Source organism: Apteryx mantelli, unplaced genomic scaffold (genome assembly GCF_036417845.1).
Source record: "Apteryx mantelli isolate bAptMan1 unplaced genomic scaffold, bAptMan1.hap1 HAP1_SCAFFOLD_20, whole genome shotgun sequence".
NCBI lineage: Eukaryota > Metazoa > Chordata > Aves > Apterygiformes > Apterygidae > Apteryx > Apteryx mantelli.
Genome location: NW_027118553.1, coordinates 155,339 through 298,296, shown reverse-complemented (window position 1 = coordinate 298,296; position 142,958 = coordinate 155,339).

Below are 142,958 nucleotides of genomic sequence, written 5' to 3'. Positions count from 1 at the left end.
TTCCCGGATGCTGGTGTCCCAGTCAGTGTTGAGCACAAGCAGCATGACACAGGCAGGAAAGCTGAGGGCAGGCACTGTCAAAGGAGCCTGGCTATGAGTCATAATTTCCAAGTTCATTTTGTAAGAGGTGACAACCTTCCGCCTGTCTGAAGAGCTCCCCAGCTCACAGCCTGCTGTCTTGTTTCCAGAGGCTCCTTCTGACCAGGTTCCTTGCTGGGGAAGATCAAGGGTCATTGCCTGCAGGTGGTACCTCAAGCACACAAGCAGACAAGCCTCTACCCCATGACCAAGGCAGCAAGCATCCTTTCCCAGGATGCATTTCACTTGGCATCTGATCAGATGAGCAACACTCAGGCAGTTCTGGTCCCCAGGGGGAAAATGCTAGCAGTAGATGTGGGCCCTGACTAGACATTACTGGTAGATGACCACAGAGGCAGCCATCACATAACCGAAAGGGAGATAATCCTCTTATGTGGCAGATGAGCATCCAACCACGTAACATGTCTGTTCATAGTTTAATGGCTCTCAGGTGCTTCTCCTAAAGGTCCAGATGCTGTAATAGAGGGATGCCAAACACCAGAACAGTTTTCTGGCCTAAAAGTAAAGAGGAACAGAACAGCACCAAGTCTGTTTATGCTTTAACTTTCTCCTTAAGAAAAAGGCACAGATGTACAAATAGAAGTGTTGAAATGCTTTTAGTGCCTGCAGTGCGGCACTACAGGCTGCAGCATTGTTTATATTTAGTAACTGTACCCAACTAAAGGAAATGTTTATATGAATCAACAAGTGCACAATAACTGTTCCTCTTAAGTACAATGAAAGAAAGGAAATGCATTTCTTCCTCCCACCCCCCCCCCCAAAAAAAAAAAAAAAGCAGCGTTACCAAAAAGTAGGCTAGGAGAAGGGCGTGAGCTGCAGGCAGGCTGATGCAGAACCACCTCCTGGGAGCTACAGAGTCTTACGAGGAGACAAAAATCACTGTCTGAATGAGACCAGCAGGAGCTCTTGCCACGGAGAGAGGTTTATGAGCAGCATCTTCCAGCTCCCTGAGCTGCCAACAACCTGCTGAGTGTTGAATCGGGAATGGAAAGAATGGTCATGCACAACATCTTCATTAGATGTCATTCAATCTAAAAGAAATGTGGATTTTCAGGCAGAAATAACAGGAGACACATTAAAACCAGGCCACCTCCTTGCCCTGAGTTCCAAGCATCCTTTCCCAGGATGCATTTCTCTGTGTGTCTGATCAGATGAGCAACACTCAAGCAGTTCTGGTCTCCCTCCACTCACACACTTGATTCAATGAATCCTATGCAATTAAAGAAGTGAAAAGGTGCCAGTGTGCATCCTTCTTCTGGGGAGGTGGTGCTAGCAAACAGAGCAGACAGGCCCAGGGTAGGAGCTGCCAACTTCTCCAGAGTACCTTTGCCTGTAGCCTGGCTCTCCTGCTGTTTAGAGCCCTGGCCTGTATCGTCCTGGGTGGCAATTGGCATTTCTAGAACAATAATCAGAAAACAAGATGTTTAAAAATAAAGTTACCAAGGAAGACAAAGATATTAGCAATTTATTCTTTTCTTTCCCCCTTACCACCTCCCCCCTCTTTTTATTTTCTTTTTTTTGGTTAATACTCTCCATCCTCCAGCAAGTAGTAAGCTGTTCTGTGATCAGGACAACTACCAAAGCCTGTTTCCTGCTGAGTCATACTGTATCTCCCCTGAGCAATCCTGCCGATCCCCACCATGGCTGCTGGTCTCCACCATGCTGGCGAGGCAAGTGGTGCTTCTCACAGCACACAGGGGCATTGGCCAGCCAAATGCATGCAGGGCAAGGGGTCAGGTAGACAATATGGGGGAGAATTACAGCCTTCTCCCTCAGCACCCACCTGTCGGGATCTCTTCCTCACCCAGACACTCATTTTCATGATGCCTAGGCTTCAAAAACATGGAGATCTCTACATTTGCCATGTTCAGCTGAAATTGGTCAACAGTTAGCAAAGAGGTGGGAAGGGAGGAAGGAGCAGAACAGCATTTTTAGGCAAAAACTTAACATGGGCATTGAAACGCAGGAGCTGTATGCAACAAACTGCAAATTGGATAGGTAAAGTTACAGCATTATCACCAGTACATATATGATACTTCTTTTTGTTATTTCACTCATTCCAGTGGTTTCATCTTTCCTTGTGTGCTGTCTTCTAACCCAGACTGCAAATAAACTCTCTAGTGATCTCGCTGTCGTGTTATGAAACACAGTTGTGGGCAGCATTTCTTTTTGCCACCACAGCGCTGCAGCACCTTTGCTGGCTCAAGCTAAAGGTCCTGGAGACATAACTGAGTTCAGCAGGTCAGAAGATTTTGTGGCAAGCACAGTAAGAGCAATGGAGAAAAATAACTGGGACAACGTAACCTCACTTTTCAGCTGTGGGTTTGAATGACTTCCACACTGAAATATCAAAAGATTAACATAAGCTTAGTGGCCTAGAGAGAAACAAATGCAGACATTGGTTCAAGTTTTCTCTTATGCTGCTTTAACAAACTCTTTCTCACTTTTGTTCCCACTACATAATTCACTACTGTTTTAACAATCCTGGAAGCCTGAAAGGCAAAGAGGCTACACAAATCCATGCAGATCTTTTACCTAAAAGGATAGCCAACACATTTCCTTGGTCTTGAGTCACTTAAGGAATAGCATGGACTAAATCAGTGCACATTAATCTTTTGTGGATCTTTTTGGTGGAGGAAGAGGAGGCTGAGTCCTTCAGTTTGATCAGCAATAACAACATACTTTATTGGAACTCTAGTACTGAGTTTCACCTTCATGCTTACTTCTTCTGTGTATTGATATAACCCTCCGTCCCTGACAAACTTTCCTTTACTTTCTCTTCTCCCACCCCTCACTCTTACAACAGCCAAGGCTGTTTACAAGGACCTGTGGTGGAGTGCAACTACCCCCACCCCCATCTCGGGCCCAAAGTGTAGTGGAGCACAACTACCCCCTCCCTGACCTTATCGCAGGCCCCAGCTGACCGCAAATAACTGACAGTGCCCAGGGCTGACCAGGAGGAACTAGGCCATACTGGTTGCAACTGGTGAGGCCAGAAATGGGCATGAGATCAGCAAAAAGGGGGGATATTTTCCCCAACACAGCATGAGGTCAACAAAAAAAGGTACATCTCCACACCAAGTATTGTATGACCGTGAGTCAAACTCCGTGCCCATAAATAGCGCTGCAGCCTAGAGCCTGTTGAGCTCTCCTGCACGGCAGCAGGCTGCACAGCGGTGAATCTCCCCTTGAGTTGGGACGCCTCTCAAGATTACTCTCCGGGAGTTAAGGGAACCTCTGACAAGAAACCGTTGGAGTGGTAAGAAACCGAGACTCGGGCAATAACAAATGTGCAGTAAGATTCGCTTGCTATGACTACACTGTATCTCCATCTTCAATAAATCTCTTTGCCATAAACCTAGAGATAATAATAATAATAATAATAATAATAATAACCAATAACCACCCCCCCAGCCCCTCTGACAGAGTCACATTGCTGGGAAAGTCGCTATGAGGTCACTTGTCTCTGCAAGGCTAGCACTTGGCTAATGGCTTGGGCATTTGCTTGTGAGGTCACTTCTGCCTGAGTCCCTGGTAGGCCAGCAGCAGGCAGATGGGTGTGGAAACAGATTGTGAGGTCTCCTTGGTCGGAGTACCTGGTAGGGCAGCAGCACGTTCATGGCAAGGGACATTATTTCAAGGAAACTTGTGTCTCTGAAGCCCATCGGCCATCAGCAGGCACCTGGTGGGGGTCTGGACTGGTGAGGTCACTTCTATCTGAGCAGCTGCTAGGCCAGGAGAAGGCACATGGCTTGGACGTTGGTGGTGAGGTCGCTTCTGGGGTTGGTGAGTGTGCTGGGAGGAGGGATTGAAACCTGCAGAACTCTACAGCAACATAGAGATGCAACTAACAAGTCAAGCAGAAGTAGTTAATACTATTGCACACCACCTGACACTAAACGAGATGCTCATTGCCAGCTGGGCTTTAGCGTGCTGGCAGCTCTTTGGAGGAGTGAAGGCCTTGTGGAGAGGTGGTCTTTGGAGATGGGCAGGTGTGTTCTTGGGAGATGACCATCAAGGGGCTGATGCCTTTGTGTGCCGGATCCCTTTAGAGAAGCAGTCGCTTTGAGTAGGCAAGCCAAGGGAAGAGTGCCCTGCAAGGCCTGCGCAACCCTTGTCTCCCTTCCCGTTGGAGTCTCTGCAAGTTCCTGCACCATCCTGCTGTAGTGTGAGCTTTGTGTGCTGCAGCAAGGAAACGAGAGAGCACCCTCCGTGTAGGCATCAGTGTGCTAGGTGTGGTGTGGTTAGGTGCTGCCACTGGTAAGGCGCTGTTTATCGCTGAGCTTTGGGTGGGTGTGAGGAGCCCCATTTTAGCCTAGATGCATTGCTCAGAGTACCTGGAGTCAAGGGAGTGGTGGTGAGCACAGCCATCCTCTAGACGACCTCCCAGCTTTCGGGCAGGCATTGAGGACTCTGAATGCTCAAAGCATATATATCCTGGTGCTGTCACTTACTCCATAGCACCTGATAGGCCAGAGACAGGTTCATGACTGCACTGTTGATTCTGAGATTGGTTCTTCCTGAGTAGCTTGTAGGCCAGCAGCAGGCACAGGTTCATTAAAGTGGCTGTGAGGCCACTTCCATCTAAGCAGCTGATAGGCCATCAGGAAGAACATGGTGTGAAGATGAATGCAAAGTCATTCTGTCTCTGAAGATGGTAGGCCAGGAACAAGCTCATAGTTTGTATTTTGCTTGCCAGGTGTCTTCTGCCTCAGCCCCTGGTACTCCAGAAGCAGACACAACTCGGCTTTGTGCTTGTGAGATTGTGGAGGAATGGTTAAGGTAGTGGTTAAGTGAGAGAGGGCATGCTCTGATTGGGATGAGCAATCCCGTCTTCGGGGTAGAGGAAGGAATCTAGGCCAAGGCAAGCGAGCCTGCTGAAAGCGGCCTTATCTAGGCCAAGGCAAGCGAGCCTGCTGAAGCCTGCTGAAAGTGGCCGTATAGCGGCCTTGAGCACTACAAAAGAAGGTATTCACAAAACTGGTAAACAAGTCTGGACGGAACTAGGTTCCATAAATGTCGACGGAGCGTGGACAGCAACCTTGCACCAATCATATATCCGCTTTATGCGTGTGGACAGAAACTGTAACCAATCATGTAACTATTGCTAGCGCATGCGTATTGCTTGTCGATATATATACTTTGTGTAAGCTCTAATAAAGGGAGAACGACCATACTCATATTGAGACTCCGTCGTTACTCCGGGCCCGTTCCCCCCACTCCGACATGAGATCACTTTTGCCAGAGTACCTGATGGGCCAGCAGCAGGCACATGGCTGGGATGCTGATTTTGAGGACACTGCTCCCCAAACACCTCTCAACATCATTGACACCTGCATGTGGACAGTGAAGCAGGACACTCTCAGGCCTTTCCTTTTGGGGGCGATGTTTGTCATAGCCCACTTTCACCCAGAGGCCATGATCAACAGCCTCCTGCAGAAAAGTCTGCCTACGGACAGGTATGTGCTGTCCTGCACCTACTTCCAGAGGTCCTCCCAGTGCTCCTGCAGCAGATCAGCTCCCCACTGGGGAAGCAGATGCCTTTTTCTCCAGTGAGCACCCGGGGAAGGCTGTTCCTCAAGGGGCACAGGACTGACGACAACTCTTGCAAGTAAGGAGCAGAAGGGGCAAAAGAAGGGGTTGGCTTTAGTTCACAAACCAAAGCTGTGTTTGTTCACGGCAGTGTTGGACCACTTTGGCCTCTTCCCCATGGAAGAAGATTGTAATGGTTGTTTGAACATCTGTTTTTCCATGGAGAAACACGGCATAATCGAGCTCCCTTGGCTCGTGCTGAGTGGTGCCATTTCATTCCCTTGGAGGGAGCAGCAGATCATTTCTGGGAGCAAACTTCCTCCCAGCCTGATGGCCTTGCTGGGAGCCGGGCTCTCGATCGTGGTGGAGCCTGTGCTGACAGGAGAGGAGCTCTGGGCTGGCCTGCATGGGAACTGCTGCAGATCCTGGCAGATCTTGGGGTGCTGCATTTTAATGCCCTAAAGACTTTGCTTGTTTAGTTGGTGGCCTTGCAAGGTGTGACTGACTGTCCCGCTTGTGCTGTGCTGCCTCTGTGGGCAGTAGCGCTTGGTCTGCTGAGGGTACCCACAGCTACGGATTAGGCCATGGCGTGGTCCTTCCTCCCCTGAAAACCTCCACCCCCAACCTGGGGGCCCTCCCCAGGTGCCTTCCTCATAGAGCTGCGGTACGTTGCTCATGTTTTTGCTCTTAAAGCATAGGAGAAAATCAACGCTGCCTATCATCTGCAAGTTATACTTTGTAAAATGCTCTTTAGAAGAGCCTTTAGCTATTCCCTGGGTTTTTTAACGTTGAGTGCATTAGGGATTGGGATTTTCTCATGCTGTAAATTGCTTTGGAACATCAGAAAGGAAGAAAAGGCCAGTATTCTCTTAGCTTTGCACACTGCTGGTCTATAAACTTTCATTTCCAGGTACTTAGCAGTTTTCTTAAAAAAAAGATTTCTTAGGAGTGCTCAAGACACACATTCCTAAAATTTTCTCTTGCTTGAGATATATCTTTTCCTTCTTTTTCATCCCTCCTCTTTCCTCTCTCCTCTCTCCTCCCTTCCCCTCCCCTCTCCTCTCCCCCCATTCCACTGCATTCTATTCTATTGCTTTGCATCCCTTCCCTTCCCTTCCCTTCCCTTCCCTTCCCTTCCCTTCCCATTAAATTCCATTGAATCCATTCCATTCCGTTCTGTCTCATTCTATTCCATTCCATACCACACCATTTTGTTCCATTCCATCCCTTCCTTTCATTTCCATTCCATTCCCTTCAGTTCCATTCCATTCTTTTCCTCTCCATTCCATCCCATTTGCTTCCTTTCTATTATATTCCATTCCATAACAATCAGTGGCCCTGTGTCTAGGAACTGGCCTCTCAGGGCCTGGGGCAGAAGTGACCTCAAAAGCGCAAGCAGCAGCCACAGTGAAGGGTCTGCTCTGCAGCACTGAATTCATTAAATGTGAGTTGGCAGCACATGGGTCCCAGGGGCCTGGTGCTTCTGGCTCTGGGGTGCAGCGCTCTCCATTGAATAATAGCTGATCACTCCTGGCCTTTGAGATCTTACAGTGAAGAAAACCTAAGGGACAGCCATGGGGAGCAGGGCTAGTAGAGAAAAGAAATCACCAAACTGAGAGATCAATCTGGGTGACTGCTGTTGTACAAAGGAAAAGGAGTATGGGATGCTGTAGGCACTAACAGGAGTAAGTTAACCAGAAATGAGGCTTGGGTTATGTCCCAGACCTAGGTGTCTTCTCTTGCAGAGAAACATGGTGTTGCCTTCTCACCATGGGAGCACAGATAACTGGAACAGACATGTAATAACATGAGGTCAAGGACTGATAGTAGGCAATAGTATTACACTAAGCCTAAGATCTAAAGTTAGTCTAAATGTAACTCTATGTAATAACACTGGATGGGAAGCGGCACATGGTTTTACAGTAGAGTGACATGGGTACTACAGACATGGAAGGCAACAAAAGCCGTTGTAAGGTGACATATGTTCTTGCCCAAATCAAGAAGCAGACCTACTAGTTAACTTCTCATATGACTGAAGAAATGATGTGTTATTTTTGCACCATTTAACACATCAGTAAAATTTGGAATAACCTTCCATCAACTAGACAACTTTCTCAAACAAAACACCAGGGTTACTCAACACCTGTTGGAAATTGGAAAATGCTTAGAAGAAGGAGAAGGAACGGTGATATATGATAATAATGAAGGGATTCAGTTGGCAAAAGTGAAAACCAGCCTTACTGAGCATCATGGGTATGACGTTGTTAAAGATTGGTCACCCTAAGCTACCAGTGTATTGCGATTGATGTTACGTCCTCTGCTCATACTGTTAATGATCCCTGTATTGATCCCACCTCTCCCCACACTGGGGATTCATTCCCAGCCAGACAGCAGAACCCTGGCCTCCCCCCAGCCCCCCAGCCCACTCCTCCCATGCCCCTTCCCCCTCTTGGGGGGCTGGAGCTGCACTGGCCCAGGGAAGCTGGCCAGCACCAGGGCTGGAATGGGCAACAGGGATATGGGGTGCACAGGAGGCAGTGGAGCCGGGTGAGCAGCCCCACTTGGGGCCCTGCAGCTGGGTTGGGGAAGGCTGAGGCTGCTGGGGCCAGCCAGGCTCCAGATGCTGCTTCGATGTCAGCTCCATGCTGGGAACATCAGGGTTTCCTCCCTTTGCAGAGGAGCAGCCTGCGGTGGTGGCCCCTCCGTCCAGCACTTGTGAGTGCATGTGGAGTGCTATGTCCAGTTGTGGCTCCCCCAGGCCAGAAAGACAGTGACAGATGGGAGTGAGAGCAGCAGAGGCCAAAACGACAGTTTGGGCCTGGAGCCTACCAGGCAAAAGGAGATGCTGACAGACCTGGCTGTGTGCAGCCTGGAGAAGGGAAGGCTCAGGGGAGACCTTATTGCTCTTTACAGTGACCAAATGGGAGGGTGTAGAGAAATCGGAGCCACACTCTAGTAAAAGATGCACAGTGGAAGGACAAGAGGCAAGGGGCACAAGCGGGAACATGGGACATCCCACTTGAAAGAAGGAAAAACATTTTCTCCTGAAGAGATCAAACAGTGGACCAGCATCCTGGAGAGGTTGTGGGGATCTCCATCCTTGGAGCTTTTTCAAAATTAGTCTGGACAAGCCCATGAGAAATCTGATCTACCTGAAGCTGTTTTGAGAAGGAGCTAGGAGCAGAGACCTACTAGAGACTAAAGCTCCCTCCCAGCCAAAATTATTCTGCAATACAATGGTTTTACATGGAACTGAGGAGAATCACAGTGTAAGGGCGTCCCACCGTGCAAAGTGTGAGGCACCCTTCTCCAGGGGTTTGTTCCCTGGCCTGTGATCTACATCTGCTTTGGCCTGAGGAGAACAGTTTTGGCTTGCCTTCCAAGCATGGTCTTACTGGGCAGGCAGGCCGTGGTCAACAGCTCCAAGAAGAGGTGTGCACTGCGGGCCCTACGTGGGCCCTTCACACCTTGGTGCCTTTCCCCAGAGGCCTGACTCTGCTCCACAAACACAGCGGTGTGTACCCTACACTGCCTAGTCTTAGCCCTGAGGTGCTCCTCTCCCGGGCCCTTTCCAGCCCAGTCCAGCCCCACCGCAGCTCTCCCCACCTCCCCTGCCCTCTCCCCAGTCCAGCCCAGCAGAGCAGCCCAGGCTGGCAGTGTCCCTGCAGCAGTGCCCGCCGCAGGGTGCTGCAGAGCTCTGGGCACTCACACCACAGCCCCAGCCCCTCTGAAGGGCAGAGCAGCTCCAGGGGCAGAGAGGGGTGTCAGCCTCCCCATCAGACCCTGGGCTGGGGGCCAGCAATGGCATGAGGAAACTGAGGCCAGTCGATCCCTCTCCACTGCTCTTGTGTCCAGGCAATCCTTAACTCGGACTACCTGCAGGTGCTTCATGCCAGCCCTTCTCCCCAGGACAGCACATGAATCCTTGTCCCAGGGCTCCTAAAGCAGCTCCAGCTGCTCCAGCGACAGAGCAGCCTGCCCTGAGTTGACACAGGTAGAAAGAGGTTTTCATTTATTCCTCCCCGCAACACAAATTGCTCCTTTGCTCTTTGCCCAGGACATTCCTGCTTCCCAAAGAGTCTTTCCCCAGGTAAGTGTGCCCATGCTGGCCTGGCTGGCCATTCCTGCACCCCTCCCCTGTACTCCCCTCAGGGTCCCAGGCTGGTGGTGCTGCTCTGCAGCGTGAGTGGGCTGTGGGGCCACAGGGTGACTCCACACTGGATGAGCATCTGTCACCAACCCTCTAATATATGAGACAGTCTCCAGCAGATACCTCTGGACCACTGACCCTCTCCACTGGCACTGGACACCAACAAGTGAGAGTTGAATCCAGCCTGAATCCCCTCACACATCACCCTCTGAGCTCATGTTCCTTAGCCCATGAAAAAGTCAAGCACGGCAACAGCGCCTTTAGGGTGCAATTTCCTGAGCACATTCTGGGCTCCAGCTTTGGAAGAAGACCCCATTGTTCAGGCACTGTATTGAGCAAGTCCTCTTTTATTACGGAGATGCTACTTGGGAGGCCAGCTCTCACACAGTGATAGGCAGATTTACAGAAGGCCTCCGGGTCAGACAGGCAGGGTTTGTGCTTCTGGAGAAGTGCGAGGAATTCAAATAGTTGTGTACAAACGTAATTATCACAAACAGAATGCACAAATCACAAGTTACGTGAGACAAATTGGAAATCAGTTGTGAGGAGAGATGGGCAGCTCATCACTGCTGAAATAGTACCAGCTAAATTAGTTTCTTCAGTGCATCCTTGAGCTCCTTGTTCCTCATGCTGTAGATGAGAGGGTTCACTGCTGGAGGCACAACCGAGTAAAGAATAGTCACCACCAGATTCAGAGCTGGGGAGGACAAGGAGGGGGGCTTCAGGTAGGCAAACAGGACAGTGCTGACAAGCAAGGACACCACAGCCAGGTGAGGCAGGCACATGGAAAAGGCCTTGTGCCGGCCCTGCTCAGAGGGAATCCTCAGCACAACTGTGAAGATCTGCACGTAGGACACAACAATGAAAACAAAACACCCAAAGCCTAAACAAAGACTAATGACAATAAGCCCAACTTCCCTGAGGTAGGAGTCTGAGCAGGAGAGCTTGAGGATCTGCGGAACTTCACAGAAAAACTGCTCCACCACATTGCCTTGGCAGAGTGGTATTGAAAATGTGTTAGCAGTGTGCAGGAGACCATTGAGAAAACCACTGGCCCAGGCAGCTGCTGCCATTTTGACACAAGTTCTGGTGCCCATGATGGTCCCATAGTGCAGGGGCTTGCAGATGGCCACAAAGCGGTCGTAGGCCATGACAGTGAGGAGATACAACTCTGCCGAATATAAGAAAAAGAGGAAAAAGACCTGGGCAGCACATCCTGAGTAGGAAATGGCCCTGGTGTCGCTCAGGGAATTGGCCATGGATTTGGGGACAGTGATGGAGATGGAGCCAAGGTCAAGGAGAGAGAGGTTGAAGAGGAAGAAGTACATGGGGGTGTGGAGGCGGTGGTCGCAAGCTACGGCTGTGATGATGAGGCCATTGCCCAGGAGGGCAGCCAGGTAGATGCCCAGGAAGAGCGCGAAGTGCAAGAGCTGCAGCTCCCGTGTGTCTGCAAATGCCAGGAGGAGGAACTCGTTGAGGGAGCTGCTGTTGGACATCATGCTCCCTCTGGACATGGGGGACTGTTCAAAGAAGAAAAAAAGACATTGAGCAGTAAGGAGAGACTTTTCAAGTAGCACCCCCCCACACCCCCCCAAATGTTGCAGTTCTCATACAGCCCCCCACATTGCCTCTCTCTTTACTGGTAGGATCTTTGTGCAGCTATGCACTGGCTGAGTGTGCTGAGATGCAAAGATCTCATAGCAGAGATGCTATGAGGCAGCACTGCCTTTCTGGAGGGCAGCTCAAGGCCTGGCAGGACACCACAGGGAAGCAGTCAAATGTCCTAAAGATGGACTCTCCTTAGAAGGAGAATCAGCTCCATTCCCACCGTACAGACTGCATCTCCTGGAGCCTCACAGGTTAATAAGGAGCTGGGGTAACCTCACTTCCATGCAGACCCTGCTCTTGCACAACTTGTAGCATCAGTGTCTGAACTGCAGCTGAAAAATCTGAACCCCAGGGAGCTCAAGAGAAGAACAGGAGCAGCATTGGCAGGAGGGGAAACAAGGAGTGACACCATCATTCTGCTGTCAAGGGAAGCGAGGAGAGAGAGACAGATGGGCACTTTGGAAAGTCTTCACCTTACCCAGCCTGGCAAACCATCTCGCAGACAGTGTTATCGCAGGGCAGGTGCTCTCAGCCCCAAAATGGGCCTGTGGCAGGAGACATGCCCCTCTCCTCTGCTAGAGGTCTGGCTGCAGAGGAGGTGACTCATGCCCTGGACCCCATGGCTGTCAGGGCAGAGGCTCTGCTGGGTCAGAGAAGAGACATGGGGGGCTTGCTCGGAAGAAGCTGTCTGCACTGGAGGGACTGAGCAAGACTTGCCCAAATCCATCATTCCGTGATTTTTCTGTTAGGAATTCCTTCTCATTCCCTGCCCATTTCTTCTGCCTGGAGCTGTCCCTGCTGGGAACTCTTTCTCTGTCCCAACATTTTTTCCTGCTCACTGCTCCCAGACCCCATCCCACCCTCTGTATGCTCATTTCTGCCCTACAGAAAGGAGAGACTTTTCCGGGAGGTGGGGGGGAATCCAGTCCTCTACAACCCCTCCCAATGCCTCCCTCCTTACTGAGAGGATCTTTGTACAACTCCTTTGCTTGAGCATCACTATTCACTGGCTGAGTGTGCTGTGAGGAGCAGGGGCCTCTGCCCAGGGGCTCCAGAGGAGTCAGTCCTGTTGCACAGTAGTGGGAATGTGGAATGGCAGTGACTTGATGTGACATTCACAATTTCTCTTGAATGAAATCCACTCCTCATGTACAAGGACTTTTCAGCATCTTCACTCCCAATTCTAAAGAATGAGGGTTGCAGAAGTGAGTTTCAGGCATTTTTTTAATATTGTTTATTTTCTTTGAGATGCCCCTGTCACCCCTGGGAAGTGCTCTGTAAAAGCAGAAATCCTCGTCATTTCTACTGTGAATCCTGAGAGGAAAGCATCCACTGTCACTTGGTGCAGAGTGAGGACATCTCATCTGTCTATTAGCCTTGGTTCCCGCTGTCCTGTTTTCACACGTCCTTGAGCTGCAGGATGATGACACTCATATGTTACCCTGAAAAGAAACCAGCCACAGCTGAGAGCAGAGGAGTCCAGTTTCAAAGTGCACATCTCCAAACTTCCCTCCCTTTCTCCGGGCACCTGAGGGAGCTCTCCACACTCCCCTTCCAGCCAAGGACACACAGGGCTCTTTTGAGATACCCATATACAGTTTCCCACCACCATCTCCATACTCTCAGTATCTCTGCACCTTCTTCATTGGTCTCTCAGATATCACAGAGATGCTATGAGACAGCAGTGCCTTTCTGGAGGGCAGCTCGCAGCCTGGCAGGACACCACAGGGAAACAGTGAAAGGACATTAAGGACTGAAGATGGGCTCTCCTTAAGGGAGAGTCAGCTCATTTCCCAACCCCACAGACTGCATTTCCTGGAGCTGCGCATGTTAGAAGGGGGCTGGGAAAATCTCCTTCCCAAGCAGACCCCTCTGTTCCACAGCTTGCAGCACTGGTGTCTGAACTGCAGCTGAAAACTCTGAACCCCAGGGAGTCTGAGAGAAGAACAGGAGCAGCATGGAGAGGAGGGGAAACAAGGAGCAACACCATGATCCTGCTGCCAAGGGAGGCAAGGAGAGAGAGGCAGATGGGCACTCAGGAAAGCCCGCACCTTACCCCACTGTGCATGCCGCCTTGCAGATGGCAACATCGCAGGGCAGTTGCTCTCAGCCCCTTTGTCAGGCAGAACGAAATGGGCCCGTGGCAGGAGAGAGGCCCCACTCCTCTGCCACAGGTCTGACTGCAGAGGAGGTGGCTCATGCCCTGGACCCCATGGCTGTCAGAACAGAGGCTCTGCTAGGTGGGAGAGGAGACACAGGGGGAGCTTGCTCAGAGGAGGGTGTCTTCATTGGATGGACTGACCATGACTTGCCCAAATCCATTATCGCATGATTTTTCTGTTTGCAATTCCCTCTCCTTCCCTGCCCATTTTTGCTGCCTGGAGCTGTCCCTGCTGCCTGGAGCTTTCTCTGTCCCAATATTGTTTCCCTGTCGGTGCTCACAGACCCTTTCTCACAGACTTATTGAACTCTGAGAGTGAAGGTTTGTGAGTCCCAGTCCCTTGACAAAGCAGAAAAACTCTTTCCTTTTTCCTTCCTGCCAAAATTAGGAAACTGAAAGCCCTGGAAGAAAAGCTCCTTCCCTTTCAAGTACCCTTTTTTCCCCTTCCTCTGTGGTGCAAGGACACAGCTCTGAATCACAGCCCTGGGCAGACCTGCGTGCACGTCCCAGCTTCACAGCCCTGCAGCTGTCCTTGGGAGAAGGTAGCAGCATGCCCTGTCGCTGTGACAGTGTGGCAGGGAATCCCTGCTCTGAAGCATCTCCTCCTCCCCAACACTGCAGAAGCTGGGAGAGCGATCCGTAGAAAACCTATCAGTGATGGTATGGAACAGGTTGCGAAGAGCCCTCCAGGAACCTCAGTAGCATTGCCCCGCAGCCAGAGACTTACCGTGTTCACGGCTGTGAAGATTTCTTCCACAATGAACTGTCAGCCATCCTCCCACTCCACGCTGCCTTTCACTCCTCCCTGTCGTGTCTCATCTCATGTCAGCAGCAGCAGGCAGTGCCCAGAGCCCTGCTGCTCTTGGCAGAGGAGCTGCCCCTGCACACAGCCGTTTCTCAGCAGTACTGTCAGGTTGCCATGACCTCCTACCAACCCAGCAGCCTGGCCCCGCTCGGCAATAGCGGTCCAGCTGAAGTCCTGACTTTCGCTGTCCTTTGTGCTCCCTCCTCCTGGGAAATGTTCACTGAGGTAAACCAAAATAATCACCTTTGGTCTCTCTCTAAGCAATGCAGAGAGACCAGTTACAGCATTGTCACTTGTTTCATCAGGGGATGGTTATGTACGAGAGGTGGAAACATCCCACCCTGGAAAGCCATATTCCCATGTCTTAACTAGGAGGGCACCTAGAAGAGGACAAGAAGGAAGCTCATTGACACATGGTTCAGGTGTTGATTCAGATGGGTCAATTTGGGCATCTCATGCCCATTTAGAAGGCCCTGGCATGCAGTGGGATGCAGATCCCTCCCATGAACTCCACAAACACACCGGAGGTGGGATTCCCCTTGCCAAAACTGGAGCGAGCACAACACAGGTGTCTGCATGGGAGCTCCTTGTCTAAGCTCCCAGTATAATCCCTGGAGATGGAGGATGGGGAGCTGGTTGCTCACACACAAACACCTGGTGACAGTTGAAGAGACAGAGATGGTCCCAGGCATGTGCCAGTGTCTGCTTGCTCTGATGGAGCGACTGTGAGACCCACATCCTTCTGGAGCATGAGGTGGGGGCCAGGTGGGGAATTTCCTTGGCCGTCTGAAAGGACACTAGATGCCCACTACAAGTAGAGCCCCGCTCATTAGGAAGCTGAGACAGATGAAGATCCCAATGTTACAAACAGCTGTTGTAGTTCAGTGCAGACACTTGATTTAATGACATAGAAATAGAAACTGCTGCTGGCCTATCTGGGACTCAGGCAGAACAGACCTCACAATCCACACTGAAGCCATAAACACGATTCTGGCCTATCAGCAGCAGAGACAGAGGCGACTTTACATGAACCTACAGGAACTGAGGGCCTGCTGATGACACATAATTTAAAGAGAAGGAAGTGACCTCACAATCAGCGTCAGAGCCTTGTCCCCACTTTTGGCCTATCAGGTACTCAGGCAGCAGGGACCTCACAATGAACATACCAGCCATGTGCCTGTTTCTGGCCTACCACCACCAGAGACTATGGTGGCATTACAAGAACCTACATGAGCCAAGAGCCTCCTGTTGGCCTGTCAGCTCCAGAGGAGTAAGTGACGTCACAACCAGAATCGAAGCCATGTGCCTGCTGCTGGCCTACCAGCACTCAGGCAGAAGGGATCTCAAAAGCACCTACCCACTCATATGCCTGCTGCTGGCCTATCAGGTACTCAGGCAGAAGTGAGCTGACAAGCACAAACCCCAGCCATGGCCCTGCTCCTGGTCATGTTCTCACACAGAAGTGACCCTGTCATTGGCTCCCAGGAACGTGGAGAAGGTCATTCTCTGGGACTGGCTTGCTTCTGCAGTGGCTTCGCAGGAGCTGGCAGAGGGCCTAGGAGGTAGCAGTGCCCTGGCCCCAGGCACCCGTCAGCACCTTCACCTCATGAGCCATGGGACCTGTCCCTCCTCCCCCCAGCCCTCTGAGTGACCAGCTGCTCTCCTGCAGGGTGATAAGAGCCTGAGGTCTTCCTGCCCAGCTGGAGGGCATCCTCCTGATGGACTCCCATAAGCACTGCTGCCTGCTTGTCCCCAAGCGCCTGGCCTAGGAACTGCAGGGCGTTTTCACAGCCCCAGGCAGAGCAGTGCCATGAGGATCCCACCAGGTCTCTTCTTCCAGCACTTCCTCAAGCAGCATGCTTTGGAGGAACAGGAATGGCCAGGTCCCATCTGTGCCCATCCAGACAGCTGCAGGGAGCACCCTGGGGACTTGGTTTAGTTCAATACAACGAAAATTTGGGTGTAGTGGCAGGGCTGGCAGTCACTGGTCCCTTCCCCAGAACTCCAGGAACTGAGCCTGCTCCCCAGGGCTGAGGAGCTAAAAGGAAAGTTTCAGGTGCAGGGAGAAAAGCAGAGAAATACTGCAGGTCTCGTTGAGGCCAGATGTTACGGGATCTGCTTCTGAGGGTGTTTCAAGGGTGGCTGTGATGTGACTCAGGTCCCTTGTGAGCCACACATTGGAGGCATCTCGCAGTCTTCAGTCACTCAGGACTTTAAGGTCCCAGGCTGAAATCTTTGCCTGAGTGCCCAGCAACTCCCCTTTGGCTGGAAGGGGTCTCTCCAGTCCTGCTGCCCGTCATCCCATGAGGACTGGCAGGAAAAAACCCTCCTTCCCCCAGGTGCTGCTGGTCATGGAAGAAACGGCCTCGCCAGAGAGGGGGTAAATCCACCCGTTTTTGGAGATGTTTACCGGTGAGACTCCTGGCCTGAATTCTCCCTCTTTTCACTCATTTCTACTTTCTTCCTCCACCTCTCTGACTGTGAGGTGTGTCACGAGCCCATGGCATGAGCGATCAGAGGGGGCTGTATCCTGCCCCATGGCTCAGGGCTTGGGATGTTTGGCACCTCGGGAGGGTCACGGTCACTTGGTTTTTCCAGGCCTTTGCTGTGAGGTCTTGCGCACACACTTGCTTTTTCAGTGGCCCCTCCAGGCTGCCCAGATTGTCAGCGTGGCATTGCCCTGGACTCAGCTCTATCTTCACAGTCCTGATCTATTACGCAAGGGGAAAAAATACAGTCAAGTGTAGACTGCGGTGTGACCACAGGAAGTATTGCTGAAAAGCATAGAAGGCATCAGGTAGTTTATAATCACCCTCAGGACATTCAGTCCTAATCTTTTCTCTTTCAAACCAAACTCAGGCTTCATCCCGCGGCCACTGAAGGCGATGGAAAGGGGTATTTTGGCTTCTTTTCCCCCCATTGGTGTGCTTGAGCGTGAGTCCTAATGCTTTAATCTTGGGTTAAGTCAGATTAGCAAAGACATGTTCTAAAATCATAATCCTGGATACGCTATTAGAAGTAGAGTCAGTGAGAAGTCCCCCTGGCGCTCTGCCCCGTGAGCAAGCCTGGGCACGTCTGCCTCCAGGCACTTGGCCAATGGCGGAAATGCCTTTTTTGGGGGGGCTGTTTTAAAATGTTTCCAGGACCTGGGCGCTCCGTTGACCATACCACTCTCTCCAAGACTAGCAGTCTTCCAATTCTGCCCTTTATTTTGCTCCTCTTCAGTTGAGACTGCCAGCATATTTAGTCTGTCCCACTGCACTCTCCCTGCTGCCTGCACTCTTGCTAATGCAACCCAGGGTAAGGGTGGCTGTCTTCGCTACCAGAGCACCCTGCTGACATCCTGTCAGCTTGATGCCCACCACAGCCCCCAGGTCCTTCCCCAGACCCTCTTTCTTGTCCTTCTTGAAGATGGATGTCATGCTTGGGGGGAAAGGTGGGGAGGGCCGGGGGCCAGGCAGCGGCTGTGGGGCTGTGTCAGCTCCTGCTGCACCGCTGCTCCCTGTGGTGTGGGGAGAGGGGATGGGAGTCGGGGCAGCATGGGGGTGGCATCAGGCCAGTAGGGCAGGGGCAGGGGGCAGTGGGTGCTGCAGCAAGGGGTCGCGGCCAGTGTTTCTGCAGCGCAGGAGCCGTCGCGTTCATCTCACATGCAAGTGTCCTGCACTGACCCCAGGCAGAAACAGGCCATTTCCCTGGTGCCCTTGCCACCCTTCCGTCAGGACAAGGACTTACGAGGAGGGTGATCTGCCTGTCCCAGTACTCAGGGCAGCTCCCTGAGGCTGGCACAGCTTTGCCTGAGGGACCTCTTGGTCATCAGTCTCTGCTCTGGCATGGCTGGAGCAGGCACAAGAGCTCATGGGGCAGGGCTGGGAGAGCTCTCCTGGGAGTTTCTCTTCTGCAGTGGAGCAGTGAGGAGCATCGTGGCTCCCATCTGTGCCTCATCGCTGCGCCCACACACAGCCCCACCACCCCGCTGTGCAAGCACCACAGAAGGAGAGTGTGTTTAGGGGTGGGGAAATGTCCCCCTGGACGGTCCCCACAACAGCCCTCAGTGATCCATCTCCCCACAGCCCTCCTGCTTTGGCACCCTCCCCCAGTGCCCATCTCCTGCCCAGCCCCAGGCGTGTCCCAGGTTGGGGACAGCACACAGTGATCCTCCGGGATCTGCTGGGGTCTGGGCTGGGAGAGAGGCCGGGCAGGGCTGGCCGTTCCCCTTGATACAGGCACTGAGCCCAGCAGGAATGAGCTGGCCACGCAGCAAAACGCACCCAGAAATCTGGGGTGCATGGTCAGGGCTGGAAATGGCCATCCCATCAGCCCCCAAGCTGAAACTGGCCCCACTGGCACAAGCACACAGAGGACACTGGCACTCTGTGTACCTTGTTCTGGTGTCCAGGAGACTCCCTACCCCCAGGCTGCCTGCAGCCCCCCATGCCAGCCCCTCTCTCCAGAACAGCACAAGAGTCCCTGCCCATGAGCTCCTCCAGCAGCTCCTGCTGCCCCAGGGACGCAGCAGCCTGCCCTTAGTTGACATACAGAGAAACAGATTTCTCTTTCTCATTTGCTCCTCCTTGCCAGCACACAGTTGCTCCTTTCCTCTTCTCCAGGTGCGTCCTTGCTCCCTCAAGGGCCTTTCCCCAGGTGGGTGTATTGGTGCTGGCCTGCCTGGCAATTCCTGGACCCTCCCCGCACTCACTGCAGAGCCCCGAGCTGGCGGTGCTGCTCTGCAGAGTGAGTGGCTGTGGGGCAACGGGGCCACGGGGTGACTCCACACTGGCCGTGGTGGTCAGGGTGGGAAGCAGACCCAGCCGGATGGGCATCATTGCACGTGACAACCACTACCAAGGGGTCTGTGGCCGTGGACAATGCTCTGAGCAATCGCAGGGCATTTCAAATGCCTCAGGCTGTGTTCAGGGATGTCACTGAACATAGCCCATGGTTTCTGATTGAAGGTGATATGACCCACTCTCCAGGCTCCCTTCTCTGTGCCTGCAGGGTCCCCACTGCCTCCCATGGGATTGCAGAGCTCTCACTAGCCTGGACATTCATTGGTTTATCCCTTTACCTTTGGGTGACTCCACTTGATCTTGTGAAGCTCCATTCGCTGCCCACCCCTAAGCACATGGTGCCCCTGGAGATGCCCTGTGCTCTCCTGGAGGAACCCATACTCCCTTTGAGAAGGACAGGCATCAGTCTCCAGCCCTGTCATGTGGGAGATACCACTTGACCATTCACTACCTCCAGGAGCACAAGTGAGAAGTGAATCCAGCCTTCCTTCCCTGACAAATCACCCCTTGAGTTCATCGCCTTGAGCCCAGGAGATCCCCAGAAAAGCAGCAGGCCCTTTCAGGGTGAAAGTCCTTCAGCACGCTCTCGGCTCCAGCTTTGGAAGAAGAGCCCAACCTTCAAGCACTGAACTGAGGAAATCCTCTTTTATTAAAGAGACCACGTCTGCCACAGTGATAGACAAATTCACGGAAGGCCTCTGGCTCAGACAGACTGGGTTTGTGCTCCTAGAGAAGTGGAAGGAATTCAGACCTTTGCGGACTAACATGATTATCACAGGGAGAATGCCCAAAGCACAAGAGTTGTCTGAGAGAAATTAGAAGCCCCTTGTGAAGAGGGATGGGCAGGTTATTTCTACCAAACTAGCAGCAGCTGAATCAGTTTCCTCAGTGCATCTTTGAGCTCCTTGTTCCTCATGCTGTGGATGAGGGGGTTCCCTGTTGGAGGCACCACCGCGTACAGAACAGCCACCACCAGATCCAGAGCTGGGGAGGAGAAGGAAGGGGGCTTCAGGTAGGCAAACATGACAGTGCTGACAAACAGGGAGACCACGGCCAGGTGAGGCAGGCACATGGAAAAGGCTTTGTGCCGGCCCTGCTCAGAGGGGATCCTCAGCACAGCCATGAAGATCTGCACGTAGGACAGCACAATGAAAACAAAACACCCAAAGCCTAAACAGGCACTAATCACAACTGCCCAAACCACCCTGAGGTAGGTGTCAGAGCAGGAGAGCTTGAGGATCTGTGGAATTTCACAGAAGAACTGCTCCACTGTGTTGCCTTGGCAGAGTGCTATTGAAAATGTGTTCCCAGTGTGTAGCACAGCATTAAGAAAACAACTGCCCCAGGCAGCTGCTGCCATCTTGACCCAGGCTCTGTTGCCCATGAGGGTCCAACAGTGCAGGGGTTTGCAGATGGCAACATTGTGGTCATAGTCCATGACAGTGAGAAGAGAACACTCAGCTCCAACTGAAAAGCAAAACAGGAAGAACCTGTGGAGCACATCCCACGTAGGAAATGGCCCTGGTGTTCCAGAAGGAATTGGCCATGGATTTGGGGACAATGGTAGAAGTGGATCCAAGGTCGAGGAGGGAGAGGTTGAGGAGGAAGAAGTGCATGGGGGTGTGGAGGCGGTGGTCACAGGCTACGGCTGTGATGATGAGGCCGTTGCCCAGGAGGGCAGCCAGGTAGCTGCCCAGGAAGAGCGCGAAGTGCAAGAGCTGCAGCTCCCGCGTGTCTGCAAATGGCAGGAGGAGGAAATCATTGAAGGAGCTGCTGTTGGACATTTGCTCTGCCTTGGTTCAGGGCACTGTCCAAGGAGGAAAAGGCGTTGACAAGTTAGAACAGGCTTCTCTGAGCAAAAAACATTCCACTCCTCAGAGGACCCACCATATGTCCTCTCCCCTTTGCCTTCATTCAGCTCCCTTTCCTGACCTCTCGTTTGTGCTGAGGGTGCCGTGCAGCACAGGGGCCTCTGCCCGTGGTCTCCACAGGAGTCAGCCCTGCTCTGCTGGGGGGGTGCAAATGGAGATGTCAGACTGCCCTGTGCATTTGGTGGGGATACCCTGGGATGGGCACCATGAGCTGAGTGAAGGGGATTATGTCCTGTGACTCAGTGGCAATATTCTCTTTTTATCCTTGTGAGAGACAAATACAGCACTCATGGCAGCTGACTCCGAAAGAGAAGATCCTTCTGAGGCACGCATATCTCCAAATCTTGCCCTCCTGAGCAGAAGTGTCTGTTTCTGCATCAATCACAGCAGCTCCCACTCTGCCAAGGGAGAGAAGCAGTGCAGTGAAGGCAGGGGCTGACCCGACCCTTCCCAGACATCTCTGTCCCAATGAGATGGACCCTGTCCTCATGTCAGTTTACCATCTTCCCTCTTTCTCCAGGCACTGTAGTGGCACTGGGAAGTGACTAGCTCTGAGGTGCACATCCTGCAGCAGATTACACCCACCTGTCTTGTGGAAAGGCTGTGAACATGTAAACACTGATTTTCTCCAGAAAAGGGGCTGCAGTGGAGGGGTCTGTTTCTGTATTTCTTTAGTTTTCAGATGCCTCCATCACACCCTGGGAGCATTCTTTGACGGGGTAGAAATCTTTGGCATTTCGGTTGCTCTCAGCATGAGCACTCGTGCACCGCAAGAGGAAAAAGGGCTCACGGTGACTCTGTACGGAGTCAGGGGATCTGGTCTGTCCATGAGTCTTGCCCCTCTCTGCCCTGTGCTCGCAACTCTCCCAGCAAAAGGACAATCACACTCACAAATTACTTTAAGAAAGAAGCGGGATGGAACTGAGAGTGCAGGGCTTCCGTTTCAAAGTGAAGCTTTCCAAATTCTTCTCTCTCAGCCCACATATGGAGAGAGTGCCATGGAGAGCTCTTCGGAGCGTGTGACGATGTTTCTGACGCACATGACCAGCACAAGGACTCTCAGCTATCACACATATGTTACGGGAGAGCTGTGGTCTTCTGGAGGGCAGCTTGCAGCCTGTTGGGACACCCTAGAGAGACAGTCAAGAGGGCTAGAGATGGGGCTTCTCCTGAAGGGAGAGTCAGATCATTCCCCTGCCAGATGAAATGTATTGCCTAGAAGGCTGGAAGGGGACTTGGACATGCCACTGCCATGAAGACAGGGTCAGTGCCGTAACTGCAGCTGAACCCCCCTCCTTCAGCCCAGAGGGCACGAGAGCAAAAACCAGACCAGCACAGAGAGGTGAAGAAGCAAGGAGCAATGCTATGATGCTCCTACCACAGGGAAAGCAAGGAGCGAGAGACAATAGGGCAGCCAGGAGAGCCTTCCCCTCACCCAGCTGTGTGCACCACCTCCCAGACCTGCACAGACAAGGACAGTTGCTCTCAGCCCCTTTGTCACACAGTGGGAGATGGGCACGCTGCAGGAGAGATGCCCCTCTCCTCTGCTGGAGCTCAGGCGAGATCATGCAGCTCACGCCCTGGACCCCCTGGCCTTGAGGGCAGAGGCTCTGCTGGGTGGCAGAGGAGACACAGGGGGCTTGCATAGAGGAAGAGGTCTGCACTGAAGGGCATGACAGGGAGGTCTCCAAATTACCCCTCCCACAGCATTTATGGTTCTAGTTTCCTCGCATTCACGGATCATATCTTCACTGCTCGGAGCTTTTCCTCCTGGGAGCTGTTTCTCTCTCCCATGTCTTTTCCCTGCCAGCACTCTGCGAACAGTAGGAAAATGAAAGCACCGACTCAGGAGAGCCCTTCTGTTTAAGGTAAACCCTGTCCCTGCCTTGACTGTCCTCTAGAAAAGGCCTCTTGGAAATATCGTGGGGGTAAGCTGGAGCTGAGAGCAGCCCTGACCCACGCAGCACCCTCTCAGCAGGAGAATGAACCTGCCCTGCCAGGGGTGACTCCTTCCACCCAGAGCTTCTCCCTGCAGTGCTGTGGGGAGCTCCACGGGCAGGCTGAGTGCTGACCCTCTCAGGCGGCAGAGTCACTGCCCCGGGCACACAGCACCCTGGGGTGCAGGGATACTGCTCTGAATTACAGCCCTGGAGATTCCTGCTGAAGATCTCCAGCACCATGATCTGCTTTGAGATGGTCCAACTTTACAGTTAGATCAGGCTGGGCAGTGCTTTCTCCAGGAGCGTTTTTAAAGATCTCCTGACCCCTGCCCCACTACTGCTCCACTATCATGGTGACTATTTTTTTTTTTTCTTAAACTTGTCTCTTGTGCTTTCCTCCCCTTGGCCCCCAGCCACACCATCCCATCTACGTTGACCAAGGACAATCACAGCCTCACCTCCAAGAACAGCCTTGCTGGGATCTCCTGGGACCATGCAGGTGGGCCGTGGTGGCCAGCTCTAAGCAGACATACATGCTGCAGGTCCCTACATGGTCTCAGAGGAGAGCGTATGGAGACATAGCATGACCCGGGGCAGAGCCTGTGGGCTGACACCAGGGCAGAGCTGGGGTCAGCAGGGCTGAGAAGAGAAGCTCCAGCAGCTCCTTTCCGCACCCGGGCAGGGAGTGATGCAGCCGGCAGTGCTCCTGAGAGAGGATTGTGACACAGGAGACGGGGAGCACCGAAAGCTATGGCACTGAGCACTGAGCATCTGTGCTGGGTCTGGGAGTCCTGGCAGGCGGTGCTGATGGCTGCAGCCCCCAAGAGACCCCCAGCCCTGCTAACAGCAGTGAGTCCCCTCTGTGACTGTTGGGAGCTTCTGGAGTGTCATGGCTCCCATCTGCACCTCATCCCTGCACTGGCCCAGCCCTTGGTGCCCTGGCCACTATGGCCTTCCTGTTCAGCAGCCTCCCACCAGTCCCCAGCCCTGCCCAGCCCTCATCCTGTCCCCCCTGGGGTTAGCAGAAGGCCATGCTCTGGGGTCTGCTGGTGCCTGACCCAGGGAGAGAGGCCAGGCAGGATGGCCATCCCCCCCATACCGGTGCTGAGCCCAGCAGGCAGACGGAGCTGGTCACATTCCAAGATCACCCCTCACCAGCACCATGGAGAATGGCCAGTGCTGGAAATGGCTGGTATGAGGGGTTGCGTCTGGGAGGAGTTTCCTGGGGCAGGTTCTCCTCTCTGTTCATGCAACAAGCTGGGTTGGATCTTTGTTCTGACAGACCCTGTACAAGGCCCCCCATGGAAGGAGGATGGCCTACAGGCCCAGTAGACAGCCTCAGGACCTCCTCTGCATGCTCCCTGCCAGCCCTGCAGAGGACCCAGGAGAGGGCTCATCCTCCCAGGGCTCACAGCTGGATGCCCAGTCCTGCAGCTGTGCACGGAGCCTTGTCTGGGGGTGACTTTTGGGGTATGGACCAGCACACAGGGTGTCTGAAGACACACAGATTGTCTGAAGGACACATGCTGGGGACAGGGCCTGAGGGACAGCAGCAAACTGATAGGACTCCTGGGTCATGCTTCCTTCAACACAAGCTCCCACAAGGGCTCCCAGCCTTCTTTTTGGTGCCACCCGTCAGGAGGGATGATGGCACAAGGAGCTGGGAGGGTGGGGAGCATTAATCCTTCTTCAGGCACTTCCCAGGCCATGTGGAGGGCCAGCAGAGCAAGGACTTCTGGCTCTGCACTGGGAGCTCACTTCAGTGTGCCCATGCTCTGAACATTGTCTTGCATTAAAGGTCGGCAATTTCAAGCCCAGTTCCACTTCCTTCTCATCTCTCCCAGTCCCTCCTCTGATCTCACTGGCCATTCCCACACCCCCTCCCCTCTTCTGCCGCAGGGCCCTGAGCTAACGGTGCTGCTCTGCAGAGTGAGCGGGCTGTGGGGCCACAGGGCCACAGGGTCACTCTGCACTGGCCATGCTGGTCAGGGTGGGAAGCAAACCCAACAAAATGGGGATCACAGCCTCTAATCCCTCCAGGGCCTGCGGATGTGGCAGGTGCTTGGAGGGACTATGGAGCATTTCCAAGGGTACTAGTTGAGTCCAGGTGTGCCTCTGCATCTTGCCCCTGGTATCACACTGATGACATGAATTGCTCTCCAGTCTCCCTTCCCCATGACAGATGGGTCCCCACTGCCTCTGCTGGGATGGCAGAGTCCTGCTTTGCCCACGGATACCTGGGTTTAGCACTTTACCCTTAAGTGCCTCCACCTTGGAGGACCTCTCCCTTTGTGAGGCTCCACTCACTGCCCACCCCAGGCACACACTGTCCCAGAAGATTCCTGGAGCTCTCCTGGCACCTCCAGATTCCCCTCCAGAAGGACGGGCATCTGACACTGTGCTTTAATGTGTGGAACAGCCCTAGGTTTATACATCATCATTGACAATTCGTCATCTCCACTGTTACTGGACACCAATGGGTGAATCCTAAATCCAGCCTTTGGTCTCTAAGATCATAACATGATTATGAGCTTTTTGCTTCTAAACCCATGGACAACTCTGCCCAGCAGACCCTTTGACATGCAATTCCTTAGGCCTATTCCTGACACCAGCTTTGGAAGAAAAGCCCAGCCTTCAGGCACTGCACTGGGTAGAAGCTACTTTATTACAGAGATACTGTGCGAGAGTCATCTCTGATGCAGCATTAGACACAATTTTATGTGGGTACCAGGTGAGACAAAGCAATCTCAGTAAAAGTGGAAAGAATCCAAGCATTTGTGCAGCAACATCATTACAAATACTGCAAATAATAGTAATAATAAAAATAAAGTGAACAACCAAATGCAGGGTTGTTTGGGATACACTGGAATTCAATTGTGGAGAGCAAAGGCAATGTTACCACTGCTGAAAAATGTCCATGAAATCACTTTCCTCAGGGCATCTTTGAGCTCCTTGTTCCTCATGCTGTGGATGAGGGGGTTCACTGTTGGAGGAAGCACTGAGTACAGAACAGTCAACACCAGATCCAGAGCTGGTGAGGAGAGGCAGGGAGGCTTCAGGTAGGCAAACACAGCAGTGCTGACAAACACGGAGACCATGGCCAGGTGAGGCAGGCACATGGGAAAGGCTTTGTGCCAGCCCTGCTCAGAGGGGATCCTCAGCACAACTGTGAAGATCTGCACATAGGACAGCACAATGAAAATGAAACACCCAAAGAATAAACAGGCACTAACCACAAGAAGGCCAACTTCCCTGAGGTAGGAGTCTGAGCAGGAGAGCTTGAGGATCTGGGGAGCTTCACAGAAGAACTGGTCCACTGTGTTGCCTTGGCAGAGTGGTATTGAAAATGTGTTCGCAGTGTGCAGGAGAGCATTGAGAAAACCACTGCTCCAGGCAGCTGCTGCCATTTTGACACAAGCTCTGATGCCCATGAGGGTCCCGTAGTGCAGGGGTCTACAGATGGCAACATAGCGGTCATAGGCCATGACTGTAAGAAGAGAATACTCTCCTGTAAACAAGAAGGCAACCAGGAAGACCTGGGCAGCACATCCCGAATAGGAAATGGCCCTGGTGTTCCAGAGGGAATTGACCATGGATTTGGGGACAGTGGTGGAGATGGTGCCAAGGTCCAGAACAGAGAGGCTGAGGAGGAAGAAGTACATGGGGGTGTGGAGGCGGTGGCACAGGCTACAGTTGTGACGATGAGGCCATTGACCAGGAGGGCAGCCAGGTAGATGCCCAGGAAGAGCGCGAAGTGCAAGAGCTGCAGCTCCCGTGTGTCCACAAATGCCAGGAGGAGGAACTTGTTGAGGGAGCTGCTGTTGGACATTTTGCTATCTGCATGCATGGGGGACTGTGCAAAGAAGAAAAGACATTGAAAAATTAGGAGAGACTGCCCCAAAAGTTCCTATTCTCATGTAACCCCCCACATTGCCTCTCTCTTTACGGAGAGGATCTTTGTGCATCTCCCTTGCTTGAGCTCCAATTTGCTCTGGCTGAGTGTGCTGTGAGGAGCAGGGACCTCTGCCCATGAACTCCAGAGGAGTCAGTCTGGCTGTAAAGCAGTGGGCACAGGGGAATGGGGGTGACTCGATCTGACATTCTCAGTTTTGGTCAGGTGAAATCCACTGGTCATGCAGAAAGGCTTTTCAGCACCTTCCTTCCAAATTCTAAAGAATGAGGTTTGAGGAACAGAGTTTCAGGGATTTTTTTTTATTTTCTTTGAGATGCCCCTGTCACCCCTGGGGAGTGATCCTCAAAGGCAGAAATTCTCAGCATTTCTACTGAGTGCTGAGAAACATGAATTCACTGTCCATTGTTGCAGTGTGAGGACAGCTAGTTTGTCTATTAGCCTTGTTCCCACATGTCATTTGCTCGCACCTCTTTGAGCTGCAGAATGATTGCACTCATATGTTGCCCTAAAAAGAAACCAACCCCTGCTGAGAGCAGACGAGTCCAGTTTCAAAGTGCACATCTCCAAACTTCCCTCCCTTTCTCCGGGCACCTGAGGGAGCTCTCCACACTCCCCTTCTAGCTAAGGACACAAAGGGCTCTTTTCAGATGCCCATTTACAGCCTCCCACCACCAGCTCCATACTCTCAGTATCTCTGCACGTTCTTCATTAGTCTCTCAGATATCACAGAGGTGCTATGAGACAGCAGTGCCTTTCTGGAGGGCAGCTCACAGCCTGGCAGGACACCACAGGGAAACGGTGAAAGGACTGTTAGGACTGAAGATGGGCTCTCCTTAAGGGAGAGTCAGCTCATTTCCCAGCTGCACAGACTGCATTTCCTGGAGCTCCACATGTTAGAGGGGCCTGGGGGAACCTCATCCCTGTGCAGACCCCCCTGTTGCAGAACTTGCAGCATCAATGTCTGAACTGCAGCTGAAAACCCCCCAACCCCGGGGAGCCTGAGAGAAGAACAGGAGCATCATGAAGAAGAGGGAAAACAAGGAGCAACACCATGATCCTGCTGCCAAGGGAGGCAAGGAGAGAGGCAGATGGGCATTCTGGAAAGCCTTCCCCTTAGCCAGCTGGGCATGTCACCTCGCAGATGGCAACATTGCAGGGCAGGCACTCTCAGCCCCTTTGTCAGGCAGTATGAAATGGGTCTGTGGCAGGAGAGAGGTCCCTCTCCTCTGCTAGAGGTCTGGCTGCAGAGGAGGAGACTCATACTCTGGAGTTCCTTCTCATTCTCTGCCCATCTCTGCTGCCTGGAGCTGTCCTTGCTGGGAGCTCTTTCTCTGTCACAACATCTTTTCCCAGTCAGTGTTCACAGCCCCCATCCCACCCTGTGTATGCTCAGTTCTACCCTGAGGAAACCTCCCACGACAGGGCACTTGCCAGGGCATCTCTGTGCATGCAGGTCCTGCAGGTCAGATAACTTTGTATGAGGCCCCAAAGGTGATCCTAATGCTGTCAGTAGGCTAAGGTGAGGATGAAGCAGCTTGCTGAGGGTCCTCAAAGACCTGTTAATCTCACAGAGTGAAGGTTTAGGAGTCCCAGTTCCTTGCCAAACCACAAAACTCTTTCCTTTTTTCTCCCTGCCAAAATTAGGGAACTGAAAGCACAGATAGCAGAAGGAAAGCCCCTTCTCTTTCAAGTAGCCCTTCTCTTGATATTCCTCTTGAAAAGGCTTCTTGGACATCTCCTGTGCATGAGCTAGAGCTGTGAGCAGCCCTGAGCCACGCTGCACCCTCCCAGCAGGAGAATGAACCTACCCTACCGGGGGTCACTCCTTTCAACTACAGCTTCATCCTGCAGTGCTGCAGGGAGTTCCCTGGCAGACTGAGTGCTGACCCTCGCAAGCAGCAGAGTCACTGCTCTGGGCACACAGCACCCTGGGGCGCAGCAACACTGCTCTGAATTACAGCCCTGCACAGACCTGTGTGCATGTCCCTGCTTCACACCCCTGCAGGGTCCCTGGGAGAAGGTAGAAGGATGCCATGTCCCTGTGACAATGTGGCAGGGAATCCCTGCTCTGAAGCATCTCTCCCTCCTCTGCACTGGAGAAGCCGGGAGATCAATCCTTAAAAATCCAATCGTGTGACTGGATGGGTTTCAAGACCCCTCCAGGAACCTCAGTAGCATTGCCCTGCAGCCAGAGACTTACCGTGTCAAGGGCTGTGAAGATTTCTCCCACAATGAGCTCTCCTCTCTCCTCCCACTCCACACTGCCTTTCACTTCTCTCTGTCTTCTCTCATCTCATGTCAGCAGCAGCAGGCAGAGCCCGGAGCCCTGCTGCTCTTTGCAGAGGAGGTGCCTCTGGACACAGCTGTCTCTCAGCAATGCTGTCAGGTTGCCATCAGCTCCTTCCATTGCCAGCAGCCTGGCCCTGCCCAGGAGCAGAGGCCCAGCTGAAGTCCTGACTTCCTCTGTCCCTTGTGCTCCCTCCTCCTGGGAAATGCTCGCTGAGGTAGTCTAAAATAATCACCTATTGTCCTTTTCTAAAGAGTGGAGAGAGACTGATTCCAGCATTGCAGTTTATTTCATCAGAGGATGGCTATCTATCAAAGGTGGAAATGTCCCACTCAGGAAGCCCCTATTCCTCTCTCTTAACTAGGCAGGACATCTAGACAGGGGCAAGAAAGGAGCTCACTGACACATGGTTCAGGTGTTGATTCAGATGAGTCAGTTCTGGCTCCTCAGGCTGCTTCAGAAGGCCCTGGGCTAGACTGGGATTCAGATCCTTCCTGTGAGCTTCATAAAAAAAAGAAAGGGAGTGGGGGTCCCCTTGCCCAGGCAGAAGTGAGCAAAGCAGAGTTGTCGGCATGCAAGATCTTGGTCTATGCTGCCATTATAATCACTGGAGACGGAGGGTGGGAGTCAGTTGCTCACACACAAACGCCTGGTGACATTGGAAGAGACAGAGGTGGTCAAAAACATGTGCCAGTGTCTGCTTGCTCTGATGGAGCAAGTGTGAGACCCACATCCTTCTAGAGCATGAGTTGGAGGCCAGGCAGGGAATTGCCTTGGCCACCTGAAAGGATACTAGATGCCCACTGCTGCCAGAGCTCCACTTGCCAGGAAGCTGAGACACAAGCAGATCCCAGCATTGCAAAGAGTTGATGCCATCCAGTGCAGGTACTTGATTCAGTGACATAGAAATAGGCCTGCAGGGCCATGTCAAATGCCTGGGGTGTCCAGCACAACCACATGTCTATAGCAGATACACCATGGGACCTCTAGGAAAACCATGCCCCTTTGGAGTGGTTGCTGGGAAAGTGCCCCAGGGCAACTCAGTTTTTCTACCAGTGCCCAAACAACTGGATCTCACCACTGCCTTTAGGCCAAGTCCTTCTGATCTACAGCCAAGCGTGCTTCATAAATGGGAGAGGCACATCACAGCAAGGTCTCTGCTCTAGTCTCCGCACGCTTAAAACCTTCTAGCTTTCCTCCTCCTGAACCTCTTCTCACCCCGCCAGATGATATGAACAGGGCCTGGGCTAATGATAACCTCAGGGCGGCTGGATCACAGGCTGCCCAGGCCCAGGGACTTCTTCACTGGCACCTTGTCCTTCCTGAAGACCGATTCACCTTTGTCACATGCCCCAAGGTGCTACAAATCAGGCAGCTCAGGCAGCTAATCCCTCTCCTGACAGGACTGCACAGGCCACCTCTGTTTCTCCCTGGCCTTGGGCACTGCAGGCTTTGCTCTTTTAGTGGGAACCTCCTTTCACCGTTATATTGCCACCTGCTATCTATGCCAGCATGGCTCTGCTCTGAAGTGAGGCCATAGCACACACAGTGTCCTTGGCTCTTGGGAACAGGTTTCACCATTACAAATCTGTTCTCTGTGCCACAGCTGGGGCTCTGCAACCCCAAAATACACAAGTGAATGCAGCGTGGGGCACAGAGAGGAGCAGATGGAGATGCACAAGCTGTCAGAGGACTGAAACATGGTTGGAATAACTGAGATGCGGAGGGACCGCTAGCATGACTGGAAGGCTGTGATGGCAGGGTACAAGCTCTGCAGGCAAGACCGTTAGGGAAGATGAGCAGGGGGGGATGCCCTTTGTGTGAAGGGACAGCTCAGATGTATGGAGCTCTTCCCTGGGATGGACACGGGTTTGGGTGAGAGCTTGTGCGTGAGCATCAGAGTAAAGGTGACGTTGTGATGGGAGTTACAAAGCACCCGATGAGGGTGAGGAGGTGGATGCAGTCTCCTTTAAGCAACCTGAGGAAGTCAGTGGGTCACAGGGCCTGGTTCTGATGGGGGACTTTAATCTCACTGATATTCACTGGAAGGGCAGACAGCAGGGTGCAAGCAGTCCAGGAGATCTCTGGAGGGTGTCAGGGACAGCTTCTAAGCACAGCTCCCTGATGGGCCAGTAAGGGTGATGCTCACCTGGATCTGGTACTCACACACAAGGAAGCACTGATGAGGGCTGTGATAATCTGTGGAAACCTTGGCTGCAGTGACTATGGAAAAGCGGAGTCCTAGATCATGAGGACAGTGAGGAAGGACAATGGTAGTGTACAGACTCCAGCCTTCAAAGGAGGAAGCTTTGTCCTTCTCAGGGGACTGGTGGGGGATCCCATTGGAGGCAGCTCTGAAGGGCAATGGAGCTCAGGAAAGCCAGCAGGTCTTTAAGGGCAGCAGCCACCAAGCACAAGGATGGTCCATACCGATAGTCATTTTAAACTAGGAGACATTTGGGGAGATGGGCTTGGCTAAACAGGACACTCTTGTCCACCAAAGTAGGGATGGTGAAACCAAAGCTCCCAGAGGGTAGACACTTGCAGGGGACATCAAGGGCATGAAGAAGAGCTGCTACTACTCTACTAGCAGAGAAAGAATAAGCAAGGAACACCTGGACTCACTGCTGAATGGGGCAGGGGCTCTAGTAATAGCAGATGCAGATAGGTCTGAGGAGCTCAGTGCCTTCTTGGCTTCATTCTTCACCAACACGATCTCCTGGACTGTTGTGCCTCGAGTCAGGGCTCCAGAGGAGAAAAAGAGCCAGCAGGGGATGAGGGTTGAGTGAGGGATGACTTGCAAGAACTCAACACCTACAAGTCAGTGGGATTGCAATGGCTGCATGCAAGGACATTGAGAGAGCTGGCCCCTGTCATAGCAAGGCTGCCCTCTGTCATCTTCGAAAGGTCGTGGAGATGGAGTGAGGTCCCAATAACTGCAGAAAGGCAAACGTTACATGCCTCTTCAAAAAAGGCCCAGAGGGCAACCCAGGGAACTACAGGCCATTCAGCCTCAATTGGTTGAAAGTGTGTCATGGAGTGAGTCTACTCATTTCTGGGCACATGAGGGAGAAGAAGGTGATAGGGAAGAGGCAGCATGGATTTACAGAGGGTTAATTGTGCCTCACCAACCTGATTGCCTTCTAGGATTAAATAGCTCTGTTTGTGGTTGGAGAGCAGAACATGTCCTTCAACGTGATTTGAACAAGGTATTTGACACTGTCTCCCACAATATTCTTGTGGAATACAATCTAGAAATATACCACCTAGATGGATGAACAACCAGATGGCTAAAGAACATGTTGGATGATAAGACTCAGAGGGCAGTGGTGAGTGCGTAGTGCTCTTCTTGGAGGCCAGGGAGAAGTGGAGCACCATGGGGGTCTCTCCAGGAAGTTGTCCTGTCCAACAACTGTATTAGTGACATGGAAGAGGCAATACTCAAGATGCTCGCTGAGGACCCAAAACTGCAGAGGGGCCCAGTCGTATGCTTGAGGGCTGCCATTCAGAGGGACCTAGACAGGCAGGAGGAATGAGCTGTCAGGAACCTCATGAAATTCAACAAGGACAAATGCCAGGTCTTGCACCTGCGATAAACCAACACTCCGCAGTGTTACAGGCTGGGGCCTGAGTGCCTGGGGAGCAGCTGTGTGGAAAAGGACCTGAGGGTCCTGGAGGACAGGAGGCAAAACGAGCCAGCAGCGTTCCCTGGCAGCAAAGAAGACCAGAAGCACGTGGGCTTTGTGACCAGGAGCACAGCCAGGAGGTCGAGGGAAATGGCGATTGCCTTCTAGTCAGTATTCAAAAGACCACATCTAGAACACTGCATCCAGTTTGGGGTTCTCAGGAAAAGAAAGAGATTGATAACTGGGAGTGAATTTGGCCGAGGGCCCTCACAATAGTTGGGGAGCTGGAGCACTTGCTCTGTGAGGAAATGGGGCTGGTTCAACTTGCGGAAGAGAGTGCTTTGGAGGGATCTCATAGCAGCCTTCCAATGGCCACAAGGAGGTCATCAAGAAGATGGAGCCAGGGTGCATGGTGGGAGGACAAGAGACAATGGGCACAAGTTGGAAGAAGAGAGGTTCGTGCAGGATATATAAGGAAAAGCTTTTGCACTATGAGGGTGGTCAAGCACTGGAAGTGGTTGCCCAGAGAGGCCATGCAGTCACCTCCCTTGGGGTTTTCCAGGACCAGACTGGATGAAGCCCAGAGCAACCTGCTCTGACCCCAGAGCTTACCCTGCTGTGAGCAAGCAGATTGGGCTAGAGACCTCTTGAGGTCCCTTCCACCCTGAAGCTGTCCGTGATTCTTCCCACTCTTGATCTTCTTTCGTTGATGTCAGGGAAAGTATGCGGGTGACTTGAGAAGACACGTCTGCGCCCCTGCACTGTCAGGTCTCTGCTCTGGGCAGAGGTATGTGGGAATCTAGGCCTTCGGGGTTCGTTTGGGATTTGGCATTTTTTAAAGAAAGACAGGATCAAAGTCATGTGGGATGAAACAGCACAAAGTGTGGCCACAAGCTGAGATGCTTTGGTGAGCCTCAAAACTGGTTTCTCCTGTGGGTCGCTCTTTTTGTAGAAGCAGGATGTAGGACAATCTGGGACAGGACGCAGCCTTCCTCCTTGAGGCACCAAAGCAGGCTCTTTGATTTTCAAAGTCCTCAGCAAGGTTTCTCGGTCTGCGGTGCTTGAGATGATAGGCCAGAAAAGAGTAAATGTGCCCTTAACACATATCACCCTGAGAGCTTTATCTGGGACCCTGGTCCCTTCCATGCTTCATAGCCATGGTTACTGTAGTGCACGAACATGGTGCTGCCAGTTATTAAGAACAAAAACATATTTGGCAATGGTAAAAAATGTGTTTTTTGGAAACGAGGATTTTTGTCAATTATTGCATTGAGTTATTTTTTGAGAAGATTTCAGCTTATGACTAGAATCTCCTTCTGGAACTTGATTCATTGGACCACATAGAGAGGTTGCTGCTGCCTGGGATGCCCTGGTTTAGCTGTGTTCCCATGTGGTGCTGGAAATTTTGGAGGTGGCTCCTACGGGACCTTAGCTTGTCATTAGGAAATGTATCTCGAAACAACTCAATTGAGGGAACCTATTTCCCTCCGTTGACTAGAAAGGGAAGCCCAGACAACTGGGTCTGGCATTGGGTGAGATGAGCCTGCTCCCTGTTGTCTCCTAAAATGAAGTTGCACTTCATTGATTGTGGAGGGAATGGAAAGAGAGTGTGGCTAGATGTTTTAGGGACTCCTTTAAAATCTCACAGTAACACAGATATGTTGAGAATTGTGCAAATTTGGCCATTCAAAAATAGATGAAGCTGGTCACCCTGCTTTCCTCACCAATCAAGAGAGCCGGACACCTCAGAGTGAGACGTGCTCTGTGCAAAGAGTGAGGAGTGTCACAGACAGCCATGGGCAGGGGGTGGTCTTCTGAGTACTGGGTTCTGTGTGAGAAACAAAAATATCCTGTTTAATGGTGCAGGCCTGATTATAGCCGAAATGTTTAGAAATGACATTTAAACTGAAACTAGAAGGAAAATAAGAAAAAGATTTAAAGCAAAGAAATGCTTTGTTATACTTTCCAGCTTTTTTTTGTGTTCTTATTGTCTTTCTTGATTTGTTCTGTTTCAGTCTACTAGTCTTCTGGAGCGATTATGCAATATCTTTCTATCTGAAAAGGAAAGTGATTTTTGGAACTGGGGTGGGATGCAGTCACAGGGTCATGGGTGTCTGGTGCCATTGCAGGTGCCCTGGTCCCCTCTACCCAGCCTCCCTCTGCAGCTCCGAGGGGCTCCGGTCTCCCGCAGGTTCCCTGTGCGAGCTGCCAGGCCCAGGCAGGTGCCTCAGAGACACCGGGGCCTCTCCAAGTGCCCCTGGGTGCTTGTGGTTGGACACGTGAGCTCTGCCTGGAAAGGTGAAGAGCTGTCTCAACATTTCAAAAATGTGAGCCCACTTTCATCAGCTCCAATGATTGGCTAATCTTAATGTCAGTGTTTTCCTATGATGAAATAGTGGGAATCTTCAGGAAGGGTATTAATCTGGGGAGAAGAAATATTGATCTGCCCTTGACCTTGTGTTTCCACTGCTCTGTCTGTTATGCTGTGGATGTAGTCTCAGTGATCTCTCACATATTTGCACATGCCCAGATTAAATCGATCATTTCTAAAGTCATCTTTGCATCAGACGATCTGGGCGTATGCACTTTCCATAGTTTTCTAGTCTTTGTCCTCCCCTTACTCTTTATCATTCAGATACATCTCAACACTCCAGTTGCTGCTTTAAGCTTCAGGGAGTCTATAGCTTGCCTCCTCTATCAGGAGTCTCATGATCTCTTCAATCAATTCCTGCACGGTGTGTCTATCCAGCCTTTCCAATCTATTTGTGAAGGACATTTCAAGGAAGGTTATTCCTTGTAGACTGTGGACCACACTGGAGGCACCTTGGACTTGACATACAGTTGAGGAGTGTCTTTTACTTCTTATGACACTGGATCATGCTTATTTTTATTTGATCGCAATTAAGAGAAATCCTTCTGTGTCTCTTTGCAGCTAGTTGTCTAAGGAAAGCAGGCGGGAATTGGTGCACATGAGCTGTAACACTCAGCTGCAGCCTTGAGTGGCAAAAGGTTCGATTTGAACAAGAGTGATCTAAGTCCCCAGTGGCTGATGAGAGAAGTGGCAGGGCTGGGGAGGTGGGGAGGAAGGTTGTCCATACAGTGTCTGACCTCGAGGATGGTGCTTTTCCTACATGTCCAGACCTCATTAGGAGACACTGTGGATCAATATCAGTTGGAGAAGGTGGATATCACTCTAGTTTGTAAGCAGAAAAATAAGGAAACCTTTAAAAGCAGAAATCCTTTTTCTTTTTTTTTTTTGATGGTCATTGAAATCTTCCTCTTGTAAATACACTGCTGAAACCTCTCCAATTAGCCACAGCACAAGAATTGAAGAGCTGAAGAAAATTATGGCAAAAGGCATGTCTCCTTTAGGGTTTTTTGCATTTTAATGACCCCGGGTGTCTTTGGTGCTGAGCCCATGAACCTCAGATGCTGAGAAGAGACTGAAGCAACTTCTCAATAAGTTTACATCAGAAGCAAATCCCCAAGTTTCTTGGAGCATTAATGGGTCCCACTGAGGGCCATTATCAACACAGCCTCCCCAGGGGCTGATTAGAGCAGAAAGTTGGAGGCCCTGATTGCAGGTAGGCAAAGGCAATGTGAGAGTGGCTCTGATGCCAAGTCAACCTGGATGTGTGTTATCAAGCAGAATGGCCAAGCCCCACAGCCAGCCCCTGGGTAGGGTGAGCCTTTCCCTCACATGTAGCTCAGGGCTCTTCCTGGGGGCAGTGTCATGGTGGGGGAGGAGTGCAATGCCTAGTGCAGGACAACAATACGGCACTTCCTGGGCTCCCTGGAGGCAAGGAGGCAGCAAGGCCACAGAGCTGTAAGGAAACGCCATATTCTTGTAGGCCTTGATAGCAGAGACACCAGCCATAGCCAAGAGGACAAAGACTTCAGTTCTTTTTGGAGGCTTTCAGCCTTGGCATTGCCCTCAGTCATCTCCACCAAAGGCTGTCCTAAGCTGTCCCAAATCTGCACCTGTTTCCCTGCAGCCTGTAGACACCCAGCCTGCTTCCCCAACTTGCCCTCACTGCAGAATTTTCCCACCTTTACTGACATCCTGCTGTCCTTGCTGGCTGCTCCTTGAAACACAAAGCCAGGGACTGATCACGGAGTCCCTCTGGGTGTCCTTTGCACCACAGCACTACCCTATGAGTGACATTCTTGTTACCTGAAGTGCAGTCTGAACCTCTCAAGATGCTCTTTGTGTCTCTTTCCCCTTCTCATGCTTCTTCCTACTACCAAGAAAATCTCCATCATATCTGAAACCACCCTGTCAGAGGCATTCACAGACATCTACTGTATTGGCCTTAACCTCCACTTTTCTAGGCTAAAGCAGCCCAGGTCCCTCAGGCTCTCCGTAGAGGCCATGTGCTTCAGGCCCCCAACCCCATCTTGGCAGACCTCCCCTGAACCCTCTCCAGTTCTTCCCCATTCCTCCAGCACTGGGCGTACCACACTGGGACACACTGTTCCAGACATGTGGCCACAGCAGTGCTGAGTGGAGGGGGGTAAGAACTGCCCTTGCCTGGGGGTCCACAGCCTTCCCAATGCAGTCCTGTATGCAGCTGGCCTCATTTGTGGTGAGCATGCACCACTGGCTCATATGGCACCCCTCATAACATCCAGGGCCTTCTCCTCGGGGTCACTGTTCTGCTGGTCAGGTCTCTGCCTGTCCTGATGCACGTGTTGTTCTGCCCTGCTGATGAGCCTTTCAAAGAGGACAGGATGCAGGGTAGACCCCTGCATACCCCACCTTTCCCTGGCTTCCTGGTCAAGCATGACCCATTCATGAAACCCCTCTGCGCTCCATCATCCAACCAGCTTTTTATCCATCTGGATGTCTACTGGACTTCCACTACTCTCTTCTCCTCCACAAGTACAGGTCTTTCATCACAGAAGGCAATCAGGTGGCTCAGGAACGATTTACCTTCAGTAAATCCATGCTGATTGTTACCAAGTACCTTCTTCACGTGCCCAGAAAGGTGATCGGAGAGGACTGGCTCCATGACACTCTCCTCACCAATGTGAGGCTGAAGGGCCTGCAGCTCCAAAGGTTGTCCTTGTGGCCGTTTTTGAAGATGGGCACAGCATATTCCTTTTTCTGCTCATTGGGACCTCCCCTGATCTCCACAACCTTTCAAAGATGACAGAGAACAGCCTTGCTGTCACAGCATCCAGCTCTCTGCATGTCCATGGATGCCAGCCATCCAGTCCCAGAGACCTCTGTGGGTTGATTTCTCGAGACTTGGGCACTGCGTGTTAGTTTTCTCCTCAGCAGTCCTGACTCTAGGCACAACAGCTCAGGAGGACTTGTGGGTGAACACTGAAGCCAGGAAGGACTTGACTTCCCCAGACCTATCTACATCTGCTTTTGCTAGAGTCCCTGCCCCATTGAGCAGTGAGCCCTGATTTCCTTGATTATTCCTTTACTGTCACTGAAGCAGTGTCTCTGTCCCAGGGGAGCTTTGGCTTCCTTGACACCATCCCGCCTGTGCTGGACAATATTTCTAAATTCCTCCTTTGCAGCCTCGGCCTTCCTCCCCTTTCCACATGCTGCCTGATTGCCCTGGAGCTCACATGGGAGTTCCCTGTTTAGCCAAGCTGGGCTCCAGAGATGTCTACTGATTTTACAAACTGTTCGTTATGGAGCATTCTTGTGCTTGATGGGTGCTGTCCTTAATGACCTGCTGGCTTTCCTGAGCTCCTCTGCCCTTCAGAGCTGCCTGCCTTGGTCCATGCCTTGGAAGAGCTCCATACATGCAAGCTACCCCTTCACACATAGGGCATCCCCCTCCTCATCTTGCCTGGTGATCTCTCCTGAAGACCTTGCACCCTGCCATTGAAGGACCCCAGTCATGCAAGCGATCCCTCCACATCTCAGTTATTCCAACCATGTGGCACTCCTGTAACAGGCAGCTTGTGCATCTCCATTTGCTCCTGCCTGCACCCCAAGCTGCATATGTTTCCATGCATTTTGTCTTCAGCACCTCAACTGTGGTGCCGACCGAAGATTTGTCACAGGAAAACATGTTACCAAGGACCTCATGTATGCAAAGGCTTTGACTGCAAGTGGTGACATACTGTCATATATAGCAGGTGGCAATGTAATGGTGAAAGGAGTTTGCCCCTAAGAAAGCAAACCGTGCAGTGCCCAAGGCCAGGTAGGAACAAAGCTGAGCTGTGCAGGAATGGCAGGAGAGGGGATTGCTGTCTGAGGTGATTTGTAGCACCATGGGGCTTGTGACAGAGGTGCATCCATCCCCAGGCAAGACAAGGCGTCACTGAAAAAGTCCCTGGGCTTGGGCAGCCTGTGATCCAGCCACCCTGTGGACATCATTAGCTCAGTCCCTGTTCATATCGTTCAGGGGTGAGAAGAGGTTCAGAAGGAGGAGAGCAAGAAGGATTTGAGAGTGCAGAGACTAGAGTGGAGAACTAGAGTGGTGTGATGTGCCTCCCATTTATGCAGAACACATGGATGCAGATAGTACAATCTTTGCCTAAAGGCAGTGGTGGGATTCATTTGTTTGGGCACAGGTAGGAACCCCGAGATGCCCAGGGACACTTGCCCAGTAACCACTCCAAAGGGGCATGGTTTTTCCGTAGTTCCCGTGCTGTGACTACTAGAGACATGTGGTTGTCATGGACACGCCAGGCATCTGAAATGGTCCTGCCAACCATATTTCTGTGTCATTATATCAAGTGTCTGCACTGAATTACGATAGCTCTTTGTAACACTGGGATCTTCATCTGTCTCAGCTTCATAGTGAGTGGGGCTCTAGTTGTAGTAGGCATCTAATGTCATTTCAGATGGCCAAGGAAATTCCCCACCTGGCCCTTAGCTGACGCTCCTTAAGGATGCGGGTCTTCTAGTTGCTCCATCAGAGCAAGCAGTCACTGGCACATGCCTTCGACCACCACTGTCTCTTCAATTGTCACCAGGTGGTTGTGTGTGGGCAACCGACTCCCACCCTCCACCTCCAGTGATGATAATGGGAGCTTAGACAAGGAGCTCACATGCAGACCTCTATGTTGTGCTCACTTCAGTTTTGGCAAAGGGAAGTCCGACCTTCTGTGTGTTTGTGGAGTTCACGGGAGGGATCTGAATCCCACCGCATCCCAGGGGCTTCTAAACGGGCATGAGATGCCCAGACTGGCTGATCTGAATGAAAACCTGAACCATGTGTCAATGAGCTTCCTTCTTGTCCTCTTCTAGGTGCCCTGCCTAGTTAAGACATGGGAATATGGCTTTCCAGGGTGGGATGTTTCCACCTCTCCTACATAACCATCCTCTGATGAAACAGACAGATGAAGTGACAATGCTGTAACTGTTCTCTCTGAATTGTTTAGAGAGGGACCAAAGGTGATTATTTTGGTTTACCTCAGTGAACATTTCCCAGGAGGAGGCAGCCCAAGGGACAGAGAAATTCATGCCTTCAGCTGGACCGCTATTGCCGAGCGGGGCCAGGCTGCTGGGTTGGTAGGAGGTCATGGCAACCTGACAGTACTGCTGAGAAACGGCTGTGTGCAGGGGCAGCTCCTCTGCCAAGAGCAGCAGGGCTCTGGGCACTGCCTGCTGCTGCTGACATGAGATGAGACACGACAGGGAGGAGTGAAAGGCAGCGTGGAGTGGGAGGATGGCTGACAGTTCATTGTGGAAGAAATCTTCACAGCCGTGAACACGGTAAGTCTCTGGCTGCGGGGCAATGCTACTGAGGTTCCTGGAGGGCTCTTCGCAACCTGTTCCATACCATCACTGATAGGTTTTCTACGGATCGCTCTCCCAGCTTCTGCAGTGTTGGGGAGGAGGAGATGCTTCAGAGCAGGGATTCCCTGCCACACTGTCACAGCGACAGGGCATGCTGCTACCTTCTCCCAAGGACAGCTGCAGGGCTGTGAAGCTGGGACATGCACGCAGGTCTGCCCAGGGCTGTGATTCAGAGCTGTGTCCTTGCACCACAGAGGAAGGGGAAAAAAGGGTACTTGAAAGGGAAGGAGCTTTTCTTCCAGGGCTTTCAGTTTCCTAATTTTGGCAGGAAGGAAAAAGGAAAGAGTTTGCTGGTTTGTCAAGGGACTGGGACTCACAAACCTTCACTCTCAGAGTTCAATAAGTCTGTGAGAAAGCCCAGCAAACCCCTTCAACCCCACCTACAGCAACACCAGCATCACCTTCATGGCTTGCTCAGGATTTATGTGACCTGCTCCTTAGGACCTGCAAGCACAGAGATGCCCCTGCCCAGGTCTCAGTCCTGGAAGGTTTCTGTATGGCAGACCTGAGCACACAGAGGGTGGGACAAGGTCTGTGAGCACCGACAGGGAAATGGTGTTGGGACAGAGAAAGCTCCAGGCAGCAGGGACAGCTCCAGGTAGGAAAAATGGGCAGGGAAGGAGAGGGAGTTGCGAACAGAAAAATCATGGGATGATGGATTTGGGCAAGTCATGGTCAGGCCCTCCGATGCAGACACCTTCCTCTGTGCAAGCCCCCTGTGTCTCCTCTCCCACCCAGCAGGGCCTCTGCCCTGGCAGCCATGGGGTCCAGGGCATGAGCCACCTCCTCTGCAGCCAGACCTCCAGCAGAGGAGAGGGGAATCTCTCCTGCCACAGGCCCATTTACTGCTGCCCGACAAAGGGGCTGAGAGCAACTGCCCTGCAAATGTCGCTGTCTGCCAGGCGGCATGCCCAGCTGGGCAAGGGAAGACTTTCCCGAGTGCCCGTCTGCCTCTCTCTCCTTGCCTCCCTTGGCAGCAGGATCATGGTGTTGCTCCTTGTTTCCCCTCCTCTCCATGCTGCTCCTGTTCTTCTCTCGGGCTCCCTGGGGTTGATGGGTTTTCAGCTGCAGTTCAGACACCAGTGCTGCAAGCTGTGGAACAGAGGGGTCCGAATGGAAATGAGATTTCCCCAGCCCCCTTCTAACATGTGCAGCTCCAGGAAATGCAGTCTGTGGGGCTGGGAAATGAGCTGACTCTCCCTTAAGGAGAGCCCATCTTCAGTCCTAACGGTCCTTTCACTGTTTCCCTGTGGTGTCCTGCCAGGCTGTGAGCTGCCCTCCAGAAAGGCACTGCTGTCTCATACCACCTCTGTGATATCTGAGAGACCCATGAGGAAGGTGCAGAGATACTGAGAGTATGGAGCTGGTGGTGGGAGGCTGTATATGGGCATCTGAAAAGAGCCCTGTGTGTCCTTGGCTAGAAGGGGAGTGTGGAGAGCTCCCTCAGGTGCCCCGAGAAAGGCAGAGAAGGTTGGACATCTTCACTTTGAAACTAGAGTCCTCTGCTTTCAGCAGTGGCTGGTTTCTTTTGGGGGTAACATCATCCTTCACTCAAAGAGGTGCGAGCACAGGACACCTGGGAACAAGACTAATAGACAGACAAGATGTCCTCTCTCTGTAGTAGGTGACAATGAATCCGATCTTCTCAGAACTCACAGTAGCAATGCTGAGAATTTCTGCCTTTAAGGAACACTCCCGAGGTGTGACAACGACATCTAAAAGAAAATAAACACTATTTAAAAATCCCTAAAACTCTGTTCCTCAAACCTCATTCTTTAGAATTGGGAGTGAAGATGCTGAAAAGTCCTTCCATGAGGCGAGTGGATTTCATTTGACAGAAACTGTGAATGTCAAAGCTAGTCACTCCCATTCCCCTATACCCACTGCTTTACAGCAGGACTGACTCCTCTGGAGCCCATGGGCAGAGGCCCCTGCTCCTCACAGCACCACACTCAGCCAGTGCAAAGAGGAGCTCTAGCAAGGGAGCTGCACAAAGATCCTCTCAGTAAAGAGAGAGGCAGTGTCAGGCAGGGGGTTGTATGAGAACTGCAACATTTGGGGGGGTTCTTTGCTTTAAAAGTCTCTCCTATCTTAATGTCTTTTCCTCTTTTGACAGTCCCCCATGCCTGGAGATACCACATGCCCAACAGCAGCTCCCTCAACGAGTTCATCCTCCTGGCATTTGCGGACACACGGGAGCTGCAGCTCTTGCACTTCTCGCTCTTCCTGGGCATCTACCTGGCTGCCCTCCTGGGCAACGGCCTCATCATCACAGCTGTAACCTGCGACCACCGCCTCCACACCCCCATGTACTTCTTCCTCCTCAACCTCTCCCTCCTTGACCTTGGCACCATTTCCACCACTGTCCCCAAATCGATGGTCAATTCCCTGTGGGACACCAGGGCCATTTCCTACTCAGGATGTGCTTCTCAAGTCTTTCTGTTAGCCTTCTTGTTTGGAGGAGAGTATTCTCTTCTCACAGTCATGGCCTATGACCGCTACGTAGCCATATGCAGACCCCTGCACTATGGGACCATCATGGGCAGCAGAGCATGTGCCAAAATGTCAGCAGCTGCCTGGAGCAGTGGTTTTCTCAATGCTCTCCTGCACACTGCGAACACATTTTCAATACCACTCTGCCAAGGCAATGGTGTGGAGCAGTTCTTCTGTGAAATCCCCCAGATCCTGAAGCTCTCCTGCTCAGACTCCTACCTCAGGGAAGTTGGGGTTATTGTAGTTACTGCCTGTTTAATGTTTGGGTGTTTTATTTTTATTGTGCTCTCCTATGTGCAGATCTTCATAGTCGTTCTGAGGATGCCCTCTGAGCAGGGACGACACAAAGCCTTTTCCATGTGCCTCCCTCACCTGGCCGTGGTCTCCCTGTTTATCAGTACAGGCATGTTTGCCTACCTGAAGCCTCACTCCCTGTCCTCCCCAGCTCTGGATCTGGTGGTGGCTGTTCTATACTCGGTGGTGCCTCCAACAGTGAACCCGCTCATCTATAGCATGAGGAACAAGGAGCTCAAAGATGCCCTGAGGAAAGTGATTTCATGGACATTTTTCAGCAGTGGTAACATTGCCATTTCTTTCCACATATGACTCCCCCTGTATCCCATGCTAGAAGTGAGCATTGTTTGTTCACTGTATTTTCATTATTACTATTATTATTATTATCAGTAGTATTTGTTATTATGTTGCTGCAAAAACGCTTGGATTCATTGCACTTTTCTGAGATTGCTCTGTCTCACCTGGTGCCCATATAAAGTTGTGTCTAACACTGGATCAAAGCTGACTCCATCACAGCATCTCTGTAATAAAGTAGGTTCTTCCTGGCACAGTGCCTGAAGGCTGGGCTCTTCCTCCAAAGCTGCTGTCCCTCAGGCCCTGTTCCCAGCACATGTCCTTCAGATAATCTCGCCCACCCCGCACGCTGGTCCTTACCCCAAATGTCACCCCCAGACAAGGCTCCGTGCACAGCTGCAGGACTGGGCATCCAGCTGTGAGCCCTGGCAGGAGGAGCCCTCTCCTGGGTCCTCTGCAGGACTGGCAGGGAGCATGCAGAGGAGGTCTGGGGTTCATCTACTGGACCTGTAGACCATCCTCCTCCCATGGGGCCACTCATGCAGGGTCTGTCAGAACAAAGATGCAGCCCAGCTTGTTGTTGCATGAACAGAGAGGAGAAACTGCCCCAGGAAACTCCTCACAGACTGAGCCCCTCACACCAGCCATTTCCAGCACTGGCCATTCTCCATGGTGCTGGTGAGCGGTGATCTTGGAATGTGACCAGCTCCGTCTGCCCGCTGGGCTCAGCACCCGTATGGGGGGGATGGCCAGCCCTGCCTGGCTTCTCTTTGGGCCCAGGCACCAGAAGACCCCAGAGCATGGCCTTCTGCTAACTCCTGGGGGGGACAGGATGAGTGCTGATGCTGGGGACTGGTGGGAGCCTGCTAGGCAGGAGGTTCATGGGGACCAGGGCACCAAGGGGTGTCATGAGGACCATGCTGGGAGGATGTTTCCCCACCCCTGAAGGCAGCCTATCCTGGCTGCATGGGGCCACATGCAGGACCGCAGGGCTGGGCCAGCACAGCAATGGGATGCAGACAGGAGCTATGACACTCCAGAAGCTCCCACACTGCTGGAATCCCACAAATGTGCCCAGGCCCCAGTGAGATCAGTCTTTCCTCTGTTGTGGCTCCAGGGAGCCCAAGGGGCATCCTGGGTGGGAGGTGCAGGGTGGAGAGCGCAGCCACAGTGCTCCCAACAACCTCTCTGCAGCCAGGGCTGCTCCTGATGCTTGTGGAGGGGACTCACTGTTATTAGTGGGGCTGGGGGTCTCTCGGGGGCTGCAGGCACCAGCATCGCCTGCCAGGACTCCCAGACCCAGCACAGATGGTCAGTGCCCTGCACCTCAGCTCACAGTGTCCCCTGTCCTCTGTCATCATCCTCTCTCAGGAGCACCACTGGGTGTGTCACTCCCTGCCCAGGTCTGGAGAGGAGTTGTTGGAGGTCTTCTCTTCTCACGCCTGCTGATCATGGCTCTGTCCTGGTGTTGGCCCACAGACTCTGCCCTGGGTCATGTTAAGTCTCCATACACTCTCTTCTGAGACCATGTAGGGACCCACAGTGCATAGGTCTGCTTACAGCTGGCCACCATGGCCTGCCTGAGTGGTCCCAGGAGATCCCAGCAAGGCTGTGCTTGGAGGTGAGGCTGTGATTGTCCTGGGCCAACATAGATGGCATGGTGTGGCTAGGGGTCAAGAGAAGGAAAGGACAAGAGACAACAAGGAGAAGATGCAGGAAGGGAAATTTCAAATGAGTTGAAGGAAAAAAATATAGTAACCATGATCATTGAGCAGCACTGGGGCAGGGGGCAGGAGATCTTTAAAAACTCTCCTGGAGAAAGCACTTACCAACCTGATCTAACTGTAAAGTTAGCCCTGCCCAGAGGAGATCATGCTCCTAGAGATCTCCAGCAGTCCCTTCCAACCCAAATCCTCTAGGAGGAAGGGGCTAGAAAGTGGAGTCCTGGGCAGGGGACACTGTTGAGGGGTTGATGCCTTGCTGGCATTTGTACTGCCTGGTCAACCCTGACCTCAGAGTCACACAGTGAGTGAGTTCATCCTCCAAAGGAGTCTCTGCTCCATGGGCAACAGGAGTCAAACCAGTGCAGGAGACTGCAGAAAAGTTCTCAAGAACACGCCAGGCATTCAGCCCCTTCGACTGCTGAGGTGTCCGCAGACTGGTGCTTTGCATCCTGGGTCTGAAGGGCTGAGAAATCTTTAGAGCCAGAGCAGATGGCTGTCCCACCTCCTGGGCTCACAGGTTGCAGGGCATCATCAGGGCTGTACCAGCTTCAGGGAGGGAATTACTGCCCAGGGCATGAGCAGATCCCCCTCTGCCCTCCCCTCTCTCTTCACAGCCCAGATCATGTTTCCTGTGTTGGTCCTCTCTGCTGGGCTGTATTCCCAGCCAGAGGGGACGCAGGCTTCACACTGGGGAAATGCAGGAGAGCCCAGTCTCATGTACGGGAGCAGGGTCCCACCAAACCTGCTGGGTGGCCAGGGCTGCAGGCTGCAGACTCCACTCTGTTCCCCGCACACCTCCTGCCTGGGGCTGCAGGGTGCCCAGCATGAAGGCAGGCATGCCTGGGGGACTGGTGCCATGGGGTGGTGGCCTTTGGACCAGCCTCTGTCTGTAAGGGACTCAGGAGCTTCTCCGCCTCCATGTTAGTGGCAAAGTTAGTGTCCCAGCTTGTTCCCTCTGGGGAGCTGAGGATATAATTCTCTGGAGAAAGGGAAAAAGGAAAGCCTTTTGTCCATGGGACTTATAGCACCCTGTCAACCCCTTACTGTCTTCTCCTGCTCTGTCACCCCAGAAATCCTTTGACAGGGGCATTTTTTGTTTTCTGACCGTTCATCTAACCTTACTTTGAGCAGCAGGTTGCACTACAGGCCTCCTGTGGTCCCTTCAGCCTGAATTACCCTAAAAGCCTATGACCTCAGGCCCCATTTCAAGCACAGAGGAAATGTCTGTGGGACAAGAGTCATTTGTGCTTTATGGACCATTTAAAAGAAGGTGGGTAAACCCCTCCTCCTCCTTCCCTGTTGACTGTAAGAGCAGCCTGGGAGGCACTGCCTCAGGCATAGCTACATTATCCTGAAAATTCTTTGCATCCACCTTTAACCACATACAAGTCCATTGCCTGGATCCCCTCAGTGGTGAGGGGAGAAATGCAGGCTTTTCTGCAGGGTGAGCTCTCTACCTCTGTAGTTGCACCTCTAGGTAGATGGTGCCATCCTGCCCTTTTTTTCTTGCCTGAAGCTCAGCCTGGATGGGGATTTGAATGTGGAGGTTGTCTGTCACTGCAGTGACCTTGTGATGGTGGAGAGGTAGGAGGGATGACAGAATCACTGCCCTGGACTGCAGCAGAGAGGATTTCATCTTGTTCAGGATCTGCTTGTCAGGATCCCACAGGTGACTGCCCTGGAGGGCAGAGGAGCCTTGCAGCCCTCTTGGATAGTCAGGGACAACGTCTTTGAAGCACAGGAAAAGTCTAGTCTGCAGGAAAGTCCATCAGGGCCTGGCCTAAGGCTGGCATGGATGAGCAGGTACTTTGTGATTTAGGACTTGAAAAGGCAGAAGGAAGTGCCCAGAGGTCTGGAAGGGTAATGGGCTACCCAGGAAGAAGACACAGCCATTGCGTGTGGTGGGAGAGATGGAGTCAGGCAAGCCAAAGCTCAGCTACAGCTGGAACTGGGGATAGAATTAGGAAGGGATGGGGAGGGCAACCAGAAGGGCTTCTATAAGCACATGGGCAGCACAAGGCAGGCAGCCAAGGAAAATGTGGTCTCCCTGCTCAGTGCGGCAGGGGATGTAATGACAAAGATAGGGGAAAGGCTGAGGAGCTCATTGCCTCTTTTACCTTGTCTTTTACTGGTATTGTCTGCTGCCAGGCCTCCCTGGCCCCCAAGTCCTTTGGCAGCATCTGTTAGCAAAGCCTCACCCATGGTAGTGGAGGAGGGAGCTGGGGAGGACTTTGGCCCAGTGGGCACACAGAAGCCCACGGGACCAGACAGGAAGCACCCCAGGGTGCAGGGAGAGGTGCCTGGAGTCACTTCAGCGCTGCTGTTGATTGTCTTTTCAAGGTCAGGGTAATCAGGGAGGTTCCTGACGACTAGGAAAAGGCAGACATTGCACCCACTTTCCAGGAGGGCAAGAGGGAGACAGGTTGGTCCACTTCATCTCAGTCCCTGGGAAGGTGATGGAGTAAATCCTCCTGGAAACCATCCCCAATTCTATGAAGGACAAGGCCTGGAAGAGGCAGCATGGGTTGACCAAGGGGAAATGGAAAGCATGCCTGACCAACCCGATTGCCCTCTGCCATCAGATGAATGACTTTGCGCACAAGGGGAAAGCAGGGGATTTTGTGAAGCTTCACTTTAGCAAGGCCTTTGACACAGTCTCCTTATAGGCAAATTATTCAGCTCTGCCCTGGATCAATGGACCACAGGGAAGGTGGAAGATTGGCTGGACCATCAGGCTGAAACGCTGTGATCAGTGGTACAAGTTCCAAGTGGCACCTGGTTACTAGCAGCATCCCTCAGTGATCAACATGTGGGGCAGGACTGTTTAACATCTTGATGAATGGCCTGCACAGTGGATGGAGCGAACTCTCAGCACCTTTGTGGCCAGTGCATGACTGGGGGGATCCCCTGGGCAACCTCATCTAGTTCCCTCTGCATTGAGTGTGGGGGTTGGGAGTAGAAGACGTCCAGAGGTCTCCCCCACCCTAAGTGCTGTGATTCAGTGAAACATTCCTCAGAGAGTTCTGTAAAGAGAGAAGAGGCTGAGGAAGAAGAAAGGAGAGAGAGGCAGAAGAAGAGATCTGAAACATGTCCATTTAAATAAAGTAGTTCCTCAGAACAAAATTTCTCCATGCAGAGGATTGCCAGCAAAAGTATTTTGATGAATAATGCATCTCTATGTATATGTTTACACTCACATAGACAGACTAATTCCTGTAGGGCATGAACATGGTGCTGCCAATGAATAAGAAAGAAAAAAATATTTTGCAATGATAAAAACTGTGAAGTTTTGGAAATGAGGATTTTTTTTGTCAATTATTGCACTGAAGATGTTTTAGAGACTCCTTTAAAACATTGCTTTAACATGGGCATGTTGAGATTTATGCAAATTTCGCCACCCAAAATAGAGCATTTCCTTCAAGCTGGTCACCCTGCTTTCCTCACCAGTCGAGAGTGGCCGGCACCTCAGAGGGTGACATGTTCTGTGCAAAGAGTGAGGGATGGCACAGACAGCCATGGGCAGGGGGTGGTCTTCTGAGCACCAGGCATTGTGTGAGACACAAAAATATCCTGTTTACTGGTGTAGGTCTGATTATAACAGAAAAGTTTAGGAAAGGACATTAAAATTGAAACAAGAAAGAAATTAAAACAAAGTTTGAAAGCAAAGAAATGTTTTCTTATACTTTCCAGCTTTCTTTTGTTTTCTTATTGTCTTTCTTGATTTGTTCTGTTTTAGTATACTAGTGTTCTGGGAGATTATGCATCCCCTATGAAAAGGAAAGAGATTTTTCAGAACTGGGGTCGGATGCAGTCACAGGGTCATGGAGGGCTGGTGCCATTGCAGGTGCCCTGGTCCCGTCTGCCCAGCCTCCCTCTGCAGCTCCAAGGGCTCTGGTCTCCCGCAGGTTCCCTGTGCGAGCTGCCAGGCCCAGGCAGGTGCCTCAGAGACACCGGGGCCTCTCCAAGTGCCCCTGGGTGCTTGTGGTTGGACACGTGAGCTCTGCCTGGAAAGGTGAAGAGCTATTCTCAACATTAGAAAAAAAATATGAGCCCACTTTCATCGGCTGAAATGACTGAATAATGTTAATAAAATATCAGTGTTTCCCATGATGATGTAATGGAAATTTTGAGGAAGGGCATGAATCTCAGGAGAGGATATGCTGATCTGCCCCTTAACTTGTGTTATCACTGCTCTGTTATGCTTTGGTTTTAACCTCACTAATCTTTCATATGGTTCCACATGCCCTGATTAAACTGATTATTTCTAAAGGCATCTTTGCTTCAGATCATCTGGACATATGTACTTTCCATAGTTTTCCAGTCTTCTTCCTCCCCTTACTCTTTGTCATTCGGATACCTCTCAACTCTCCAGTTCCTGCTTTGAGCTTCAGGGAGTCTAAAGCCTGCCTTGTCTTTCAGCAGTCTAATTGTCTCTTCAACCAACTCCTTCACTGTGTGTTTATCCAGCCTTTCCTATCTGTTTGTGAAGAATCTTTCAAGGAAGGTTATTCCTTGTAGACTGTGGACCACACTGGAGGTAATTTGGACTTGACATACAGTTGAGGAGTGTCTTTTACTTCTTATGACACTGGATTAAGTTTATTTGTGTTTGATCACAATTAAGACAAATCCTTCTGTGCCTGTTTGCAGCTAGTTGTCTAAGGAAAGCAGGGGGGAATCGGTGCACATGAGCCGTAACATTCAGCTGCAGCCTTGAGTGGAAAAAGGTTAGATTTGAACAAGTCTGATCAAAGTTCCCCAGTGGCTGATGAGAGAAGTGTCAAGGCTGGGGAGGTGGAGAGGAATATTTTGCATGGATGTCTGACCTCCAGGATGGTGCTTTTCCATGTCCAGACTTCATTAGGAGACACTCTGGACCAATATCAGTTGGAGAAGGTGGATATCACTCTAGTTTGTAAGAAGAAAAATAAGGAAACCTTTGAAAGCAGAAATCTTTTTTTTTTTTTCCAGGTGCTCATTGAAATCTTCCTTTTGTACATACACTCCTGAAACCTCTCCAATTAGCCACAGCACAAGAATTGAAGAGCTGAAGAAAATTATGGGGAGAGGCAGGGCTCCTTAGGGGGTTTTGCATTTTAATGACCCCTCGGGTGTATTTGGTGCTGAGCCCATGAACCTTCGATGCTGAGACTGAAGCAACTTCTCAAGAAGTTCGCGTCAGAAGCAAAGCCCCAAGTTTCTTGGAGCGTTAACAGGTCCCACTGAGGGCCATTATCAACAAAAGCTCCCTGGTGGCTGATTAGAGCAGAAAGTTGGAGGCCCTGATTGCAGGTAGGCAAAGGCAATGTGCAGGTGGCTGTGATGCCAAGTCAACCTGGATGTGTGTTATCAAGCAGAATGGCCAAGCCCCACAGCCAGCCCCTGGGTAGGGTGATCCCTTCTCTCACATGTTGCGCAGGGCTCTTTCTGGGGGCAGTGTCAGGGTTGGGGGGGAGTGCAATGCCTAGTGCAGGACAACAATACAGCACCTCTTGGGCTCCGTGGAGGTGAGGATGCAGCAAGGCCACAGCGCTGTAAGGAAACGTCATCTTCTCGTAGGCCTCGGTGGCGGAGACACTAGCCATAGCAAAGGGCATGACGACCTCAGTTCTTTTGGAGGTTTTCAGCCTTGGCATTGCCCTCTGTCATCTCCACCACAGACTGTCCTAAGCTGTCCCAAAACTGCACCTGTTTCCCTGCAGCCTGCAGACACCCAACGTCCTTCCCCACCTTGCTCTCACTGCAGGACCGCCCCACCTTTATTGATGGCCCTCTGTCCTTGCTGGCTGCTCCTTGAAACAAAAGGCAAGGGGCTGATCACAGAGTCCCTCTGGGTGTCCTTTGCACCACAGCACTACCCTATGAGTGACATTCTTGTTACCTGAAGTGCAGTCTGAACCTCTCAAGATGCACTTTGTGGCTCTTTCCCGTTCTCATGGTGCTTCCTACTACCAAGAAAATCTCCATCATATCTGAAACCACCCTTTCAGAGGCATTCACAGACATCTACTGTATTGGCCTTACCCTCCACTTCAGCAGGCTAAAGAAGCCCCAGTCCCTCAGGCTCTCCGTACAGGCCATGTGCTTCAGGCCCCCAACCCCATCTTGGCAGACCTCCTCTGAACCCTCTCCAGTTCTTCCCCATTTCTCCAGTGCTGGGTGTACCAAACTGGGACACACTGTTCCAGAAATGTGAGAGTCAAGGGAGATAAGACCTGCCCTTGCCTGGGTGGCCATGCTCTTCCTCATGCAGTCCTGTATGCAGCTGGCCTCATCTGTGGTGAGCATGCACCACACGCTCATATGGCATCCCTCATAACATCCAGGGCCTTCTCCTTGGGGTCACTGTTCTGCTGGTCAGGTCTCTGCCTGTCCTGATGCACGTGTTGTTCTGCCCCACTGATGAGCCTTTCAAAGAGGACAGGATGTGGGGTAGACCCCTGCATACCCCACCTTTACCTGGCTTCCCAGTAAAGCATGACCCTTTCATGAAAGCCCTCTCAACTCAATCATCCAACCAGCTTTTCCCCATCTGGATGTCTAAAGGACATCCATTACTCTCTTCTCCTCCTCAAGTGCACATCTTTTATCACAGAAGGCAATCAGGTGGGTCAGGAATGATTTACTTTCAGTAAATCCATGCTGACTGTTCCCAAGTACCTTCTTCACGTGCCCAGAAAGGTGATCGGAGAGGACTGGCTCCATGACACTCTCCTCACCAATGTGAGGCTGAAGGGCCTGCAGCTCCAAAGGTTGTCCTTGTGGCCGTTTTTGAAGATGGGCACAGCATATTCCTTCTTCTGCTCATTGGGACCTCCCCTGATCTCCACAACCTTTCAAAGATGACAGAGAGCAGCCTTGCTGTCACAGCATCCAGCTCTCTGCATGTCCATGGATGCCAGCCATCCAATCCCAGAGACTTCTGTGGGTTGATTTCTCGAGACTTGGGCACTGCGTGTTAGTTTTCTCCTCAGGAGTCCTGACTCTAGGCACAACAGCTGAGGAAGCCTTGTGGGTGAAGACTGAAGCCAGGAAGGACTTGACTTCCCCAGATCTACCTACGTCCACTTTTGCTAGAATCCCTGCCCCATTCAGCTGTGAGCCCACATTTCCTTGTTTATTCTTTTACTGTCACTGAAGCAGGAGCAGTGGTTCTTCCTGTCCTTCACATCCCCTGCAAGTGTCTCTGTCCCAGGGGAGCTTTGGCTCCCTTAACACCATCCTGACTGTGCTGGACAACATTTCTAAATTCCTCCTTTGCAGCCTCGGCCTTCCTCCCCTTTCCACATGCTGCCTGATTGCCCTGGAGCTCACATGGGAGTTCCCTGTTTAGCCAAGCTGGGCTCCAGAGATGTCTACTGATTTTACAAACTGTTCGTTATGGAGCATTCTTGTGCTTGACGGGTGCTGTCCTTAATGACCTGCTGGCTTTCCTGAGCTCCTCTGCCCTTCAGAGCTGCCTGCCTTGGTCCATGCCTTGGAAGAGCTCCATACATGCAAGCTACCCCTTCACACACAGGACATCCCCCTCCTCATCTTGCCTGGTGATCTCTCCTGAAGAACTTGCACCCTGTCATTGAAGGACTCCAGTCATGTGAGTTCTCCCACCACACCTCAGTTATTCCAACCATGTGGCACTCCTGTAACAGGCAGCTTGTGCATCTCCATTTGCTCCTGCCTGCACCCCAAGCTGCATATGTTTCCATACATTTTGGCTTCAGCACCTCAACTGTGGCGCCGACCGAAGATTTGTCACAGGAAAACATGTTACCAAGGATCTCATGTATGCAAAGGCTTTGACTGCAAGTGGTGACAGTCTGTCATGGATAGCAGGTGGCAATGTAATGGTGAAAGGAGGTTCCCATTAAGAGAGCAAACCCTGCAGAACCCAAGGCCAGAAGAAACAGAGTTGGGCTGTGCAGGAATGCCAGGAGAGGGGTTGACTGCCCGAGCTTACTCTGCAGCACCGTTGGGCCTGTGACAGACTTCTTGAACCAATCTCCAGGCAGGATAAGATTCCACTGAAGAAGTCCCTGGGCTTGGGCAGCCTGCGATCCAGCCACCCTGAGGTCATCATTACCCTAGTCCCTGTTCATATCATCTGGCAGGGTGAGAAGAGCTTCGGGAGGAGAAAAATGAGAAGGGTTTGAGAGTGCAGAGGCTAGAGCAGAGACGTTGCTGTGATGTGCTTCCCATTTATGCAGCACACATGGATGTAGACGGGATGGACTTTCCCTAAAGGCAGTGTTGGATTAATTTTTTGGGGCACAGGTAGGAACCCTGAGATGTCCTGGAGTACTTGCCCAGCAATCACTCTAAAGGACATGGTTTTCCTGTAGGTCCCATGCTGTATCTGCTAGAGACATGTGGTTGTGCTGGACACCCCAGGCATCTGAAATGGCCCTGCCAGACTATTTCTGTGTCATTAAATCAAGTGTCTGCACTGAATTATGTTAGCTGTTTGTAACATTGGGATCTTCATCTGTTTCAGCTTCCTAGTGAGTAGAGCTCTAGTTGTAATGGGCATCTAAGTGTCCTTTCAGATGGCCAAGGAAATATCCCACCTGGTCCCCAACTCATGCTCCAGAAGGATGTGGGTCTCACAGTTGCTCCATTAGAGCAAGCAGACACTGGCACATGCCTTGGATCACCTCTGTCTCTTCAACTGTCACCAGGTGTTTGTGTGTGAGCAACTAACTCCCACCCTCCAGCTCGAGTGATTACAATTGGAGCTTAGACAAGGAGCTCCCATGCAGACACCTGTGTTGTGCTCACTTTGGCTTGGTAAGGAGAATCCCACCTCCTGTGTGTTTGTAGGGTTCACAGGAGGGACCTGAATCCCACTGCATCCCAGGGGCTTTTAAACGGGCATGAGATGCCCAGATTGACTCGTCTGAATCAACACCTGAACCATGTGTCAGTGAGCTCCCTTCTTGTCCCTGTCTAGGTGTCATGCCTAGTCAAGAGATGGGAATCAGGGCTTCCAGAGTGGGACATTTCCACCTTTGATAGATAGTCATCCTCTGATGAAATAAACTGCAATGCTGGAATCAGTCTCTCTGCACTCTTTAGAAAAGGACAATAGGTGATTATTTCAGTGTACTTCAGGGAACATTTCTCAGTAGGGAAATTCATGCCTTCAGCTGGGCCCTCTGCTCCTGAGTGGGGCCATGCTCCTGGGACACAAGGAGCTCATGGCAATCTGGCAGCACTGCTGAGAGACAGGTGTGTGCAGGAGCAGCTCCTCTTCCAAGAGCAACAGGGCTTTGGGCACTGAATGCTGCTGCTGACATGAGATGAGGCAAGACAGTGAGAAGTGAAAGGCAGTGTGGAGTGGGAGGCCAGAGGAGATCTCACTGTGGGAGGAATCTTCACAGATCTTTGTACAGTAAGTCTCTGGCTGTAGAGCAATACTACTGAGCTTCCTGGAAAGGTCTTCTGAATCCAGGCCATCCCATGACTGATAGTGTTTTAAAGGATCACTCTGCTGGCTTCTCCTTTGCAGAGGAGGAGGAGATGCTTCAGAGCAGGGATTTCCTGTCACACCATCACAGGGACGAGGGATCTTGCTCCCTTCTCTCAGGGATGGCTGCAGGGATGTGAAGCCAGGGAGTGCACCCAGGTCTGACCAGTGCTATGATTCAGAGCAGTGTCCCTGCACCCCAGGGTGCTGTGTGCCTGGAGCAGTGACTCTGCCGCCTGTGAGGGTCAGCCCTCAGCCTGCCCGTGGAGCTCCCCATGGCACTGTGGGGAGAAGCTCTGGGTGAGGAGGGGCGGCCCCCAGGAGGGCAGGTTCATTCTCCTGCTGAGAGGGTGCTGCATGCGTCAGGGCTGCTCACAGCTCCAGCTCACCAGGAGGACATTTTGAGAGTGGAGTTCTCAAGAGGACTTGTCTCTGCATGGTGGGAATGGAAATGCAGCAGTCAGGTTTAAACAAGGGGCTAAGATCTTCACCATTGCACTGAAGGATGAATAGGTTTGCAAGTGCCTTCACCACTCCTCAGCCTACAGACAGCACCAACATCACCTTGCCAGTCTCATCGGAGATTTTCTGGTCTGCTCTTTAACACCTGCAAAAAGAGAGATGCCGCTGGGCGGTTTCCTGCTGCTTGGAGGTTTCTGTAGGGCAGAGCTGAGATCACAGGGGGTGGGATGGGATCTGTGTGGGCAAAAAGGAAGAGCTCCCAGCAAGGACATCTCCAAGCAGCAGAGAGATGGTCAGAGAGTGAGAGGAAACTGCTACCAGACACCTCATGTGAGGTCGGGATGCAGGCGGTTCTCTGCCAGCCCCTGCAGTGCAGATGCTTTCCCCTGAGCAAGCCCCCTTCATCTTTCCTCTGCCACCCAGCAGAGCCCTCTGCCCTCAAGGCCATGGGATATCAGACAGAAATTGCATTTTTGGCAGCCAGAGCCCCAGAAGATGAGAGGAGCAGCTCTCCTGCCACCTGCCCATTTCCTAAAATATGACAAAGGGGCTGAGAGCAACCGCCCTGCGATGTCTCCATCTGGGAGGCGGTGTGCACAGCTGGATTAGAGGAAGACCTTCCTCAGTGTCCCTCACTCTTTCTGTCTTTGCCAGCCTAGGCAAGCACCAAGGTGTTGTGCTTTGCCCTGTCTGGGCTGTTCTAGTTCTTGCTCTTGGGCCTTAGGGGTAGGATATCTGCAGCTACAGAGTGTGACCCAGACCCTGTAGTTCCTGCCGCAGAGCTGTCTGCAATGGAGTGAGAGGATGAGGACCCCTTCTTGCCTTTGGGGCTCAAAGCAGAACAGTGTGTGGGGCTGGGGAATGAGCTGGCTGTCCTTCGGGAGACCCTGTGGAGGGTCATGACAGGGTTAAACTGGTGGAAAGTTGCAAGTAGCAAGCAACAGGAGCCTCAGACGAATGTACCCAAGGACACTGGTGCAGCTGGGAATGATACATCCTGAGAAAGTACAGATAAACTAGCAGAAGCCAGTGGGAAGCAAGGTTAAGGGCAAGACAGCTTTTTCTAAACAAGTAGCAAGGTACAAGGCATGACTGCTGTGTGCGTGATCGGTGTAATGATTGGCTACCTGTGACATAATCTGCATGATGATTGGCTTAGCAAAGTGTGTCTGTGAAACCACTGAAGCAGCTAACTTTTTAAATATGCTCAGAAACAAACAATAAAAGTCTCAGGACGCAAACCCTCCTGAGTCCGTGCCATTCATCCGCCACAAGACCCCACCTTTCAGACACTTCACCCTCCCTGGGGTGTGCTGCTGAGCTGTGTGCTGCCCTCGAGGAGGGCACAGCTCTTCTGCTGGACATTCATGACAGCTGACTGCCCCATGCAGAAGGCACAGAGATGCTAAGGGAATGAAAATGCTGCTGGGGGTGGCTCTATGTGGGCAGCTGAAATAAGCACTGTGTGTTTTTGGCTAGAAACTGGGTGTCAAAATCTCCCTCAGTATCAGCACCACGTCACAGATTCCTTCTTCTGGTCATCGGAGCCACGTGCTATGTGCCACCCTCTCCATCACTCTTGGGACACCTGAACTGAGCGAGAGGTGAGTTTGGAGATCTGTGCTTTGCAAGTGGCCACCACTGTCAGCAGAGGCCAGTTTCCTTTAAGGGTAACTTGTGGTTGAGATTGTCCCCTAGCTGAGAAAGGTGCATGCCTAAGGCAGCTGGGAATGGGACTGATGTGGAGACCAGTGTTCTGGCTCTGTCCTAGGACACAGGGAGAGCTTTTGCCTCTCAGGACTCACTAGTCTTCACATTGAGAGCAGTGGAAAGGTTGCATATTCCTACCCTGCAGAGCAGACAAACAAACAAACAAGCCCCTCCCCCCCCAAAGTGAAGCTGTTGCTTTTGCGGTCAAAATGCCTCAGACCTGGAGGTGAAGATGTAAACCACCCTTCTGCATTATAGCAGGACTGACCCCTCTGGAGTCTGTGGGCAGAGGTCCATGCTCCTCATGGCAAACTCAGCCAGCACAAATTGGAACTCCAGACATGAGTAAAGCAGTGTGTGTGTGTGTGTGTGTGTGTGTGAGAGAGAGAGAGAGAGAGAGAGAGAGAGAGAGGGCAAGAGCTTTGAACAGAGAATTCCCTCCTGACTTGTCACTGTCTTTTCCTCCTTGGACAGTCCCCCATATCCAGAGAGATCAAAATGTCCAACGGCAGCTCCCTCAGCGAGTTCCTCCTCCTGCACTTTGCAGACACATGGGAGCTGCAGCTCTTGCACTTCTCACTCTTCCTGGGCATCTACCTGGCTGCCCTTCTGGGAAACGGCCTCATTATCACAGCTGTAACCTGTGACCACCACCTCCACACCCCCATGTACTTCTTCCTCCTCAACTTCTCCCTCCTCGACCTTGGATCCATCTCCACCACTGTCCCCACATCCATGGCCAATTCCTTCTGGAACACCAGGGCCATTTCCTACTCAGGATGTGCTGCCCAGATATTTTTCGTTGTCTTTTTCATTTCGGCTGAGTATTGTCTTCTCACTGTCATGGCCTATGACCGCTATGTTGCCATCTGCAAACCCCTGCACTATGGGACCCTCATGGGCAGCAGAGCTTGTGCCAAAATGGCAGCAACTGCCTGGGGCAGTGGTTTTCTCAATGCTCTCCTGCACACTGCTAATACATTTTCAATACCACTCTGCCAAGGCAACACAGTGGAGCAGTTCTGTGAAATTCCACAGATCCTCAAGCTCTCCTGTGCAGACTCCTACCTCCGGGAAATTGGGCTTATTGTGATTAGTGGCTGTTTAGGCTTTGGGTGTTTTGTTTTCATTGTGCTGTCCTACATGTAGATCTTCACAGTCGTGCTGAGGATCCCCTCTGAGCAGGGACGACACAAAGCCTTTTCCATGTGCCTTCCGCACCTGGTCGTGGTCTCCCTGTTTGTCAGCACTGTCATGTTTGCCTACCTGAAGCCCCCCTCCTTCTCCTCCTCAGCTCTGAATCTGGTGGTGGCCATTCTGTACATGGTGGTTCCTCCAACACTGAACCCTCTTATTTACAGCATGAGGAACAAGGAGTAGAGGGATGCCCTGAGAAAACCGGTTCAATGGATACCATGTCAGCACCAATAACTATCCCATGTGCAGCCACTTATCTTTCACATTGTGTCTAGCATCAAGACTCTGTGTTGTTCATTTCTTTTATTTTCTTTTCTCTGGTACATTCTTGTAAAAAGTAAAAAAAAAAAAAAAAAAGAGTTTTGTGCCACTTCTCTCTCATTTTAATTTGACCCAGAGACTGTGCTGAAGCAGGAAGCCAGGCTTCCCCCTTCATCAGCAGAGATGGGAGAACCTCAGAGCCCGCTAGTCTGAGCTCCCTCAGATGCCCCCAGTGCAATGAGGAGAGTTTCCCTTTGCAGTGTCTCTTTTGGTGCTGACACCAAGGGAGCTCAGGGGGACAGAGTCAGGCTCAGATGAGTACAGGCATGGTCCCTTAGGAGATCTCAACTCTTCTGGCCACAGTAAGGGTGTGATCTTACACTCCTCTCCTGTGATGGTGGCAGCCAGGTGTCACTGTGGCTGGTTCCTTCCCTCTACAGAGCTCCGACACACACCGTGGAGTGGGAGTGGAGGGGAGGAGAGTCTGGATGCAGTCTGTGGGGATAGACCCTCGGTTCCTCAGGACCGTCCCACACTGCCACAGCAGGCATTTCCTCACTGCGGCCTTCACTTGGGGGCTGCAGCTTTCCTGGAGACATGTCCACCAACAGCAGCAGGACTTTCTCTTTTCAGGGCTTCTCTCCTCACATCCACACTGTCCTGCTCTGCTCTCATGTGTGTATATGGCCTCAGTGCTCTTGTAACATGGTGCTTCCCTGTGCATTTCTGTGAGCTCGGTCAGGACCAGGCACTGGGCACCCTCATGGCAGGCATCGCCTCCAAAATAACATTTCCATAATAAAAGGGGATCTCCCCTGTGACATGCCTGAAGTCTGGCCTTTCTTCAGAAGATGGAGTCAAAATGATGCTTTAGGGATTGCATGACTTAGGGGCCTGGTGTTCTACTTGGGTACTCCATGGGCTCTGGGGGATGAACTCAGAGTCTCCATGTGATCTGTTAGGGACTGAGGGTTGGATTCAGGGCTCATCTCTCGGTGACCAGTGCCAGTGGAGATAGTGAATGGTCTCTCAGTTATGTGCCCAGGACTGTCCCACAAGTGACAGTGCTGATGACATAAGGCTATCCTTCTGGAGGGGAATTTAAGCCCCCAGGAGAGCTCAGGGGATCTCCAGGTAGAGCATGTGCCTGGGGTGGGCATTGAGTGGAGCATCACAAAATGAGGGATGGTCCACAGTGGAGTAACCAGAAGGTGGAGCACTAAATCCAGGTATGCATGGGGAAACGAGGGCTCTGCAGTCTCAGGAAAGGCAGGGGGGGACCCAGGAGTCCCAGGGAAGGGGCACTGAAGAGTAATTCCTGCACCCTCAGTGAAACACTACAGGCTGGAGCTAGTACACGCCCAAACACATCTCCTGCCATTGCAAACGCCCTGGCATCACTCTGAGCATCGTTCATAAGCACAGACACGCACCAGCAGTATCAGTCGTGTTTTGCCGTGTCGAGCTGAATCTGCTTCCTGCTGTGACCAGCATGGCCAGGGCCAAGTCAGAAGTCACCTCATCGCCTCATGACCCCCCAGCCACTTTCTCTGCAGAGCAGCACTGCCAGTGGAGGGCACTGTGGGGAGCACAGGGCAGAGGTGCAGGAACAGCCAGGACAGCATGGACACACTCCGCTGGGGAAAGGCTCTCTGGGGAGCAGGGGTGTCCCAGGAGAAAAGCAAGGGAGAGTTCAGAGACAGGAAATGAGAAGGAGAACGAGGTTTCCCTGTGCACCAGCTCGGGGCAGGCAGCTCTGTCCCCAAGGCAGCAGAAGCTGCCAGAGGGGCTTCAGGGCCAGGGCTCTCATGCTGTGCTGGGCAGCGGGGTGGGCATGGAGGGGCTGCAGGCAGACAGGGAGGGGGATGTGCTGGGCACAAGAACAGGGGAGACAGAGAGTGACCAGCCTCACTGTGGGGCCTCCTCCCCCTTGCCAGGGAGCTGCTCCCCTTGTCCTTGGGCCATGCCTGTGTTATGCTGTGGCCATGCCTGTGCCAGGCCATGCACCTCTCAGGTCCTGACCTGTCCCTGTTCCCGTCCTGCTGACCTGACTACCCATCTCTACCTTGGACCTGCCCCCTCCACTACAGTCAGGAAAGCCTTGTCAAGGGAAGCTGGGACCCAAGCATGACCAGAGAAGGCTGTAGGTGTAATAAGTGACCGTATTTCCCAACAGCAGCTCTTGCCTGACAGCCAATTTAAAGGTGTGTGGAGAGCTTCAGATTTGGACCCCCTACTCAGGTAATGATGCACAAGGAGTCTTAGCTGCATGAAGAAGCGAAAGCAGCCACTTTGGGTCTGATTTTATGATGTCCAGTTATGACAATAGGTCTTTCTGTGTCACAGCTGTACTCTTTATGCACCATTTGTGACTTTTTTTCCTGCTAGAAAGGGTATGTTGTCAGGAGCAGTGAGAGTGGGGCTGCTCCATGTGGGAAGGGGAACCAGGAGCTGAGGGTGCTGGCAAGGCAAGAAGGCAGTGCCCCACCGATGAGAGATGCCATCCTGCAGTGTTTGGACAAGAGGAGCAGAGCAAGTTTGGGGATGGTAAGTGGGGTGAGCCACAGTCCAGTGATGGCCAGACAAGACTGGAGGACTCCATCCAGCCCTGCTTTGTGTGAGAAGTTGGACTGATCTTCCAGAGGCCCCTTCCCACCAAAACTCTTCTGTGATTCCATGAATTCTTGCTCCTCAGCCTCTGCTTTGAAAGCACTGGAAGCTCACTTTGCACTGGAAGCTCCTGAAAGTCCTGGCACTCCTACCCTTGAGCTGGCATCCACCCTGAACCTGGAGTCTGGCCAGTGCCCCGGCAGTGCAGCCGAGGGCAGGGGTCTTCGCCCCAATTTCCCTGCTCCTCCCCCTGCTCCCGGCACTGCTGCTGCTGTGCCCATGTCAAACCCTCCTGTTGTGAGACTGCCCCAGGGCCCAAGGGAGCTCCAGCTCCTCCGGGGCTGTGCTGGAGCCTTTCAGGAGTGGGCTGAGGTGGGGCTGGCACTGCCAGAGTGGGTCAGGAGAGGGCAGCTCCCCTCTGCCCCACTGGGGCTGGGGCTGAGGCTGGGGCTGGGCACAGCCTTTCCCTTGGGAGCTCCCTATGGAGCTGCTCCGGGGGATCTTCTACCTCTGCCCTGGCAGCAGCACCAGCACTCAGGGTGCCGGGGTGGACGTGCACAAGGGTGGCAGGGAGACGGGCTGCCCAGGGGGAACACTGAAACCTTGTCTGTGCACACAGGGATGGAGTGAGGAAAGGCAGAGCTCAGGCAGAGGTGGCACCAGAGACCTCAGACATGGAAAGGGCTGGGGTATTTTGAAGTGACTCTTAAATGATCCCCTGAAGTCGGGGGGGTCTGAACACCCATGCCCTGCCCAGTCTGGGCTGGGCCCCACGTGGGCGTCAGCAGACAGCCATGCTCTGGGATCTGCCAGGGTCTGGTGCAGAAGAAAGGCCATGCAAGGCTGGTCTTTTCCCCTCCATCGGGATACAGAGGACCCTCAGGAGGATGGAGCTGGCCATGGAGCACCCCACAGCTGGGGTGAGCAGCCAGTGCTGGAAATGGGTGATGTGAGGGGCTGGTCTGGGACGATGGCCATGGAGCAGCTTCCCCAGTGTCTCCATGCAACACAGGAAACAACCTGGGCTCTTCTCTTCTTCTCCCTCCATGTCCTGGTGCCTTTCCCAGGAGACCTGCATTTGCCCTGCAAGCACATGGCCATGTGCTCCCACACTGCCGTTCACACGCAGCAGCTGTCTTCTGGCATTTTTCCTCTCCTGGGCCCTTCCCAGCTCAGCCCAGACCCTCCCCAGCTCCCCCCACCTCCCCTGCCCTCTCCCCAGCCCATCCAACAGAGCAGCCCAGGCTGGGGTGGCCCCACAGCGGTGTCTGCCACAGGGGGCTGCAGAGCTCTGGGCACTCACCTCACAGCCCCAGCCCCTCTGAAGGACACAGCAGGTCCTGCGGGGCAGAGAGGGGTGTCAGCCTCCCCATCAGCCCCCGGGGGCTGGGGGCCAGCAATGGCACAAGGAAATGCAGGCCACTCACTCCATGTCTCCACTGCTCTCATCACCAGGGGATCCTTAACCCTGGCTGCCAGCAGCCCCTCTGGGCAGCCCCTCTCCCCAGCACAGCACAAGAGTCCTGTCCCTGGGGCTCCTCAGGCAGCTCCAGTGACAGAGCAGCCTTCCCCGAGCTGACACACATAGAAACAGGTTTTCATTTATTCTTCTGCGCAACCATACAATTGCTCCTTTGCTCTTCTCCAGAGACGTCCCTGCTCCCCAGAGGGCCTTTCCCCAGGTCAGTGTGTCTGTGCTGTCCTGGCTTGCCGTTCCTGCACCCCTCCTCTGTGCTCCCCACAGGGCCCCGAGTTGGTGGTGGTGCTCTGCAGGGCGAGTGGGCTGTGGGGTGACTCTGCATTGGCCCTGCTGGTCAGGACAGACCCATCTGGAGCAGCATCATTGCACCTGACACCTCCCTCCCCAGGGTCTGTGGCTGTGGAAAATGCTTGGAGCAAACACAGAGCATTTCACATTGCTCAGGATGGGGTCAGGGGTGTCATTAGACCCAGCCCACTCCCTCTCCTGAGACTGCAGAGCCCTGATTTGGTGCATTCTTCAGTTTGGCCCTTGACTTTGGTTGACTTCACTTGGTTTTGGGAGACTCCACTCACTGCCCATCCCAGGAATGTGCTGTCCCTGGAGATCCCCTGGGCTCTTCTGGTGGCTCCATACTCCCTTCCAGAAGGATGGGCATCTGTCACCAGCCCCCTAATAGATGGGACAGTCCCCGTCAGTGACCTCTTGAGCACTCACCCTCTCCAGGGGCACTGGACACCCACAAGTGACAGCTGAATCCAGCCCTCATTCCCTCACACATCACCCGAAAGAGCTGATGCCCCTTAGCCCATGGAAAACCCAGGCACGGCAACAGGGCCTTTTTGGGTGCAATTCCCTGAGCACATTCTTGGCTCCAGCTTGGGACGAAGAGCCCAACCTTCAGGCAGTGTACTGAGGAAACCCCCGTTAATTACAGAGAGGCTGCAAGGGAGGCCAGCTCTGACACAGCGATCAGCAGATTTACAGAAGGCCTCTGGGTCAGGCGGATGGGCTTTGTGCCTCTGGAGAAGTGGGATCAATTCAAACATTTGTGCTCAAACATGGCTATCGCAGACAGAATGCCCAAGGTACAAGAGTTAACTGAGATAAACTGGGAGTTCTTTGTGAGGAGAGATGGGCAGCTCATTGCTGCTGAAATAGTACCAGTTGAACCAGTTTCTTCAGTGCATCCTTGAGCTCCTTGTTCCTCATTCTGTAGATAAGAGGGTTCACTGCTGAAGGCACCACTGAATACAGAACAGCCACCATCAGATCCAGAGCTGGGCAGGAGAAGGAGGAGGGCTTCAGGTAGGCAAACATGACAGTGCTGACACACAGGGAGACCATGGCCAGGTGAGGCAGGCACATGGAAAAGGCTTTGTGCCGGCCCTGCTCAGAGGGGATCCTCAGCACAGCCATGAAGATCTGCACGTAGGACAGCACAATGAAAACAAAACACCCAAAGCCTAAACAGCCACTAACCACAATAAGCCCAATTTCCCGGAGGCAGGAGTCTGCACAGGAGAGCTTGAGGATCTGGGGAATTTCACAGAAGAACTGGTCCATGAGACTGCCTTGCCAGAGTGGTATTGAAAATGTATTAGCAGTGTGCAGGAGAGCATTGAGAAAACCACTGCCTCAGGCAGCAGCTGCCATTTTGACACAAGCTCTGCTACTCAAAAGTTTTCTGTAGTGCAGGGGTTTGCAGATGGCAACATAGAGGTCATAGGACATGACTGTGAGAAGACAATGCTCTGCCAACATAAAGAAGACCAAGAAAAAGACCTGGCCAGCACATCCCGAGTAGGAAAATGGCCCTGGTGTCCCACAGGGAATTGGCCATGGATTTGGGGACAGTGGTGGAGATGGTGCCAAGGTCGAGGAGGGAGAGGCTGAGGAGGAAGAAGTACATGGGGGTGTGGAGGCGGTGGTCACAGGCTACGGCTGTGATGATGAGGCCGTTGCCCAGAAGGGCAGCCAGGTAGATGGCCAGGAAGAGCGCGAAGTGCAAGAGCTGCAGCTCCCGTGTGTCTGCAAATGGCAGGAGGAGGAACTCGTTGAAGGAGCTGCCACTGGACATTTGCTCCTTTGGGGCATAGGGGGAACTGTCCAAGGAGAAAAAGACAGGGACAAGTTAGGACAGACTTCTCCAAGAAAAAACTTCCCATTTTTCAAAGAAATCCCCTCTAATTACAAATATGTTTCCTTTCTCCTTCTCAGGAAAACCTTTGTTCATCTCCTCAGCTTCAGGTGAGTGTGCTGGGAGGAGCAGGGGCTTGTCATGCTTTACACCAGTGGTGTGGGAACAAGAGAGAATTCAGGGAAAAAGATAAGGGGGCACACGGGAAAAACAGTACGTGGAGCCAAAGCACATCACCCTTTTGCAACATGAGTAATGAACTAGTTGGTGAAGGCCAGACAGTTTGTTCCAGCTGCACGGCAGAGGAGGGAGTGATATGGCGATATCATGGTCCGCCCCTGACCACAAAAGGTTGCATCCCAAAAAATAATTGCTGTTCATAGACTAACTGTTGGCCTCATTATCCCTGCTTACCATATTAAAAATCACGCCCTTTGTTGCATAATGATATGTAAATAAGGGGGGCATACCCCCAACTACCGCGCAAATGGCAATCTGGCCAATGAAGTATGTCTGCCGCACTTCCACATCCCACCTTCAGCAACTATAAAACAGAGGATAGCTCACTAAAGTTTTTGGAAGGGAAGAAAATTGAACCGCCGACCTGTTCACCGGAGATGGCTGACGAGCGAGCCTCCTTCTCCCCTCCCCCAAACAAGGATGCCTCTTTGGTAAGACTTGTGCCTCCGACAAACGTCGGACGTTACCCGGGAAAATATATTATTATTGAAAGCGCTTAATTGTTAGTTTGAGCTCATAGAAAGAAAATTTGTAGCAGCAAGTGCATTTATCAACGGCAATTCCGAACCTGTTGTATCTGTCGCTTTAATAAAATCTTGTTCTTTTTACTTTGCGAAACTGACCCAGGGAAAGTCCTCAAACAGCGGTGCTCTGGCAGGCAAATGTAAATTATAAAGATAAGGAAGGGCCTTCCGTCCCTCCCTTTCATGCGACAAGTGGGTACATGGGAACTGGTTTGTGACATCTACATGTCAGAGCAAATCCACCTTTAATGGAAAAGGTCTGCTAATATCAGCATGCATAATTCTAAATAGTGTGGCCTCCAGCAGAGAGCTTTAGCAATTGTTTTGGTTTTTTTTTTTTGAGAGAGAGAGAGAGAGAGAGAGATTTTTAAGGTCTTCCATCACATCTGGTGAGTGTATTGTTGCAAGAATGAACCTTATAAAGGACAGAGAGGCCAACGGGTTCTCAGTGGCTTAGTGCAGAATCAGGAGTGCTGCTGGGTCCATCCGTCTTGTTCCCAGCTGCCCTGTGCTTGCACTTGTGTTACCCAGAGGTTGATTTCATCCACAAGTTACTCTAAAAAGGACACTGGACTCTGATGAGATCATGAGAGTCTGGTTTCAAAGCACAGATCTAACTCCGCTCTCTTTCTCAACTCTGGGTGGAGATGTGATGGAGAGAACAGGACTTTCCTCCTGACATACATGATCACACCAAGGACTCTGTGAGGTGAGTGCTGATTGCTGAGGAAATTCTCAACACTCCCATTCTGAGGAAATGCAGGGTTCACTTCAGCTGCACGTGTACAAAGCCACGCAGGAACATCTTGTGGCATTAGAATGACCTGAGCTTCTTGAAATGCCTCTCCAGTGCTGCTAAGATGCAATGGGAGAGCTGTGCCCTTCTGGAAGGCAGCTTGCAAACCCAGCAGGACACCCAAAGCAGACAGTCATGTGTCCTGAAAACAAGGTCTCCTAAAGGGAGAGTCAACTCCTTCCCCAGCCCCTCCGACTGCATTGCTCAGCACCCTGGGGTGAGAAAAGGTCTTGGGCACCTCGCCCCTATGCAGACACCTCCATGGCAAGACCTCAAGGTGGGTGTCTGAATTTGTAGCTGAACCAACACATTGCAGAGCCTGAGAGCAAGTTCAAGAGCAGAAAGGAGAGGTAGGGAAACAAGGAGAAACACTGTGACCCTGCTGCCAAGGAAGCAGAGAGAGAGACAGAGGGGCACCTTCCCCAGATTGCACCTCCAGTGCACAGTGTGTCCTCCCAGGGCAGTCGTTCTCAGCCCCTTTGCCTTGCAGGGGGAAATGGGCACGTGCCAGGAGAGAGGAGAAAAGGGTGGCTTGCTCGGAGGAAGACATCTCCAAGGAAGGACCACAAGAGAGTTGCCTGAAGCCAGCCTGCCACAGTGCTTCTGTGGGCACTTTCCTAGCACTCCCTGAGCATCTCGCAGCTGCCTGGAGCTGTCCCACTGGGAGCTCTTTCTCTGTCCCCACGTCTCTCCCCTGTCACTGCTCACAGACCCCATGCCACCCGCTGGGCATTCGGCTCTGCCCTGCGGAAACCTTGTGGCCAAAGGGCACTGCCCAGGGGCATCTCTGTGTTTGCAGGACCTAAGGAGCAGGTGAGACTAAGCCTGATGAGACTGATGAGAGCTGCAAAGGTGCTATTACTGCTGCCTGCAGGTAAGTGGATGGTGGAAGGAACTTTCTGGGATCCTTGAAGACCTGTTGATCCCTCCCAGTAACACTGCAGAACTCTCCTTCAGTCATCTAAGCCTAAAACATCCTTTTCAATTTGTGACCTGCCAAAGATACAAAAAAAAAATCAGAGCCCCAGGAGAGTGCCTTCCCTTTCAGGTATGCTTGCCATGAGTGTCCTCTTGAAAAGACCCCTCCAGACATGTTCTGAGCGTGAGCTAGAGCTGTGAGACCTGACTCACGCAGCACCCTCTCAGCAGGAGAATGAACCTGCCCTGCCGGCGGTTACTCCTCCCACCCAAAGCTTCTCCCTGCAGTACTGTGGGGAGTTCCTCGGGCAGGCTGAGTGCTGACCCTCGCAGGCGGCAGTCACTACTCTGGGCACACAGCACCCTGGGGCACAGGTACACTGCTGTGAATTACAGCCCTGGGCAGACCTGAGTGCACTCGCTGGCTTCACACCCCGTACCAGTCCTGAAGAAAGTAGCTGTGATGCCTGTCCCTGTGACGCTGTGGCAGGGAATCCCTGCTCTGAAGCATCTTCTCCTCATCCTCTGCAAAGGAGAAGCTGGGGGAATGATCCTTAAAAAACTGTCACGGGGTAGCATGGCTTTAGAAGACCCCTCCAGGAACAACGCTAGCATTGCCCTGCAGCCAGAGACTTACTGTGCGTAAGGCTGTGAAGATTTCTCCCACAATGAGCTCTCCTCTGCCCTCCCACTCCACACTGCCTTTCACTTCTCATCTCATGTCAGCAGCAGCAGGCAATGCCTGGAGCCCTGCTGCTCTTTGCAGAGGAGCTGCTCCTGCACACAGCTGTCTTTCAGCAGTGCTGCCAAGTTACCATGAGCTCCCTCCATCCCGGGAGCCTGGGCCCGCTCGGCAACAGTGGTCCAGCTGAAGTCCTGACTTTCTCTGTCCCTTGTGCTCCCTTCTCTCGGGAAACATGGCTTGAGGCAGACTAAAATAATCAACAATGGTCCCTCTCTAAGCCTTCCTCTGAAGGAAGACTGATTCCAGCATCATGATTTATTTCATCAGAGAATGGTTATCTGCAAGAGGTGGAAATGTCCCACACTGGAAGCACCGATTTGCATCTCTTAACTAGGCTGGACACCTAGATGGGGACAGGAAGGGAGCTCACTGACACATGGTTCAGGTGTTGATTCAGATGAGTCAATCTGGGCATCGCATGCTGGTTTAGAAGCTCTTGGCCTGGAGTGGGATTCAGATCCCTCCCATGATCTCCATACAAAACACAGGAGGTGGGATTCCCCTTGCCTAAGTGGAAGTGTACACAGCAGAGATGTCTGCGAGGGAGCTCCTTGTCTATGCTTCCATTGTAATCACTGGAGATGGAGGGTGGGAGTCAGTTGCTCACACACCAACACCTGGTGACAGTTGAAGAGACAGAGGTGATCCAAGGCATGTACCAGTGTCTGCTTGCTCTGATGGAGCGACTGTGAGACCTGCATCCCTCTGGAGCATCAGGTGGGGCCCAGCTGGGGTATTTCCTTGGCCCTCTCAAATGACACTAGATGCCTAATACTGCTAGAGCACCGCTCACTATGAAGCTGAAACACAAGCAGATCCCTACAGGGCAAACTGGAAATGTGATTCAGTGCAGATACTTGATTTAATGACATTAAAATAGGCTGGAAGATCCATATTGGATGCCTGGGGTGTCCAGCACAACCACATGCTCTAGCAAATACAGCACGGCACTTACTGGAGAACCGTCCCTGTTTGGAGTAGTGCCCCAGAGCATCTTGGGTTTCCTACCTGTGCCCAAACAAATGAATCCCAAAACTGCCTTTAGGCACAGGCCGTATCGTCCACATCCAAGCGTGCTGCAAAAATGGGAGGCACATCACACCAAGGTCTCTGCTCTAGTCTCTGCACTCTCAAAACCTTCTAGCTCTTCTGTCCCTGAATCTCTTCTCTCCACCCCCCTCATCCCCCCCAAGATGATATGACCAGGGACTGGGCTAATGATGTCCACAGGGTGGCTGTATCACAGGCTCCCCAGGCCCAGGGGCTTCTTCAGTGGCACCCTGTCCTTCCTGGAGTTCAGCTCACCTCTGTCACAGGCCCCAAGGTGCTGCAGAGTCAGCACAGGCAGCAAACCCATTCCTGCACAGCCCAGCTCTGTTTCTGCTGCCTGGGACACTGCAGGCTTTGCTCTCTTATTGGGAACCTCCTTTCACCATTACATTGCCACCTGCTATCTATGCCAGCACATCTCTGCTCTGAAGTAGGGCCATCACACACACAGTGTCCTTGGTAACCAGTTTCACCATGACCAATCTGACTGAAACATTGCTAAAGTAACTAACGTGTGTTAAGATCACTCACACGACCTAAAGGAACCAACTGTAGGGTACAAGCTCTTCAAGTGTTGGATATAACGTATTGAGCTGTGCCTGGGGGGTGGATGAAGAGTGAGTCGAGAGCTTATGGGTAAGGATTAAAGGGCAGGCTAGCATGGATGACGCTGTTGTGGGTGTTTACTTCAGGCCACCTGATCAGGAAGAGAAGGCCTCATTGACTTCCTACAGACAACTGGAAGTAGCCTCACGATCCCAGGCCCTGGTTCTCGTGGGGGACTTCAACCACCCTGATATCTGCTGGAAAGACAACACAGCTAGGCACAAACACTCCTGGAGGTTCCTGCAGAGCACTGATGATCACTTTTTGACACAGGTGGTGGCAGATCCAACAAGGAGAGGTGTGCTACTGGACCTCATACTAACAAACAAAGAAGGACTGGTTGAAGATGTGAAGGTCGGGGGCAGAGTAGGCTGCAATGAACATGAGATGGTGGAGTTCAGGATCCTGTGAGGAGGAGGCAGGGCAATAAGTAGAATTGCAACCCTGGACTTCAGGAGAGCAAACTTTGGCCTCTTCACGGACCTACTTGGAGGAATGCCATGGGTTAAGGCCCTAGAAGGAAGGGGCATTCAAGAGAGCTGGTTAATATTCAAACATCACTTCCTCCAAGCTCTAGAGCGGTGCATCCCTATGAGTAGGAAGTCAAGCAAAGGAGGCAGGAGACCTGCATGGATAAGCAAGGAGTTCCTGGCAAAACTCAACCGGAAGAAGGAAGTAATACAGAAAGCGGAAAGGGGGACAGGCCACTTGGGAGGAGTATAGGAATGTTGTTAGAGTATGCAGGGATGTGACGAGGAAGGCTAAGGCCCATTTGGAATTAAATCTGGCTAGAGATGTCAAGGACAGCAAGAAGGGCTTCTTCAAATACATCAGTAGCAAGAGGAAGACTAGGGAAAATGTGGGCCCTTTGCTGAATGGGGTGGGTGCCCTGGTGATGAAGGATGCAGAGAAGGCAGAGTTACTGAATGCCTTCTTTGCTTCAGTCTTTACTGCTCAGGCCAGCCCTCAGGAACCCCAGACCCTGGAGGCAAGACAGAAAGTCTGGAGAAAGGAAGACTTTCCCTTGGTTGAGGAGGATTGGGTTAGAGATCATTTAGGCAGACTTGACACCCACAAATCCATGGGCCCTGATGGGATGCACCCACGAGTGCTGAGGGAGCTGGCGGACATTATTGCTAAGCCACTCTGCATCATCTTTGAAAGGTCATGGAGAACAGGAGAGGTGCCTGAAGACTGGAAGAAAGCCAATGTCACCCCAGTCTTCAAAAAGGGCAAGAAGGAGGACCCAGGCAACTACAGGCCAGTCAGCCTCAGCTCCATCCCTGGAAAGCTGATGGAGCAGCTCATCCCGGAGGCGATCTCCAAGCATGTGGAGGACAAGAAGGTGATCAGGAGAAGTCAGAATGTGTGACGGTGTGCTCCTTTCCCCCCCACTGTTGTGCTCTCTCCCCCTCAACCTGACCTTCCTGTAAACAGCATGTATGTAGGGGCTAGTTGAGCATGTGCCAACTAAGGCCCGTCTAGTATGCAAATATGACTATGAGTCAATCATCTCTCCCCCATAAATAGGGGGCAGCCCAGAGCCCCTTGAGCTCTCCTGCATGGCAGCAGGTTGCACTGCAGAACCTCCCCTTGAGCAGGGACGCCTCTCAAGGTTACTCCTCGAGGTCGAGAGATTCCTTACCCGCAACAGATCCTCAGTAAGTGATTAATAGCATGCTGAACTTTTGCAAACTTCGTGAAACTTTGCTGAGTTATATCTTTGACTTATTGCACACATAATCCCTTAGACATAAACCGTTGACCAAGTCTGAGACTAGGACTGGATCCAGCTGTACATAGGCTCCTCTCCGAAGGAGTTAAGAAAGTGAGGGGATCCAGTCTGATCCTCGTGACTCAACGGGAGGGTCTCCATTGCACATGCGTCTGACCCTGTCCTTCATGCAGTAAATAACTGAGTGAACCTTGCGAATTGAACCTCATTAAATCGTTCTTATTTACGATTGAACTGTGTTAAGTCGCTGTCTCACTGCAATAAAGGCAGTGCTGCTTCCCTCTTACGAGTGAAGTGCATCGCTCCTTTCGCGACAGCATGGCTTCACCACGGGGAAGTCATGCCTAACCAATCTGATAGCCTTCTATGATGGAATGACTGGCTGGGTAGATGAGGGGAGAGCAGTGGATGTTGTCTCCCTTGACTTCAGCAAGGCTTTTGACACTGTCTCCAATAACATCCTCATAGACAAGCTCAGGAAGTGTGGGCTGGATGAGTGGACAGTGAGGTGGATTGAGAACTGGCCGAATGGCAGAGCTCAGAGAGTTGTGATCAGTGGCGCAGAGTCTAGTTGGAGGCCTGTAGCTAGTGGTGTCCCCCAGGGGTCAGTACTGGGTCCGGTCTTGTTCACTTTCTTCATCAATGACCTGGATGAAGGCACAGAGTGCACCCTCAGCAAGTTTGCTGACGATACAATACTGGCAGGAGTGGCCAATACACGAGAGGCCTGTGCTGCCATTCAGAGAGACCTGGACAGGCTGGAGAGGTGGGCAGAGAGGAACCTCATGAAGTTCAACAAAGGCAAGGGCAGGGTCCTGCACCTAGGGAGAAATAACCCCATGCAGCAGTACAGGTTGGGGGTTGACCTGCTGGAAAGCAGCTCTGCTGAGAAGGACCTGGGAGTGCTGGTGGACACCAGGTTAAGCATGAGGCAGCAATGTGCCCTTGTGGCCAAGAAGGCCAATGGTATCCTGGGCTGCATCAGGAAGAGTGTTGCCAGCATGTCGAGGGAGGTGATCCTCCCCCTCTACTCAGCCCTGGTGAGGCCCCATCTGGAGCACTGTGTCCAGTTCTGGGCTCCCCAGTACAAGAGAGGCATGGAGCCACACTCTTTTCAGTGGTGCCCAGTGATTGGACGAGAGACAACAGGCACAAACTGAAACACAGGAACTTCCATCTGAACATGAGAAAAAACTTCTTCACTGTGAGGGAGACAGAGCACTGGAACAGGTTGCCCAGAGAGGTTGTAGAGTCTCCTTCTCTGGAGATATTCAAAACCTGCCTGGACGTGATCCTGTGCAACGTGCTCTTGGTGACTGTGCTTGAGCAGGGAGGTTGGACTAGACGATCTCCAGAGATCCCTTCCAACCTCAACCATTCTGTGATTCTGTGATTCCCTTCCCTTCCATTCCAATGCACTCCAATCCAATCCACTGAATTCCATTATATTCCATTCCATTCCTTTCCACTCCACTCCACTCCATTCCACTTCATCACATTCCGTTCCATTCCATTCCACTCCATTCCATGGTTTCTAGGCTGACTTTGAGGTCATTTGTGCCTCCATACAGGATAGGCCAGCAGCAGGTACATTGCTGCCATTTGCATGTGTGAGGTCATTTGTGATTCAGTATCTGATAGGGCAGCTGCAGGCACAAGGCTTCGAGGTCCTTTTTGAAGCAATACCTGACAGGCCAGCAGCAAGTACATTTTTGCTGTTAGTCTTGGTGAGGCCAGTTGGGCCTGAGAACCTAAAAGGCCACAGCATGCACATTGCTTTGATGATGATGGTGAGGGCAATTGTTTCTCAGTATGTGATAGGCCAGGAGGAGGTACATGGCCGCTGTTTGTTCTTGTGTGGTCCATTCTGCCTCAGGACCTCATAAGGAAGGACTAAGGCTTGGATGCAGATTGCGAGGTCCCTTGGCTTCAGTCCCTCTTTGGACAGAACTGGCATCTTGGTGCAGTTTGTATTTGTGAGGCCACTTGTGCCACAGTACCTGACTGGCCAGCAGCGGACACATGGCTTGGATGCAGATTGTGAGGCCTCTTGCGCCTCAGTAGCTGACTGGCCAGCACAAGACAAATTGCTGCTGGTTGTTCTCCTTAGCTCACTTCAGCCTCAGTACATCATAGGCCAACAGTAGGAAAATGGCTTTGGTGCATATTGAAAGGACACTTCCTCCTGAGGAACTTACAGGCCAGCAGCAGGGACACGGCTGCTCTTTGTGCTTCTCAGGTCACTTGTGCTTCAGTAGCTGATTGGCCAGCAGGAGGCCCATGGCCTCAGTGATGATTGTGACATCAATCCTGCCTCAGTACCTGACAGGCCAGAAGCACGGGCGTGGCTTTGGTGCTAATAAGAGGTCACTTCTGCCTCAGGCCCTGACAGGCCAGCAGCACGTACATGGCTTCAATGCTTACTGCGAGGTCACTTGTGTCTTAATACATGGTAGGCCACCAGGAGGGAGGTGGCTTTGATGCTCACTGTGAGGTCACTTCTGCCTCAGTTCCTGATAGGCCGGAAGCATGGGCATGGTTTCAATGCCAAAAGTAAGGCCACTTCTGCCGCAGGACATGATGGGCCAGTAGCACACACACGGCTTCAATGCTTACTGTGAGGTCACTTGTGTCCTACTACCTGTTAGGGCAGAAGGCACATTGCTGATCCTTGTTCTGCTGTTTGTGCCTTTGAGGTCACTTCTGCCTAAGTAGTGAATAGGGAAGCAGGAGGAGAATGGCTTCAAAGCTAACTGCGAGGTCACTTCTGCCCCAGGACCTGATAGGCCACATAGAGGCACATTGCTGCTGTTTGTGCTTGTGAGGTCACTTTCTCCTCAGTCCTCATAGGCCAACAACAGACACATAGCTTTCAGTAATATTCTGAGGGCACTTTGGCCTCAGTCCCTGATGGGCCATCAGCAGGTACGTGGCTCTGGGTGTGCTTAGGAGGTCACTTCTGCCTCAGTACCCTATAGGTCAGCAGAAGGCAGCTGGGTTGGATGCTGACTTTGAGGTCACTTCTGCCTCAGTACCCTATAGGTCAGCAGAAGGCAGCTGGGTTGGATGCTGACTTTGAGGTCACTTCTGCCTCACTACCAGTACCAGGCAGGCCAGTGGGAGGCCCATGGCTGCTGCTTGTGCTTGTGAGGTCACTTCTGCCTGCGTCCCTGATAGGTCAGTGCCAGGCACAGGGCCGCTGTTTGTCATGGAATGGAATATGATGGAAAGGAAGCGAATGGGATGGAATGGAGAGGAAAAGAATGGAATGGAACTGAAGGGAATGGAATGGAGATGAAAGGAAGGGATGGAATGGAACAAAATGGTGTGGTATGGAATGGAATAGAATGAGACAGAACGGAATGGAATGGATTCAATGGAATTTAATGGGAAGGGAAGGGAAGGGAAGGGAAGGGAAGGGAAGGGAAGGGATGCAAAGCAATAGAATAGAATGCAGTGGAATGGGGGGAGAGGAGAGGGGAGGGGAAGGGAGGAGAGAGGAGAGAGGAAAGAGGAGGGATGAAAAAGAAGGAAAAGATATATCTCAAGCAAGAGAAAATTTTAGGAATGTGTGTCTTGAGCACTCCTAAGAAATCTTTTTTTTAAGAAAACTGCTAAGTACCTGGAAATGAAAGTTTATAGACCAGCAGTGTGCAAAGCTAAGAGAATACTGGCCTTTTCTTCCTTTCTGATGTTCCAAAGCAATTTACAGCATGAGAAAATCCCAATCCCTAATGCACTCAACGTTAAAAAACCCAGGGAATAGCTAAAGGCTCTTCTAAAGAGCATTTTACAAAGTATAACTTGCAGATGATAGGCAGCGTTGATTTTCTCCTATGCTTTAAGAGCAAAAACATGAGCAACGTACCGCAGCTCTATGAGGAAGGCACCTGGGGAGGGCCCCCAGGTTGGGGGTGGAGGTTTTCAGGGGAGGAAGGACCACGCCATGGCCTAATCCGTAGCTGTGGGTACCCTCAGCAGACCAAGCGCTACTGCCCACAGAGGCAGCACAGCACAAGCGGGACAGTCAGTCACACCTTGCAAGGCCACCAACTAAACAAGCAAAGTCTTTAGGGCATTAAAATGCAGCACCCCAAGATCTGCCAGGATCTGCAGCAGTTCCCATGCAGGCCAGCCCAGAGCTCCTCTCCTGTCAGCACAGGCTCCACCACGATCGAGAGCCCGGCTCCCAGCAAGGCCATCAGGCTGGGAGGAAGTTTGCTCCCAGAAATGATCTGCTGCTCCCTCCAAGGGAATGAAATGGCACCACTCAGCACGAGCCAAGGGAGCTCGATTATGCCGTGTTTCTCCATGGAAAAACAGATGTTCAAACAACCATTACAATCTTCTTCCATGGGGAAGAGGCCAAAGTGGTCCAACACTGCCGTGAACAAACACAGCTTTGGTTTGTGAACTAAAGCCAACCCCTTCTTTTGCCCCTTCTGCTCCTTACTTGCAAGAGTTGTCGTCAGTCCTGTGCCCCTTGAGGAACAGCCTTCCCCGGGTGCTCACTGGAGAAAAAGGCATCTGCTTCCCCAGTGGGGAGCTGATCTGCTGCAGGAGCACTGGGAGGACCTCTGGAAGTAGGTGCAGGACAGCACATACCTGTCCGTAGGCAGACTTTTCTGCAGGAGGCTGTTGATCATGGCCTCTGGGTGAAAGTGGGCTATGACAAACATCGCCCCCAAAAGGAAAGGCCTGAGAGTGTCCTGCTTCACTGTCCACATGCAGGTGTCAATGATGTTGAGAGGTGTTTGGGGAGCAGTGTCCTCAAAATCAGCATCCCAGCCATGTGCCTGCTGCTGGCCCATCAGGTACTCTGGCAAAAGTGATCTCATGTCGGAGTGGGGGGAACGGGCCCGGAGTAACGACGGAGTCTCAATATGAGTATGGTCGTTCTCCCTTTATTAGAGCTTACACAAAGTATATATATCGACAAGCAATACGCATGCGCTAGCAATAGTTACATGATTGGTTACAGTTTCTGTCCACACGCATAAAGCGGATATATGATTGGTGCAAGGTTGCTGTCCACGCTCCGTCGACATTTATGGAACCTAGTTCCGTCCAGACTTGTTTACCAGTTTTGTGAATACCTTCTTTTGTAGTGCTCAAGGCCGCTATACGGCCACTTTCAGCAGGCTTCAGCAGGCTCGCTTGCCTTGGCCTAGATAAGGCCGCTTTCAGCAGGCTCGCTTGCCTTGGCCTAGATTCCTTCCTCTACCCCGAAGACGGGATTGCTCATCCCAATCAGAGCATGCCCTCTCTCACTTAACCACTACCTTAACCATTCCTCCACAATCTCACAAGCACAAAGCCGAGTTGTGTCTGCTTCTGGAGTACCAGGGGCTGAGGCAGAAGACACCTGGCAAGCAAAATACAAACTATGAGCTTGTTCCTGGCCTACCATCTTCAGAGACAGAATGACTTTGCATTCATCTTCACACCATGTTCTTCCTGATGGCCTATCAGCTGCTTAGATGGAAGTGGCCTCACAGCCACTTTAATGAACCTGTGCCTGCTGCTGGCCTACAAGCTACTCAGGAAGAACCAATCTCAGAATCAACAGTGCAGTCATGAACCTGTCTCTGGCCTATCAGGTGCTATGGAGTAAGTGACAGCACCAGGATATATATGCTTTGAGCATTCAGAGTCCTCAATGCCTGCCCGAAAGCTGGGAGGTCGTCTAGAGGATGGCTGTGCTCACCACCACTCCCTTGACTCCAGGTACTCTGAGCAATGCATCTAGGCTAAAATGGGGCTCCTCACACCCACCCAAAGCTCAGCGATAAACAGCGCCTTACCAGTGGCAGCACCTAACCACACCACACCTAGCACACTGATGCCTACACGGAGGGTGCTCTCTCGTTTCCTTGCTGCAGCACACAAAGCTCACACTACAGCAGGATGGTGCAGGAACTTGCAGAGACTCCAACGGGAAGGGAGACAAGGGTTGCGCAGGCCTTGCAGGGCACTCTTCCCTTGGCTTGCCTACTCAAAGCGACTGCTTCTCTAAAGGGATCCGGCACACAAAGGCATCAGCCCCTTGATGGTCATCTCCCAAGAACACACCTGCCCATCTCCAAAGACCACCTCTCCACAAGGCCTTCACTCCTCCAAAGAGCTGCCAGCACGCTAAAGCCCAGCTGGCAATGAGCATCTCGTTTAGTGTCAGGTGGTGTGCAATAGTATTAACTACTTCTGCTTGACTTGTTAGTTGCATCTCTATGTTGCTGTAGAGTTCTGCAGGTTTCAATCCCTCCTCCCAGCACACTCACCAACCCCAGAAGTGACCTCACCACCAACATCCAAGCCATGTGCCTTCTCCTGGCCTAGCAGCTGCTCAGATAGAAGTGACCTCACCAGTCCAGACCCCCACCAGGTGCCTGCTGATGGCCGATGGGCTTCAGAGACACAAGTTTCCTTGAAATAATGTCCCTTGCCATGAACGTGCTGCTGCCCTACCAGGTACTCCGACCAAGGAGACCTCACAATCTGTTTCCACACCCATCTGCCTGCTGCTGGCCTACCAGGGACTCAGGCAGAAGTGACCTCACAAGCAAATGCCCAAGCCATTAGCCAAGTGCTAGCCTTGCAGAGACAAGTGACCTCATAGCGACTTTCCCAGCAATGTGACTCTGTCAGAGGGGCTGGGGGGGTGGTTATTGGTTATTATTATTATTATTATTATTATTATTATTATCTCTAGGTTTATGGCAAAGAGATTTATTGAAGATGGAGATACAGTGTAGTCATAGCAAGCGAATCTTACTGCACATTTGTTATTGCCCGAGTCTCGGTTTCTTACCACTCCAACGGTTTCTTGTCAGAGGTTCCCTTAACTCCCGGAGAGTAATCTTGAGAGGCGTCCCAACTCAAGGGGAGATTCACCGCTGTGCAGCCTGCTGCCGTGCAGGAGAGCTCAACAGGCTCTAGGCTGCAGCGCTATTTATGGGCACGGAGTTTGACTCACGGTCATACAATACTTGGTGTGGAGATGTACCTTTTTTTGTTGACCTCATGCTGTGTTGGGGAAAATATCCCCCCTTTTTGCTGATCTCATGCCCATTTCTGGCCTCACCAGTTGCAACCAGTATGGCCTAGTTCCTCCTGGTCAGCCCTGGGCACTGTCAGTTATTTGCGGTCAGCTGGGGCCTGCGATAAGGACGGGGAGGGGGTAGCTGTGCTCCACCGCACTTTGGGCCCGAGATGGGGGTGGGGGTAGTTGCACTCCACCACAGGTCCTTGTAAACAGCCTTGGCTGTTGTAAGAGTGAGGGGTGGGAGAAGAGAAAGTAAAGGAAAGTTTGTCAGGGACGGAGGGTTATATCAATACACAGAAGAAGTAAGCATGAAGGTGAAACTCAGTACTAGAGTTCCAATAAAGTATGTTGTTATTGCTGATCAAATTGAAGGACTCAGCCTCCTCTTCCTCCACCAAAAAGATCCACAAAAGATTAATGTGCACTGATTTAGTCCATGCTATTCCTTAAGTGACTCAAGACCAAGGAAATGTGTTGGCTATCCTTTTAGGTAAAAGATCTGCATGGATTTGTGTAGCCTCTTTGCCTTTCAGGCTTCCAGGATTGTTAAAACAGTAGTGAATTATGTAGTGGGAACAAAAGTGAGAAAGAGTTTGTTAAAGCAGCATAAGAGAAAACTTGAACCAATGTCTGCATTTGTTTCTCTCTAGGCCACTAAGCTTATGTTAATCTTTTGATATTTCAGTGTGGAAGTCATTCAAACCCACAGCTGAAAAGTGAGGTTACGTTGTCCCAGTTATTTTTCTCCATTGCTCTTACTGTGCTTGCCACAAAATCTTCTGACCTGCTGAACTCAGTTATGTCTCCAGGACCTTTAGCTTGAGCCAGCAAAGGTGCTGCAGCGCTGTGGTGGCAAAAAGAAATGCTGCCCACAACTGTGTTTCATAACACGACAGCGAGATCACTAGAGAGTTTATTTGCAGTCTGGGTTAGAAGACAGCACACAAGGAAAGATGAAACCACTGGAATGAGTGAAATAACAAAAAGAAGTATCATATATGTACTGGTGATAATGCTGTAACTTTACCTATCCAATTTGCAGTTTGTTGCATACAGCTCCTGCGTTTCAATGCCCATGTTAAGTTTTTGCCTAAAAATGCTGTTCTGCTCCTTCCTCCCTTCCCACCTCTTTGCTAACTGTTGACCAATTTCAGCTGAACATGGCAAATGTAGAGATCTCCATGTTTTTGAAGCCTAGGCATCATGAAAATGAGTGTCTGGGTGAGGAAGAGATCCCGACAGGTGGGTGCTGAGGGAGAAGGCTGTAATTCTCCCCCATATTGTCTACCTGACCCCTTGCCCTGCATGCATTTGGCTGGCCAATGCCCCTGTGTGCTGTGAGAAGCACCACTTGCCTCGCCAGCATGGTGGAGACCAGCAGCCATGGTGGGGATCGGCAGGATTGCTCAGGGGAGATACAGTATGACTCAGCAGGAAACAGGCTTTGGTAGTTGTCCTGATCACAGAACAGCTTACTACTTGCTGGAGGATGGAGAGTATTAACCAAAAAAAAGAAAATAAAAAGAGGGGGGAGGTGGTAAGGGGGAAAGAAAAGAATAAATTGCTAATATCTTTGTCTTCCTTGGTAACTTTATTTTTAAACATCTTGTTTTCTGATTATTGTTCTAGAAATGCCAATTGCCACCCAGGACGATACAGGCCAGGGCTCTAAACAGCAGGAGAGCCAGGCTACAGGCAAAGGTACTCTGGAGAAGTTGGCAGCTCCTACCCTGGGCCTGTCTGCTCTGTTTGCTAGCACCACCTCCCCAGAAGAAGGATGCACACTGGCACCTTTTCACTTCTTTAATTGCATAGGATTCATTGAATCAAGTGTGTGAGTGGAGGGAGACCAGAACTGCTTGAGTGTTGCTCATCTGATCAGACACACAGAGAAATGCATCCTGGGAAAGGATGCTTGGAACTCAGGGCAAGGAGGTGGCCTGGTTTTAATGTGTCTCCTGTTATTTCTGCCTGAAAATCCACATTTCTTTTAGATTGAATGACATCTAATGAAGATGTTGTGCATGACCATTCTTTCCATTCCCGATTCAACACTCAGCAGGTTGTTGGCAGCTCAGGGAGCTGGAAGATGCTGCTCATAAACCTCTCTCCGTGGCAAGAGCTCCTGCTGGTCTCATTCAGACAGTGATTTTTGTCTCCTCGTAAGACTCTGTAGCTCCCAGGAGGTGGTTCTGCATCAGCCTGCCTGCAGCTCACGCCCTTCTCCTAGCCTACTTTTTGGTAACGCTGCTTTTTTTTTTTTTTTGGGGGGGGGGGTGGGAGGAAGAAATGCATTTCCTTTCTTTCATTGTACTTAAGAGGAACAGTTATTGTGCACTTGTTGATTCATATAAACATTTCCTTTAGTTGGGTACAGTTACTAAATATAAACAATGCTGCAGCCTGTAGTGCCGCACTGCAGGCACTAAAAGCATTTCAACACTTCTATTTGTACATCTGTGCCTTTTTCTTAAGGAGAAAGTTAAAGCATAAACAGACTTGGTGCTGTTCTGTTCCTCTTTACTTTTAGGCCAGAAAACTGTTCTGGTGTTTGGCATCCCTCTATTACAGCATCTGGACCTTTAGGAGAAGCACCTGAGAGCCATTAAACTATGAACAGACATGTTACGTGGTTGGATGCTCATCTGCCACATAAGAGGATTATCTCCCTTTCGGTTATGTGATGGCTGCCTCTGTGGTCATCTACCAGTAATGTCTAGTCAGGGCCCGCATCTACTGTTAGCACTTTCCCCCTGGGGACCAGAACTGCCTGAGTGTTGCTCATCTTATCAGACGCCGAGTGAAATGCATCCTGGGAAAGGATGCTTGCTGCTTTGGTCATGGGGTAGAGGCTTGTCTGCTTGTGTGCTTGAGGTACCACCTGCAGGCAATGACCCTTGATCTTCCCCAGCAAGGAACCTGGTCAGAAGGAGCCTCTGGAAACAAGACAGCAGGCTGTGAGCTGGGGAACTCTTCAGACAGGCGGAAGGTTGTCACCTCTTACAAAATGAACTTGGAAATTATGACTCATAGCCAGGCTCCTTTGACAGTGCCTGCCCTCAGCTTTCCTGCCTGTGTCATGCTGCTTGTGCTCAACACTGACTGGGACACCAGCATCTGGGAAGCCCAAAGGACAGCACCAACTATCATTTATATTCCACATGTCCATGTACAGTGGGAGGCTCTTGGACTCTCATTGAAAGCTACATTTACTACACTGTGACAGAACAGTCCAGCGTAGGCAGCAGTTTTGTAGCTTGCAACACCAGATAGATGCCATGCAAATCTCCCCAAAGAGCTCTTCCTATCAGTAGCTTTCCTTCTTCAGTTTCCTGTTCAGTTAGGTATCCCTGAAGCACCTGAATGCTGTGCTTTCCCAAGCAAATGGATGCTGTCATCAGGAGGGCACCCTATCTGAATCTTCTAGAATTTGCTGCAGCAGCAAACAGCACTGAAAACATTTGTGCAGAGTATTTTCTGAGTCAAGTGATTCAGTCAGACCCAGTCTACCCCCATTCCCCCCCCCCACAGGCTTAATAGACAGATGAATAATTTTCCTGGGAGAATAATTCTGGCGATTTCAAGACAGTTATTTGTATCCTGAGCCAAATGTATGCAATGTTTGCCATGTACAAGGCAATCAAGATCTGTTGACCAACAGCATGTCTTCTGACAGTCTGCCATTGCAAAGATAGGTGACACAGTGTTTGTAATAGGAATGGTTTTAACATTTGAGTGCCTTAACTGCAATATCAATTCTTTCTTCATAAGGGCCAGAACTCTACAAATTCGGAAGCTAAATTCCATCTTGTGTTTTGGTAAATTTGGGAGGACCACTACACCGATTTCCACCAGCAGACTTCACTGGAGTACGTTCTCCACTTTCTAGACTTCTGGGAGTTGCCGCTGAAGGAAGGTTTTTAAAAGATGAAGCAGGTTACTCTTCTGGTGATGATGTTTTCCTGAATACAGAAACACAAATCTTAACTGGATGTGTTTATCCTGCATCCTTTTCTGCAGAGATGCTGTCCAGCCAGGCACTGCCCAGCCTGTATCACTGCAGGGTGTTGGTCTGCCCCAGGGACAGGAACTGGTGTTTGTTTAGTTTTGAATTTCACAAAGGTACTGGACACCCATTCCTCCTGCCTGCTGAGGTCCATCTGGATGGCAGCCCTTGAGTTTATGACTGTTTTCCTGATGAGGTGCCATCTGCAAATGTGATGAGAGTTGTGTTCTGCAGGTCACTGATGAACGTGTTAGACAGGACAGGTCCCAGTATAGACCCCTGCGTACTCCACTTGTCACTGGCTTCCGGGTAAAGCACCACTCAGTCACAAAAGCCCTCTGAGCTCGATCATCCAACCAGCTTTTAACCCATCTGGTTATCTGCCCAGCCTATCATAATGCCTTATTTGTATACAAGAATATTCTTGGAGACAGTGTCAAACTCCTTGCTGAAATCATCATAAATGACACCCACTACTCTCCTCTCCTCACCAAGTACAGATCTTTTATCACAGAAGGCAATCAGGTTGGTCAGGAATCATTTCTCTGCAGGAAATCCATGCTGACAGTTCCCAGGCACCTTCTTCTCCTTCAGGTGCCCAGAAATGTGATGCAAGATGATTCACTCCATGAAACATTCCTCACCAAAGTGAGGCTGAAGGGCCTGCAGCTCCCTGGTTTCTCCTTGTGGGCACAACATACTCCTTCTCCTGGTCATTGGGGCCTCCCCTGATCTCCACAACCTTTCAAAGATGATAGAGACTAATCCTGCTGTGACAGCGGCCAGCCCTCTCAATGTCCTCGAGTGCAGCCCATCCAGTCTCAGAGACTTGTATGGGTTGAGTTCTTGCAAGTCATCCCTCGCTCAGTCATCCCCCATCATTGGTTGCTTCTTTTTTCCCCCCTCTGGACTCCTGACTAGGCACAACAGCCTAGGAGACCTTCTTGGTGAAGACTGAAGCCAAGAAAGCATTGAGCTCCTCAGACATGTTTGCATCTGCTGTTACTAGATTCCTTGCCTAATCCAGCAGTGAGCCAACATTTTCCTTTTTACTCTTTTACTATAACTGAAGCTGTAGCAGCTCTTCTTCCTGCTCTTGATGCTCCCTGCAATGGGCAATCCTAGGGGAGCTTTGGCTTCCCTAACACCATCCCTTCTCACTGGACAATATTTCTACATACCATCTTTGCAGCCTCTCCTTCCTTCTGCTTCCTTATTGCCCTGGAGCTCAGTCCTGAGGTCCCAGTGTAGCCACGCCGATCTCCCAAGATGTCTACTAGTTTTACTGAGTACCACGATGGACTCTTTTTGTGCTTGCTGGGTGCTGTCCTTAAAGACCTGCTGGCTTTCCTGAGCTGCTGGGCCCTTCAGGACTGCCTCCCATGGGATCCCCCACCAGTCCCCTCAACAGGCCCGAGTCTGCCCCTCTGAAGTCCAGGGTCTGTGCTCCTCTGCTATCCTTCCTCACTCCACTCAGGATCTGGAACTCTACTTTTTCTTTGTCACTGCAGGCAAGGCAGGTACTGACTGTACCATCCCTGACCAGTTCCTCCCGGTTTGAAATTTTCAGATACAAGAAGCCTCACAAATCGTGCATTTGTGCTTAGGAGCTGTCCCTGATGCCCTCCAGAAACCTCCTGGCCTGCTTGCACTCTGCTGTTTGCTCTTCCAGTTCATGACAGGGGGATTAAAGTCCCCCCAATAAGAACCAGGGTCTGTTATCCACAGACTTTCTCACATTGCTTAAAGGAGACTGCATCCACCTCCTCACCCTGATTGCATGGTCTGTAACTCCCTTTACGATGTCACCCACAAGCTCTCACTCATACCTTTGCCTCTCCCATGGAAGAGCTCCACACGTCTGAGCTGTCCCTTCACACAAAGGACATCCCCTTTCCTCATCTTCCCCGTTGGTCTCTCCTGAAGAGTTTGTACCCTACCATGAGAGCTCTCCTATCGAGCAAGTGATCCCACCACATCTCAGCACTCTAGCAATGTTTCAGTCAGATTGGTCATGGTGAAACCTGTTACCAGGAGCCAAGCACACTGTGTGTGCGATGGCCCCACTTCAGAGCAGAGGAGAACCATGCTGGTATACAAGGCAGGTGGCAATGTAATGGTGAATGGAAGTTCCCACTAGGAGAGCAAAGCCTGCAGTGCCCAAGGCCAGGCAGAAAGAGAGCTGGGCTGTGCAGGAATGGCAGGAGAGGAGTTTGCTGCCTGAGCTGACTCTGCAGCACCTTGGGGCCTGTGACAGAGGTGAAGCAATGTGCAGGCAGGATAAGGTGCCACTGAAGAAGTCGCTGGCCTGGACAGCCTGCGATCCAGTGACCCTGTGGACCTCCTTAGCACAGTCCCTGTTTATGTGATCTGGGGGCGAAAAGAGGGTCAGGGAGAAGAGAACTAGAAGGTTTTAAGAGCACAGGGACATGAGTGGAGACCTTGCTGTGATGTGTCTCCCATCAATGCAGCATGCTTGGATGCAGATGGAATGGACTTCCCCGAAAGGCAGAGGTGGGATTCAATTATCTGGGCACAGATAGGAAAACTGATATTCCCCGGCATGTTTGCCCAGCACCCACTCCAAAAGGGCATGGCTTTCCTGTAGGGGCCATACTGTATGTGCTAGAAACATGCAGTTGTGCTGGACACCCCAGACATCTGACATGACCCTGCCAGTCTGTTTTTATGTCATTACATGCAGTGTGTGCACTGGATTACATTATGATTTTGCACTGTAGGGATCTGCTTGTATCACAGCTTCCTAGTGAGTGGTGCTCTAGCAGTATTAGGCATCTGGTGTCATTTGAGATGGCCAAGGAAATTCCCCAGCTGGGCCCCACCTGATGCTCAAGGAGGATGTAGGTCTTCTAGACACTCCATCAGAGCAAGCAGACACTGGCACGTGCCTTGGACCACCTCTGTCTGCTCAACTGTCCCCAGGTGTTTGTGTGTGAGCAACTGACTCCCACCCTCCACCCCCAGGGATTACAATGGGGGCTTACACAAGGATCTCACACACAGACATCTCTGTTGTGTACATGTTGGCTTGAGCAAGGAGAATTCCACCTCCTGCTTTTTTTTTTTTTTTTTTTGGGGGGGGGAGAGTATTTGCTGGAGATCTTCAGCAGTTATCAAACATTCTTTGACCATTTCTCTGTCATGTCCTGCCAGACTTTGAGCTGCCCTCCAGAAGGGCACCGCTGCCTCATAAGCATCTCTGTTGTGTCCAAGAGACCCGTGAGGAATCTGCAGAGATGCTGAGAGTATGGAAATGGTGTTGGGAAACTGTATATGCGTATCTGAAAAGAGCCCTGTGTGTCCTTGGCTAGAAAGGGAGTGTGGAGACCTCCCTCTGATGCCCTGAGAAAGGGAGGGATGGTTGAAGATTTGCGATTTTGAAACTGGACTCGTCTGCTCTCAGCAGGGGCTGGTTTCTTTTTAGGGCAACATATGAGAGTGATCACCCCCCAGCTCCAAGAGGTGCGAGCAAAGGACAGCTGGGAACAAGGCTAATAGACAGACAAGCTGTCCTCACTCTGCACCAAGTGACAGGGAGTCCATTTTTCCCATTACAATGGGAGCTTACACAAGGATCTCACACACAGACATCTCTGTTGTGTACATGTTGGCTTGGGCAAGGAGAATCCCACCTCCTTTGTTGTTGTTGTTGTTGTTGTGGAGTTCATGGGAGAGAGCTGAATCCCACCCATCCCGGGGGCTTCTAAATAGGCATGTGATGCCCAGATTGACTCATCTGAATCAAAACCGGAACCGTGGGTAAACAACCTCCCTTCTTGTCCTCGAGTAGCTTCTTGCCTAGTTCGGAGTGAGACATTTCCACTTCTTGCAGATAACCATGCTGTGATGAGACAAATTGTAATGCTGGAATCAGTCTTCCTTCAGTGTTGAGAAAGAGACCAATGGTGATTATTTTAGTCTACCTCAGGGAACATCTCCCAGGAGGAGGGAGCACAAGGCACAGAGAAAGTCAGGACTTGAGCTGGGCCCCTGCTCCTGGGCAGGGCCAGGCTCCTGCAATGGAAGGAGCTCACAGCAACCTGGCAGCACTGCTGAGAGACAGCTGTGTGCAGCAGCAGCTCCTCTGCAAAGAGTAGCAGGGCTCCGGGCACTGCCTGCTACTGCTGACATGAGATGAGAGAAGGTAGGGAGAAGTGAAAGGCAGTGTGGAGTGGGAGGAGAGAAGAGAGCTCATTGTGGCAGGAATCTTCACAGCTCCTGACATGGTAAGTCTCTGGCTTCAGGGCAATGCTACTGAGGTTCCTGGAGGGATCTTCTAAACTCATCCCATCCTATGACTGATAGATTCAGTCATGAATTCAGTGACCTCTGGTCTGTGAGAAACTTCAGGAAACCCCTTCAACCCCACCTCAGCCTACAAAGAGCACCGGCAGCACCTTGACTGCTTTATAAGAGTTTTTCTGACCTGCTCCTTAGGACCTGTGAGAACAGAGATAGCTGTGCCCAGTGCCCTGTCCTGTGTGGTTTCTGTAGGGCAGAATGGTGCCCACAGAGGGTGGGATGGGTTCTGTAAGCACTGACCAGGAAAAGATGCTGGGACAGAGTAAGAGCTACCAGCAGGGACAGGGATAGGCAGCAGAGATGGGCAAGGAATGAGAGGGAACTGCTAACAGAATCGTCATGGGAAAATGGATTTGCGCAAGTCTTGCTCAGTCCCTCCAATGCAGACAGCTTCTTCCGAGCAAGCCCCCCACGTCTCTTCTCTGATCCAGCAGAGCCTCTGCCCTGACAGCCATGGAGTCCAGGGCATGAGCCGCCTCCTCTGCAGCCAGACCTCCAGCAGAGGAGAGGAGAGGGGTATCTCTCCTGCCACAGGCCCATTTTCTGCTGCCCAACAAAGGGACTGAGAGCGACTGCCTTGTGTTGTCACCATCCGGGAGGCAGCATGCCCAGTGGGGTAAGGTCGAGTACCCATCTGCCCCTCTCTCCTTGCCTCACTTGGCAGCAGGATCATGGGGTTGCTCCTTGTTTCCCCTCCTCTCCATGCTGTTCCTGTTCTTCTCTCGGACTCCCTGGGGTTGGTGGGTTTTCAGCTGCAGTGCAGACACCTGCCCTGCGAGTTGTGCATGAGAGGGGTCTGCTCAGGAGTGAGGTGTCTGCAGCCCCCTTTTAGCCTCTGTGGCTGCAGGAAATGCAGTCTGTAAGGTTGGGAACTGAGCTGACTCTCCCTTAAGGAGAGCCCATCTTCAGTCCTTAATGTCCTTTCACTGTTTCCCTGTCATGTCCTGCCAGACTTTGAGCTGCCCTCCAGAAGGGCACCACTGCCTCATAGCATCTCTGTGATGTCCAAGAGACCCATGAGGAATCTGCAGAGATGCTGAGAGTATGGAAATGGTGTTGGGAAACTGTATACGGACATCTGAAAAGAGTTGTGTGTCTCCTTGGCTAGAAAGGGAGTGTGGAGACCTCCCTCTGATGCCCTGAGAAAGGGAGGGATGGTTGAAGATTTGCGATTTTGAAACTGGACTCGTCTGCTCTCAGCAGGGGCTGGTTTCTTTTTAGGGCAACATATGAGAGTGATCACCCCCCAGCTCCAAGAGGTGCGAGCAAAGGACAGCTGGGAACAAGGCTAATAGACAGACAAGCTGTCCTCACTCTGCACCAAGTGACAGGGAGTCCATTTTTCTCAGGACTCACAGTAGAAATGCTGAGAATTGCTGCCTTTGAGGATCACTCCCCAGGGGTGACAGGGGCATCTCGAGGAAAATAAATACTGTTAAAAAATCCCCCAAACTCTATTCCTCAACCCTCATTCTTTAGAAGTGGTGGTGCAGATACTGAACAGCCCTTCCACATGCCCAGTGGATTTCACCTGACAGGAACTGTTACTGTCAGAGCTACTCACTCCCATTCCCATGTATCCCACCACTATACAGCCAGACTGACTCCTCTGGAGCTCATGGGCAGAAGTCCCTGCTCCTCAGAGCAGACTCCGCCAGTGCAAAGTGTAGCTCAAGCAAGGGAGATGCGCACAGATCCTCTCAGTATTGAGAGAGGCAAAGTAGGGGGTCGCATGAGAACTTCCACATTTGGGTGTTTCTTTGCTTTAAAAATGTGTCTGCTAACTTCTCAATGTCTTCTCTCCCTTGGACAGTCTCCAAACCCTAGAGGGAGCAAAATGTCCAACGACAGCTCCCTCAATGAGTTCCTCCTCCTGGCATTCGGCAACACACAGCAGCTGCAGCTCTTGCATTTTGCACTCTTCCTTGGCATCTACCTGGCTGCCCTCGTGACCAATGGCCTCATAATCGCAGCAGTAGCCTGTGACCACCACCTCCACACCCCTGTGTACTTCTTCCTCCTCAACCTCTCCATCCTCGACCTTGGCACCATCACCACCACTGTCCCCAAATCCATGGCCAATTCCCTGTGGAACACCAGGGCCATTTCCTATTCGGGATGTGCTGCCCAGGTCTTCCTGGTTGTCTTCTTGTTTACAGGAGAGTATTCTATTCTCACAGTCATGGCCTATGACCGATATGTTGCCATCTGTAAACCCCTGCACTATGGGACCCTCATGGGCAGCAGAGCTTGTGTCAAAATGGCAGCAGCTGCCTGGGGCAGTTGTTTTCTCAATGCTCTCCTGCACACTGCTAACACATTTTCAATACCACTCTGCCAAGGCAACACAGTGGAGCAGTTCTTCTGTGAAATTCCCCAGATCCTCAAGCTCTCCTGCTCAGACTCCTACCTCAGGGAAGTTGGGCTTATTGTGTTTAGTCTCTGTTTATTCATTGGGTGTTTTGTTTTCATTGTTGTGTCCTATGTGCAGATCTTCAGTGCTGTGCTGAGGATCCCCTCTGAGCAGGGACGACACAAAGCCTTTTCCATGTGCCTGCCTCACCTGGCCGTGGTCTCCCTGTGTGTCAGCACTGTCATGTTTGCCTACCTGAAGCCCCCCTCCATCTCCTCCCCAGGTCTCGATTTGGTGGTGGCTGTTCTGTATGCAGTGGTGCCTCCAACAGTGAACCCCCTCATCTACAGCATGAGGAACAAGGAGCTCAAAGATGCCCTGAGGAAAGTGATTTCATGGACATTTTTCAGCAGTGGTAACATTGCCTTTGCTCTCCACAATTGAATACCAGTGTATCCCAACCAGCCCTGAGCCTTGTTTGTTCACTCTATTTTTATTATTACTATTTTTAGTAGTAGTAGTAGTAGTAGTAGTAGTAGTATTGTTATCATGTTGCTACACAAATGCTTTCATTCATTCCACTTTTATTGAAACTGCTTTATCTCACCTGGTACCCACATAAAATTGTGTCTAACGCTGCATCAGAGCTGACACCGCACAGTATCTCTGTAATAAAGTAAGTTTCCCATTTGGTTGGGTCTGCTTCCCACCCTGACCAGCATGGCCAGTGCAGAGTGACCCTGTGGCCCTGTGGCCCCACAGCCCGCTCACTCTGCAGAGCAGCACCGTTAGCTCAGGGCCCTGCGGCAGAAGAGGGGAGGGGGTGTGGGAATGGCCAGTGAGATCAGAGGAGGGACTGGGAGAGATGAGAAGGAAGTGGAACTGGGCTTGAAATTGCCGACCTTTAATGCAAGACAATGTTCAGAGCATGGGCACACTGAAGTGAGCTCCCAGTGCAGAGCCAGAAGTCCTTGCTCTGCTGGCCCTCCACATGGCCTGGGAAGTGCCTGAAGAAGGATTAATGCTCCCCACCCTCCCAGCTCCTTGTGCCATCATCCCTCCTGACGGGTGGCACCAAAAAGAAGGCTGGGAGCCCTTGTGGGAGCTTGTGTTGAAGGAAGCATGACCCAGGAGTCCTATCAGTTTGCTGCTGTCCCTCAGGCCCTGTCCCCAGCATGTGTCCTTCAGACAATCTGTGTGTCTTCAGACACCCTGTGTGCTGGTCCATACCCCAAAAGTCACCCCCAGACAAGGCTCCGTGCACAGCTGCAGGACTGGGCATCCAGCTGTGAGCCCTGGGAGGATGAGCCCTCTCCTGGGTCCTCTGCAGGGCTGGCAGGGAGCATGCAGAGGAGGTCCTGAGGCTGTCTACTGGGCCTGTAGGCCATCCTCCTTCCATGGGGGGCCTTGTACAGGGTCTGTCAGAACAAAGATCCAACCCAGCTTGTTGCATGAACAGAGAGGAGAACCTGCCCCAGGAAACTCCTCCCAGACGCAACCCCTCATACCAGCCATTTCCAGCACTGGCCATTCTCCATGGTGCTGGTGAGGGGTGATCTTGGAATGTGACCAGCTCCGTCTGCCTGCTGGGCTCAGCACCGGTATGGGGGGGATGGCCATCCTGCCTGGCCTCTCTCCCTGGGTCAGGCACCAGCAGACCCCAGAGCATGGCCTTCTGCTAACCCCAGGGGGGACAGGATGAGGGCTGGGCAGGGCTGGGGACTGGTGGGAGGCTGCTGAACAGGAAGGCCATAGTGGCCAGGGCACCAAGGGCTGGGCCAGTGCAGGGATGAGGTGCAGATGGGAGCCATGACACTCCAGAAGCTCCCAACAGTCACAGAGGGGACTCACTGCTGTTAGCAGGGCTGGGGGTCTCTTGGGGGCTGCAGCCATCAGCACCGCCTGCCAGGACTCCCAGACCCAGCACAGATGCTCAGTGCTCAGTGCCATAGCTTTCGGTGCTCCCCGTCTCCTGTGTCACAATCCTCTCTCAGGAGCACTGCCGGCTGCATCACTCCCTGCCCGGGTGCGGAAAGGAGCTGCTGGAGCTTCTCTTCTCAGCCCTGCTGACCCCAGCTCTGCCCTGGTGTCAGCCCACAGGCTCTGCCCCGGGTCATGCTATGTCTCCATACGCTCTCCTCTGAGACCATGTAGGGACCTGCAGCATGTATGTCTGCTTAGAGCTGGCCACCACGGCCCACCTGCATGGTCCCAGGAGATCCCAGCAAGGCTGTTCTTGGAGGTGAGGCTGTGATTGTCCTTGGTCAACGTAGATGGGATGGTGTGGCTGGGGGCCAAGGGGAGGAAAGCACAAGAGACAAGTTTAAGAAAAAAAAAAAATAGTCACCATGATAGTGGAGCAGTAGTGGGGCAGGGGTCAGGAGATCTTTAAAAACGCTCCTGGAGAAAGCACTGCCCAGCCTGATCTAACTGTAAAGTTGGACCATCTCAAAGCAGATCATGGTGCTGGAGATCTTCAGCAGGAATCTCCAGGGCTGTAATTCAGAGCAGTATCCCTGCACCCCAGGGTGCTGTGTGCCCGGGGCAGTGACTCTGCCGCCTGAGAGGGTCAGCACTCAGCCTGCCCGTGGAGCTCCCCACAGCACTGCAGGGAGAAGCTCTGGGTGGAAGGAGTCACCCCTGGCAGGGCAGGTTCATTCTCCTGCTGAGAGGGTGCTGCGTGGGTCAGGGCTGCTCTCAGCTCCAGCTTACCCCCACGATATTTCCAAGAGGCCTTTTCTAGAGGACAGTCAAGGCAGGGACAGGGTTTACCTTAAACAGAAGGGCTCTCCTGAGTCGGTGCTTTCATTTTCCTACTGTTCGCAGAGTGCTGGCAGGGAAAAGACATGGGAGAGAGAAACAGCTCCCAGGAGGAAAAGCTCCGAGCAGTGAAGATATGATCCGTGAATGCGAGGAAACTAGAACCATAAATGCTGTGGGAGGGGTAATTTGGAGACCTCCCTGTCATGCCCTTCAGTGCAGACCTCTTCCTCTATGCAAGCCCCCTGTGTCTCCTCTGCCACCCAGCAGAGCCTCTGCCCTCAAGGCCAGGGGGTCCAGGGCGTGAGCTGCATGATCTCGCCTGAGCTCCAGCAGAGGAGAGGGGCATCTCTCCTGCAGCGTGCCCATCTCCCACTGTGTGACAAAGGGGCTGAGAGCAACTGTCCTTGTCTGTGCAGGTCTGGGAGGTGGTGCACACAGCTGGGTGAGGGGAAGGCTCTCCTGGCTGCCCTATTGTCTCTCGCTCCTTGCTTTCCCTGTGGTAGGAGCATCATAGCATTGCTCCTTGCTTCTTCACCTCTCTGTGCTGGTCTGGTTTTTGCTCTCGTGCCCTCTGGGCTGAAGGAGGGGGGTTCAGCTGCAGTTACGGCACTGACCCTGTCTTCATGGCAGTGGCATGTCCAAGTCCCCTTCCAGCCTTCTAGGCAATACATTTCATCTGGCAGGGGAATGATCTGACTCTCCCTTCAGGAGAAGCCCCATCTCTAGCCCTCTTGACTGTCTCTCTAGGGTGTCCCAACAGGCTGCAAGCTGCCCTCCAGAAGACCACAGCTCTCCCGTAACATATGTGTGATAGCTGAGAGTCCTTGTGCTGGTCATGTGCGTCAGAAACATCGTCACACGCTCCGAAGAGCTCTCCATGGCACTCTCTCCATATGTGGGCTGAGAGAGAAGAATTTGGAAAGCTTCACTTTGAAACGGAAGCCCTGCACTCTCAGTTCCATCCCGCTTCTTTCTTAAAGTAATTTGTGAGTGTGATTGTCCTTTTGCTGGGAGAGTTGCGAGCACAGGGCAGAGAGGGGCAAGACTCATGGACAGACCAGATCCCCTGACTCCGTACAGAGTCACCGTGAGCCCTTTTTCCTCTTGCGGTGCACGAGTGCTCATGCTGAGAGCAACCGAAATGCCAAAGATTTCTACCCCGTCAAAGAATGCTCCCAGGGTGTGATGGAGGCATCTGAAAACTAAAGAAATACAGAAACAGACCCCTCCACTGCAGCCCCTTTTCTGGAGAAAATCAGTGTTTACATGTTCACAGCCTTTCCACAAGACAGGTGGGTGTAATCTGCTGCAGGATGTGCACCTCAGAGCTAGTCACTTCCCAGTGCCACTACAGTGCCTGGAGAAAGAGGGAAGATGGTAAACTGACATGAGGACAGGGTCCATCTCATTGGGACAGAGATGTCTGGGAAGGGTCGGGTCAGCCCCTGCCTTCACTGCACTGCTTCTCTCCCTTGGCAGAGTGGGAGCTGCTGTGATTGATGCAGAAACAGACACTTCTGCTCAGGAGGGCAAGATTTGGAGATATGCGTGCCTCAGAAGGATCTTCTCTTTCGGAGTCAGCTGCCATGAGTGCTGTATTTGTCTCTCACAAGGATAAAAAGAGAATATTGCCACTGAGTCACAGGACATAATCCCCTTCACTCAGCTCATGGTGCCCATCCCAGGGTATCCCCACCAAATGCACAGGGCAGTCTGACATCTCCATTTGCACCCCCCCAGCAGAGCAGGGCTGACTCCTGTGGAGACCACGGGCAGAGGCCCCTGTGCTGCACGGCACCCTCAGCACAAACGAGAGGTCAGGAAAGGGAGCTGAATGAAGGCAAAGGGGAGAGGACATATGGTGGGTCCTCTGAGGAGTGGAATGTTTTTTGCTCAGAGAAGCCTGTTCTAACTTGTCAACGCCTTTTCCTCCTTGGACAGTGCCCTGAACCAAGGCAGAGCAAATGTCCAACAGCAGCTCCTTCAATGATTTCCTCCTCCTGCCATTTGCAGACACGCGGGAGCTGCAGCTCTTGCACTTCGCGCTCTTCCTGGGCAGCTACCTGGCTGCCCTCCTGGGCAACGGCCTCATCATCACAGCCGTAGCCTGTGACCACCGCCTCCACACCCCCATGCACTTCTTCCTCCTCAACCTCTCCCTCCTCGACCTTGGATCCACTTCTACCATTGTCCCCAAATCCATGGCCAATTCCTTCTGGAACACCAGGGCCATTTCCTACGTGGGATGTGCTCCACAGGTTCTTCCTGTTTTGCTTTTCAGTTGGAGCTGAGTGTTCTCTTCTCACTGTCATGGACTATGACCACAATGTTGCCATCTGCAAACCCCTGCACTGTTGGACCCTCATGGGCAACAGAGCCTGGGTCAAGATGGCAGCAGCTGCCTGGGGCAGTTGTTTTCTTAATGCTGTGCTACACACTGGGAACACATTTTCAATAGCACTCTGCCAAGGCAACACAGTGGAGCAGTTCTTCTGTGAAATTCCACAGATCCTCAAGCTCTCCTGCTCTGACACCTACCTCAGGGTGGTTTGGGCAGTTGTGATTAGTGCCTGTTTAGGCTTTGGGTGTTTTGTTTTCATTGTGCTGTCCTACGTGCAGATCTTCATGGCTGTGCTGAGGATCCCCTCTGAGCAGGGCCGGCACAAAGCCTTTTCCATGTGCCTGCCTCACCTGGCCGTGGTCTCCCTGTTTGTCAGCACTGTCATGTTTGCCTACCTGAAGCCCCCTTCCTTCTCCTCCCCAGCTCTGGATCTGGTGGTGGCTGTTCTGTACGCGGTGGTGCCTCCAACAGGGAACCCCCTCATCCACAGCATGAGGAACAAGGAGCTCAAAGATGCACTGAGGAAACTGATTCAGCTGCTGCTAGTTTGGTAGAAATAACCTGCCCATCCCTCTTCACAAGGGGCTTCTAATTTCTCTCAGACAACTCTTGTGCTTTGGGCATTCTCCCTGTGATAATCATGTTAGTCCGCAAAGGTCTGAATTCCTTCCACTTCTCTAGGAGCACAAACCCAGTCTGTCTGAGCCAGAGGCCTTCCGTGAATTTGTCTATCACTGTGGCAGACGTGGTCTCTTTAATAAAAGAGGATTTCCTCAGTTCAGTGCTTGAAGGTTGGGCTCTTCTTCCAAAGCTGGAGCCGAGAGCGTGCTGAAGGACTTTCACCCTGAAAGGGCCTGCTGCTTTTCTGGGGATCTCCTGGGCTCAAGGCGATGAACTCAAGGGGTGATTTGTCAGGGAAGGAAGGCTGGATTCACTTCTCACTTGTGCTCCTGGAGGTAGTGAATGGTCAAGTGGTATCTCCCACATGACAGGGCTGGAGACTGATGCCTGTCCTTCTCAAAGGGAGTATGGGTTCCTCCAGGAGAGCACAGGGCATCTCCAGGGGCACCATGTGCTTAGGGGTGGGCAGCGAATGGAGCTTCACAAGATCAAGTGGAGTCACCCAAAGGTAAAGGGATAAACCAATGAATGTCCAGGCTAGTGAGAGCTCTGCAATCCCATGGGAGGCAGTGGGGACCCTGCAGGCACATAGAAGGGAGCCTGGAGAGTGGGTCATATCACCTTCAATCAGAAACCATGGGCTATGTTCAGTGACATCCCTGAACACAGCCTGAGGCATTTGAAATGCCCTGCGATTGCTCAGAGCATTGTCCACGGCCACAGACCCCTTGGTAGTGGTTGTCACGTGCAATGATGCCCATCCGGCTGGGTCTGCTTCCCACCCTGACCACCACGGCCAGTGTGGAGTCACCCCGTGGCCCCGTTGCCCCACAGCCACTCACTCTGCAGAGCAGCACCGCCAGCTCGGGGCTCTGCAGTGAGTGCGGGGAGGGTCCAGGAATTGCCAGGCAGGCCAGCACCAATACACCCACCTGGGGAAAGGCCCTTGAGGGAGCAAGGACGCACCTGGAGAAGAGGAAAGGAGCAACTGTGTGCTGGCAAGGAGGAGCAAATGAGAAAGAGAAATCTGTTTCTCTGTATGTCAACTAAGGGCAGGCTGCTGCGTCCCTGGGGCAGCAGGAGCTGCTGGAGGAGCTCATGGGCAGGGACTCTTGTGCTGTTCTGGAGAGAGGGGCTGGCATGGGGGGCTGCAGGCAGCCTGGGGGTAGGGAGTCTCCTGGACACCAGAACAAGGTACACAGAGTGCCAGTGTCCTCTGTGTGCTTGTGCCAGTGGGGCCAGTTCCAGCTTGGGGGCTGATGGGATGGCCATTTCCAGCCCTGACCATGCACCCCAGATTTCTGGGTGCGTTTTGCTGCGTGGCCAGCTCATTCCTGCTGGGCTCAGTGCCTGTATCAAGGGGAACGGCCAGCCCTGCCCGGCCTCTCTCCCAGCCCAGACCCCAGCAGATCCCGGAGGATCACTGTGTGCTGTCCCCAACCTGGGACACGCCTGGGGCTGGGCAGGAGATGGGCACTGGGGGAGGGTGCCAAAGCAGGAGGGCTGTGGGGAGATGGATCACTGAGGGCTGTTGTGGGGACCGTCCAGGGGGACATTTCCCCACCCCTAAACACACTCTCCTTCTGTGGTGCTTGCACAGCGGGGTGGTGGGGCTGTGTGTGGGCGCAGCGATGAGGCACAGATGGGAGCCACGATGCTCCTCACTGCTCCACTGCAGAAGAGAAACTCCCAGGAGAGCTCTCCCAGCCCTGCCCCATGAGCTCTTGTGCCTGCTCCAGCCATGCCAGAGCAGAGACTGATGACCAAGAGGTCCCTCAGGCAAAGCTGTGCCAGCCTCAGGGAGCTGCCCTGAGTACTGGGACAGGCAGATCACCCTCCTCGTAAGTCCTTGTCCTGACGGAAGGGTGGCAAGGGCACCAGGGAAATGGCCTGTTTCTGCCTGGGGTCAGTGCAGGACACTTGCATGTGAGATGAACGCGACGGCTCCTGCGCTGCAGAAACACTGGCCGCGACCCCTTGCTGCAGCACCCACTGCCCCCTGCCCCTGCCCTACTGGCCTGATGCCACCCCCATGCTGCCCCGACTCCCATCCCCTCTCCCCACACCACAGGGAGCAGCGGTGCAGCAGGAGCTGACACAGCCCCACAGCCGCTGCCTGGCCCCCGGCCCTCCCCACCTTTCCCCCCAAGCATGACATCCATCTTCAAGAAGGACAAGAAAGAGGGTCTGGGGAAGGACCTGGGGGCTGTGGTGGGCATCAAGCTGACAGGATGTCAGCAGGGTGCTCTGGTAGCGAAGACAGCCACCCTTACCCTGGGTTGCATTAGCAAGAGTGCAGGCAGCAGGGAGAGTGCAGTGGGACAGACTAAATATGCTGGCAGTCTCAACTGAAGAGGAGCAAAATAAAGGGCAGAATTGGAAGACTGCTAGTCTTGGAGAGAGTGGTATGGTCAACGGAGCGCCCAGGTCCTGGAAACATTTTAAAACAGCCCCCCCAAAAAAGGCATTTCCGCCATTGGCCAAGTGCCTGGAGGCAGACGTGCCCAGGCTTGCTCACGGGGCAGAGCGCCAGGGGGACTTCTCACTGACTCTACTTCTAATAGCGTATCCAGGATTATGATTTTAGAACATGTCTTTGCTAATCTGACTTAACCCAAGATTAAAGCATTAGGACTCACGCTCAAGCACACCAATGGGGGGAAAAGAAGCCAAAATACCCCTTTCCATCGCCTTCAGTGGCCGCGGGATGAAGCCTGAGTTTGGTTTGAAAGAGAAAAGATTAGGACTGAATGTCCTGAGGGTGATTATAAACTACCTGATGCCTTCTATGCTTTTCAGCAATACTTCCTGTGGTCACACCACAGTCTACACTTGACTGTATTTTTTCCCCTTGCGTAATAGATCAGGACTGTGAAGATAGAGCTGAGTCCAGGGCAATGCCACGCTGACAATCTGGGCAGCCTGGAGGGGCCACTGAAAAAGCAAGTGTGTGCGCAAGACCTCACAGCAAAGGCCTGGAAAAACCAAGTGACCGTGACCCTCCCGAGGTGCCAAACATCCCAAGCCCTGAGCCATGGGGCAGGATACAGCCCCCTCTGATCGCTCATGCCATGGGCTCGTGACACACCTCACAGTCAGAGAGGTGGAGGAAGAAAGTAGAAATGAGTGAAAAGAGGGAGAATTCAGGCCAGGAGTCTCACCGGTAAACATCTCCAAAAACGGGTGGATTTACCCCCTCTCTGGCGAGGCCGTTTCTTCCATGACCAGCAGCACCTGGGGGAAGGAGGGTTTTTTCCTGCCAGTCCTCATGGGATGACGGGCAGCAGGACTGGAGAGACCCCTTCCAGCCAAAGGGGAGTTGCTGGGCACTCAGGCAAAGATTTCAGCCTGGGACCTTAAAGTCCTGAGTGACTGAAGACTGCGAGATGCCTCCAATGTGTGGCTCACAAGGGACCTGAGTCACATCACAGCCACCCTTGAAACACCCTCAGAAGCAGATCCCGTAACATCTGGCCTCAACGAGACCTGCAGTATTTCTCTGCTTTTCTCCCTGCACCTGAAACTTTCCTTTTAGCTCCTCAGCCCTGGGGAGCAGGCTCAGTTCCTGGAGTTCTGGGGAAGGGACCAGTGACTGCCAGCCCTGCCACTACACCCAAATTTTCGTTGTATTGAACTAAACCAAGTCCCCAGGGTGCTCCCTGCAGCTGTCTGGATGGGCACAGATGGGACCTGGCCATTCCTGTTCCTCCAAAGCATGCTGCTTGAGGAAGTGCTGGAAGAAGAGACCTGGTGGGATCCTCATGGCACTGCTCTGCCTGGGGCTGTGAAAACGCCCTGCAGTTCCTAGGCCAGGCGCTTGGGGACAAGCAGGCAGCAGTGCTTATGGGAGTCCATCAGGAGGATGCCCTCCAGCTGGGCAGGAAGACCTCAGGCTCTTATCACCCTGCAGGAGAGCAGCTGGTCACTCAGAGGGCTGGGGGGAGGAGGGACAGGTCCCATGGCTCATGAGGTGAAGGTGCTGACGGGTGCCTGGGGCCAGGGCACTGCTACCTCCTAGGCCCTCTGCCAGCTCCTGCGAAGCCACTGCAGAAGCAAGCCAGTCCCAGAGAATGACCTTCTCCACGTTCCTGGGAGCCAATGACAGGGTCACTTCTGTGTGAGAACATGACCAGGAGCAGGGCCATGGCTGGGGTTTGTGCTTGTCAGCTCACTTCTGCCTGAGTACCTGATAGGCCAGCAGCAGGCATATGAGTGGGTAGGTGCTTTTGAGATCCCTTCTGCCTGAGTGCTGGTAGGCCAGCAGCAGGCACATGGCTTCGATTCTGGTTGTGACGTCACTTACTCCTCTGGAGCTGACGGGCCAACAGGAGGCTCTTGGCTCATGTAGGTTCTTGTAATGCCACCATAGTCTCTGGTGGTGGTAGGCCAGAAACAGGCACATGGCTGGTATGTTCATTGTGAGGTCCCTGCTGCCTGAGTACCTGATAGGCCAAAAGTGGGGACAAGGCTCTGACGCTGATTGTGAGGTCACTTCCTTCTCTTTAAATTATGTGTCATCAGCAGGCCCTCAGTTCCTGTAGGTTCATGTAAAGTCGCCTCTGTCTCTGCTGCTGATAGGCCAGAATCGTGTTTATGGCTTCAGTGTGGATTGTGAGGTCACTTCTGCCTGAGTCCCAGATAGGCCAGCAGCAGTTTCTATTTCTATGTCATTAAATCAAGTGTCTGCACTGAACTACAACAGCTGTTTGTAACATTGGGATCTTCATCTGTCTCAGCTTCCTAATGAGCGGGGCTCTACTTGTAGTGGGCATCTAGTGTCCTTTCAGACGGCCAAGGAAATTCCCCACCTGGCCCCCACCTCATGCTCCGGAAGGATGTGGGTCTCACAGTCGCTCCATCAGAGCAAGCAGACACTGGCACATGCCTGGGACCATCTCTGTCTCTTCAACTGTCACCAGGTGTTTGTGTGTGAGCAACCAGCTCCCCATCCTCCATCTCCAGGGATTATACTGGGAGCTTAGACAAGGAGCTCCCATGCAGACACCTGTGTTGTGCTCGCTCCAGTTTTGGCAAGGGGAATCCCACCTCCGGTGTGTTTGTGGAGTTCATGGGAGGGATCTGCATCCCACTGCATGCCAGGGCCTTCTAAATGGGCATGAGACGCCCAGACTGGCTGATCTGAATGAAAACCTGAACCATGTGTCAATGAGCTTCCTTCTTGTCCTCTTCTAGGTGCCCTGCCTAGTTAAGACATGGGAATATGGCTTTCCAGGGTGGGATGTTTCCACCTCTCGTACATAACCATCCTCTGATGAAACAAGTGACAATGCTGTAACTGGTCTCTCTGCATTGCTTAGAGAGGGACCAAAGGTGATTATTTTGGTTTACCTCAGTGAACATTTCCCAGGAGGAGGGAGCACAAAGGACAGCGAAAGTCAGGACTTCAGCTGGACCGCTATTGCCGAGCGGGGCCAGGCTGCTGGGTTGGTAGGAGGTCATGGCAACCTGACAGTACTGCTGAGAAACGGCTGTGTGCAGGGGCAGCTCCTCTGCCAAGAGCAGCAGGGCTCTGGGCACTGCCTGCTGCTGCTGACATGAGATGAGACACGACAGGGAGGAGTGAAAGGCAGCGTGGAGTGGGAGGATGGCTGACAGTTCATTGTGGAAGAAATCTTCACAGCCGTGAACACGGTAAGTCTCTGGCTGCGGGGCAATGCTACTGAGGTTCCTGGAGGGCTCTTCGCAACCTGTTCCATACCATCACTGATAGGTTTTCTACGGATCGCTCTCCCAGCTTCTGCAGTGTTGGGGAGGAGGAGATGCTTCAGAGCAGGGATTCCCTGCCACACTGTCACAGCGACAGGGCATGCTGCTACCTTCTCCCAAGGACAGCTGCAGGGCTGTGAAGCTGGGACGTGCACGCAGGTCTGCCCAGGGCTGTGATTCAGAGCTGTGTCCTTGCACCACAGAGGAAGGGGAAAAAAGGGTACTTGAAAGGGAAGGAGCTTTTCTTCCAGGGCTTTCAGTTTCCTAATTTTGGCAGGAAGGAAAAAGGAAAGAGTTTTTCTGCTTTGTCAAGGGACTGGGACTCACAAACCTTCACTCTCAGAGTTCAATAGGACTGTGAGAAAGGGTCTGTGAGCACCGACAGTGAAACAATATTGGGACAGAGAAAGCTCCAGGCAGCAGGGACAGCTCCAGGCAGCAAAAATGGGCAGGGAAGGAGAGGGAATTGCAAACAGAAAAATCATGCGATAATGGATTTGGGCAAGTCATGGTCAGTCCATCCAATGAAGACACCCTCCTCTGAGCAAGCTCCCCCTGTGTCTCCTCTCCCACCTAGCAGAGCCTCTGTTCTGACAGCCATGGGGTCCAGGGCATGAGCCACCTCCTCTGCAGTCAGACCTGTGGCAGAGGAGTGGGGCCTCTCTCCTGCCACGGGCCCATTTCGTTCTGCCCGACAAAGGGGCTGAGAGCAACTGCCCTGCGATGTTGCCATCTGCAAGGCGGCATGCACAGTGGGGTAAGGTGCGGGCTTTCCTGAGTGCCCATCTATTCTCTCTCCTTGCCTCCCTTGGCAGCAGGATCATGGTGTTGCTCCTTGTTTCCCCTCCTCTCCATGCTGCTCCTGTTCTTCTCTCAGACTCCCTGGGGTTCAGAGTTTTCAGCTGCAGTTCAGACACCAGTGCTGCAAGCTGTGGAACAGAGGGGTCTGCTTGGGAAGGAGATTTTCCCAGCCCCCTTCTAACCTGTGCGGGTCCAGGAAATGCAGTCTGTGGGGCTGGGAAATGAGCTGACTCTCCCTTAAGGAGAGCCCATCTTCAGTCCTTAATGTCCTTTCACTGTTTCCCTGTGGTGTCCTGCCAGGCTGCGAGCTGCCCTCCAGAAAGGCACTGCTGTCTCATAGCACCTCTGTGATATCTGAGAGACCAATGAAGAAGGTGCAGAGATACTGAGAGTATGGAGATGGTGGTGGGAAACTGTATATGGGTATCTCAAAAGAGCCCTGTGTGTCCTTGGCTGGAAGGGGAGTGTGGAGAGCTCCCTCAGGTGCCCGGAGAAAGGGAGGGAAGTTTGGAGATGTGCACTTTGAAACTGGACTCCTCTGCTCTCAGCTGTGGCTGGTTTCTTTTCAGGGTAACATATGAGTGTCATCATCCTGCAGCTCAAGGACGTGTGAAAACAGGACAGCGGGAACCAAGGCTAATAGACAGATGAGATGTCCTCACTCTGCACCAAGTGACAGTGGATGCTTTCCTCTCAGGATTCACAGTAGAAATGACGAGGATTTCTGCTTTTACAGAGCACTTCCCAGGGGTGACAGGGGCATCTCAAAGAAAATAAACAATATTAAAAAAATGCCTGAAACTCACTTCTGCAACCCTCATTCTTTAGAATTGGGAGTGAAGATGCTGAAAAGTCCTTGTACATGAGGAGTGGATTTCATTCAAGAGAAATTGTGAATGTCACATCAAGTCACTGCCATTCCACATTCCCACTACTGTGCAACAGGACTGACTCCTCTGGAGCCCCTGGGCAGAGGCCCCTGCTCCTCACAGCACACTCAGCCAGTGAATAGTGATGCTCAAGCAAAGGAGTTGTACAAAGATCCTCTCAGTAAGGAGGGAGGCATTGGGAGGGGTTGTAGAGGACTGGATTCCCCCCCACCTCCCGGAAAAGTCTCTCCTTTCTGTAGGGCAGAAATGAGCATACAGAGGGTGGGATGGGGTCTGGGAGCAGTGAGCAGGAAAAAATGTTGGGACAGAGAAAGAGTTCCCAGCAGGGACAGCTCCAGGCAGAAGAAATGGGCAGGGAATGAGAAGGAATTCCTAACAGAAAAATCACGGAATGATGGATTTGGGCAAGTCTTGCTCAGTCCCTCCAGTGCAGACAGCTTCTTCCGAGCAAGCCCCCCATGTCTCTTCTCTGACCCAGCAGAGCCTCTGCCCTGACAGCCATGGGGTCCAGGGCATGAGCCACCTCCTCTGCAGTCAGACCTGTGGCAGAGGAGTGGGGCCTCTCTCCTGCCACGGGCCCATTTCGTTCTGCCCGACAAAGGGGCTGAGAGCAACTGCCCTGCGATGTTGCCATCTGCAAGGCGGCATGCACAGTGGGGTAAGGTGCGGGCTTTCCTGAGTGCCCATCTATTCTCTCTCCTTGCCTCCCTTGGCAGCAGGATCATGGTGTTGCTCCTTGTTTCCCCTCCTCTCCATGCTGCTCCTGTTCTTCTCTCAGACTCCCTGGGGTTCAGAGTTTTCAGCTGCAGTTCAGACACCAGTGCTGCAAGCTGTGGAACAGAGGGGTCTGCTTGGGAAGGAGATTTTCCCAGCCCCCTTCTAACCTGTGCGGGTCCAGGAAATGCAGTCTGTGGGGCTGGGAAATGAGCTGACTCTCCCTTAAGGAGAGCCCATCTTCAGTCCTTAATGTCCTTTCACTGTTTCCCTGTGGTGTCCTGCCAGGCTGCGAGCTGCCCTCCAGAAAGGCACTGCTGTCTCATAGCACCTCTGTGATATCTGAGAGACCAATGAAGAAGGTGCAGAGATACTGAGAGTATGGAGATGGTGGTGGGAAACTGTATATGGGTATCTCAAAAGAGCCCTGTGTGTCCTTGGCTGGAAGGGGAGTGTGGAGAGCTCCCTCAGGTGCCCGGAGGAAGGGAGGGAAGTTTGGAGATGTGCACTTTGAAACTGGACTCCTCTGCTCTCAGCTGTGGCTGGTTTCTTTTCAGGGTAACATATGAGTGTCATCATCCTGCAGCTCAAGGACGTGTGAAAACAGGACAGCGGGAACCAAGGCTAATAGACAGATGAGATGTCCTCACTCTGCACCAAGTGACAGTGGATGCTTTCCTCTCAGGATTCACAGTAGAAATGACGAGGATTTCTGCTTTTACAGAGCACTTCCCAGGGGTGACAGGGGCATCTCAAAGAAAATAAACAATATTAAAAAAATGCCTGAAACTCACTTCTGCAACCCTCATTCTTTAGAATTGGGAGTGAAGATGCTGAAAAGTCCTTGTACATGAGGAGTGGATTTCATTCAAGAGAAATTGTGAATGTCACATCAAGTCACTGCCATTCCACATTCCCACTACTGTGCAACAGGACTGACTCCTCTGGAGCCCCTGGGCAGAGGCCCCTGCTCCTCACAGCACACTCAGCCAGTGAATAGTGATGCTCAAGCAAAGGAGTTGTACAAAGATCCTCTCAGTAAGGAGGGAGGCATTGGGAGGGGTTGTAGAGGACTGGATTCCCCCCCACCTCCCGGAAAAGTCTCTCCTTTCTGTAGGGCAGAAATGAGCATACAGAGGGTGGGATGGGGTCTGGGAGCAGTGAGCAGGAAAAAATGTTGGGACAGAGAAAGAGTTCCCAGCAGGGACAGCTCCAGGCAGAAGAAATGGGCAGGGAATGAGAAGGAATTCCTAACAGAAAAATCACGGAATGATGGATTTGGGCAAGTCTTGCTCAGTCCCTCCAGTGCAGACAGCTTCTTCCGAGCAAGCCCCCCATGTCTCTTCTCTGACCCAGCAGAGCCTCTGCCCTGACAGCCATGGGGTCCAGGGCATGAGTCACCTCCTCTGCAGCCAGACCTCTAGCAGAGGAGAGGGGCATGTCTCCTGCCACAGGCCCATTTTGGGGCTGAGAGCACCTGCCCTGCGATAACACTGTCTGCGAGATGGTTTGCCAGGCTGGGTAAGGTGAAGACTTTCCAAAGTGCCCATCTGTCTCTCTCTCCTCGCTTCCCTTGACAGCAGAATGATGGTGTCACTCCTTGTTTCCCCTCCTGCCAATGCTGCTCCTGTTCTTCTCTTGAGCTCCCTGGGGTTCAGATTTTTCAGCTGCAGTTCAGACACTGATGCTACAAGTTGTGCAAGAGCAGGGTCTGCATGGAAGTGAGGTTACCCCAGCTCCTTATTAACCTGTGAGGCTCCAGGAGATGCAGTCTGTACGGTGGGAATGGAGCTGATTCTCCTTCTAAGGAGAGTCCATCTTTAGGACATTTGACTGCTTCCCTGTGGTGTCCTGCCAGGCCTTGAGCTGCCCTCCAGAAAGGCAGTGCTGCCTCATAGCATCTCTGCTATGAGATCTTTGCATCTCAGCACACTCAGCCAGTGCATAGCTGCACAAAGATCCTACCAGTAAAGAGAGAGGCAATGTGGGGGGCTGTATGAGAACTGCAACATTTGGGGGGGTGTGGGGGGGTGCTACTTGAAAAGTCTCTCCTTACTGCTCAATGTCTTTTTTTCTTCTTTGAACAGTCCCCCATGTCCAGAGGGAGCATGATGTCCAACAGCAGCTCCCTCAACGAGTTCCTCCTCCTGGCATTTGCAGACACACGGGAGCTGCAGCTCTTGCACTTCGCGCTCTTCCTGGGCATCTACCTGGCTGCCCTCCTGGGCAATGGCCTCATCATCACAGCCGTAGCTTGCGACCACCGCCTCCACACCCCCATGTACTTCTTCCTCTTCAACCTCTCTCTCCTTGACCTTGGCTCCATCTCCATCACTGTCCCCAAATCCATGGCCAATTCCCTGAGCGACACCAGGGCCATTTCCTACTCAGGATGTGCTGCCCAGGTCTTTTTCCTCTTTTTCTTATATTCGGCAGAGTTGTATCTCCTCACTGTCATGGCCTACGACCGCTTTGTGGCCATCTGCAAGCCCCTGCACTATGGGACCATCATGGGCACCAGAACTTGTGTCAAAATGGCAGCAGCTGCCTGGGCCAGTGGTTTTCTCAATGGTCTCCTGCACACTGCTAACACATTTTCAATACCACTCTGCCAAGGCAATGTGGTGGAGCAGTTTTTCTGTGAAGTTCCGCAGATCCTCAAGCTCTCCTGCTCAGACTCCTACCTCAGGGAAGTTGGGCTTATTGTCATTAGTCTTTGTTTAGGCTTTGGGTGTTTTGTTTTCATTGTTGTGTCCTACGTGCAGATCTTCACAGTTGTGCTGAGGATTCCCTCTGAGCAGGGCCGGCACAAGGCCTTTTCCATGTGCCTGCCTCACCTGGCTGTGGTGTCCTTGCTTGTCAGCACTGTCCTGTTTGCCTACCTGAAGCCCCCCTCCTTGTCCTCCCCAGCTCTGAATCTGGTGGTGACTATTCTTTACTCGGTTGTGCCTCCAGCAGTGAACCCTCTCATCTACAGCATGAGGAACAAGGAGCTCAAGGATGCACTGAAGAAACTAATTTAGCTGGTACTATTTCAGCAGTGATGAGCTGCCCATCTCTCCTCACAACTGATTTCCAATTTGTCTCACGTAACTTGTGATTTGTGCATTCTGTTTGTGATAATTACGTTTGTACACAACTATTTGAATTCCTCGCACTTCTCCAGAAGCACAAACCCTGCCTGTCTGACCCGGAGGCCTTCTGTAAATCTGCCTATCACTGTGTGAGAGCTGGCCTCCCAAGTAGCATCTCCGTAATAAAAGAGGACTTGCTCAATACAGTGCCTGAACAATGGGGTCTTCTTCCAAAGCTGGAGCCCAGAATGTGCTCAGGAAATTGCACCCTAAAGGCGCTGTTGCCGTGCTTGACTTTTTCATGGGCTAAGGAACATGAGCTCAGAGGGTGATGTGTGAGGGGATTCAGGCTGGATTCAACTCTCACTTGTTGGTGTCCAGTGCCAGTGGAGAGGGTCAGTGGTCCAGAGGTATCTGCTGGAGACTGTCTCATATATTAGAGGGTTGGTGACAGATGCTCATCCAGTGTGGAGTCACCCTGTGGCCCCACAGCCCACTCACGCTGCAGAGCAGCACCACCAGCCTGGGACCCTGAGGGGAGTACAGGGGAGGGGTGCAGGAATGGCCAGCCAGGCCAGCATGGACACACTTACCTGGGGAAAGACTCTTTGGGAAGCAGGAATGTCCTGGGCAAAGAGCAAAGGAGCAATTTGTGTTGCGGGGAGGAATAAATGAAAACCTCTTTCTACCTGTGTCAACTCAGGGCAGGCTGCTCTGTCGCTGGAGCAGCTGGAGCTGCTTTAGGAGCCCTGGGACAAGGATTCATGTGCTGTCCTGGGGAGAAGGGCTGGCATGAAGCACCTGCAGGTAGTCCGAGTTAAGGATTGCCTGGACACAAGAGCAGTGGAGAGGGATCGACTGGCCTCAGTTTCCTCATGCCATTGCTGGCCCCCAGCCCAGGGTCTGATGGGGAGGCTGACACCCCTCTCTGCCCCTGGAGCTGCTCTGCCCTTCAGAGGGGCTGGGGCTGTGGTGTGAGTGCCCAGAGCTCTGCAGCACCCTGCGGCGGGCACTGCTGCAGGGACACCGCCAGCCTGGGCTGCTCTGCTGGGCTGGACTGGGGAGAGGGCAGGGGAGGTGGAGAGAGCTGCGGTGGGGCTGGGCTGGGCTGGAAAGGGCCCGGGAGACTGGGCTGGACTGGGGAGAGGGCAGGGGAGGTGGGGAGAGCTGCGGTGGGGCTGGACTGGGCTGGAAAGGGCCCGGGAGAGGAGCACCTCAGGGCTAAGACTAGGCAGTGTAGGGTACACACCGCTGTGTTTGTGGAGCAGAGTCAGGCCTCTGGGGAAAGGCACCAAGGTGTGAAGGGCCCACGTAGGGCCTGCAGTGCACACCTCTTCTTGGAGCTGTTGACCACGGCCTGCCTGCCCAGTAAGACCATGCTTGGAAGGCAAGCCAAAACTGTTCTCCTCAGGCCAAAGCAGATGTAGATCACAGGCCAGGGAACAAACCCCTGGAGAAGGGTGCCTCACACTTTGCACGGTGGGACGCCCTTACACTGTGATTCTCCTCAGTTCCATGTAAAACCATTGTATTGCAGAATAATTTTGGCTGGGAGGGAGCTTTAGTCTCTAGTAGGTCTCTGCTCCTAGCTCCTTCTCAAAACAGCTTCAGGTAGATCAGATTTCTCATGGGCTTGTCCAGACTAATTTTGAAAAAGCTCCAAGGATGGAGATCCCCACAACCTCTCCAGGATGCTGGTCCACTGTTTGATCTCTTCAGGAGAAAATGTTTTTCCTTCTTTCAAGTGGGATGTCCCATGTTCCCGCTTGTGCCCCTTGCCTCTTGTCCTTCCACTGTGCATCTTTTACTAGAGTGTGGCTCCGATTTCTCTACACCCTCCCATTTGGTCACTGTAAAGAGCAATAAGGTCTCCCCTGAGCCTTCCCTTCTCCAGGCTGCACACAGCCAGGTCTGTCAGCATCTCCTTTTGCCTGGTAGGCTCCAGGCCCAAACTGTCGTTTTGGCCTCTGCTGCTCTCACTCCCATCTGTCACTGTCTTTCTGGCCTGGGGGAGCCACAACTGGACATAGCACTCCACATGCACTCACAAGTGCTGGACGGAGGGGCCACCACCGCAGGCTGCTCCTCTGCAAAGGGAGGAAACCCTGATGTTCCCAGCATGGAGCTGACATCGAAGCAGCATCTGGAGCCTGGCTGGCCCCAGCAGCCTCAGCCTTCCCCAACCCAGCTGCAGGGCCCCAAGTGGGGCTGCTCACCCGGCTCCACTGCCTCCTGTGCACCCCATATCCCTGTTGCCCATTCCAGCCCTGGTGCTGGCCAGCTTCCCTGGGCCAGTGCAGCTCCAGCCCCCCAAGAGGGGGAAGGGGCATGGGAGGAGTGGGCTGGGGGGCTGGGGGGAGGCCAGGGTTCTGCTGTCTGGCTGGGAATGAATCCCCAGTGTGGGGAGAGGTGGGATCAATACAGGGATCATTAACAGTATGAGCAGAGGACGTAACATCAATCGCAATACACTGGTAGCTTAGGGTGACCAATCTTTAACAACGTCATACCCATGATGCTCAGTAAGGCTGGTTTTCACTTTTGCCAACTGAATCCCTTCATTATTATCATATATCACCGTTCCTTCTCCTTCTTCTAAGCATTTTCCAATTTCCAACAGGTGTTGAGTAACCCTGGTGTTTTGTTTGAGAAAGTTGTCTAGTTGATGGAAGGTTATTCCAAATTTTACTGATGTGTTAAATGGTGCAAAAATAACACATCATTTCTTCAGTCATATGAGAAGTTAACTAGTAGGTCTGCTTCTTGATTTGGGCAAGAACATATGTCACCTTACAACGGCTTTTGTTGCCTTCCATGTCTGTAGTACCCATGTCACTCTACTGTAAAACCATGTGCCGCTTCCCATCCAGTGTTATTACATAGAGTTACATTTAGACTAACTTTAGATCTTAGGCTTAGTGTAATACTATTGCCTACTATCAGTCCTTGACCTCATGTTATTACATGTCTGTTCCAGTTATCTGTGCTCCCATGGTGAGAAGGCAACACCATGTTTCTCTGCAAGAGAAGACACCTAGGTCTGGGACATAACCCAAGCCTCATTTCTGGTTAACTTACTCCTGTTAGTGCCTACAGCATCCCATACTCCTTTTCCTTTGTACAACAGCAGTCACCCAGATTGATCTCTCAGTTTGGTGATTTCTTTTCTCTACTAGCCCTGCTCCCCATGGCTGTCCCTTAGGTTTTCTTCACTGTAAGATCTCAAAGGCCAGGAGTGATCAGCTATTATTCAATGGAGAGCGCTGCACCCCAGAGCCAGAAGCACCAGGCCCCTGGGACCCATGTGCTGCCAACTCACATTTAATGAATTCAGTGCTGCAGAGCAGACCCTTCACTGTGGCTGCTGCTTGCGCTTTTGAGGTCACTTCTGCCCCAGGCCCTGAGAGGCCAGTTCCTAGACACAGGGCCACTGATTGTTATGGAATGGAATATAATAGAAAGGAAGCAAATGGGATGGAATGGAGAGGAAAAGAATGGAATGGAACTGAAGGGAATGGAATGGAAATGAAAGGAAGGGATGGAATGGAACAAAATGGTGTGGTATGGAATGGAATAGAATGAGACAGAACGGAATGGAATGGATTCAATGGAATTTAATGGGAAGGGAAGGGAAGGGAAGGGAAGGGAAGGGAAGGGAAGGGAAGGGAAGGGAAGGGAAGGGATGCAAAGCAATAGAATAGAATGCAGTGGAATGGGGGGAGAGGAGAGGGGAGGGGAAGGGAGGAGAGAGGAGAGAGGAAAGAGGAGGGATGAAAAAGAAGGAAAAGATATATCTCAAGCAAGAGAAAATTTTAGGAATGTGTGTCTTGAGCACTCCTAAGAAATCTTTTTTTTAAGAAAACTGCTAAGTACCTGGAAATGAAAGTTTATAGACCAGCAGTGTGCAAAGCTAAGAGAATACTGGCCTTTTCTTCCTTTCTGATGTTCCAAAGCAATTTACAGCATGAGAAAATCCCAATCCCTAATGCACTCAACGTTAAAAAACCCAGGGAATAGCTAAAGGCTCTTCTAAAGAGCATTTTACAAAGTATAACTTGCAGATGATAGGCAGCGTTGATTTTCTCCTATGCTTTAAGAGCAAAAACATGAGCAACGTACCGCAGCTCTATGAGGAAGGCACCTGGGGAGGGCCCCCAGGTTGGGGGTGGAGGTTTTCAGGGGAGGAAGGACCACGCCATGGCCTAATCCGTAGCTGTGGGTACCCTCAGCAGACCAAGCGCTACTGCCCACAGAGGCAGCACAGCACAAGCGGGACAGTCAGTCACACCTTGCAAGGCCACCAACTAAACAAGCAAAGTCTTTAGGGCATTAAAATGCAGCACCCCAAGATCTGCCAGGATCTGCAGCAGTTCCCATGCAGGCCAGCCCAGAGCTCCTCTCCTGTCAGTACAGGCTCCACCACGATCGAGAGCCCGGCTCCCAGCAAGGCCATCAGGCTGGGAGGAAGTTTGCTCCCAGAAATGATCTGCTGCTCCCTCCAAGGGAATGAAATGGCACCACTCAGCACGAGCCAAGGGAGCTCGATTATGCCGTGTTTCTCCATGGAAAAACAGATGTTCAAACAACCATTACAATCTTCTTCCATGGGGAAGAGGCCAAAGTGGTCCAACACTGCCGTGAACAAACACAGCTTTGGTTTGTGAACTAAAGCCAACCCCTTCTTTTGCCCCTTCTGCTCCTTACTTGCAAGAGTTGTCGTCAGTCCTGTGCCCCTTGAGGAACAGCCTTCCCCGGGTGCTCACTGGAGAAAAAGGCATCTGCTTCCCCAGTGGGGAGCTGATCTGCTGCAGGAGCACTGGGAGGACCTCTGGAAGTAGGTGCAGGACAGCACATACCTGTCCGTAGGCAGACTTTTCTGCAGGAGGCTGTTGATCATGGCCTCTGGGTGAAAGTGGGCTATGACAAACATCGCCCCCAAAAGGAAAGGCCTGAGAGTGTCCTGCTTCACTGTCCACATGCAGGTGTCAATGATGTTGAGAGGTGTTTGGGGAGCAGTGTCCTCAAAATCAGCATCCCAGCCATGTGCCTGCTGCTGGCCCATCAGGTACTCTGGCAAAAGTGATCTCATGTCGGAGTGGGGGGAACGGGCCCGGAGTAACGACGGAGTCTCAATATGAGTATGGTCGTTCTCCCTTTATTAGAGCTTACACAAAGTATATATATCGACAAGCAATACGCATGCGCTAGCAATAGTTACATGATTGGTTACAGTTTCTGTCCACACGCATAAAGCGGATATATGATTGGTGCAAGGTTGCTGTCCACGCTCCGTCGACATTTATGGAACCTAGTTCCGTCCAGACTTGTTTACCAGTTTTGTGAATACCTTCTTTTGTAGTGCTCAAGGCCGCTATACGGCCACTTTCAGCAGGCTTCAGCAGGCTCGCTTGCCTTGGCCTAGATAAGGCCGCTTTCAGCAGGCTCGCTTGCCTTGGCCTAGATTCCTTCCTCTACCCCGAAGACGGGATTGCTCATCCCAATCAGAGCATGCCCTCTCTCACTTAACCACTACCTTAACCATTCCTCCACAATCTCACAAGCACAAAGCCGAGTTGTGTCTGCTTCTGGAGTACCAGGGGCTGAGGCAGAAGACACCTGGCAAGCAAAATACAAACTATGAGCTTGTTCCTGGCCTACCATCTTCAGAGACAGAATGACTTTGCATTCATCTTCACACCATGTTCTTCCTGATGGCCTATCAGCTGCTTAGATGGAAGTGGCCTCACAGCCACTTTAATGAACCTGTGCCTGCTGCTGGCCTACAAGCTACTCAGGAAGAACCAATCTCAGAATCAACAGTGCAGTCATGAACCTGTCTCTGGCCTATCAGGTGCTATGGAGTAAGTGACAGCACCAGGATATATATGCTTTGAGCATTCAGAGTCCTCAATGCCTGCCCGAAAGCTGGGAGGTCGTCTAGAGGATGGCTGTGCTCACCACCACTCCCTTGACTCCAGGTACTCTGAGCAATGCATCTAGGCTAAAATGGGGCTCCTCACACCCACCCAAAGCTCAGCGATAAACAGCGCCTTACCAGTGGCAGCACCTAACCACACCACACCTAGCACACTGATGCCTACACGGAGGGTGCTCTCTCGTTTCCTTGCTGCAGCACACAAAGCTCACACTACAGCAGGATGGTGCAGGAACTTGCAGAGACTCCAACGGGAAGGGAGACAAGGGTTGCGCAGGCCTTGCAGGGCACTCTTCCCTTGGCTTGCCTACTCAAAGCGACTGCTTCTCTAAAGGGATCCGGCACACAAAGGCATCAGCCCCTTGATGGTCATCTCCCAAGAACACACCTGCCCATCTCCAAAGACCACCTCTCCACAAGGCCTTCACTCCTCCAAAGAGCTGCCAGCACGCTAAAGCCCAGCTGGCAATGAGCATCTCGTTTAGTGTCAGGTGGTGTGCAATAGTATTAACTACTTCTGCTTGACTTGTTAGTTGCATCTCTATGTTGCTGTAGAGTTCTGCAGGTTTCAATCCCTCCTCCCAGCACACTCACCAACCCCAGAAGTGACCTCACCACCAACATCCAAGCCATGTGCCTTCTCCTGGCCTAGCAGCTGCTCAGATAGAAGTGACCTCACCAGTCCAGACCCCCACCAGGTGCCTGCTGATGGCCGATGGGCTTCAGAGACACAAGTTTCCTTGAAATAATGTCCCTTGCCATGAACGTGCTGCTGCCCTACCAGGTACTCCGACCAAGGAGACCTCACAATCTGTTTCCACACCCATCTGCCTGCTGCTGGCCTACCAGGGACTCAGGCAGAAGTGACCTCACAAGCAAATGCCCAAGCCATTAGCCAAGTGCTAGCCTTGCAGAGACAAGTGACCTCATAGCGACTTTCCCAGCAATGTGACTCTGTCAGAGGGGCTGGGGGGGTGGTTATTGGTTATTATTATTATTATTATTATTATTATTATTATCTCTAGGTTTATGGCAAAGAGATTTATTGAAGATGGAGATACAGTGTAGTCATAGCAAGCGAATCTTACTGCACATTTGTTATTGCCCGAGTCTCGGTTTCTTACCACTCCAACGGTTTCTTGTCAGAGGTTCCCTTAACTCCCGGAGAGTAATCTTGAGAGGCGTCCCAACTCAAGGGGAGATTCACCGCTGTGCAGCCTGCTGCCGTGCAGGAGAGCTCAACAGGCTCTAGGCTGCAGCGCTATTTATGGGCACGGAGTTTGACTCACGGTCATACAATACTTGGTGTGGAGATGTACCTTTTTTTGTTGACCTCATGCTGTGTTGGGGAAAATATCCCCCCTTTTTGCTGATCTCATGCCCATTTCTGGCCTCACCAGTTGCAACCAGTATGGCCTAGTTCCTCCTGGTCAGCCCTGGGCACTGTCAGTTATTTGCGGTCAGCTGGGGCCTGCGATAAGGACGGGGAGGGGGTAGCTGTGCTCCACCGCACTTTGGGCCCGAGATGGGGGTGGGGGTAGTTGCACTCCACCACAGGTCCTTGTAAACAGCCTTGGCTGTTGTAAGAGTGAGGGGTGGGAGAAGAGAAAGTAAAGGAAAGTTTGTCAGGGACGGAGGGTTATATCAATACACAGAAGAAGTAAGCATGAAGGTGAAACTCAGTACTAGAGTTCCAATAAAGTATGTTGTTATTGCTGATCAAATTGAAGGACTCAGCCTCCTCTTCCTCCACCAAAAAGATCCACAAAAGATTAATGTGCACTGATTTAGTCCATGCTATTCCTTAAGTGACTCAAGACCAAGGAAATGTGTTGGCTATCCTTTTAGGTAAAAGATCTGCATGGATTTGTGTAGCCTCTTTGCCTTTCAGGCTTCCAGGATTGTTAAAACAGTAGTGAATTATGTAGTGGGAACAAAAGTGAGAAAGAGTTTGTTAAAGCAGCATAAGAGAAAACTTGAACCAATGTCTGCATTTGTTTCTCTCTAGGCCACTAAGCTTATGTTAATCTTTTGATATTTCAGTGTGGAAGTCATTCAAACCCACAGCTGAAAAGTGAGGTTACGTTGTCCCAGTTATTTTTCTCCATTGCTCTTACTGTGCTTGCCACAAAATCTTCTGACCTGCTGAACTCAGTTATGTCTCCAGGACCTTTAGCTTGAGCCAGCAAAGGTGCTGCAGCGCTGTGGTGGCAAAAAGAAATGCTGCCCACAACTGTGTTTCATAACACGACAGCGAGATCACTAGAGAGTTTATTTGCAGTCTGGGTTAGAAGACAGCACACAAGGAAAGATGAAACCACTGGAATGAGTGAAATAACAAAAAGAAGTATCATATATGTACTGGTGATAATGCTGTAACTTTACCTATCCAATTTGCAGTTTGTTGCATACAGCTCCTGCGTTTCAATGCCCATGTTAAGTTTTTGCCTAAAAATGCTGTTCTGCTCCTTCCTCCCTTCCCACCTCTTTGCTAACTGTTGACCAATTTCAGCTGAACATGGCAAATGTAGAGATCTCCATGTTTTTGAAGTCTAGGCATCATGAAAATGAGTGTCTGGGTGAGGAAGAGATCCCGACAGGTGGGTGCTGAGGGAGAAGGCTGTAATTCTCCCCCATATTGTCTACCTGACCCCTTGCCCTGCATGCATTTGGCTGGCCAATGCCCCTGTGTGCTGTGAGAAGCACCACTTGCCTCGCCAGCATGGTGGAGACCAGCAGCCATGGTGGGGATCGGCAGGATTGCTCAGGGGAGATACAGTATGACTCAGCAGGAAACAGGCTTTGGTAGTTGTCCTGATCACAGAACAGCTTACTACTTGCTGGAGGATGGAGAGTATTAACCAAAAAAAAGAAAATAAAAAGAGGGGGGAGGTGGTAAGGGGGAAAGAAAAGAATAAATTGCTAATATCTTTGTCTTCCTTGGTAACTTTATTTTTAAACATCTTGTTTTCTGATTATTGTTCTAGAAATGCCAATTGCCACCCAGGACGATACAGGCCAGGGCTCTAAACAGCAGGAGAGCCAGGCTACAGGCAAAGGTACTCTGGAGAAGTTGGCAGCTCCTACCCTGGGCCTGTCTGCTCTGTTTGCTAGCACCACCTCCCCAGAAGAAGGATGCACACTGGCACCTTTTCACTTCTTTAATTGCATAGGATTCATTGAATCAAGTGTGTGAGTGGAGGGAGACCAGAACTGCTTGAGTGTTGCTCATCTGATCAGACACACAGAGAAATGCATCCTGGGAAAGGATGCTTGGAACTCAGGGCAAGGAGGTGGCCTGGTTTTAATGTGTCTCCTGTTATTTCTGCCTGAAAATCCACATTTCTTTTAGATTGAATGACATCTAATGAAGATGTTGTGCATGACCATTCTTTCCATTCCCGATTCAACACTCAGCAGGTTGTTGGCAGCTCAGGGAGCTGGAAGATGCTGCTCATAAACCTCTCTCCGTGGCAAGAGCTCCTGCTGGTCTCATTCAGACAGTGATTTTTGTCTCCTCGTAAGACTCTGTAGCTCCCAGGAGGTGGTTCTGCATCAGCCTGCCTGCAGCTCACGCCCTTCTCCTAGCCTACTTTTTGGTAACGCTGCTTTTTTTTTTTTGGGGGGGGGGGTGGGAGGAAGAAATGTGTTTCCTTTCTTTCATTGTACTTAAGAGGAACAGTTATTGTGCACTTGTTGATTCATATAAACATTTCCTTTAGTTGGGTACAGTTACTAAATATAAACAATGCTGCAGCCTGTAGTGCCGCACTGCAGGCACTAAAAGCATTTCAACACTTCTATTTGTACATCTGTGCCTTTTTCTTAAGGAGAAAGTTAAAGCATAAACAGACTCGGTGCTGTTCTGTTCCTCTTTACTTTTAGGCCAGAAAACTGTTCTGGTGTTTGGCATCCCTCTATTACAGCATCTGGACCTTTAGGAGAAGCACCTGAGAGCCATTAAACTATGAACAGACATGTTACGTGGTTGGATGCTCATCTGCCACATAAGAGGATTATCTCCCTTTCGGTTATGTGATGGCTGCCTCTGTGGTCATCTACCAGTAATGTCTAGTCAGGGCCCACATCTACTGCTAGCATTTTCCCCCTGGGGACCAGAACTGCCTGAGTGTTGCTCATCTGATCAGATGCCAAGTGAAATGCATCCTGGGAAAGGATGCTTGCTGCCTTGGTCATGGGGTAGAGGCTTGTCTGCTTGTGTGCTTGAGGTACCACCTGCAGGCAATGACCCTTGATCTTCCCCAGCAAGGAACCTGGTCAGAAGGAGCCTCTGGAAACAAGACAGCAGGCTGTGAGCTGGGGAGCTCTTCAGACAGGCGGAAGGTTGTCACCTCTTACAAAATGAACTTGGAAATTATGACTCATAGCCAGGCTCCTTTGACAGTGCCTGCCCTCAGCTTTCCTGCCTGTGTCATGCTGCTTGTGCTCAACACTGACTGGGACACCAGCATCCGGGAAGCCCAAAGGACAGCACCAACTATCATTTATATTCCACATGTCCATGTACAGTGGGAGGCTCTTGGACTCTCATTGAAAGCTACATTTACTACACTGTGACAGAACAGTCCAGCGTAGGCAGCAGTTTTGTAGCTTGCAACACCAGATGGATGCCATGCAAATCTCCCCAAAGAGCTCTTCCTATCAGTAGCTTTCCTTCTTCAGTTTCCTGTTCAGTTAGGTATCCCTGAAGCACCTGAATGCTGTGCTTTCCCAAGCAAATGGATGCTGTCATCACGAGGGCACCCTATCTGAATCTTCTAGAATTTGCTGCAGCAGCAAACAGCACTGAAAACACTTGTGCAGAGTATTTTCTGAGTCAAGTGATTCAGTCAGACCCAGTCTACCCCCATTCCCCCCCCCCACAGGCTTATTGGACAGATGAATAATTTTCCTGGGAGAATAATTCTGGCGATTTCAAGACAGTTATTTGTATCCTGAGCCAAATGTATGCAATGTTTGCCATGTACAAGGCAATCAAGATCTGTTGACCAACAGCATGTCTTCTGACAGTCTGCCATTGCAAAGATAGGTGACACAGTGTTTGTAATAGGAATGGTTTTAACATTTGAGTGCCTTAACTGCAATATCAATTCTTTCTTCATAAGGGCCAGAACTCTACAAATTCGGAAGCTAAATTCCATCTTGTGTTTTGGTAAATTTGGGAGGACCACTACACCGATTTCCACCAGCAGACTTCACTGGAGTACGTTCTCCACTTTCTAGACTTCTGGGAGTTGCCGCTGAAGGAAGGTTTTTAAAAGATGAAGCAGGTTACTCTTCTGGTGATGATGTTTTCCTGAATATAGAAACACAAATCTTAACTGGATGTGTTTATCCTGCATCCTTTTCTGCAGAGATGCTGTCCAGCCAGGCACTGCCCAGCCTGTATCACTGCAGGGTGTTGGTCTGCCCCAGGGACAGGAACTGGTGTTTGTTTAGTTTTGAATTTCACAAAGGTACTGGACACCCATTCCTCCTGCCTGCTGAGGTCCATCTGGATGGCAGCCCTTGAGTTTATGACTGTTTTCCTGATGAGGTGCCATCTGCAAATGTGATGAGAGTTGTGTTCTGCAGGTCACTGATGAACGTGTTAGACAGGACAGGTCCCAGTATAGACCCCTGTGTACTCCACTTGTCACTGGCTTCCGGGTAAAGCACCACTCAGTCACAAAAGCCCTCTGAGCTCGATCATCCAACCAGCTTTTAACCCATCTGGTTATCTGCCCAGCCTATCATAATGCCTTATTTGTATACAAGAATATTCTTGGAGACAGTGTCAAACTCCTTGCTGAAATCATCATAAATGACACCCACTACTCTCCTCTCCTCACCAAGTACAGATCTTTTATCACAGAAGGCAATCAGGTTGGTCAGGAATCATTTCTCTGCAGGAAATCCATGCTGACAGTTCCCAGGCACCTTCTTCTCCTTCAGGTGCCCAGAAATGTGATGCAAGATGATTCACTCCATGAAACATTCCTCACCAAAGTGAGGCTGAAGGGCCTGCAGCTCCCTGGTTTCTCCTTGTGGGCACAACATACTCCTTCTCCTGGTCATTGGGGCCTCCCCTGATCTCCACAACCTTTCAAAGATGATAGAGACTAATCCTGCTGTGACAGCGGCCAGCCCTCTCAATGTCCTCGAGTGCAGCCCATCCAGTCTCAGAGACTTGTATGGGTTGAGTTCTTGCAAGTCATCCCTCGCTCAGTCATCCCCCATCATTGGTTGCTTCTTTTTTCCCCCCTCTGGACTCCTGACTAGGCACAACAGCCTAGGAGACCTTCTTGGTGAAGACTGAAGCCAAGAAAGCATTGAGCTCCTCAGACATGTTTGCATCTGCTGTTACTAGATTCCTTGCCTAATCCAGCAGTGAGCCAACATTTTCCTTTTTACTCTTTTACTATAACTGAAGCTGTAGCAGCTCTTCTTCCTGCTCTTGATGCTCCCTGCAATGGGCAATCCTAGGGGAGCTTTGGCTTCCCTAACACCATCCCTTCTCACTGGACAATATTTCTACATACCATCTTTGCAGCCTCTCCTTCCTTCTGCTTCCTTATTGCCCTGGAGCTCAGTCCTGAGGTCCCAGTGTAGCCACGCCGATCTCCCAAGATGTCTACTAGTTTTACTGAGTACCACGATGGACTCTTTTTGTGCTTGCTGGGTGCTGTCCTTAAAGACCTGCTGGCTTTCCTGAGCTGCTGGGCCCTTCAGGACTGCCTCCCATGGGATCCCCCACCAGTCCCCTCAACAGGCCCGAGTCTGCCCCTCTGAAGTCCAGGGTCTGTGCTCCTCTGCTATCCTTCCTCACTCCACTCAGGATCTGGAACTCTACTTTTTCTTTGTCACTGCAGGCAAGGCAGGTACTGACTGTACCATCCCTGACCAGTTCCTCCCGGTTTGAAATTTTCAGATACAAGAAGCCTCACAAATCGTGCATTTGTGCTTAGGAGCTGTCCCTGATGCCCTCCAGAAACCTCCTGGCCTGCTTGCACTCTGCTGTTTGCTCTTCCAGTTCATGACAGGGGGATTAAAGTCCCCCCAATAAGAACCAGGGTCTGTTATCCACAGACTTTCTCACATTGCTTAAAGGAGACTGCATCCACCTCCTCACCCTGATTGCATGGTCTGTAACTCCCTTTACGATGTCACCCACAAGCTCTCACTCATACCTTTGCCTCTCCCATGGAAGAGCTCCACACGTCTGAGCTGTCCCTTCACACAAAGGACATCCCCTTTCCTCATCTTCCCCGTTGGTCTCTCCTGAAGAGTTTGTACCCTACCATGAGAGCTCTCCTATCGAGCAAGTGATCCCACCACATCTCAGCACTCTAGCAATGTTTCAGTCAGATTGGTCATGGTGAAACCTGTTACCAGGAGCCAAGCACACTGTGTGTGCGATGGCCCCACTTCAGAGCAGAGGAGAACCATGCTGGTATACAAGGCAGGTGGCAATGTAATGGTGAATGGAAGTTCCCACTAGGAGAGCAAAGCCTGCAGTGCCCAAGGCCAGGCAGAAAGAGAGCTGGGCTGTGCAGGAATGGCAGGAGAGGAGTTTGCTGCCTGAGCTGACTCTGCAGCACCTTGGGGCCTGTGACAGAGGTGAAGCAATGTGCAGGCAGGATAAGGTGCCACTGAAGAAGTCGCTGGCCTGGACAGCCTGCGATCCAGTGACCCTGTGGACCTCCTTAGCACAGTCCCTGTTTATGTGATCTGGGGGCGAAAAGAGGGTCAGGGAGAAGAGAACTAGAAGGTTTTAAGAGCACAGGGACATGAGTGGAGACCTTGCTGTGATGTGTCTCCCATCAATGCAGCATGCTTGGATGCAGATGGAATGGACTTCCCCGAAAGGCAGAGGTGGGATTCAATTATCTGGGCACAGATAGGAAAACTGATATTCCCCGGCATGTTTGCCCAGCACCCACTCCAAAAGGGCATGGCTTTCCTGTAGGGGCCATACTGTATGTGCTAGAAACATGCAGTTGTGCTGGACACCCCAGACATCTGACATGACCCTGCCAGTCTGTTTTTATGTCATTACATGCAGTGTGTGCACTGGATTACATTATGATTTTGCACTGTAGGGATCTGCTTGTATCACAGCTTCCTAGTGAGTGGTGCTCTAGCAGTATTAGGCATCTGGTGTCATTTGAGATGGCCAAGGAAATTCCCCAGCTGGGCCCCACCTGATGCTCAAGGAGGATGTAGGTCTTCTAGACACTCCATCAGAGCAAGCAGACACTGGCACGTGCCTTGGACCACCTCTGTCTGCTCAACTGTCCCCAGGTGTTTGTGTGTGAGCAACTGACTCCCACCCTCCACCCCCAGGGATTACAGTGGGAGCTTACACAAGGATCTCACACACAGACATCTCTGTTGTGTACATGTTGGCTTGGGCAAGGAGAATCCCACCTCCTTTGTTGTTGTTGTTGTTGTTGTGGAGTTCATGGGAGAGAGCTGAATCCCACCCATCCCGGGGGCTTCTAAATAGGCATGTGATGCCCAGATTGACTCATCTGAATCAAAACCGGAACCATGGGTAAACAACCTCCCTTCTTGTCCTCGAGTAGCTTCCTGCCTAGTTCGGAGTGAGACATTTCCACTTCTTGCAGATAACCATGCTGTGATGAGACAAATTGTAATGCTGGAATCAGTCTTCCTTCAGTGTTGAGAAAGAGACCAATGGTGATTATTTTAGTCTACCTCAGGGAACATCTCCCAGGAGGAGGGAGCACAAGGGACAGAGAAAGTCAGGACTTGAGCTGGACCCCTGCTCCTGAGCAGGGCCAGACTCCTGCAATGGAAGAAGCTCACAGCAACCTGGCAGCACTGCTGAGAGACAGCTGTGTGCAGCAGCAGCTCCTCTGCAAAGAGCAGCAGGGCTCCGGGCTCTGACTGCTGCTGCTGACATTAGATGAGTCAAGACAGCGAGAAGTGAAAGGCAATGTGGAGTGGGAGGAGAGAGGAGAGCTCATTGTGGCAGGAATTTTCACAGCTCCTTGACACAGTAAGTCTCTGGCTGCAGGGCAATGCTACTGAGGTTCCTGGAGGGATCTTCTAACTCATCCCATCCTATGACTGATAGATTCAGTCATGAATTCAGTGACCTCTGGTCTGTGAGAAACTTCAGGAAACCCCTTCAACCCCACCTCAGCCTACAGACAGCACCGGCAGCACCTTGACTGCTTTATAAGAGTTTTTCTGACCTGCTCCTCAGGACCTGTGAGAACAGAGATAGCTGTGCCCAGTGCCCTGTCCTGTGTGGTTTCTGTAGGGCAGAATGGAGCCCACAGAGGGTGGGATGGGGTCTGTGAGCAGCGGCAAGGAAAAGATGTTGGGACAGAGTAAGAGCTGCCAGCAGGGACAGGGATAGGCAGCAGAGCTGGGCAGGGAATGAGAGGGAACTGCGAGCAGAATCGTCATGGGAGAATGGATTTGCACAAGTCTTGCTCAGTCCCTCCAATGCAGACAGCTTCTTCCGAGCAAGCTCCCCATGTCTCTTCTCTGACCCAGCAGAGCCTCTGCCCTGACAGTCATGGAGTCCAGGGGCTGAGAGTCACTGCCCTGCGATGTCACCGTCTGTGAGGCAGCATACCCAGCTGGGTAAGGTGAGGGCTTTCCCAAGTGCCCATCTGCCCCTCTCTCCTTGCCTCCCTTGGCAGCAGGATCATGGGGTTGCTCCTTGTTTCCCCTCCTCTCCATGCTGCTCCTGTTCTTCTCTCGGGCTCCCTGGGGTTGGTGGGTTTTCAGCTGCAGTTCAGACACCTGCCCTGTGAGTTGTGCATGAGAGGGGTCTGCTTGGGAGTGAGGTGTCTGCAGCCCCCTTCTTTGCCTCTGTGGCTGCAGAAAATGCAGTCTGTGGGGTTGGGAATTGAGCTGACTCTCCCTTAAGGAGACCCCATCTTCAGTCCTTAATGTCCTTTGACCATTTCCCTGTCATGTCCTGCCAGACTTTGAGCTGCCCTCCAGAAGGGCACCGCTGCCTCATACCTCCTGCCTCATAGCATCTCTGTGATGTCCAAGAGACCCGTGAAGAATCTGCAGAGATGCTGAGAGTATGGAAATGGTGTTAGGAAACTGTATACGGGCATCTGAGAAGAGCCCTGTGTGTCCTTGGCTAGAAGGAGAGTGTAGAGACCTCCCTCTGGTGCCCTGAGAAAGGGAGAGATGGTTGGAGAGCTGCAGTTTTGATGCCCCTGGAATCGTTTGCTCTCAGCAGGCACTGGTTTCTTTTTAGGGTAATATATGAGAGTGATCATCCCCCAGCTCGAAGAGGTGCGAGGAAATGACAGTTGGGAACAAGGCTAATAGACAGACAAGCTGTCCTCACTCTGCATCAAGTGACAGGGAATCCATTTTTCTCAGGATTCACAGTAGAAATGCTGAGAATTTCTGCCTTTGAGGAATACTCCCCAGGGGTGACAGGGGCATCTCAAAGAAAATAAACATTATTTAAAATTCCTCAAACTCTGTTCCTCAACCCTCATTCTTTAGAGCAGGTAGTGAAGACACTGAAAAGAACTTGCACATGACGAATAGATTTTATTCAACAGAAATTATGAGAGTCAGAGCAGTTTACCTGCGTTCCCATGTTCCCACCGCTGTGCAGAAGGACTGACTCCTGTGGTGCCCATGGACAGAGGCTTCTGCTCCTCACAGCGCACTCAGCCAGCACAAACCAGGCGGCAAGCAAGGTGCCTGCCCAGTGATCCTCCCAAAAAGGAGAGAGGCAATGTGGTGTTTTTAATGACAATTTTTTTTTTTTGCCCCTTGGAAGGTCTCTCCTAACTTGCCAATGTCTTTTCTTCCTTAGACAATCCCCAAAGCCTGGTGGGACCAAATGTCAAACAGCAGCTCCTTCAACAAGTTCCTCCTCCTGGCATTTGCGGAAAAACGGGAGCTGCAGTTCTTGCACTTCTTGCTCTTCCTGGGCATCTACCTGGCTGCCCTCCTAGGCAACAGCCTCATCATCACAGCCGTAGCCTGTGACCACCGCCTCCACACCCCCATGTACTTCTTCTTCCTCAACCTCTCCCTCATTGACCTTGGCTCCATCTCCACCACTGTCCCCAAATCCATGGCCAATTCCCTGTGGGACACCAGGGCCATTTCCTACTCAGGATGTGCTGCTCAGGTCTTCCTGATTCTCTTCTTCTTTCCAACGGAGTATTCTCTCCTCACTGTCATGGCCTATGACCGCTTTATTGCTATCTGCAGACCCCTGCACTACGGGACCCTCATGGGCAGCAGAGCTTGTGTCAAAATGGCAGCAGCTGCCTGGGGCAGTGGTTTTCTCAATGGTCTCCTGCACACTGCTAACACATTTTCAATACCACTCTGCCAAGGCAATGGTGTGGAGCAGTTCTTCTGTGAACTTCCCCAGATCCTCAGGCTCTCCTGCTCAGACTCCTACCTCAGGGAAGTTGGGCTTATTGGGGTTAGTGCCTGTTTAGGCTTTGGGTGTTTTGTTTTCATTGTGCTTTCCTACGTGCAGATCTTCACAGTCGTGATGAGGATTCCCTCTGAGCAGGGCCGACACAAAGCCTTTTCCATGTGCCTGCCTCACCTGGCCGTGGTCTCCCTGTTTGTCAGCACTGGCATGTTTGCCTACCTGAAGCCCCCTTCCTTCTCCTCCCCAGCTCTGGATCTGGTGGTGGCTGTTCTGTACTCAGTGGTGCCTCCAACTCTGAATCCCCTCATCTACAGCATGAGGAACAAGGAGCTCAAGGACGCACTGAACAAATTGATCCGGTGGGTACATGGTCAGCGCCAATAACTGTCCCACTACAGACACTCCCCAGGGTATCTGGCATCAAGGCTGTATATTGTGCATTTCTTTCTTTCTCACTTTTCTCTTTTGCATCCATGTTAAAAGAAAAAATATTGTTCACATCACATCTCCTCAGGGATTTCTCGTTTGAATCTGACCCAGAGACCGTGTTGAAGCAGGAAGGCAGGCTTCCCCCTTCATCAGCAGAGTTGGGGGGACCTCAGATCCTGCTAGTCTGAGATCTTCTGGATGCCCTCAGTGAAATGAGGAAAGTTTGGTTTTGGCAGTGTCTGCTTTGGTACTACCACAGCAGGCATTTTCTCCCTGCAGCCTTCACGTGGGGGCTGCAGCTTTCCTGAAGACACGTCCATCAAAAGCAGCAAGACTTTCTCTTTCCAGGGCTTTTCTCCTCTTTTCCAAACTGTCCTGCTGTGCTCTGATGTGTGTATATGGCCTAAGCGCTCTCCCAGTGTGGTCGTGGTAGGTTTGCGCTTCCTTGTGCATTCCTGCGAACTCCAGCAGGACCAGGCATTGGGTGCATTTAGGCCAGGCCTGGCCTTAAGAATAGAATTTCTGTAGTAAAAGGTGACCTCCTTAGTGATGTGCCTGAAGTCTGGCCTTACTTCAGAAGATGGAGTCAAAAATATGCCCAGGGCATTGCACCACAAAATGGCCTGCTGCTCTGCTTGTGACCTCCATGGGATGCAGGGGACAAGCTCAGAGTCTCCATGTGATCTGTTAGGGACTGAGGGCTGGATCCAGGATTCATCTGTCGGTGACCAGTGCCAGTGGAGCTGGTGAATGGTCTCTGAATTTCCTGCCCAAGGCTGTCCCACAGGTGACAGTGCTGATGACCGATGTCCATCCTTCTGGAGGGGAATCTGAGCCCCCAGAAGAGCTCAGCGGATGTCCAGGGACAGCGTGTGCCTGGTGTGGGCAGTGAGTGGAGCCTCACAAAGGGAGGGATGGTCCACGGTGGAGTCACCAGAAAGTAAAGCACTAAATCCAGGCATGCAAGGGGAAACAAGGGCTCTGCAATGCCCGGAGAGGCAGTGGGGAGCCAGGAGGCGCAGGGAAGGGGCACTGGAGAGTGATTCCTGCACCCTCAGTGAAACACCACAGGCTGGAGCTAGTGCCCACCCAAACACATCTCCTGCCATTTCAAACGCCCTTTAGTCACTCTGAGTACCCACCATGAGCACAGACATGCACCAGCAGTATCAGTGGTGGTGACCCCTGTACAGCTGGGTCTGCTTCCTGCTCCAACCAGCATGGCCAGTGCAGAGTCAGGAGTCGCCCCATGGTCCCAGGACCTCACAGCATGCTGGGGAAAGGCTCTCTAGGGAGCAGGGACGTCCCAGGAGAAAAGCAGGGCAGCATTCAGGGATAGAAAAAGAGAAAGAGAAAGAGGTTTCTCTGTGCACCAGCTCAGGGCAGGTGGCTCTGTCCCTGGGGCAGCAAGAGCTGTAGGAGGGGCTGCAGGGCCAGGGCTCTCGTGCTGTGCTGGGCAGTGGGGTGGGCATGGAAGGGCTGCAGGCAGACAGGGAGGGGGATGTGCTGCACACAAGAGCAGGGGAGAAGAGAATGGTTGGTGTCATTGCAGGGCCTTGTCCCCCTTGCCAGGGAGCTGCCGCCCTTGTCCTCGGGGCGTGCCTGAGTTACACTGTGGACATGCCTGTGCCTGGCCATGCACCTCTTGGGTGCTGACCTGACCCTGTCCCCATCCTGCTGACCTGACTCCCCGTCTCTACCTCGGACCTGCCTCCTCACTACAGTCAAGAAAGCCTTGGCAAGGGAAGCTGGGACTGAGCAGAACCCAGAGAAGCTTGTAGGTACCAAAGGTGGCCAAATATCCACAGCAACACCCCTTGCGTGACAGCCAATTTAAAGGTGTAAGGAGTGCCATAGATTTGGGCCTTCTACCCAGGTAACACTGCACGCGGAGTCCTGGCTGGATGAAACAGCAAGGGCAGCCACTTGGGGTCTGATTTTACGATGTGTGGTATGAGAGCAATTTTCCTGTGTCAGAGCTCAACTGTTTATGCACCATTTGTGACTGGGTTCCTGCTACAAAGAGGAATTTGTCGGGAGCAGCAAGAGCGGGGCTGCTCCGTATGGGAAGGGGAGCAGCGAGACGAGAGTGATGGCAAGGCAGGCAGGGCAGGGACCCACAAACGAGAGGTGCTGTCCCGCACTGCCTGGACAAGAGGAGCAGAGCAGGTTTGGGGATGGTAACTGGGGTCAGGCGTGGTCCAGCGATGGCCATACAAGATTGGAGGGCTCCAGCCAGCCCTGTTTTGTGCAGGAGGTTGGACTGGAGACCTCCAGAGGTCCCTTCTGACCGAAAATCCTCTGCAACTCCCTGAATTGAAAGACCCTGGGCACAGGGACAGGCTCTGCCTTTCCCATGAGCTGCACTCCCGGCAGGTGAGGGGCAGAGCCTTTGGCCAGCCCCACACTTCTTCATTCTCCTCTGCCTCTGAGCGGGACAGGGCCTGTGTCCAGGCTCATGGCCCCACTGCAGGCTGCTCCCTGCAAAGGCTGAAACCCTGATCTTCCCAGCACAGAGCTGACGTTGAAGCAGCATTCGGAGCCCGGCCGGCCTCAGCAGCCTCTGGTCTCCTTGGTCCAGCCGCATGGCCCTGAGCAGGGCTGCTCACCCTGCCCCACTGCCCCCCCCCATGATCCCCAACCCCCCATGCCTTTCTTACCCCAGCCTTTGCAGTTGCGTGTGCCTAGGTCTGCCCACTTGCCTTTGCCACAGTCACGGCTGCATTGAAGCCCATGAAAATCACGGTGCTCCTACCCTCGAGCGGGCATCCACCCAGAACCTGGAGCCTGGCTGGCCACAGAGGCATTGCCCACCCAGTGCCCCGGCTGTGCAGCTGAGGGCAGGGGTCTTTGCCCCAATTTCCCAGCTCCTCCCCCTGCTCCAGGCACCGCTGCTGCTGTGCCCATGTCAAACCCTCCTGCTGCCAGACTGCCCTGGGGCCTGAGGCAGCTCCAGCTCCCTCAAGGGCTGCGCTGGAGCCTTTCAGAAGTGGGCTGAGGTGGAGCTGGCACTGCCAGTGTGGGTCAGGAGAGGGCAGCTCCCCTCTGCCATACTGGGGCTGGGGCTGAGTCTGGACACAGCTTTTCCCTGGGGAGCTACATGGGGAGCAGCTCCAGGGGATCCTCCACCTCTGCCCTGGCAGCAGCACCAGCACTCAGGGTGCCAGGTGGGAAGTGCGCAAGGGTGGAAGGAGGATGGGCTGCCCACGGGGAGCATTGAGACCTTGTCTGTGCATGCAGGGATGGAGTCAGGAAAGGCAGAGCTCAGCTGGAGCTGGCACCAGAGACCTCGGACATGAAAAGAGCTGGGGCATTAAATATCTTTTTTGCCTCAGCTTTCCAGGGAAAGCTCTGCCTGAGGCCTCCCAGCTCTGGCAGTGTTAGCAGACAGCCGTGCTCTGGGATCTGCTGGGTCTGGTGCAGAAGAGAGGCTGTGCAAGGCTGGCCTTTTCTCCTGTCTCTGGATACAGAGACCTGCAGGAGGACGGAGCTGGTCATTGACCACCCCACAGCTGGGGTGAGCAGCCAGTGCTGGAAAGGGGTGATGTGAGGGGCTGGTCTGGGACGATGCCATGGGAGAACTTCCCCAGTGTGTCCATGCAACACAGGGAACAACCTGCACCCTCCATGTCCTGGTGCCTTTCCCGGGAGACCTGCATTTGCCCTGCAAGCCCACAGCTCTGTGCTCCCACACTGCCTTTCACACACAATAGCTGCCTGCTGGCATTTTTCCTCTCCTGGGCCCTTTCCAGTCCAGCCCAGACCCTCCCTGACTCTCCCCACCTCCCCTGCCCTCTCCCCAGCCCACCCAGAAGAGCAGCCCAGGCTGGCGGTGGCCCCACGGCAGTGCCCACCACAGGGGGCTGCAGAGCTCTGGGCACTCACCCCACAGCCACAGCCCCTCTGAAGGACACAGCAGGTCCTGGGGGGCAGAGAGGGGTGTCAGCCTCCCCATCAGCCCCTGGGGGGTGGGGGGCCAGCAATGGCACAAGGAAATGCAGGCCACTCACTCCATGTCTCCACTGCTCTCACAACCAGGAGATCCTTAACCCTGGCTGCCTGCAGCCCCTCTGGGCAGCCCCTCTCCCCAGCACAGCACAAGAGTCCTGGCCCCAGGGCTCCTCAGGCAGCTCCAGTGACAGAGCAGCCTGCCCCGAGCTGACACGCACAGAAACAGGTTTTCATTTATTCCCCCCACAAGTACACAATTGCTCCTTTGCTCTTCTCCGGAGACATCCCTGCTCCCCAGAGGGCCTTTCCTCAGGTCAGTGTGTCCATGCTGGCCTGGCTGGCTGCTCCTGCACCCCTCCCCTGTGCTCCCCACAGGGCCCTGGGCTGGCAGTGCTGCTCTGCAGGGCGAGCGGGCTGTTGGGCCCAAGCTGAATCCGCACTGGCCGTGCTGCTCAGGGCAGGTCCAGCTGGACCAGCCACACTGCACCTTACAATGCCCTCCCAGGGTCTGTGGCTGTGGAGGAGGCTTGGAGCAATCACAGGGTATTTCCAATGGCTCAGGGGTGTCACAGACCCAGCCCACTGCCTCTCCTGAGATTGCAGAGCCCTGATTTGGTGCATTCCTTGGGTTAGCCCTTTGTTTTGGGTGACTCCACTTGGTTTCATCAATCTCCACTCACTGCGCATCCCAGGAATGCGCTGTCCCTGGAGATCCCCTCTGCTCTTCTAGTTGCTCCATACTACCTTCCAGAAAGATGGGCATTCATCACCAGACCTCTAATAGGTGGAACAGTCCCCGGCAGAGACCTCTTGACCACTCACCCTCTCCAGGGACACTGGGCACCCACAAGTGACAGCTGGAACCTCATTCCCTCACACATCACTTTACAAGCTGATGCCCCTTAGCGAATGGAAAACCCAGACATGGCAACAGGGCCTCTTTGGGGGCAATTCCCTGAGCGCATTCTTGGCTCCAGCTTGGGAAGAAGAGCCCAAGCTTCAGGCACAGTACTAAGGAGATCCCCTTTTATTACAGTGATGCTACTTGGGAGGTCAGCTCTGACACAGTGATCAGCAGCTTTACAGAAGGCCTCTGAGTCATACGGATGGGCTTTGTGCCTCTGGTGAAGTGGGTTAAATTCAAATATTTGTGTACAAACGTGGCTATCACAGACAGAACGCCCAAAGTACAAGAGGTACTGGAGATAAACTGAGATAACATGGGAGTTGCTTGTGAGGAGAGATGGGCAGGTCATTGCTGCTGAACTAGTACCAGCTGAATCAGCTTCCTCACTGCCTCCTGGAGCTCCTTGTTCCTCATGCTATAGATGAGGGGGTTCACTGCTGGAGGCACCACTGCGTACAGAACAGTCACCACCAGCTCCACAGCTGGGGAGGAGATGGAGGGGGTAGGCAAACCCAGCAGTGCTAAAAAACAGGGAGACCACAGCCAGGTAAGGGAGACACATGGAAAAGGCTTTGTGCCGGCCCTGCTCAGAGAGGATCCTCAGCACAGCTATGAAGATCTGCACGTAGGACAGTGCTGTCATGCTATGAAGGTTCAAAAGTAACGAATGAGACGGTAACGTAATAAAAAATATGTTTATTTTCTCACGCAACCTCTTGGATTAGTAACATCCATTAAAATAATGTGATTACAGAGGCAGCGAACAGAGGCAGCAGTTTATGCAGCAGTGTTTGGGCTCTGACTAGAACTTGAGGATCTTGTTGGAAGTTGTGGGCTTTCTGAGGACCCCCGAGGAACTAGAAGGTGATTGCTGTGAGCAGGAAAGGGGAAGCTAGGCAAGGACAACTGCAGGAGGCCTTGACGTCTCCTGGGAAAAGCTCCTGGGAAAAGCTCTAGCTAGGAGTGGCTGCTGCTAACAAGCTCTCTTTGTTGCCCCTGACCAGAGGGAGTTGGGGCCTTTGATCCTGGTGGCCCTTGATTAGGGCGGGTCAAGCACCCTCTTAGCCAGTGCTAGGGAGAGGCCTATATAAGAGCCAGGCCTAGAGCGCAGCTCATAGAGGCAGTGAACAGACACAGCAGTTTGCACAGAAGGGTGCACAAAGGTACCTTCATTTCTGTTCCCTGTGGTGTATGCTTCCTCAAGTATGGTTGTGACACGCTGCAGAGCGCGTTCTCCAGTGGCTGTTGGAGTTGCTGTGTCAGAGGCTGGGACCCAGACAGACCCTCTGACAGTAGATGCAGCTCTACAGGTCTCAGGCTACAGGGAGTGCTTGGGGCCTCTCCGGAAGGCCTGGGCTGGCAGTCAGCTCTCCTGCAGGAGGTGTGCTGCTGTTGACGAGTTGTGTCATCAGGTAAGGGAGTTACGGGAGGAGGTCAGTAGGCTGTGCAGCATCCGAGAAGCGGAGCAAGAGATAGGGTATTCTCAGAGACTGTGCAGCTTTGGGAGTCCCAACCCCCCACAGCAGTGGAGTTGCTGGAGGCCTCTGTGCCATGTGAAACGGTACATCATAACACCATAGAAGAAGGCTGGAAACTGGTCACTGCTCATGGGAGGAGAAAGGCTCCTACTCCTCCCAAAGACTTGCAGCTGAAGAACAGGTTTAGTGCCCTCCAGGATGAGGAGGAGATGGGCATGGCGGCAAGGGAAGTACCTGGGACAACAGACCCTGTGCCTTGCCGGAACGCCCAGAAGAAGTGGCGGGTGATTGTTGTGGGGGACTCCCTGCTGTGGGGGACGGAGGCATCTATCTGCCGACCTGACCTCATGTCTAGAGAGGTTTGTGGCCTGCCAGGGGCTCGTGTGAGAGCTGTCAGGGAAAGACTGCCAAGGCTTGTCCACGCTTCGGACTATTACCCACTGCTGCTCTTCCATGTGGGCGCTAATGACGCCAAGGACAAACAGGAGACCATCAAGCAGGATTTCAGAGCTCTGGGCATGGTGGTGAAGGGTCTGGGAGCCCAGGTCATCTTCTCCTCAATCCTGCCAGTGAAGGGGATGGATGAGAGGAGGAGGAGACAGACTTTCCAAGTTAACAGCTGGCTGCGCCATTGGTGTGGCAACAGGGTTTTGGTTTCTACGACCATGGGACCCTGTTTGAAGATCGACAACTGATGGCGAGAGATGGCATCCACCTCACAAGGCGGGGCACGCGGGTCTTTGCCAACAGGTTGGCCAACCTGGTAAGGAGGGCTTTAAACTAGGAAAGATGGGGGAAGGGGAGAGTTATAGTGCCAGGGTAGTTGGCAAAAGACAGCTCAAGTCGGGATGCCTCCAGCAGGTGAATGCAGCCAGGGAAGTGCGCGTGGGATGTGGCTATGGAGGATCCTTTTACCCCTCCTGGGAAACCTGCATGCTCGATCACCTCTCTGAAATGCCTGTACACCAATGCACGCAGCTTGGGGAACAAACAGGAAGAACTAGAGATGTGTGTGTGGTCGCAGGGCCATGATCTCATTGCCATTACAGAGACATGGTGGGATAGCTCGCATGACTGGAGTGCTGTCATGGATGGCTACGTGCTTTTAGGAAAGACAGGCCAGGAAAGCGAGGTGGTGGAGTTGCTCTTTATGTGAGAGAGCAACTGGAATGTATGGAGCTGTGCCTAGGGGTGGATGAAGAGCGAGTTGAGAGCTTATGGGTAAGGCTTAAAGGGCAGGCTAGCATGGGTGACACTGTTGTGGCTGTTTACTACAGGCCACCTGATCAAGATGAGGAAGTCGATGAGGCCTTCTACAGACAGCTGGAAGTAGCCTCCCGATCCCAGGCCCTGGTTCTCATGGGGGACTTCAACCACCCCGATATCTGCTGGAAAGACAACACAGCTAGGCACAAACAGTCCCGGAGGTTCCTGCAGAGCATTGGTGATAACTTCTTGACACAGGTGGTGGAGGAACCAACAAGGAGAGGTGTGCTGCTGGATCTCATACTAACAAACACAGAAGGACTGGTTGAAGATGTGAAGGTCGGAGGCAGCCTTGGCTGCAGTGACCAGGAGATGGTGGAGTTCAGGATCCTGCGAGGAGGCAGCAGGGCACTAAGTAGGATCGCAACCCTGGACTTCAGGAGAGCAAACTTTGGCCTCTTCAGGGACCTACTTGGAGGAATCCCATGGGTGAGGGCCCTAGAAGGAAGGGGCGTTCAAGAGAGCTGGTTAATATTCAAACATCACCTCCTCCAGGCTCAAGAGTGGTGCATCCCTATGAGTAGGAAGTCAAGCAAAGGAGGCAGGAGACCTGCATGGATGAGCAAGGAGCTCCTGGCAAAACTCAACCAGAAGAAGGAAGTAATACAGAAAGTGGAAAGGAGGACAGGCCACTTGGGAGGAGTATAGGAACGTTGTCAGAGTATGCAGGGATGTGACGAGGAAGGCTAAGGCCCATTTGGAATTAAATCTGGCAAGGGATGTCAAGGACAACAAGAAGGGCTTCTTCAAATACATCAGTAGCAAGAGGAAGAGTAGAGAGAATGTGGGCCCATTGCTGAATGGGGTGGGTGCCCTGGTGACAAAGGATACAGAGAAAGCAGTGTTACTGAATGCCTTCTTTGCTTCAGTCTTTACTGCTCAGGCCAGCCCTCAGGAACCCCAGATCCTGGAGGCAAGAGAGAAAGTCTGGAGAAAGGAAGACTTTCCCTTGGTGGAGGAGGATCGGGTTAGAGATCATTTAGGCAGACTTGACACCCACAAATCCATGGGCCCTGATGGGATGCACCCACGAGTGCTGAGGAAGCTGGCGGATGTCATTGCTAGGCCACTCTCCATCATCTTTGAAAGGTCATGGAGAACAGGAGAGCTGCCTGAGGACTGGAAGAAAGCCAATGTCACCCCAGTCTTCAAAAAGGGCAAGAAGGAGGACCCAGGGAACTACAGGCCAGTCAGCCTCACCTCCACCCCTGGAAAGGTGATGGAGCAGCTCATGCTGGAGGCCATCTCCAAGCATGTGGAGGACAAGAAGGTGATCAGGGGTAGTCAGCATGGCTTCACCAAGGGGAAATCATGCCTAACCAATCTGATAGCCTTCTGTGATGGAATGACTGGCTGGGTAGATGAGGGGAGAGCAGTGGATGTTGTCTCCCTTGACTTCAGCAAGGCTTTTGACACTGTCTCCAATAACATCCTCATAGACAAGCTCAGGAAGTGTGGGCTAGATGAGTGGACAGTGAGGTGGATTGAGACCTGGCTGAATGGCAGAGCTCAGAGAGTTGTGACCAGTGGTGCAAAGTCTCGTTGGAGGCCTGTAGCTAGCGGTGTCCCCCAGGGGTCAGTACTGGGTCCAGTCTTGTTCAACTTCTTCATCAACGACCTGGGTGAAGGGACAGAGTGCACCCTCAGCAAGTTTGGCGACGATACAAAACTAGGAGGGGTGACTGATGCGCCAGAGGGCTGTGCTGCCATTCAGAGAGACCTGGACAGGCTGGAGAGGTGGGCGGAGAGGAACCTCATGAAGTTCAACAAAGGCAAGTGCAGGGTCCTGCACCTGGGGAGGAATAACCCCATGCACCAGTACAGGTTGGGGGTTGACCTGCTGGAAAGCAGCTCTGCAGAGAAGGCCCTGGGAGTGCTGGTGGACACCAAATTAAGCATGAGGCAGCAATATGCCCTTGTGGCCAAGAAGGCCAATGGTATCCTGGGTGCATGAGGAAGAGTGTTGCCAGCAGGTCGAGGGAGGTGATTCTCCCCCTCTACTCAGCCCTGCTGAGGCCACATCTGGAGTACTGCATGCAGTTCTGGGCTCCCCAGTACAAGAGGGATGTGGCACTACTGGAGCAAGTCCAGCGAAGGGCTACAAAGATGATTAGGGGACTGGAGCATCTCTCTTATGAGGAAAGGCTGAGAGAGCTTGGCCTGTTTAGCTTGGAGAAGAGAAGGCTGAGAGGAGATCTTATCAGTGTGTACAGGTATCTGAAGGGAGGGTGTCAAGAGGATGGAGCCAGACGCTTTTCAGTGGTGCCGAGCGACAGGATGTGAGGCAACAGGCGCAAACTGAAACACAGACAATTCCATCTGAACATGAGGAAATACTTTTTCACTGTGAGGGTGACAGAGCACTGGAACAGGTTGCCCAGAGAGGTGGTGGAGTCTCCTTCTCTGGAGATATTCAAAACGCGCCTGGATGCAATCCTGCGCAATGTGCTCTAGGTGACCCTGCTTGAGCAGGGGGGTTGGACTAGATGATCTCCAGAGGTCCCTTCCAACCTCAGCGATTCTGTGATTCTGTGCCTGGAGCGGCGAAGAGCTGTTTTCAGCATTTCAAAAATATGAGCACACTTTCCTCAGCTCAACTGATTGGCTAATTTTAATCTCAATGTTTTCCTGTGATGAAAGAGTGGAAATCTTCAGGAAGGGTATTATTCTCAGCAGAAGAAATATCGATATGCCCTGGACCTTGTGTTTCCGCTGCTCTGTCTGTTATGCTGTGGATGTAGTCTCAGTGATCTCTCACATATTTGCACATGCCAGATTAAATCGATCATTTCTAAAGTCATCTTTGCATCAGACTCTCTGGGCACATGCACCTTCCATAGTTTTCTAGTCTTTGTCCTCCCCTTACTCTTTAGCATTCAGATGCCTCTCAATGCTCCAGTTGCTGCTTTAAGCTTCAGGGAGACTATAGCTTGCCTCCTCTTTCAGGAGTCTCATTGTCTCTTCAACCAGCTCCTTCACTGTGTGTCTATCCAGCCTTTCCTATCTTTTTGTGAAGAACCTTTCAAGGAAGGTTATTCCTTGTAGACTGTGTACCTCACTGGAGGCGACTTGGACTTGACATACAGTTGAGGAGTGTATTTTATTTCTTAGGACACTGCATCAATTTTATTTGTGTTTGATTGCAACTAAGACAAAGCCTTCTGTGCCTGTTTGCAGTTAGTTCCCTAAGGAAAGCAGGTGGGAATTGGTGCACATGAGCTGTAACACTCAGCTCCAGCCTTGAGTGGCAAAAGGTTAGACTTGAACAAGAGTGATCGAAGTCCCCAGTGGCTGATGAGGGAACTGTCAGGGCTGGGAAGGTGGGGAGGAATATTTTCCGTGGATATCTGACCTCCAGGATGGTGCTTTTCCTATGCATCCAGACTTCATTAGGAGACACTGTCGGCCAGTATGAATTGGAGAATGTGGTTATCACTTATTCTGAAAACTCAGGTGCTCAGATGCACTCAGGTGCTCATTGAAATCTGCCTAATTTCAATACACTCCTGAAACCTCTCCAATTAGCCACAGCACAAGAATTGAAGAGCTGAAGAAAATTATGGGGAGAGGCAGGGCTCCTTAGGGAGTTTTGCATTTTAATGACCCCTCGGTTGCATTTGGTGCTGAGCCCATGAACCTCAAATGCTGAGAGGAGACTGAAGTTTACGTCAGAAGCAAATCCCCAAGTTTCTTGGAGCATTAACAGGTCCCACTGAGGGCCATTACTGACAAAGCCTCCCAAGGGGCTGATTAGAGCAGAAAGTTAGAGGCACTGATTGAAGGTAGGCAAAGGCAATGTGCAGGTGGCTGTGATGCCAAGTCAACCTGGATGTGTGTTATCAAGCAGAATGGCCAAGCCCCACAGCCAGCCCCTGGGTAGGATGATCCTTTCCCTCACATGTTGCTCAGGGCTCTTCCTGGGGGCAGTATCAGGGTGGGTGGGGGGGGTGCTCAATTCCAAGTTCAGGACAACAATACGGCACCTCCTGGGCTCCCTGGAGGTGAGGAGGCAGCAAGGCCACAGTGCTGTAAGGAAATGTCATCTTCTCGTAGGCCTCAGTGGCAGCAACACTAGCCATAGCCAAGGGGACAAAGACCTCAGTTGTGTTGGAGGCTTTCAGCCTTGGCATTGCCCTCGGTCATCTCCACCACAGATTGTCCTAAGCTGTCCCAAAGCTGCAGCTGTTTCCCTGCAGCCTGTAGACACCCAACTTGCTTCCCCTCCTTGCTCTCACTGCAGGATCTCCCCACCTTTACTGACATCGCGCTGCCCTTGCTGGCTGCTCCTTGAAAGAAAAGGCAAGGGGCTGATCACGGGGTCCCTCTGGGTGACCTGTTGCACCACAGCACTACCCTACGAATGACATTCTTGTTACGTAAAGTGCAGTCTGAACCTCTCAAGATGCACTTTCTCGCTCTTTCCCTTTCTCATGGTGTTTCCCACTACCAAGAAAAGCTCCATCATCTCTGAAACCACCCTGTCACAGGCAGTCACAGGCGACTACTGTTTTGGCCTTAGACTCCACTTCGCCAGGCTAAAGAAGCCCCAGTCCCTCAACCTCTCCATACAGGCCATGTGCTTCAGACCCCCAATGCCATCTGGGCAGACCTCCTCTGCACCCTCTCCACTTGCTCCCCCATTCCTCCAGCACTGGGCGTACCACACTGGGATACACTCTTCCAGACATGTGGCCACAGCAGTGCTGAGTGGAGGGGGATAAGAAGTGCCCTTGCCTGGGTGGCCATGCTCTTCCTGATGCAGTCCTGTATGCAGCTGGCCTCATTTGTGGTGAGCATGCACCACTGGCTCATATGGCACCCCTTGTAATGTCCAGGGCCTTCTCCTTGTGGTCACTCCTCTGCCAGTCAGGTCTCTGCCTGTCCTGATGCACGTGTTGTTCTGCCCCGCTAATGAGCCTTTCAAAGAGGACAGGATGCGGGGTATATCCCTGCATACCCCACCTTTACCTGGCTTCCTGGACAAGCATGACCCATTCATGAAACCCCTCTGAGCTCCATCATCCAACCAGCTTTTTATCCATCTGGATGTCTACTGGACTTCCACTACTCTCTTCTCCTCCACAAGTACAGGGTTTTTTTATCACAGAAGGCAATCAGGTGGGTCAGGAACGATTTACCTTCAGTAAATCCACGCTGATTGTTACCAGGCACATTCTTCACAATGTGCCCAGAAAGGTGATCTGAGAGGACTGGCTCCATGACACTCTCCTCACCAATGTGAGGCTGAAGGGCCTGCAGCTCCACAGGTTGTCCTTGTGGCCTTTTTTGAAGATGGGCACAGCATATTCCTTCTTCTGCTCATTGGGACCTCCCCTGATCTCCACAACCTTTCAAAGATGACAGAGAGCAGCCTTGCTGTCATTACACTCAGCTCTCTGCGTGTCCATGGATGCCAGCCATCCAGTCCCATAGACTTCTAGGGGTTGAGTTCTATAGAGTTGGGGACTGTGGGTTAGTTTTCTCCTCAGGGAGTTTTTTGCTACCATGTGGCACTCCTGTGACAGCTTGTGCATCTCCATTTGCTCCTGCCTACACCCCAGGTTGTATATGTTTGCATACATTTTGATATCAGCACCTCAGCTGTGGCGCCAACCAAAGATTTGTCACAGGGAACCATGTCACCAAGGACCTTATGTATGCAAAGGCTTTGATTACAAGTGGTGACATTCTGGAATGGATAGCAGGTGGCAATGTGATGGTGAAAGGAGGTTCCCACTAAGAGAGCAAACCCTGTAGCGCCCAAGGCCAAGGAGAAACAGAGCTGGGCCATGCAGGAATGCCAGGAGAGGGGTTGGTGGTCCGACCTGACTCCGCAGCACCATTGGGCCTGGGCAGCCCGTGATCCAGCCACCCTGAGGACATTGTTAGCCTAGTCCGTTTTCATGTCATCTGGTGGGGTGAGAAGAGGTTCAGGAGGAGGAGAGCGAGAAGGGTTTGAGAGTGCAGGGACTAGAACAGAGACCTTGGTGTGATGTGCCTCCCATTTATGCAGCACGCTTAGATGTAGGCAGTACAGAGTTTGCCTAAAGGCAGTAGTGGGATTCAGTCGTTTGGGCACAGGCAGAAACCTGAGATGTCCTGGGACACTTGCCCAGCACGCACTCCAAAGGGGCATGGCTTTCCTGTAGGTCCCATGGCATCTGAAATGGCCCTGCCAGCCTATTTTATGTCATTAAAACGAGTGTCTGCACTGAACTACGACAGCTGTTTGTAGCATTGGAATCTGCTTGTGTCTCAGCTTCCTAGTGAGTGGGGCTGTAGTTGTAGTGGGCATCTAGTGTCCTTTTAGATGGCCAAAGAAATTTCCCACCTGGGCCCTACCAGATGCTCTGGAAGGATGTGGGTCTCACAGTCGCTCCATCAGAGCATGCAGACACTGGCACATGCCTGGGACCACCTCTGTCTCTTCAACTGTCACCAGGTCTTTGTGTGTGAGCAACCAGCTCCCCATCCTCCATCTCCAGGTATTATACTGGGAACTTAGACAAGAAGCTCACGTGCAGACACCTCTGTTGTGCTCATTTTGCCTTGGTAATTGGAATCCAACCTCCTGTGTGTTTGTGGGGTTCACAGGAGGGATCTGAATCCCACTCCAGCCCATGGACTTCTAAAACTGCATCAGCTGCGCAGATTGACTCATCTGAATGAACACCTGAACCATGTGTCAATGAGCTCCCTTCTTGTCCCTGCCTAGGTGTCCTGCCTAGTCAAGAGATGGGAATCAGGTCTTCCAGAGTGGGACATTTCCACCTATCATAGATAGTCATGCTCTGATGAAATAAACTGCAATGTTGGAATCAGTCTCTCTGCACTCTTTAGAAAAGGACAATAGCTGGTTATTTTAGTCTACTTCAGTGAGCATTTCCCAGGAGGAGGGAGCTCAAGGGACAGAGAAATTCATGAGCTCAGTTGGGCCTCTGCTCCTGAGTGAGGCCAGGCTTTGGGGATAGACGGAGCTCCTGGCAAGCTGGTAGCACTGCTGAAGACAGCTGTGCCCAGGAACAGCTCCTCTGCCAAGAGCAGCAGGACTCTGGGCACTGCCTGCTGCTGCTGACATAAGATGAGGCAAGACAGTGAGAAGTGAAAGGCAGTGTGGAGTGGGTAGCCAGAGAAGAGCTCACTGTGGGAGGAATCTTCACAGATCTTTGTACAGTAAGTCTCTGGCTTTAGAGCAAGACCACTGAGCTTCCTAGAAAGGTCTTCTGAATCCAGCTATCCCATGACTGATAGGGTTTTAAAGGATCACTGAGGAGATGCTTCAGAGCAGGGATTCCCTGCTCTATCACACCATCACAGGGTCAGGGCATGCTGCTGCCTTATCGCGGGGATGGCTTCTGGGGTTGTGAAGTCAGGGAGTGCACCCAGGTCTGGGCAGGGCTGTGATTCAGAGAAGTGTCCCTGTGCCCCAGGGTGCTGTGTGCCTGGAGCAGTGACTCTGCCACCTGCGAGGGCCAGCCCTCAGCCTGCCTGGGGAGCTTTGCACAGCACTGTGGGGAGAAGCTCTGGGTGAGGAGGGGCTACCCCGAGGAGGGCAGGTTCATTCTCCTGCTGAGAAGGTGCTGCGTGGGTCAGGGCTGCTCACAGTTCCAGCTCACCAGGAGGACATTTTGAGAGTGGAGTTCTCAAGAGGACTTGTCTCTGCATGGTGGGAATGGAAATGCAGCAGTCAGGTTTAAACAAGGGGCTAAGATCTTCACCATTGCACTGAAGGATGAATAGCTTTGCAAGTGCCTTCACCACTCCTCAGCCTACAGACAGCACCAACATCACCTTGCCAGTCTCATCGGAGATTTTCTGGTCTGCTCTTTAACACCTGCAAAAAGAGAGATGCCGCTGGGCGGTTTCCTGCTGCTTGGAGGTTTCTGTAGGGCAGAGCTGAGATCACAGGGGGTGGAATGGGATCTGTGTGGGCAAAAAGGAAGAGCTCCCAGCAAGGACATCTCCAAGCAGCAGAGAGATGGTCAGAGAGTGAGAGGAAACTGCTACCAGACACCTCATGTGAGGTTGGGGTGCAGGCGGTTCTCTGCCAGCCCCTGCAGTGCAGATGCTTTCCCCTGAGCAAGCCCCCATCATCCTTCCTCTCTCACCCAGCAGAGGCATGGGGAATGAGCTGAGTGTCCTTCAGGAGCCCCATCTTTCAGACACTTCACCCTCCCTGGGGTGTGCTGCTGAGCTGTGTGCTGCCCTCGAGGAGGGCACAGCTCTTCTCCTGGACATTCATGACAGCAGCATGCCCCATGCAGAAGGCACAGACATGCTAAGGAAATGAAAATGCTGCAGCAGGTGGCTGTATGTGTTTTTGTCTAGAGACTGGGTGTCAAAATCTCCCTCAGTATCAGCACCACGTCACAGAGTCCTTCTTCTGGTCATCGGAGCCATGTGCTATGTCCCACCCTCTCCATCACTCTTGGGACGTCTGAACTGAGCATGAGGTGAGTTTGGAGATCTGCGCTTTGCAGGTGGCCACCACTGTCAGCACAGGCCAGTTTCCTTTAAGAGTAACTTGTGGTTCGGATTGTCCTCTAGCTGAGAGAGGTGCATGCCCAAGGCAGCTGGGAAGGGGACTGATGTGGCGACCAGTGTTCTGGCTCTGTCCTAGGGCACAGGGAGAGTTTTTGCCTCTAGGGACTCACTAGGCTTCACATGGAGAGCAGTGGAAAGAACTGGAGGTGAAGATGTCAAACCACCCTTCTGCATTACAGCAGGACTGACCCCTCTGGAGTCTGTGGGCAGAGGCCCATGCTCCCAATGGCACACTCAACCAGCACAAATTGGAACTCCAGGCATGAGTAAAGCAGTGTGTGTTTGTGTGTGTGTGTGTGTGTGTGTGTGTGTGTGTGTATGTGTGTGTATGCGTATGAGTAAAGCAGCGTGTGTGTGTGTGTGTGTGTGAGAGAGAGAGAGAGAGAGAGAGAGAGAAAGAAAGAGAGAGAGAGAGAGAGAGGGAAAGAGCTTTGAACAGAGAATTCCCTCCTGACTTGTCACTGTCTTTTCCTTCTTGGACAGTCCCCCATATCCAGAGAGAGCAAAATGTCCAATGGCAGCTCCCTCAATGAGTTCCTCCTCCTGCCATTTCCACACACACGGGAGCTGCAGCTCTTGCACTTCTCGCTCTTCCTGGGCATCTACCTGGCTGCCCTCCTGGGCAACGGCCTCATCATCACAGCCATAGCCTGCGACCACTGCCTCCACACCCCCATGTACTTCTTTCTCCTCAACCTCTCCCTCCTTGACATTAGCATGATCTCTACCACTGTCTCCAAATCCATGGCCAACTCCCTGTGGGACACCAGGGCCATTTCCTACTCAGGATGTACTGCCCAGGTGTTTCTGTTTGTCTTCTTGTTAGGAGGAGAGTATTCTCTTCTCACTGTCATGGCCTATGACTGCTATGTTGCCATCTGTAAACCCCTGCACTACGGGACCCTCATGGGCACAAGGGCTTGTGTCAGAATGGCAGCAGCTGCCTGGGCCAGTGGTTTTCTCAGTGCTGTGCTGCACACTGGAAACACATTTTCAATACCTCTCTGCCAAGGCAATGTGGTGGACGAGTTCTTCTGTGAAATTCCACAGATCCTCAAGCTCTCCTGCTCAGACTCCTACCTCACGGAGGCTGGAGTTACTGTGGTTATTGCCTGTTTAATGTTTGGGTGTTTCATTTTCATTGTGCTGTCCTACGTGCAGATCTTCACTGCTGTGCTGAGGATGCCCTCTGAGCAGGGCCGGCACAAAGCCTTTTCCATGTGCCTCCCTCACCTGGCCGTGGTCTCCCTGTTCATCAGCACTGTCATCTTTGCCTACCTGAAGCCCCTCTCCCTGTCCTCCCCAGCTCTGGATCTGGTGGTGGCTGTTCTGTACGCAGTGGTGCCTCCAACAGTGAACCCTCTCATCTACAGCATGAGAAACAAGGAACTCAAAGGTACCCTGAGGAACATTATTTCATGGACATTTTTCAGCAGTGGTAAAATTACCTTTGCTGTACACAAATGACTTGCCCTGTGCTCCATACCAGGACTGAGTGTTTTTTCTTCACTTTATTTTTATTATGACTTCTATTATGATTATTATTAGTAGTATTTGTTATCCTGTTGCTACACAAATGGTTGGATTCATTGCACTATTTTTGGGTCTGCTCTCTCTCACCTGGTACCCACATTAAATTGTGTTCAACACTGGGTCGGAACTGACTCCCTCATAGTATCTCTGCAATAAAGTAGATTCTACCTGGTGCAGAGTCTGAATGCTGGGCTTCCTTCAAATCTGTTGGCAAGAATAGGCCCAAGGAATTGCACCCCAGAAGCACCTGCTGCACAGGGTTCTCCATGCGTTCATGAGCAAAAAGCTCTGTCGCGGTCCGCGGGAGTGACGGGAAAGAATCATACGCATTCACAGAATGCAGGTTCAATTCCATCTTTATTCAGCAATTTGCCTATTTTATAAGTACAGGTATTCGGCGCTCTGGCCCTTGATTTGTGGTTCATACAGATTATGTCACAGGTAGCCAATCATTGCACCGATCACGCACACAGCGGTCATGCCTTGTACCTTGCTGCTTGTTTAGCAAAGCTATCTTACCCTTAACCTTGGTTCCCACTGGCTTCTGCTAGTTTATCTGTACTTTCTCAGGATGTATCACTCCCAGCTGCACCAGTGTCCTTGGTAAACTACTTCAAAGCACATAGCAGCGGCTACAGTCTGAGGCCTAAGGCTTCAGCAAATTTAGCTACTCATGCTAAGCAAGTTGTGCTAAGCAACTAATCCTAAACAGTGTAGTTCCAACAATCTATATTTCATATAGATTGTTGTTCTGAAGTACCGCAAGGGCCCCAACACCTCCCCCTCTTTTTTCAAATAATAGATCAACCATTTTCTGTACTCGAGCTAGGATGCATTGCAGTATACAAGGCCCACAAATCAATAGGAACATACCCACGATACCTACGGTAATCAGCTGTTTTAGTCCCGCTGCCAACCAGGGCCCTATAGCAAGCATATTCAACTAATCAAACAGTCCCCACAAGTTTTCACCATCGTCTTCTTGCAGTTGTTTTGTTAACTCCTTCAATTTTGCAATGCTTGTATGTACTGACTCAGAATGATCACTCAGGTTCATACAACACATTCCTTCAAAGTCTTGACGGCCATGGCCTTGGGCCAATAGCAAAAAGTCAATTGCAGCCCGATTTTGTAAGGTGGCATATCTAATTGAATCTACATCTGTTAATAAGGTGCTTAAAGCAGTACTAGTAGCATTTGCTTCTTTTGCAAGCCAGCATCCTAATCTGTTAAGCTGTGATAAAGCATGAGCAGTCCCTATTCCTGCAAAAATACTACTCAAGATACGTTCTGCTGGATTCCAAAATTCTACGTTACTATCGCAACCTGACATAAAGCTGTGGGTGCATCGCTTTGCTCGAAGATGGACTGTTCCATCAATTAACCATTTTTCGGGATGGAATATTGTCAAAAGTCCAAAGATACATGGTCCCCCCACAGCTTTACCTGGTACGCCTTTCCAGGCTCTCTGACCACAAATTAAGAATATCTTAGCAGCCAACCCTATGGGTTGTGGTCCAGGTGTTATTTGACCCGAGGTGGTGTGATTACACCATAC